The following is a 125,266-nucleotide window of genomic DNA, read 5'->3' as shown; positions in this document are numbered from 1 at the left end:
TGCAGTTTGACACGTGTAGTTAATCAAAACAAATATACTTATTTGATCTGACTAACTATACCAAACTGTTGAAAACTGTTGCTTTTGTATTCAAATACAGCAGAAACAGAGTAATACCCTGTACTTTTTTATTTAGGTACATTGATATTGATGTTTGGTTTCTCTGTTTAGTCTAGACATAGCTGGATAATGAGTTTAGTTTCTTATACCTAAAACAAATTTCTCTTCCCAATGTTGATTTATAAATTTAAAATGTCTTAATCTGTACTGTCTCAAAAATCAATCTGTGTCCAAAAATACACTCTCCAAATATGCTTTTGCTTGGGAATGAGTCATGTTTCTCTTGTGAATTTTAGATTTTTTTCCTAATAAACGTACCCATAATTTATTTCTATCCTAAAATGATAATCTCAGCCTTCAATATTTAGTTTGTTTAGTTTAAACAGTTAGAAATTCATCTACTGTTGGCAAACTGAACTGGTTACTAAGAGGTTAGGTAACTGTGAAAATACACTGAGTAGTATGATTTGATTTTACTCCAGGGAGCGATGTTTCTGGTTTCATATTCTAGCTAGTTTACTTTTAGGGTCAAGATTTTGATTAATTCTAATAGGTAGATTTTTAAGTGACATTATGCATATTCCAGGAAAAAATGTAGAGCAAGTGTATTCTTGCTCTATACAGAACTCTCATTAATGTCAGTTAGTTATGTGCTTAATATGACCATATTATTACCCTGAAAAATGGCTGTATCCTTAATTTGTCTTTATAGCTTAGACACAAGTACACAAAACCTTTTCATTCTTGAGCCCCAGTATGACACTTGTTCTTAAATTCCAGAACCTATGAAGAACAGCCATTTCAAATAAATGGGCAGGAGCTAGTGCTTAATTGCTTGTTGAATCTTATGACTGCTCTCTTAGAATTCATTGTTCCAGAATTTAGCCAGCCTAGATACCTTCAGCCTTTGTAAGTAAAATGTGATTACATACGGTGTTGCAAGTTTGTTGCACTAATATCAGGTGTCAGTGGCTTGAAATTAGCGTAGAATGGGACTGTTTAGCTAATGTGCAAACCTAGTAAACTCTTAAAGACAATATCAAAAGCTTCTTATTAAATTTATTTCATAAAATACACGATTGAACACTTATTGGTATACAGCAGGGGTAGGCAACCTATGGCACGCGTGCCAAAGGCGGCACGCAAGCTGAATTTCAGCGGCACTCACACTGCCCAGGTCCTGGGCACCGGTCCGGGGGGCTCTGCATTTAATTTAATTTTAAGTGAAGCTTCTTAAACACTTTGAAAACCTTATTTACTTTACATACAACAATAGTTTAGTTATATATTATAGACTTAGAGAAAGAGACCTTCTAAAAACATTAAAATGTATTACTGGCAGGCGAAACCTTAAATTAGAGTGAATAAATGAAGACTTGGCGCACCATTTCTGAAAGGTTGCCAACCCCTGGTATACAGTAACTCTTCACTTAACGTTGTAGTTATGTTCCTGAAAAATGCAACTTTAAGTGAAATGATGTTAAATGAATCCAGTTTTCCCGTAAGATTTAATGTAAATGGAGGGGGTTATGTTCCAAGGAAATTTTTGGGGGCCAGACAAAAGGCATTATGTACTGTACTGCAATGGTGAGGTGCCCCTGGCTTACCTGTGGAGCTCAGGGCTGGGAGTGCAGGGTCTGGGAGGGAGTCAGGGTGTGGGAGCATGCTCAGGGTGGGGGTGCGGGGTCTGGGTGGGAGTTAAGGTGCAGGAGGAGGCTCAGGGCTGGGGCAGGCAGGAGGTGTAGATCACTTACCTGGGGCAGCTCCTGTTTGGTGCAGGTGGCTCTGCGCAGCGTGGCACTGCCGGTCTGCAGCTCTAAAGCCCCTTTTGAAATGCGGCCCTGCAAGCATGGGCTGGAGGAGCAGGGGCAGTCCTCTGGCCCGTGCTCATAGGTCTGCATTCTGCAAGGGGCTTTAGAGCTGCAGGCCAGGGTCCTGGGGCCCCTAAAGTGCCTGTGTTCCAGGTGTCTGCCTGCTGGGAGGTGGGGGGACAGCTTCCCCACTCCCTCCCAGAAAGTCCTAAGTTCTGCCAAACAGCTGTTTGGCGGTGGGGGAAGCACTGGGAAGAAGGGAGGGGGAGGAGGCAGAGAAGAGAAACTTGTGCAATGCTCCCTTATAAAGTCAGCCAAATGATGTTATAAGGGAGCATTGCACAACTTTAAACGAGTATGTTCCCTAATGGAGCAGCGACATAACTTTGAAACAATGTTAAGCGGGAGGACAGTAAGTGAGGAGTTACTGTACTATGTATCATGAATAGCTAGAACTTTTGAGTGCTAGTACTAGTGCAACTGACTTGCTTTGTGGCTCAGGCAAGTCACTTGAGAACTTTATGCCACCATTTCTCTGTGTACAAATGGGAATAATTTTATCTCAAAGGAATGTTGAGGATTAACTGGTTAGTGTTATAAATATTTATAAAATTATGTTACAAATGAAAAGTACAGTTCAATGCACCAAGCTTATGTTTAGCATGTTTGTACTTACTAGCATGCAAAATTTAGTGCAGTCACTTTCCCTGTCATTAATTACTTTTTATTGTGTTACTACTGAGTAGTAATAGCTGTTAGAACTAAACTCTTAAATCAAACTGGAAGCTTTAAAGAGGGCACGAGGACTGCTTGAGATTAGTTGCACAGCAAAATCCAGGTGCTTGGTACTATGTTAGTCTTCTGAATAGTGTGTATGATTTTAAAACTTATTTAATTCAAAATTTCAGGAAAAATATAACTGTCCCAAACTGATAACATTCTGTTATAATACTTTGCATCACTTATGCAATTGACTCAAACCATCTTGCTAAGAACTGGTTCCTTCGCTTCTTTCATCCAGTCTCAAAGAATAATGGACAGTTATGTTTATTGACTGCAGACCAAACTCCATAATATTTCCTTCCTTTGAATTTGGATCTCTCTAGTTTACATTTGACAAGTCTGCTAACTTATTTGTCTTGCTGCATCTAAGATTGTCATTGGACTATTCCAATGATTGGGATGTGGAGGATAGGCAGCAAATGTGAATTATAGAATAATAAAAAGCTCACAGTCTAAAAGAACAAATAATGTGAAGAGTATAACAATAGTAATGTAAATATTTCTTTTCCCCATGACCTTCCTCCTTGTTTTTATTATGCAGTATTTTTAGAGCAGCACAGTAGAAATGAGAGATTTGAAGGAGAAGGATTTTGTACTGGTCTCACAATTTTTAGTTCAAGGAGGGCATTGCACATATAAGGGGTGGTGTGATAGAGGATTGTAGGTGAAGTGGGCAAATGGAAGGTGGAGCTTGGTGCACTGGTGAGATGGGGGTGAGCTGGAGATGTTTGAAGAATCAAAAAGAGGGGAGGGATAATGTTATTTATAGGTCATTAAAATGAGGACAAGATGCTTGAACCTAATGTAGTACAGTAGAACTTCTGTAGAACCAGAATTACAAACTGACCAGTCAACTACACACCTCATCTGGAACCAGAAGTATACAAGCAGGTAGCAGCGGAGACAAAAAAATAGCAAATACAGACGAGTCTCATCTTATGCACATTTAACATGCGTGAATTCAGCTTTGCACAATCAGCAAAAAAAAAGAGAAAAATAACAATTTAAATACTGTACCTGTAGTGCGGGCAATTCCACCGGCCATTACACTCAATGTAATTTTGACTATACGCGATTTTCACTTCACGCACCGACAGCGGAACGTAACCCCAGCGTAAGATGAGACTCGCCTGTATAGTACTGCTAAAAGTAAACTACTTAAAGAGGAAAAGCAGCATTTTTCTTCTGCATAGTAAAGTTTCAAAGCTGTATTAAGTCAATGTTCAGTTGTAAACTTTTGAAAGAACAACCATAAAGTTTTTTGTTCAGAATTCTGAACGTTTCAGAGTTACGGTCAACTTCCATTCCCGAGGTGTTCACAATTCTGAGGTTCTACTGTAGAAAGGGGGAAGTCAGTAGGAGTTCAGAGTGCAAATGGGAGGGAGTGGGGAATAGTTGCCCAACTCTGAAGGCACCACCACTGCCAGCAGCAGCATAGAAGTAAGTAAGGGTGGCAATGGGGTGCTAAGTCTGTTGTGAAAAGTGATGACGGTTTCTTCTCAAGCTCCCCCAGTATTAAACAGTAATTATTTAAAAAAAAAAAAGTTTCTGCTTATAACATTTTAATAAAAAAATGTGTTAGTCTTAATTTAAAAGCGGTGAGAAAAGGTAAAGAAAATAAGGTTATCAACTTTTTTTTATACTGAACATTATTTAAATCCTGTGTTTTTAATTTATATGGGAGATGGCACTCTGAGACTTGCTGTGTGAAAGGGGTCACCAATACAGAAAATTTGAGAACCACTGGTTTAGAGTGAAGGGACAAGTAGTTATGGACTGTAGTTATGGAGAGCAGTCACAGATAGAGTTGTTGGGAATGGGGCTGATGAGAACAGCTTTGTATTTTGTGCAGAAGTTATCTAAAAGTTTGTGTTAGGTGTTTACATGTGTGAACTTTGTTAGGATTTGAGTGGAAAAATGGGTAAAATATTTTAAAGGGATTACCTAACTTTTCTTTCTGAAAAATCTTACTACAAAGATGAAGTTCATTCTTATAAATAAAACTTGCTCACACATCTGAAATATCAGTTGAAAATTCACACTTGGGTCACATTATTCTTCTGTCTAGAAAAGCTTCTGATATTTGGTCCCAGTCTTAACTTAGGTCTTTGAAATAAATCTTCATTACAGGCCTGAGTTAGAGATACACTTTCAGAAAGACTGTACTGTATAAGCCAATTTCATTCCAGGTGGTAGGATTCATATTACCAAGCCTTTTTTAATTTTACAAAATAGTCCAAATATTTACTATATTTGTCACAATGTACTCTGTCAGCTTAATTTTATGTATATGATGCACTATCCTTTTATTTAATAATTTGCAATGGATTCTCCGACTGGAGCAATTAAGGTACTTAATGTTAATGCCTTTTGTATGTTTTCCAGCAGTCACTTGCTGGTAGTAACCTCTACTCTTTTCTTTGTGTAGGAAACATATGAGACTATTCCAGGCCAGTCCAAGATCACATTCCTTTTACAAGCCATCAGGAATGCTGCTGCTGCTGAAGAGGTTTGTGTTAAGAATCATTCTGCAAAGTGTTCAGAAGGTTACTGGGTGGGGAGGTAAGGGTTTGGAGCAGGAGGGGTGTGTGTGAGAGCTGTTTTGTTGCAGGGATGAGTGACTGAGTGACAAATCTGGCATTGTGTTTTTTTTGTTGTTTTTTTAAGTAGTGAGTCATCCTGAATTCAGCACATTTAGAAAGAGCTGGGTTTAGATTTCATTCATATGTAGCTCATTGTATATATGTATCTGTGGATTTGTTGTACATTGTCTTTCTAAGTTTCCTATTTACTAATTCTGTTTTGGGGATTTACAATGGCTGCCTGTACCTGCCTTGCTTTCTCTGTGTACATTATTTCAAATGAATTAACAAATGGTCCTTTTTCCTAGAAAAGCTTATCCACAATATTTATCACATGAACTTATATGTATGTATTACAGTAGTGTCGCCTATATCTATGGTTGACAAATTACACTTAAAAACAAGGCCTTAGAATGAAGTAACCCTTGGGCTGACATTTCTAACATTTTAGACAAAAAGTGAATTGCTTGGAAAGAATGCTTAAGTTCTGTTTGACTACTTAAGGTAGCTGACCATGAGGGAAAGGTGTTTTTAAAGTGTTAACTATTCACATATATTTTGTGCTCTACTGGGGGAAAAAATTCTATAATTGATCAGAAAGTCTGGCATTAGTTTAGAACTTGGGTTTGTGTAACTATCAAACACTAAATGAAGTTGGCTTGTGTACTACAACGTAAAAAAGTTTACCAGGTGTGTCTCTCAGGTACTCCCTTTGGGAGTGTTTACACATTGCAGAATGTCCTGCAGTTCAGAAGTAATCAATCTTACAAGAAGTACTTATCCTTTGATACCTGGACACGTAAAGTGGAGAACCACTAACTTAACATCAGAAAACTCAAAATCATTTTAGAAATGTAAAAGAGTACTTAATTTTTCAATATGGAGCTTTAATTAGAAACTTATTGCTGAATCATGAAAAGATGTTTGATATCATTTAGAATTCCTCTATAAATATTGGAAGAAAAACATGAGAGCAGTAGTGTTATCCTAGTCAGGCAATGATCCCCTTTATATATAATCACATTTTTTCCTTACAGCTTAAAAACTTTACATATTTAATGGTACTGCTAATCTCCCAGATGCCAAACCACCTTCCTTTTACATGCTTTCTCAATATTAAGCACCTCTGATCTTGGATGAGAATTAAGCATCTTATGAGTCTGAATCTATTATTGCTGGTTGCTAGCTGCATAAAGCTGAGAGTGCTTAATTCTTGTCCAAGATCAGAGATGCGTAAAGCCTTGTGCTTCAGAGATGTCTTCTGAGTTCAGAATATTATGGAACCCTCTTTCATGTGTTTATATCTGTCAGGGAAAATGAGGTACTTCAGAAAGTTGCCTTGGGCTCTAGATGCCATATATATATATATATATATATATTAGAGAACTTCTGCAGATTGAGCAGCTTTCATGTTATTTGTCTAAACTTGTGCTCATAAAGTCCCACTTGATTACATTCTCCATAAAGTATTATTTTATTGCTTTTCAAATCTCTAATAAATGGTAAATTGGCAAGAATCAGGGTGGTCTTGGGTTTTCAGGAACTCCACAGTCCGATGCTGATCAACCTTGTGGCCTTTGGGTGAGTAACAGCACTTTGCCCCCCCTGTAAAATAAGAATAATACTTCCACTCTTTAAGGGATGTTGTGAACATTAATTAGCTAATGTTAGTTCTTTAGATCCTCAAAGCTATGTATAATGTCCTGATTATTTTGAATCCATGTTTAGTATGGGCTGAGGGGTGAAAACATTATCTTCTAAGGTAGTTACTTATCAAATTTTAATGTAGAGTTGAGGGTGTATATATAACTTTTGCTTAACTACAAAAAGTAGTTTGTTTTAAAAAAAAATAAAAGATAGTTGAAAAAGTTAAAGAAGAGTAGAATGAGAAAGTGTCCATTTAAAAGTGAGGCAACTAGGTTCAATTTTTTAATTGACAGCTATTTTAGAAATTACTGTAAGCCCTTTTAATAGTATGCTGACATTTTAAAGAAAATTAAAATATTTAGGGGGGTCCTGCCCCCATTTGTTGTTTAGAAGGGTCTTTTTCTGAGGCTTGAGGATGCTATCACCAAACATTCAGGTTCACCTTCTTCCTCTCCCTCTTTTTCCCTGTGTGCGCTTGTGCCAGCTTCCTGTTCAGTTTCATCTTTGATTCTGCTGGTACCAGTAATCACTTTTTCTTTTTTAAAGGGGATGAATATTTCATAAGTCTTCCTCATTGTGCACTCTGTTGACTAATGGATCTTGGATTACTGGTTTCAGCAACTAGGGATATTGTGATCTTAGAATACTGGATCCACAGGCAGGATCCATGGCAGGATTATGTTTGATCCAGTTATGGATTTGTGGATGTTTTCCTTTACAGAACATGGATTGCATTATGAAATATACACTTCCCTGAAATTCTTGTCAGATTCCCCAATGAATGTGGATGATGATGTCTGTAAATCCAAAGTGGGTCCTGTCTAGTTGCATGCATGAATGAGCAATGTAGTAACTCATTTTAAGAGTGTCTCTAGCACCCATCAACATAGTAGCTTATTTCTGAAGCAGTGTGGGGCAGAGCACTAGGCTGGGACTTGGGAAACCTGGATTCTGTTCCTGGTTCTGCTACAGGCCTGGTGGTGTGATCTTATGCCTTAGTTTCCCCATCTTTAAAATGGGGGTGATAATACTTACACCTCCTTTATAAGGGAGATTTGAGATCTAGTTATGAGCTAGATATTTGTATTGGCTTTATATTTCTTTATTAATTTATCTTTGTGTTATGTATTTGTGGGGTTGGACACATGACCAGTTCGAAAATAATTGGTCAGTTGACCAGTCAAATACTGGTCAGACAATGTCTCGTGTCAGTAATAGTAAAGGATTTTAAAGCACTAATTTATTAAAACAACAGTAAGGGGAAAAAAACCTTTGATCTCCAATAAGTTTAGCTTTAGATACTTAAGCCTAATTACAAAAAAGCAAATTACTCAGCTGAGTTATTTCAGCTGAGAATAATGTGAAGCACAGTGAAATTACTTTCTAAGAAGTGAAAGAATTGTTACCTTTTTTAGCGATGTTAGCTTAGTATTTACACGTGAACTTTATTCAAGGCTGAACAGTTAGGGAGAAAAAAACCTAAACAGAAATAAAACACACAGCAACTATCAAAAAGTCATTTTTAAATGCACTTACGCTAGGTGGGCAGCAGAGCAACCCTTAAATTATCTTGCTTTACATTATCAATATCTTTAGCAGAATCTCCTCCATTTGATGCATATTCAGTCAACTCTTCATCTGTCGTTTTCTCTTCTAATCTTAATATAGCCTTGATATGTACAGTGGTATTGTAACTTTGTCTGAGGATATTAGAGAGACAAGTTGAAAGTGATCTTTCTATATCTAACCTCTCAGTCCTCCTCCCCCAAGGAACCCTGCACAACACTTTCAAAAGACAAGCCTCGGAGCTTAAATTCATAACCTTGTGTGACACTAAAAATCATGGCCTTAAATAAAGACACTGGTGTGACGGGATCCCTGAGATATAACTTGGCACTGGGGTACCGCTGTGCTCCCTTAACTCTCCAGCCTGGGCTCTCTCTCAGTGCTTTGTTAGTGACAATCAGCAAACTCCTACAGGTGCTGCTATCACTCAACACAAGAGCATGTGGAGTCCCACACCCAGTTAGATTGCATAAATGCTCCCAAAGCACTCACAAAACACAGAGAAAGGCACCTGCCAATTCCCCCCGGCTCCCTAGCGTGGCACTCCATGGACTATGCTATCTTGCCCTGGTCAGAAGCCTGACCAGCATAAGTGTATTACCCAGTCCGCTCCTCCTTCAGTGTGAAGAGGACATGTACCTGAGCTGAGATTTCCCATGAAGTTCAACCAAACCACAGTTTTAGGTAAAATATAAAACAAATTATTAACTACAGAAAGATAGATTGTAAGTGATTATACGTGGTAGGCATTAAAGGTCAGATAATTACCAAAGAAGAAAAAAGTAAATACATAGTCTAAATCTTAAAACTTATTAGATTAGGCAATATTTAGAGCAAGCAGTTTTTTCACCCCCCTGGATGTTACAGTTCTTAATACACATTCTTCTCCAAGAAGCCTGGGCCAATCTCCTCAGATGAAGTTTTTGTCTTCTCATGGTTCTTGTTGCTTCCAGCATAGGTTGGGGAGGAGAAAGGCAAAGGAATGTTGCTTTGTTCGCTATTTTATATCCTTAGTTCGTGTACCTAGAAGACACTTGCCCAGATGTGCCCTAGTGGGTTTTGCTGAGTCACTGGGTTGAGCAGTCCCCTTAGTCTTCCGCAACTATCATTGAATTGTAAATCTATTTATTACAACTCTTGCTGATTAATGGTCATTGAGAACCCCTCTGGGAGCAGTTTGCCTTTTTTATATGTCCCTAACAATCTTCCAACCTATTTCAGTAACAACCATGCAGCAAAATACACACTAATGTTACACATATTTGGGTAGAACAATGGGTTTCATCAGATCATGACCTTTCATATGGTATCTTACGTGGCATACTTTGTATGAAATCTATCATAACTATGTGATGGTGTGAATATGGGGGTGCCAGGGTGCTGCTTTGAGGTACAGAATGCCACAAGTAGATTTATGGCTTATTACAACAATCTAACTAAGCCCCCTTTTTTTTTGTCCCATGACTGCAGGGGTGTTACTAGCCACTTCACCTTGAAGGTTCCCTTAAAATACATGCTAATTGCTTGTGCTGAACTATCTGTTCAGTCTTGTATTTAGCTGTGATATTCATAGTACCTTTCTCAGACCTGGAGAAGAGCTCTGTATAGCTTGAAAGCTTCACTCACCAGCAAAAGTAGGTCCAATAAAAGGTATTACTTCACCCAGCTTGCCTTTTTAGTCCTGAAACACTGTTTCCAGCTTCCAGTTTATTTCTAGGTTTTGAAAGTAGGATTCTCCAAACCATCCAGTTTTTTTTGTATGTGCAGTAGCACACAGAAGGACTAAAATAACTTATGCCACTGTAGCTACATTGCAGACACACAACCTTTTTCACCGTCATGGAGCAAACTGTTTCAATTCAACTCATGGGACAACACTCCATGTTGTCTTATTACTTGATGGGCTGCTGCTTGTTTTATAATTTGCTGCCTCTGTCAGAATTGTTTGTTCATTTGTATCTCCTTGAAAGTATGCAACAGCTGCAATGAAGTCATATGCTGAATCAGTCATTATCAGCAAGGTCTTGGCCCTGGAAGCATGGATCAAGAAGATAGGCAGCATTTGTGCCAGAGTGATCACTGGATTTTCTGTGATACTATTTTGTCTGTCTGTTTTCAGCTTTTGTAAGTGGACTTTGTTCAGTATTCTCACAGATGTTTCTTAATGTTCAGGAGCTTGTTTTTCACATCACACAATGCCGAACTATCATTTCATAATCTGAATGGACTGTTCTATGGGTTGAAGCAATGAAGTTACTTTTGAGTTGTGCATCCGAAAGATTGACAAGAATGTCAGTGCAGATTACTCTGGGGTAACACCTGTCTGCTCTTTCTTTAGCAGTGGCCGACTGAAATCTTCTTGCATATATGAAGATTTTTGATACATTTAATAGAAGATGCGCCTCAAGTATAATACGGCAAGTGCTATATTAAATGTTGCTCAGAAATGACTGCGGCACTCATTTGTTTTGGGGAAAAATTTGGCAATGCTTTTCACTTTTTACATGTAATGAGAAAATTTTCAGATCTGCAACATAACCAATGAAAAGCTACATTGTATGGGCAGCAAATCCATAACTCAAGGCGTGGATATTCAATCTGCAATGCCCAAGAAACTTTGTCAGCAGCATTGTTAGTCACACCAAAAGAACCTTCCAGGGATCCAAGTCATTCATTACCTTGGGAGAATTCAATTTTGTGTTTTTATAAACTTTGGATAATATTGATCTTGATTTTTCAGTATTTTTATCCATTTCCAGTTTCACAGTTGTATGAAATTTTGGGTTTAAACACTTTTTTTAAAAATTTTTTTAGTCCAATTTAGATGTTCGCAGTTGTGGGAAATTATGGGCAGGTGAGGCAATAATTTAATGGTCTCTAAGTTCTTAGGCAAAGAAAGAAAAATGCTGCTTATCTGTAGATGTTGATTATTATCAATGGAAATGTTTTTCATTGAGTTTGGTGAAATCAGCGTTTACTGACAGTGATAAAAATCTAATCCTTCCAACTCTTATATTTTTTTAAACTGGTCAGCAATATATTGGGCTGTGTGGTGAAGCTCAGTTGTGCATTGGAGTGAGTAAAACATTGGATGTGGAGTTAACATGAAGTAGTGAATGTTGCTCCATCCATCAAGATACTAGAGATGCAAGGAGCTTACTCAAGAAGAGCACTAACTTTTTCACACTGCCCATTTTGGCATTCAGAAGACTTCTACAAGCCATTTCCTACTCAGTGATTTGTAAATTGAAAATTTTCATCATACAGAGATTTTCAACTATATATGAAATGGTGTACTGCAAATATAAATAGCTCTAGCAGTCATATTCGTTTGTTTTTTCTAGTGATGGAACCAAAAACCTTTTTAATATCAGTTTGATGAACATCTGAGGAATTTTCCACTGGGTTGTAATTTTCAAAGCTGGAGCAGATGAAGTAGCAAATTTCTTATTAGAAGATGAAGAAATGGGATTAGCTTCGCTTTTTGTCATAATCTCACTATCTTCTTCAGAAGACATTGTTCATGATGCTACTGCTGAAGATGAAGTCAGAGAATGCACTGAAGAAAATTCTGCTGCCTGCAGACTAGGTTTCCCTTTTTGCTGTTTGACTGAAGTATCTGTCTTTGGCAGTAGGTGGACATCTCATAAGAGTTCAACAAGTTTCTCTGTTTTATCAAGGCATCATGTACTCAGAGCGGAACACTTATGGTTAGCTTAACAGTTTTTCCATGTCTAGCAAAATTTCCATACAAATGATTTTAGCTTTCCTGACTCTGTGTAATTTATTATGTCATTATAATGTCTCTATTGCTGGAATGCTTTCTGGTTTATGAAGTATCCCTTGTAGTTCAACCAGTAGCCAATCAATATTTTTGGGCATGTTTCCCCTGCATCTTGGGGAAACTATGGACTCCCAGATCGCATAGGGTATGTCTACACAGCAGTGTAAGTCTAAGGTTAGTGAGACTCAAGACAGCTGACCTGGGTCAGTGAACCCAGGGCTTGAGAGTGTCTACACTGCATTCTAACCCTAGGTTAAGGATTTTCTGACCCATGCTCAAGCCTAGGGCTCTGGCATCCACACTGCAGTGCACAGATCCAAGTCAATGTAATTCTATCCCAGAGTGCCTCGTGTGCCCCTTCCTCTTCCTCCCCCCTCTTACCCACCTCCCATGTCGACACTATTCCTATTGAATGTGTTGAGCTAACTTCTTTATCTTTGTCTAGTCAGTTCAGATTATAAAATCTTCAAGACAGGGACCATGTATTTTAACTTGTTTAATGTGCTTTGTAAACTACCATGTATACTGGTGGCCTGTTGCAAAAATAAAGATATACATACATATAATGTTTGGTTTTGGAAGATCCTAGCCAATCAAGATGTTCCACTTTCAGTTAGTTCCCAGCAGGTGCCATTAACATCTAGTAAAGTGAGTGATCAAAACATTTAAGTAGACTTGGTAAAAGGTGACACCAGGATGCAATCAAAGATAGACCAGTGCCCCCATCAGGGTGTTCTTGCTGGAATGGTTTGCAACATTTGACCATTATTCAAATAGGTATTTAATTTATCATTATTACCAATTGACTGACTTTCCTATGTATTTCTACATCAAAATCAGATACTTTAATATTTTTATTTATAAAAAATATAAATTATCCATCCAGAGGTACTTTTGTCATAATTGAAAAGTACATACTAAGGAAAAATAAATTTATCTGCTTCCCCAAACCAGAAAGAGCAGAAAAAGAACCCTGCTGCAACCATTGATCCAGGTATCTTCTTAATAAAATTGATAAATTTCCACTTCTGCTGATGTTTTGTGGGGTAAACCTGCCATCTGTGAACAAACTTTAATAAGTTCCCAGTTCCTTCTTCATTTCTTGGGATAACTGAGATTGCTTTACAACAATAGTTTTTTCATTTGCGGATCCTTAAAAAATATGTCAAATGGAATTGTGGACTTCTTTCTAAGTTTTAGACACCACAGGTTGAAAACCACTGTTCTATGGTAACGGCAACTTTTTGCAGACCCCTTAGACATCATCTGTGGACCCCCCAGGAGTCCGCAGACCACAAATTAATAACCACTGCTTTACAGAATATTCAGCTACTGTGTAACTTACTAAACATAATCAAAGCTCCTTTCATTTGACAGAACTTGTATTCCTCTGCATACGCTAGCACTTGTCTTCTATTGTGAGCAAAAAATGACATTTTACAGTGACCCTGAAGTTGTATATGCTTTTGATTGAGCTCACTCAATGAGATTTAAGCATGTGCTTAAAGTTAAGAAAATGGCTAAAAGTTGTAGGGGGGGGGCAGGGTGGAGAGAGTATTAGAGTTCAAATGAGTGGGATGTTTGGATCTGAATATCAAAATTAATGTTCTTGTGGAAAAAGAGTACAAAATTTGCTGAGACGCTTCATGCAAAATCACCTTTTTGGATACGTTAGGACACATCTGTTTTAGTTTAAAAAAACCTGAAATCTGTGTGAAAAGACAGTGCTGCATTTTAGAAAGGATTGATGAGATCATTTTTATTTTTTAAAAATGTACATCTGAACTATGTACGTGCTTTATTCTCTTTCCAAGTAAATAATTTGATTAAACGACTTATCAAACAGATTGTTGTGTATAAAAGTGTAACATTTTCTAGGAGTAGAACTAATATCTTGCTTATGAGACTTCTTCCAAGAAAAACATAGTAATATATACAATATCTTTTTGCAATAGGCTAGACAAATGGCAGCTGTCCTTCTAAGACGCTTGTTGTCCTCTGCATTTGAGGAAGTCTATCCAGCTCTTTCACCAGATGGTCAAACTGCCATCAAAAGTGAACTGCTATTGATTATTCAGATGGAAACACAGTCTAGTATGAGGAAAAAGATCTGTGACATTGTTGCTGAGCTGGCCAGGAATTTAATAGGTATGTTATGTATATGCAACGGTCACTAGCTATATGTAAATATCTGCATTGTATTTTGCTTCCTAATCTCAAGTAGAATTTCAAAGTACAGTAGCTAACTTTTTTAAAAGAAAGCAAGTCTAGACAGAAGTGTAAGTAAAATGGTTAGATATTTAATATTGCCACTTTAAAACAAAACATAATGATCTGAGTTTGTACTATGTTGCCCTTTATCGGTAGGGTCCTACCAAGTTCACGGCCATGAAAAACATGTCACAGACCGTGAAATAAGCCCTCCCCTATGAAATGTAGCCGTTGGAGGAGGAGCAGGGCTGGTGTGCCTGAGCTGGGAGCTCCTAACATTCCCTGGGCACCAGCGAATAGTTCCCAGGGTGGGCAGGGACAGGACTTGCTCTTCCCCTGCATAGCCACTTTCGGGGGGAGATCAGATCCACCTCCAGCTACTCTCCTGCAGGAAGCTCCAGGGCTGTTGCCCAGATGCAGAACTTCCTGTAGCAGGGGAAAGTATTCGGAGGTGGGTCTGATCTCACCTCTGAGAGTGGCCATGCAGGGAAAGAGCAAGTCCTGTCCCTTCCCAGCCCAGACTAGCAACTTGGAGCCCCCGGCTGAGGTGCTCGCAGCAGCATGGGGCATTAGACCCACCTCCAAGAACCTCCTGGAGCTGCAGGAAGCGCCATTTCTGCTGCCTTTAGAGCCCAGCTCTGAAAGCAGCACAGAAGGTAGGGTGGCAACCTCCCTATAACAGTTTTGTATCTCCTCCCCACACAAACACCCCTTTTTGGGTCAGGACTCCCATAGTTACAGAACTCTGAAATTTCAGATAAACATCTGAAAATGTGAAATCCTGTGGGTGTGAAATTGACTAGAATGGACCATGAATTTGTTAGGGCCCTAGTTATCCATGTAGAGGCGACTTCAGATGGCACAGTTAAGGAAATGTAATTGGAATTTGGTATGATTTTCTTAAGTTTCACTTCCTTGACTCTTCAGTTGTGCGCCAGAGACTTTATTGAATTAGTACTTATTATATGTGAATGTTTTTTCATAAGAGTAAATGCTGATCTCTGTACCTTGGTGTGTTTTGCTTGTCAGATACCCATCTCCTTTTTTTACCTATTTTATGCTATGGCCTTTATACAAATGCGATTTAATTTTGTTTGGAATCTTATTTGAAAAAAAAATGACTTTTAAATGTACTGTTTTTTACGAAGTCTGAATATGCACCAATTTGCTCCTGTTGAAATGTTGCTCTTAATTTCAACTAACTTAAATTCTGCTCACAGTCCTGATTTAGTTGAATGCTAGAAGAGTGTGCAAAGGCTTTGCACAACTGATATCCTAGTATATTAACTGCTGTAAGTTGTATTTGAAACTTAAGCCACCTTTAAAGTTTATTTTTCCTGTAAACGTTGACTTTTTTTTCTAGATGAGGATGGCAATAACCAGTGGCCAGAAGGTCTGAAGTTCTTATTTGATTCCGTCAGCTCTCAGAATGTGGGACTGCGTGAGGCCGCTCTGCATATTTTTTGGTATGCTTCTGGACCTCAGTGCGCTTGAGTTTTTAGCTAAATCAATGCTTGTAAGAAGGGCAAGATAGGAGAAACTAATAGCTTACAACTGATTGTGTCCTGTTTATATTCTGGTATATGGCATATTACTTGACATCGAGAAAAGAGGGTAGGGCATTTGTTACTGAGTTTAAGTATATCTTAACATGTCATTTGCAGTCTGTTAAGGTCTGAAACCTATCTAAAATGCGTTAATGCAGGTGTTCTTCGTCATCTTTAGGAACTTTCCTGGGATTTTTGGGAATCAGCAACAACACTATTTAGAGGTCATTAAGCGGATGTTGGTTCAATGTATGCAAGATCAGGAGCATCCAACGGTAATACACATGTTCTTCTATAGAATCATAAGAGGGGAGGATGATACCATAATTAGGGTGCTAATTTAGGACTCTGTGGACTGGAGTTCAGTTCCCTGCTCTGCCATAAATTTGCTTTCTGACCCTGAGCAAGTCCCAGAGGGGTAACATTTTCAAAAGTGCCTAAGTCATATTGGAAGTAAGTCAGATTACTTTCCTTCAGACTTACCTCTTAAGTGCCTATATTAGTTTTAAAGTGGGACTTAGCCTACTAAGTAACTTACTTACCTTTAAAAATTTTACCGTTTGTCTTTCAGTTCCCCCTCTGTAAAAATGGTGAATAATACTACCTCATAGGGGTGTTGTAAAGATAAAGTAATGAAGGAAAGAGATGATTTGTGACAAGATTTCTGATGGATGAGTTTATTGAAGCCCTTGGTGAAAAACACATCCACTTAGAAAAATTCATTATATTTGCAAACTAAAAGTGAATCTAAAATGTAGCCTTTCCTACAGTGGCTCTGGTGTGACATATTTGCAGCTAGTTTAAAAACCATATCAAATATGAAAGCACTCAAATGTGTCTATACCATTACAAACTCTAATCTTAGCCTGAAACAGCCTTTTTTCTCCCCCCCCACCCCCCTTCCCTCTAGGTTAGGATGTTGTCTGCAAGGGCTGCAGCTGCATTTGTACTTGCTAATGAGCACAATCTTCCTCTTCTGAAACATTTTGCAGACTTGCTACCTGGAGTCTTGCAGGTAAGAAACCATACAGAAGGTGTATTATCACTGTCACCTATAATTGCTTAACGTGAGCACAAGCCATTGATTTGTAAACTCCTTAGTGGCTTGTGAATTCTTGTATGTTCCACATTGTTTTCTCTTCCCAATCAGTTTTTTGTTCACATAGGGCATGTCTACACACAGTGCTGGAGCAGTGCAGCCACACTGATGTAGCGCGTCTAGTGAAGACATTCTATGCAGATGGCAGAGAGTTCTCCCATTAGCATAATAAAACCACCTCCGCAAGCGGAGGTAGCGATGTAGGCAGGAGAAGCTGCTGATATAGTGCTGTCCACGCCAGCGGTTATGTCAGTATAACTTGCATCGCTTGGGGTTGATTTAGTCACATCTTGAGCGACATAAATTATGCCAACACAAGCTGTAATGTTGACATAGTCTGAAACTGTAAGCTCTTTGGCACAGAGACTTTCGTTGTTTGCCCACCCTCAAATACAAGTTGGGTGCTGTTGTAACACAATAAATAGGGTCTAAGATAAAACGCTCTTTTATGATTAAATTTCTATGGGAAATAATAGTTTATTTTAGTGTGATCAATAGCTTAAATGTTAACAGTAACATTTGAGCAGTAAACATGAATTAAATTAATTTATGGTAGAGTCTTTGCTGGTGTATGTTAAAAAAGAATTATGTTCAATCGTATATTATAAGAAAATGCAAGATTATGAAATTGTAAATAGTAAGCAGGATGTTAGACATCTGCTAACGATAAATATTTTTAAATCAGGAGGTTCAAATAACTTGCATGCAAGATTACTCAGTTGGCTGGAGAGATCTCTGGCTCAGTAATCACTTTTTAATAAATCTTGGAAATCTAGGAAATTCCAGAAGTCAGGAAAAGTACTAATATTATGTGCTGTTATTCAAAAAGGGCAGGCACGATAACCTAGGTAGTCATGGGACCGTTAGTCTAACATCTATCCCAGGCAAAATAATGAAAACTGACCTGGTATTTAGCGAACAAAGAAGTAAATGTTGAGAATATAATTAATGCTAATCAACATGAATTTATGGGAAACAGGTTTGTCAAACCTGATTTCATTTTTGATGAGATTGCAAGTTTGGTTAATATATAGACTTTTTTGTAAGATGTTTTGTGGAACATCCTGATTTTAGAAAACCCTAGAACTATGCAACATCAAAGTATACGCTAAATGAATTGCTAACAGACCATCTCAAACTAATTAGCAATAGGAATTGCCATCAAATGGGCGTATTCCTCATGGGATGTTGCAGGAATTGGTTCTAGGACCGATACTGTCTGAGTCTTTCAGTTATCTGGAAGAAAATATGAAATCGTTGCCAGTAACATTTGCTGCTGATGGCTCACAGATTGCGTGATAAGTGGGGATAAGACAGTCATACAGAGCAATCTAGATCACTTGGCAAGGTCTGCCAGTTCGTACAGAATATTTAATACAGCCAAGTGCAAGGTCATCCATGTAGGAACAAGGAATGGGAGTGTATCCTAGAAAGCAGTGATTCTGGAAAAGATTTAGGGGTCATAGCAGAAAAGCAACTGAACATGAGCTTCTAATAGAAGGTTGTGGCAAAAAAGGCTAATGTCATCCTTGGATGTATAAATAAGGGAATAGTGAGTTGGAGTAGGGAAATTATTTTATTGTTCTGGCACTGGCGAGATTGATACTGGAATACTGTGTTCAGTTCTGATGTCCATATTTTTAAAAGGATGTTGAAAACTTGGAGCTCAGAAAAGAGCCACAAAATGACTTGTGGGCTTGGGGGAAAAAAAATTTCTTACAGTGAGACTTAAACTAAACAGATTGAGCTCCTTATCAATAAGCTTGAGAGAGGACTTGATTTGTATATGAAAAAACCTTTGCTGAGAGAAAATACCAGGTATTATAAGAGCTCTTTAGCCTAGCAGAGAAAGGCATAACAAGAGTCAGTGGCTGGAAGCTGAAGCCAGACAAATTCAAATTAGAAATGTCAGTTAACAGTGAAAGAAATTAGCCATTAGAACAAAATATGAAGGGAAATGGTGGATTCTGTCTTTTGAAGTCTTAAGACTGGATGCCTTTCTATAAGATATGCTTTAGTCAAACAGAAGCTGTGGGGCTCAATACAGGATTAACTGGGTAAAATTCAATGGCCTGTGACACACAGGTCAAACCAAATGTTCTTTTGGTCTCTTCTGGCTCTAGAGGATCAGAATGGAAACTCACTTGTGATTCAAGCTGGCTTATGTTTGTTTTGAAAGGGATAAAGCTGTGCAGGAGTTGGAGTTAAAGGGTATATAGTTTGAGGAAAAGCTAAATGGAGTAGATTGAGCTCTACTTGGTCAGGTAGTATGGTACAGATGGTTTTATAAAAGGAAGCAGGTAATAGCATGTTTGGTACAGTGATTGTAGCAGCCATACTGAGTTTCGTGCCATTCATATTGCATAGTGCAGTTCAGAGTAGGATAAGAGGGATTAAGGTAACCTTTGTTGCTAGGGTCAGGAGGATGACTACTTGTTGCTGCAGGCAATTGAAGCTGTAAACATAGCCTCCTTTACTCTGATAAGTTGAACCTAAATTTTCTGCCAAGATTCCTACCTTCTGCAGCAGACTGGAAATTCTGTAGCAGCTTCATTTAAATGAAAAATTGAGCATGTTTTAACTGTGGAAATGAATACAGGAACACCTGTTTGTTTGATACTGAAATCAGTTTTTTACTCAAGAGTTTCAGTTGCCTGTCAGATTTTGTTTTGACAACATAATTGTTTTAGTAGCTGAATATGATACAATTAGGGCTTTCGGCCAGTGGAAAGAAGCAAGAAGGAATTGTGGGATAATCATCCTGTTCATACTAAAATGTTAAGCAGTAAAGTAGTTAATACAGACACAGATAGGCCGTTTGCCATCTTTAGTTTTCAGACCTGTTTGGATGCATGTGTGCAGTTTACCCCCTCAGAGCTTCAGTTTGAGGCCTTCTCAAGATTCAGCAAACGCTATATTGATTGCATGTGGTTCATGATTTCAAGATTTCCTTTGCAACCTTAAGGGATGGCTACATATTTGTAATTGAAAACTCATTCTAGTCCACAGTTTTGTGGTAAGGATGGATTCTATGGGTATGGTAAACAGAATATGTAGATCCCTGGTTATAAATAGGAAATGAGAAGTGTTGGGATAGTTGTGGATGACCTTTGGAAGCAGCTAGAAAAGAATTCTGCTGCTGTTGAAGTTCATTCTACTGATTGGCTAGTGGGAAGGATTTGAAATGTTATAACCATGATTAAAGCTTGGCTTTGGACACCAGTGACATGTTCTGGATGACCAGTTAGGTCTTTAGATATCAAGGCTTGAAAAAAGTATAATTTGAAGTTCAGCTCCTTAATTCACAGATGAGCTGCTAAATACAAGAACTTTCTGACTTTCAAAGGAAATGAGGAACCCGCACCTCCAATTGACTTTTTAGTGATTTGGGTGCTCAGTACTTCCGAAAACTAACTAGGCCATTTATATTTAATGTAGAATATGAATTTGGGCATGTGATTTCAGATACCAGGTTTGAAAATATTGACTTTTTGCTGTACAGCTGCTCAAACTTGCAATGGATGGACAAGTAGGACTTAATCACTGAAAAATGAAGAAAAATCCCTGTGTACATTATACAAATGCCAGGGCCAGACGGGTGGAGCGTACTAACTAATGATGACCTGTCTGGACTAAGCAGTATCTTCCATGATGGAATTTAAACTGTTGAGATCCTAATTATGTTGAAAAGCAATACTGTATTATATATTGAACACCCAAATACAATTACCAAATACAACAAGCGGTGACTGCCAAAGGAACCAAAGTGCCTTTTTTAAGATAAAAAGAGCAAAAGACTTGTGTTTACCTTAGAAATTCAGATCATATTGCCCTATTTTTCCTGGAAGAACCTAAACATGACTGAAGAACTAGGGGGATTTTGATACTACAGGGTCAAGAGAACACTGTCTAACCAATTGAAAGGCAAGGAAGTTTTACTTAACGTTAAATTTTTAACATATAACTTTAGACAGTTGCTGGTTGGTTAGGATGTCTTTACAAAATTTTGAATATATTTTCCATTCCCATGCCCTTCAGTTGAGGGCTAACAAGAGTCCCATTGTAATTTCAGATTCTCCAGCAAAAGCAAGGAAGAATAAGCTTGATATCCCTGGTATTTCTAAGTTGTTGTTTTATCTTTAAAGCTGCATTTATAGAACAGAGAAACAGAATGAGCATGAATTTTTTTTTTCCCTTGCGGATTACCTTCAATAACCTTCAGTTACTAGTTAGTAAGATGTTTGAAGTATTAGACATGCTTTTTGGGAGTTATACCTGTTAAACTGCTAAAATGCAATTTTTTCCATTTGAGCACTACTGACTTACTGTTATGGTTTGATTTTATGAAGGTAAGTGTCTGTCTCCTCCCATCGTGTTGGCTCTGCTTATATTAACACCAGCGGGAGCTAGTCTCACACACAAGAAATAGACCTCATAAACTTTAACTCCAGTAAACAGCCTGAATTAATGTTTTTGCAGAATCTCTTCACAACAGTGTTTTCGTAGCATCAGTAAAAAGCAAATATTTTAATTTCATCCTAATTTTTTTATAGGCTGTAAATGACTCCTGTTACCAAAATGATGACTCCGTTCTAAAATCCCTTGTAGAGATTGCAGATACTGTTCCGAAATATTTACGTCCACACTTAGAACCAACATTACAGCTAAGCCTGAAGGTAAATCTGGAAATTACTGAGAGCAAATTTTCATTTGTTAAACTTTTGGTCTAACCATTCAGCTTTAATCCTGGCAGTTGTGTGGAGACACCAATCTCAATAACATGCAACGTCAGCTGGCCCTGGAAGTAATAGTGACGCTATCAGAAACTGCTGCTGCTATGCTGAGAAGACATACCAACATTGTTGCACAAGCTAGTAAGTAAAATACTCCTGTTTATCTATTAAATAACTTGCCTCCTTTTGAAAATGCTAAACCAATGTCCTATGTGTTAACTAGCACAATAACCTCGCTAGACTTTCAGCGTTGCAAAACATTTATCACCATCTGCAAGCCCCTAAATCAGTTTCCCAAAACTCTTGGTGAAGGCCACTTCTTGGCAACTTTGAGCTGTTTTTCCTTCTCTCTCATAATTTTGTGAATGCCTCCAATCTGCAGCTGCATAACACTTCTGTAGCAACTACAGCAAATGCTTACAGGGAAAGTGATATTGGGGAAAACATTTGATGTGTTTTTAATTAGCAGTCACTAGATGCAGTCCAAACTTTTGCACTATACAAACCCAACTATGGATACCTGAACTACTAAAGTCCTAAATTCACAGCTTCTGTTTAGGCACCTAAGTGGCCTCATTTTTCCAAATGCTAAGAGCCCCCGGTTCCCTGTTAATGGGAGTTGTGGTTATGCTGCATCTTTGAAGATCAAGCAGTTTTATTCAGATGCTTAAATATGGGGTTAAGTTTCAATCCAAAATACTGATTAAAATGTAGATTGTAAACCTCTAAGACAGGCACTATGCCTCTCTAAAGCGTGGCACACACTTTTGGATACTAAAAATAACTTTCTTGGCTGGACAACCCAACAACAGAGTACTGTTTTTATATGGATAACTAAATTCATTTTGCTCCACCTATCAGATTTTTTTTGTGAGCAGACAGAGCATTGAAATAAACAAGTCATGCTCTCTGAGACTTTTTTCCCCACACACTGGTAGTTGAATAGATTTTGGTGCACCATATACTAAGTCTCTGGAAATTACATAAAGGCAACTTGCTATTTTATTCTCCTGCAAGTTTGAAAAGTGCTGTTTTATGCTCGTAACTGTTTAAGAGATGTTAATCATCTAGGAAGACAGTAAAAAATTAGGATTGGCCATCTTTTATTTTATTTATTTATTTATTTATTTATTTATTTATTTATTTATAAAGCAAAGCAAAGCACTTCTACATAGTGTGCATGAAAAGCAAGCCTTTTATAGAAGTGTTTTTCAGGAGTCCTTTATATTAAATGTTACTATTCTCAGTAGGCTTAAATGTTTTAAACCATTCGCTAGAGTCATTTATACTCTTCCAGGTTTTTGGAATCTTTGAGTCTTGGTGCCAGTGACAATGTATGGTTGAGATTCTGATTTTATCTGGATTTGAACAGTGGTGTATAAGCCTCCACGCTACTGCATATGTATGCTTACAAGTCATGCACATGTGTGCTTGAAAAGCCTATCATCTCAGGTATAATCCTTTGAAGCAGCTTACTTTTAGTGCCTTCACACACAGGTTTCTGATAGTCCATCACATTCAAACTTTGGTTGGGTATGCAAGAGGTTAGCTAGGTGGGCAGATTAAAGCACTTTGAGAATTTTGTAGACACAGTGCAATTTCTTTTGGCTTACTGTACATATCCACAATTGGTTAACTCAGTATATAGCCTGAGTGCTCCTGGGTTCTTTGCCAGGTTCTCTCACAGCATCTCTATTTGTTACCTGGGGTTATCTAAACCCAAAGCTGTGGTAACTAATCTGTTTTCCAGGCAGTGTCAAGAGGGGAGGGATAGCTCAGTGGTTTGAACATTGGCCTGCTAAACCCAGGGTTGTGAGTTCAGTCTTTGGGGGGGCCACTTAGGGATCTGGGACAAAATCATTACTTGGTCCTGCTAGTGAAGGCAGGGAGCTGGACTTCATGACCTTTCAAGGTCCCTTCCAGTTCTAGGAGATAGGCTATCTCCATTATAAAATAAGTCAGTGGGTGACTCAGCACCTGTATCTGATAAATTATTGGTATGCACAAGAGTGCTTCCACCCAACAATCCTTGTTTTTATTGAGTATAAAGCACACATCAAAACTAGCAGGAGTCTAGATGTGAAGCACTTCAGACTATAGCTATCCAAAGCCTGAGGTGGTATAAAGTTATAGTAACAGGTTACCAGTGCTCAACCTTTCTCCTAGCCACTGGGGAGTTAGGTGTCAGTCTCCTAGCTCGTAAAAATCTTCTCAGACTTCTCCCAAGCTTCTCCAAAGTACACTCTCTAACTAAACTTTTTATAGGTTCTCTAGACCAAGCACAACTCATAATAGGCTAACAATCTTACCTAGCAGCTGCGAATAATAATTCATTCTACTTATCAGCCAAGCAGCTTCAGCAAGAAATTTACAAATGCAGATACCCAAATCTAGGTCTGTTTTCTGTCCTTTCACTGTAAATATCCTGTTAGTAACACTCTGCAGTTTGTGTGGCTGTCTTGTCTGCCTAAGCAGGGCTGAATTAATCCTACGTGGTGTCCTTGCTTCCTGCCCATGGGGCTAAGTACGCAAGATGGCTGCAGGTTATGTCAAGTCAACTTCTCTTGTAATACAGTTTGCTAGGAGACTGTCCCATCCTGGTGGATGTTGACCTGGCCTTGGTGTACACTCCTGCATCACCTCCTCTGTGGACCACAGCAATGCAGTATATACTTTGGTATGAAGCCATCAGCAAAACACGAGCAAGGTTGGAATGCCACAGCATGCCTCCTCAGCAGCACAGGCTATTGTGAGCACATGAAACAAGTTTTGTGTGTTCTGTGCTGGCTTCCATACAATATAAAGTAAAGTTTAAGGTTGTGGTCCTTATCTTCAAGGCATGCAATGACCTGGGCCCAACCTTTCTAAAAGATGGCATAAAGCTCCAGGATGAGGACTGTGGCTGAAAACTGCTCATTGGGTACAGTTGAACTTTTTACTATGAGTGATGTTTGTCGATGCAAGAGCGCTTTCTCAGCAGCTTGTCTAAGACTGTAACTAACTCCTTAAGGCAGTTGTCCCCAAACTTTTGAGGGGTTGTCTCCCCCCCCTCCGCTGGGGCTTGGGGGGAGACGCAGCCTGGGGTAAGAAGGCTGGGGCCGGGAGTGAAGCTGAAACTGTGGCCAGAGGCTGAGCAGAACTGCAGCAGGGGCTGACAGCTGGGCCCTCAGCCAGGTGCAGTTCCGCTCCTGCCCCAGCCTTGGCCTTAGGCGGGGAACATTGCTGAGGCTGGGAGCAGGGCAGGAGCTAGGGATGTGGCTGTGGGTGGGACTGGAGCAGAGCTGGGGGCAGGGAAGGTGTGAGTGGTGCTCCCTCCCTGCCCCCCATTGGGGCTGGTCTGGGCCTCACAGCACCCTGCCCCTGAAGGTTCCTCTGGGTCCCCCAGTTTGATAGCCCTTAGGGCAGAAGTCCTCACAGACATACTACCTCTCATTCAAATTGCAAGGCAGGTTTCTTGCTGTCTCTAATATAAACATAGCCACATGTACATAATGTGTAAACAAATAAAAACCCTACCAAACATTACACTGCATACACAATTCTCTTGAGAGGCAGAGCAGCAAGTGACAGAAGTTAGTCATGTTGTTTAATGGAAGACATTCAGATACTGTGGTGATGAGGGTGTAGCTATTTAGAAGCTAAGGTTCCATATTTACAGAGTAAACTTCCATTTTTCAAATGCAGGGGTGAACAAATTGACAATCGATGGATTAAGTGTCCGAGGTTCTTCATATCTTGAGCTCTTCTGAAAGTTCTAGGGTACTTTCTGTGGTAAAAGCCCATTTCTAAAGGGCTTGTATCTTCTTTGTTCAAAAAGAAGACAAAGCAGAACAGAAGGGCTACACACCTGCGATCCAAAACAGGTGATCAGGTTGTCAAGATGATTTAAAATCTAAATATGTACAGCCATTGAGAATTACTTACTCGTCTGTTTGCTATATTTCAGTCAATAGCTTTTTAAGTTTTCATCTATGCCAGGTATACTGTCTGTGCACCCAGAGCTCATCATGGAGGGCAGGAAAACAGGGAAATGGTCTTCTGTAGTCAGTCATCAGACTTTTTTATTGGCCAAAATTTGAAGGATTCCTTGTCAAAGTTTCCATAAATCAGTCCAAGCACATCTTAACTCTAATGCCATGTTTAGAAATATTTGACAAACCTTTCCAATGGCTGTTGACAGCCTTTACTTTATCAATGTGATCTTGACCTTTGCAAATTAAAATTCTGAAGAAGAACTCTGTTGTAATTTATTTTTGGTAATGAAAGGGTATTCCTAATTTCTAGTCCATTGTTTTTACTGCATATGAAACAAAATGTTCTGAAGAATGTCCTCTCCTAAACTCATTCAGTGCTATAGATTAAATGTTACTTTAGTATACTGTAATTTAATTGGGATGACTATCAGGTTTTCATTTTGTATTTAGTTCCTCAGATGTTAGCAATGATGGTTGACTTAGAAGAAGATGAAGATTGGGCAAATGCAGATGAGCTTGAAGATGATGATTTTGACAGGTATTTGACAAACCAACTGTCTCAATTAAAAGAAACCCCATAGCATACAGGTGACCTGGGTGTTTGCAAGATGGGGAGGCAGTTTGTTTGCATCCTGCATTCCCACGCTCTGCCTGTCCACTACTACCAGCAGCAGCACACACATTTCTCCTTTTTACAGATAGTGGAAGTGAAAATAGAAGCCTTGTGATATAAATTGGCACCACAACTGGCAGAAAATAATTTAGAGGTCTAGAATTACATTACTGGTGTCGGAAGGAAAAGGATCAGAAGCAGTTTATTCTTGGACAGGAATAATGCTAAAAGGGAGAGTGAGCAGAAGTAGCAATTTGTTTGTTTTTTATATATACACCTCTACCCTGATATAACACTAATTCAGATATAATGCAGTAAAGCAGTGCTCTGGTGGGGTGGGGGGGACTGCGCACTCCGGCAGGTCAAAGCAAGTTTGATAGAAGGCGGTAAGATTTTTTTGGCTCCCGAGGACAGTGTTGTATTGGGGTAGAGGTGTATATCTATATGGGTCTATAGATCTATCTAGATCTAGATCTATCTATATTATTTGAATAACTAGCTTTCGGTGTAAATAAATGTTTCTTTATAACTGAAAGACTCTAAATATAAGCATTTATATCTTTCAGCATTCAAACTTAAACTTTATTTGCTTGCAGGGATCATTCACATTCAGAGATTGGAAAAAGTGTATTTCCTCATACACTTTTCGAATGAACTGTTGGACCTGTTGACTTTTTACCCTAGACTTTGAATTAATCATGACTCTCTTCTTTTTTAAACACTAACTTTAGCAATGCAGTTGCTGGTGAGAGTGCGTTGGACAGAATGGCATGTGGCCTTGGAGGGAAACTTGTTCTTCCTATGATTAAAGAACATATTATGCAAATGCTCCAGAATCGTAAGTAACTTGATGTATCGTTTTAGAGTCTTAGCTTGAATAATTATATTTGTAAAGGCCTGTTCAGCTACGTAGCGCTTTCTGTTAATTATCCTTTTGTATTATTAATAGGTGAATATAAAACTCTGGTATCATAGATAGACTTGTAATTTATTTTTTATCCAAAATGAATTTCAAAAATCTGTCTAATGTGATGAATGTATTCCGCTTTCAGTGGCCAAGAATAGAGGAACTATTTTATTAAAAGTAGTGAAGTAACCTCAACAGCTTCGCTTTAAAACTTCAGACTTTCTCTGGATTTAGTCATAAATGAGGGAAAATGTCTGTTACATTGAAGAATTTTGATCTATATAGGACTTTTGAGTTTTAGAAATACTCACTGCATATGAGCAGTATGAAATTTCCCACTAATTCAGTAGAATATTGAGGATGAGTTTGGCTAGATAAATGTGCTACAGATTGTCACAATTGGTAATTGACACTTCTGGCATCCTCTGCAGACAGCACCAAGGGTTATTTTGGATACTGACTTCTTTTTTTTATCTTTTTTAGAGAGACAGTCCCTCCAGTTTAGAGTTTGGGCATCTTGCTAAGGCATTTTGAGGCTGTGTAAACTGCCTCTTCCAATCCTCTAACTTTACAGGACTCTAGTCTGCAAGCATCTCAATCCTATTTTTTCACAAGCATTAAAAAAAAAAGGCACACTGATTTAAAAAAAAAAACATATTAAGGTGCAGAGCTCATACATGGATAAGAACAAATCACACATTGAAATACGGTAGTAACCACTATGGTGTTCAAGTTGGGTTTTGCCATACTGATCCACCTTATAGTAGTGTGGATCCTCCATACACCCTGGCCAGCCATCTATCTTCTCCTCACTTCCAAGTATCCATAATGTTTGATTGTGCAACAGGATTGCTCATTAATCATATTTTGCACATTTTGGTTTATTGCACCTTAGAAGGCATGCCGAATTTGAACAGCCAGGCATATGGGTTGAAGAAGGCCCAGACCTCCTGGGTATCCTCTCCTACTTTAATAACATTAACACCAGTCAGAACACACCTGAAAGCCATTCTTCATTTTTGCACCCTGATAAACATTTTAGTGTCAGTAGATAATACTCCACATCAAGGTATACAGCTATAGTGGGCAACACTAGATTTGAATGTCATCTAAGTCTCAAACTACTGGTGCCTTCTTGTGCTGTTTAATTTCTGAAATGAAAGTTATTCATTGTACAAAACTGCTTGGATATTTTGGAAACTGATTAATCTTTTGGTGTTCAATACCTTCAGAAGTAGCAGGTACCTAGAGTCTTTATGTAGCCCCTTGGAGGTTGGGGGCTGGGTCTCATAAGAGTTGGAAGCACTCATTCTCAACTGACTTGCTAGTCAGTATGCCCTGATCCTTCCATTGAGCAGGGATGCAGCAATCTGGGTTGAGCTATAGTGATAGGTGAGGCACATGAGGCGCGTGCTGTGCTGGGAAGGAGAGCCTGTTGCAATATTTATTCGGTGAAGTGGCATTGGTAAGCTAATAGGAGGGGAGGGCTCTTGTTTGCAGACAGGGAATAGAGGAGAGACGGCAAGGTTTTCTGATACTAAAACTTCAAAAATTCCTTATTTAATCAACTGTTAAAGATGAACTACAAATAGTTTTTGTTTCACTTCTTTAGAAGTAAAGTTCCAGTCTTTTCTCACAAACTTTCCTTACATAAATTTAAGGTTGAAAGTTTTCTCCTCGGGGTGGGATGCCAGAATGTGAGCCCCCAACAGGTTTAAGTATCATTTCTCCTGATATCACATGAATGAATGCATGCAGGCATGCATACTATTAGCAGCGAGTTGGAAGGAAGACATGCAATGTGATCTTAATGAATTAGGAAAAAGCAGTGAACTTGAGCAGCAGCAAAGATGAAAGCACTAACTACTGCTTCCCAGCATCCACTATCAGAACTAGCACTTTCTAGGCTAGCTGTATGATGCAAATCCTACCATCTTTTGCTTATAATGAAGCAAGCTGCAACTAGAATTCCAGTCTATAGTGGTGGTAGATTGGTTAAGTTTGCAGGAGTTGGAAACTTTTATCTTGTGTCTGTTTAGGACAATCCTGTGAGTGGTGGATTGGTACTACACAATTACTATATTTACATTATCCTTTATATTTTCTATGGTATAGAAGAAAGATCAGCCATCTAGACTACTGGGGTTTATGAAACAGTAGCGTAGTGGTAGTGGATAGTCCACTTTACCTCACTATAATATGTCTGACCAGAGTACAGTGGTTTAAAAAAAAAAAAAAGCCAGATGTTGAAGTAACTAAATATTTTTTACTTGACTAATTTATTTGGGTTGGGAGAGCTGCAGGTAGCTCTTTACTCTGGTGCTGCATAGTACTGTGGAGTATATGGTACAATGCTTTACAGCAAGTAACAAAAACGGACCTTCATACTATCCCAAACTATCTCATAATTGAGTAGATGTGTGTGAGAGTAGCATTACGGATAGTGGTAGTAAGAGCCAAAGTGCCCTTTACAAGTTGTAGCAGTAGAGACCTGGTATCACTAATTCAAAATTCTTGACTTTTGGTGTCAGGCGGAGTCTTTGTCTACCTTCTTCCTACAGCAAAGCAGGGAAAGAGTAGGATGTTTGACAGATTTGGCTGTATCTTTCCTTGTATGTTCTATTTTTCAAACCCTCTTTGTTGTAGTATAAGGAAGATCATTGTGGGCAAAAGGGTATTGTTAATGCATATTCTCCACTCGAAAGGAAAGCTGTTAAGGAGAGATGGAGGTCAGTGTCAGTCCACGCTAATAGGCCAAACATTTTAAAAAGAGTGAACGTTAAATTCCTAAATCCATATCTGTTGATAGGAGGATTGAATAGGGTACATGATGACATTAGAAAGTTGGTGTGTGGGAGGAGGGACGGGAGGGGGGGAATTCTTCTTGTCTTTAAATTGGAATGTTCAGTGCTCTCTTACCTAGATTTTTTTTTTTCTCTTTCAAACACTGTAGAAGAGGGGCATGCACAAGGGTATGGAAATCACTGGTAGCGAAATGAAAGATGTCTTTTCCTGAACCTTTCCTAGTTGACTTATTTAACTATTTCCAGACAGTAACACTAGGGATGAGGGATCAATAGTTTAGAATTTCTGTGTTCAGTTTTGGGCAGAAGGATTTGTCCCCGATTTCCTCAAACTAGCCAGAAGAAAAAGATGTCTGGGTACATGCAGGGTTGGGAGGGAGCAGTTCTGACATGTGTAGATTAAGTATCCAGACGTGCTCTTTTACAGTTTTAAAATGAGACCTTCTGTATTCCTGTCTTTCCCTATTCTTATTTTCCAAAATGGATACCTTATTTTCCATGTAATGTCTTCTTACACAGCTGATTGGAAATACAGGCATGCTGGTTTGATGGCTCTGTCAGCTATTGGAGAAGGTTGTCATCAACAGATGGAGGGAATTCTAAATGAGATAGTTAACTTCGTTTTACTTTTCCTCCAGGATCCTGTAAGTTTAATGCAGTTGATAGATCAAAATTTGTCATTTAACTTCTGCTTTTATAAACACTTACTATTTGAGGGGAATGTTATTTCAGCATCCAAGAGTGAGATATGCAGCCTGTAATGCAGTTGGACAAATGGCTACAGACTTTGCCCCTGGTTTCCAAAAGAAATTCCACGAGAAGGCAAGTAATAGACAATCCAAGATAAATTTTTGTTTCATTTGGAAACTTGTTCTGAACATTAACTATTCTGTTGTAGGTAATTGCAGCTCTTCTGCAAACCATGGAAGATCAGGACAACCAGCGTGTTCAGGCTCATGCAGCTGCTGCACTCATTAACTTTACTGAAGATTGTCCGAAATCACTGCTTATTCCCTATCTGGATAATTTAGTGAAGCATCTTCATTCCACCATGGTGATTAAATTGCAGGAGGTATAATATGCTTAATGATTTAGGGGTGTATTTTTTTAATTGCTTTGCTAAAGTCTTCTGTCAAGTTTGCAAAACACATTTATTATCCTACAGTAATTTTTTGGTGTGTGTGTGTGTGTGTGTGTGTGTAAAAAAAAAAAAAAAAAAAAGCTGATATGAAATTCGCATTCAGTACCCATCAGTATCAAAAACCGAACATTGTAAATAGTGATATGTAGACTACAACAATATTTTCAGAATTATAATCTGTACAAAACCCACATTTGGAGGTGGAACAAAATTTAATTGAAAATTGTAAGTGGCGTAACCATCTTTCTTTTTTTTTATCCCAAAGTTAATACAGAAAGGCACTAAACTGGTTTTGGAACAAGTTGTGACTTCCATTGCATCAGTTGCAGATACAGCAGAGGAGAAATTTGTTCCTTACTATGACTTATTTATGCCCTCTCTAAAACACATTGTTGAGAATGCTGTACAGAAAGAACTTAGACTTTTAAGAGGAAAAACTATTGAATGCATCAGCCTAATTGGCCTTGCTGTTGGTAAGGAAAAGGTAAGTCTTTAAGATACATACTGTTAACTGTCAAGTCAAAGAGAATCTATTTTTTTTAAAGCCTTTTCACATAATTCTATGTTGCACTGACTGCTCAGCCTTCAGATTTGTTGTTGTCTGTCATACTTCCAAGTTCCTTTAACTGGGGAGGTAAATATTTCAGCTGGCTTCATTTGAATGGTTTTAGTTCTGTGCCTCATGTTGGTCTTTTATGCTGTATTTCAAAGATTACTACCTTGTAATTTAATCTTTGCTAGATTCAGAAGTATGATATATTCTCCATAATGTTAGACCCTGATTCTTAGGATGGGCAGCTTTGTCTGACATGGCCTTATGTGTGGGTGGAGCTTTTCCTATTGCATAAATCCAGGATTCTAAAAGGAAGATAAGGCTTTGTAACCTTTGGAAAAGGGAGCAGATCATTTTCTCTTCCTGTTCCCTGGCCCTTATTAAATATTTTAATTTAAAATATTGGCATATGAAGCTTAGTTTGTGTTTTGGGTGTTTTAAAGCAGGTATCTGAAAACATTAACTTTCATAGCTTTCCATGCGCTTCTGGTAGTGCCACCAGAACTGGTTTGCAGTTGGCTGATTGTTTGTTCGGTATTCTTTATGTAAGAACCCAAATGAAACTGACAGTGAAGTTGCAGCAAATAATTATGGGAAGGAGTGTAGGAATATTATATAGTACACTGTCATTTATCCAAGTGGCCTAAGGGACAGCTGAAATTTTCAGATATCTGGGCATTTGGATAAACGGAAGTGCTGTTAACTACTAGGGCTATATAGGGGAAACTAGATTTGAATAACAAGGATTTTCAGATAACTGCAATTATATTGTATTCCTTGAATCAGGTGGATAATGTGGGGAGCAGCTGAGAACACAAACATGACATGTAGTCATGTTGCTTAAAGCACTACTAGAAGTTGCTCAGATAGTATGGTGATGAGTTCAGTGTAAGGATAGAATGTGCTGTAGGTTGTGTGTATATTCTCTGTACTCAAGATGTCTGACATTCAGAATGTTTACTAGCTAGTGCTGCCAGCTTCTTCTGATTCTGGAGTGAAATCAGAATAGACAGGAAAAACACTCCTAGGAAGTTTGGCTTCCCATGTCTTTCTGTATAAATGCTAAGAATTAGAATTATAAGTGCTTTTTATCTTCATTCTCAATCCACTTCATAAAGGGGCATAAATACTATCTCCATCTGCAAGAAAAATGAGGGCCATATGGTGATTTGTAATAAAACTTGAGTCTCATGCCTCCCAATCCAATATGCTCTCTGCAGAAGGAGAAGCCAACTAGCTTTATGTTAGAGCAGGGATCAGCAACCTTTGGCACGCGGCTCACCAGGGTAAGCACCATGGTGGGCCGGGCCGGTTTGTTTACCTGCTGCATCCACAGGTTTGGCTGATCGCAGCTCCGTGCTCCAGGCCAATGGGGGATGGTGGGAAGCGTTGGACAGCACATCCCTCAGCCTGTACCGCTTCCCACAGCCCCCATTGGCCTAGAGCGGTGAACCACAGCCAGTTGGAGCCGCAATCGGCCGAACCTGCGGATGCAGGAGGTAAACAAACTGGCCCATCCTGCCAGAGTGCTTACCCTGGCGAGCCATGTGCCAAAGGTTGCCAATCTGTGCTTTAGAGCATTGGTTCTCAACCTATTTACCATTGTGGGCTGCATCCACACAATATATACGTACACACTATATGTACATCTAAAAACATTTTTTCAGTATTTGTTATGACAACAATATGATTCAAATTGATATAGTACCTTTCATTTCAACACTAAAAATGTTCTTGGTAGATTTTTACCAAATTACCAAAATAAGTCAAAACATTAATTAATTGTTAAAATTATTGAATTTACCGGAAGATGGCATGGCAATGGAGTATTGCCACCTTCATTTCTGTGCTGCTGCTGGCAGTGTGGCTGAGCACCTGGAGAGCATGGCTGCAGAGCCTGCCTAGAAAGATGGGAAGCCCTTTCTGGTGCGGGGGCCCCCCTCAGGCAGAGACTGTTTGTTTTTCCTTCCCCCCCCCCAAAAAAAAAAAAAAAACAAACTCAAAACCAACCAACCGAACAAAAAAACTACTGGGCTGGCACACATGCCTGCCTGGCAAAGACAGGGTTGCGTGTGCAGGGCAGACCGGCCCCGCCCAGGGACTGCCCTTCCATGCACTCGGACTGCCTCCTAGCACTTACCCCACCCTATCCATGGACTGTTCCCCAATATTTAGCCCCCCTGTCAAAGAACTGCCACCAGTCCCCCCCACCTAGTCTGTCCCCCATGCACTAATTGCACCCTCCTCCCCACTCCCGCTGGTCTCCTACCTCAGCTGTGCAGCCTGCCCTGCTCACCTGCTACTGCAGTTCTAGTGCTGGGGAGCCTGCTCCAGTTGGAGTTACTGGACCCATTATCCTGTGGGAGGCATCGAGTATTCTGGCCTGCTGCTGATCCTGATCCTGCTGGGGGTGGCCTGATGTCACTGGGCCTGATCCAACTGGCAGGGCTGATACTGGATCTAATCCTGTGACACTCCATTTTTGGATGCCCCCCACTGGCACAAGTACCCCTCCTTCCCTGTCCTAGTTATGACCTTGAAGATGTCACATGGGCCGCAGCTGTTTGCTGATTGGTTGAGAACCACTGCCTTAGAGCTTGACTGTAGTTAAGGTTCACATCTTCACTGGAAGATTACTCTCAAGAAAATACTCCTCTTATACTGTTGTAGGAATTTTTACTTTTAAGTTAAATTTCTCTAAAAACAATGAATAACTTATGTGCCTCAACTTAAAATAAGCGCTGTTTGATTTGAAACTTCACATGTGGGTATATTTTATTTCTAGTTTATGCAGGATGCATCAGATGTGATGCAGCTGTTGCTGAAGACACAGACAGACTTCAGTGATCTGGAAGATGATGACCCCCAGGTATGTCAGAAGATGCTTACTTGTAACACATCTGTTGATGCCTAATACTTAGTGTCCTTTATCCTCTTGCTTTTTTTATAGAAAATTTCTGAAGTGTCACATGCAACATAGAAGTGTGTAACTGCTTCTTAAAAAAAAAAAAAAAAATTAGTTGTCAAGCTCTTTTTGCCACAGAGAACCACTCTCCTAAGGCTACTACAATGCATGGGATCTGAATAGTGCAGAGGTGATTTGAAAAGTGAAATTCCTTAAAATGAAAGGATTTGAGAATCGAGAATTAAGAAACCTGACCTGCAATGCAGATTCCTCCATTCAGGGAATGGAGGGAAATGGTACATGGAGTACCAGCATCAGACTTCAGCATGAGTCTCTGTAATGAATAATCTCTTTAGCACTGGATCCATTAACTATATTCTTACAGTAAATAGTTACTGTTTTATTGTGGTTTTACTGTGAAAATGACTACAAATGAATTAAGATTTATATTTAACTTCCGTATCAAATTGCTCAACCTATGTCACTTTGTTTTTTTCTAACTGGTAATACTGCAAATTCTACTTGAAATCTGAAAACCCAAGTGGTCATTTTTCATATCACTTCTACACCAGTAATATTGTAGTTTGACCATAGCAAACTAACTTGTTGATGCACAAGGTAGAATAAAATTTAGCTCTATTGTGCTGCATTTTCTCAACAGCATCATTATTACTAAAACTTGTCAGGAAGAAAATATCTTCTCCCTCTGTCTGAAGATTTGTGATAAATAACATTTTCATATTTACTGTACTGCTTTCTGACCTCCTAGGCCAAGATACACTGCATCAGTGCGTCTTCCCAAAAATACTAGAGGCAGTTCAGAATTCTCCGTGAGGCTCTAGTCTTAACTTCCTTTCACCCTCGTACCAGATTCTCTGCCAATGGCTGTGCGAACAGCAGTTCCATGCTATCTTATCTATTGCAGCCCTAGCTTTAAAGGATGATTTTGAGACAGCAGCTAGCAAAACCTTTTTCTCACCTTATCCTTTTGGCTACCCTCTGACCTCCTTCATCCATTTATTGCCCCTCTCCCTATGGCTGAGCTTGCCAATCGAAGCAAGCAGAGGGGCTCCATTTGTGAAGACTCTTGAGAGATACTCTTGGGAGAGTTCTGTCACAGCTGCTTTAAGTCTGTGGACCCTTACTGTACTGCGTAAGTCTGTTGGGTCTGTTGCTTCCCTGCCATACTGTTTAAGACTTTTCTGGATACACTTCTGATTGGCAGTCAGTACTCTTCATACATTGGAACAGATAAATCCAAACTAAAATTTTACTCTTTAAAAAAAAAAAAAATAATACCTTGAATAAGCAAAACTGGTATACCCACACTAGATAAACAGTCGAAGAGGGGAAAAGGGTCCAAAACAGTCTTTGGCAGGTCAAGTTTTTTGGTTTGACCTTTATAGCGGTCTCTATCACCTCAGAAGCTTGCCTTGCTGAGAAGAATCATTTCAGGGTGGATAAGAGCGGAGCAATATTGGTATTACAGGGGCAAGAGGGAGTTAAAGTAGTCAAGACAGGAGATGTTAGGGGATTTACACAGATGTTCTAGCAAAGACAAAGGTTCAGCTCCTCAAAATATTTCCTAAAAGAAGGCCATGCCAGTTGAAGAGAAGTATCCCATCATTGCTTTTGTATACCTCTGTGCCCCTGTGCAAACTATCTGTCTTCACTTGTCAGTGAGGGTTAAAAGACTTTCACTTTCCAGCAGTATATTGAAGGTAAGCTGTTTTTGGTGGGGGTTTTTTTGCAGCTCGTAGACGTTGGATAAATAAGACACTATATTTAAACCCCATCTATCTGGGATGCCCTTTTGTTCATTCTTCCTATATCATAAACTACTGTTCAGTGCAAAATTTGATTAATTTCCTTGAATCATTCTGTACCTCTGTTTTTATGGTCTGCTGCACTCTATTACCTAGTTACATGTTCTGTATTATGAGGATTTATTTATTTTTTTCCTGGATCTTGTCTCTTCGTGAGTGTATCTGAAAATTGGTTCCCTTGAAACACATACAGTAGATCACTAGTCATGTACCTTTTTGGAGTTGAAGCTTCAGTAAATCTTAACTTTGCGAATTACATACTTTTCTTTGAAAGAAACTTACTGTTGGAGACCCTGAGGGCCAAAGTGGCTCCACTCTGTGGGCACTACTCTGTACTAGAGCCAGCAGATTGGGAGCTTGAACATAAAGGATTTCCTAGTCAATGCTTTGAGTGTACAGATTCATGTGTGGTGATGTATAACAGCTATGTCTTTACAGAACCACTTGCAGGTAAAATTTACTTTTCCTTGCATTGAGCTACATTTTGTGCAGTTGAGCAATGTATAAAGAAAATATAGCAAATGTGTATGGGCAAGACAAGGTTTTGAAAACAAACAAAATAGCTGTGTCCTTGAGCCAATCATTGGCCTTTGGTCCAGCATTGTTCATCTTTGGAAGACCTCCCTGGAATCCAACATGAAAAGAACAACTATCCAGCATTTATACAGCATCGTCCACAGATGCACAGTGGCTGTCTTGGATGCCCCCAAACATAAGCTTTCTTGGCACAGTGAACCATGCAACACCTGAGCCTAGTAAGCTTGGCTCCAGAGGTGGTATGGAAACCCAAAATCAGGTAGCTCTTCATACAGCATGGTTATGTGGGAGTTACTGGTAGTGACAGTCTTTTTCTTCCATTCTGTCAATCCGGTAAGCTGATCTCAATGAAGTGTGTGCGGCACTGTCCAGATAGGATTTCTGTTGCACAGTTGGTGGCAGGGTGCATCCCAGATATTCCTGAACAGTGTCAAGTGTGGCATTTGCTGTACCTTGGTGCTCAGTTTGTTTGCATTCTGATGCTGGTTGTCAGCAGGATAAATATTTACTAGGATTAGTAACGTTCACAATTTTTGTTGACTTCAACGTGCCTGTAACAGTTCTCGTGGAACGATTAAGCTCTTTTCTGTTAATTTAGTATGTGCAGAATTTAACCAAACTGAGACACAATGTTCTCCAGCTGAATAGCAGAGAGTGAGCCCCAAATTATGCAATGTTAGCATACTAGATCCCAGATAGACCCTACCAGTTTAGGTTTTTGCTCTTGATGTTTTGCGCTACTTCTGGGGGGTGGGGAAAAGGTGTGTATGTGAGTGATTGATCTTGGGTGACCGCTAGGTACACTGGCTTTGGATCACATGCCAACCACTAACCATTCAAAAAGATGTTTAAGCTCCGGTTGGCTCTGCGCATGCCGTAAATGGAAGCATGTTGACATGGTCTTTGATGATCTTGATCATGGAAATGAAAACCAAGTACAATGCCCGTAAACCACCTGGAGATGGTATTTGGTAGGTCATTGATAGGTACATTAAATAAAGTTGGTGCCAGCACCAAGCCTCGTGGGAGTCCATTCTTCTGTAATCTCCAGGTGCTGGTTTTGTGGCCCAGAGCCACCTGAAAATGCTAGTGATGGTACAGTAGGTCAAAATTATTAGGGGGCTGGTACGCAGCAACTTTAAAGTTGTTGAGCCTTATGATGTCATAGTAGTCAGATGTAGATGGTAGACTCCACATTGGTAAGTTGGGTCCTACATAAGTGGCTCGACCGTGGTTTTTTCATGAAGGCTGTAATTTGAGATAAAAATCAGATATTATAGCTGACTGGTAATAAAGGAATTAATGTGGGTTTGCTAACAGCAGATCACATCAACGTTGTGGCAGGAGGCAATGTTTTAAGAAAAGAGTGCTTTGTAACTCTTAAGCAATGGACATTCAACTGTAACACCTTGAGGGAAGTGTCAAAATTTATAGCTTTTCCTTGTCTTTGTCTATATCATTAGTAATTGTGATCCAATAATCTGACAATAGATTTTAATCACTTTTGTGTTATACTGCAGTGCATTTCCTCCCATTTTGTTTTAATACATATTGAAAAACGGTAATGATGAGTGTGCTTATGTGAGTTTTAAAACTGCTCTCACAGATATCTTACATGATCTCTGCGTGGGCTAGAATGTGCAAAATCCTTGGAAAAGAATTTCAGCAATACCTTCCTGTTGTCATGGGGCCTTTAATGAAGACTGCGTCAATTAAGCCTGAAGTTGCTCTACTAGACAGTAGGTTATAACAATTACTTTATTTGGAAAAATCTTTTATTTAAAAGATTTGGCAGCATTTGTAGAACTATTTCTTTTTTTCTTTCTACAACAGCCCAAGATATGGAGAATATGAGTGATGATGATGGTTGGGAATTTGTAAACCTAGGAGACCAGCAAAGTTTTGGAATTAAAACTGCAGGCCTTGAAGAAAAAGCAACTGCATGCCAGATGCTGGTGGGTAGTGGGAAATCATGGTCAGCTACTTCTTGCTAGGTTTTAAATTAATGGTTAAAAGTCAATAATGAAATCTGAATCCCATATGTATAAGTATCTTATTCTTGCAGTACTAGGGTATGGTTGGGCAAACTTTTTTGTGGCCAAAGATAACTCATTCATCCTCAACTTACTGCTTGCATTCAAATTTAAGTAGTTTTCATTTTTACGTTCATATTGCTGTAGTTTAGGTTTCAAACTCTGCAGATGACTTAAATACGTAGGCTTTTTTCTATTGGTCTTAAGTTCTGTTAACTTTTATAAAAATTAAGCCTTGGGACAAATGTAACGAGTGTCCTTTCAGATGTTAGCAAAAGGAGCCCTAGAAAGAGAAAATTCTGTTATGTATCATAAAGTATACACATTTAGTCTAAAAAATATTCAGCCACTAGTGAAAAAATATACTCTGCCATCTAGCTCTTTCCAGATATCACGGTAAAGTGGTAAGTAAATGCATTCTAACGTGGCTTTTCCATTAACTCTGACCTTACTCTGGTTGTCTATTATCCTCCTTTGAACATTTCATAGTTTAAAATTTTAGTAGTAATACTTTTACACTAGTGCTGATAATGTTAAAATTACCTTTTTTGTTTCAGGTTTGCTATGCTAAGGAATTAAAAGAAGGGTTTGTGGAGTACACAGAGCAAGTTGTAAAACTGATGGTTCCTTTGTTGAAATTCTATTTCCATGATGATATCCTTTTTAATATAAAAATAGAAATTAACTAGCAGTTTTACTTCAAAAAAAAAAAAAACCAAACCCCAAACTTCAGCTATGCTAGTCATCTTTCCATGAATATGGAAGAAGTGAGTTCAGCAGTGTTTTATTCTAGTATCAGGAAGGTGTCTATAGCAGGGGTCGGCAACCTATGGCAGAGCCGATTTTGCCTGGCACGCGGCTGCCAGCCAGAGTCACGGCCTCCGGCCCCGCTCAGCTTGCTGCCAGCTGAGTGAACGGAACCTCAGGCCGGCAGGAGGCTGAGCGGGGACAGGAGCTGCAGAGCCAGAGCACAGCGAGGGGGGAGTCGGGGGGGGGGATGCACGGGGACTGCTGCCCACATTCAGTTGGGGGTGGATCTCAGGAGGGGGCAGTCAGGGGACAAGGAACGGGGTGGGGTTGAGGGTTCTGACTGGGGCAGGTGGGTTGGGAAGTGAGAGGGAGTGGATGGGGGCAGGGCAAGGGCAGGGCTCTCCCCTCTTTTTTTGATTGTTGAAATATGGGGAGCTGGCGGACGCATGGGGGCTGGTGCCCTCATACATCCACTACAGCCTTTAGGAGCCCCCAAGGGGGCACTGGGCCGCAGCCTGGGCAGGGGGTGCATGGCTGCTCCCTGCGAGCGGCGGCACCGCTGCCGCCTTTGCAGGGCTGCTGCCCCCCTGCACCACGCCGGCTCCTCCATGGCTGGGGCTTGCTGCTGCTGCAAGCAAGGACTCTGTGGCTCTCCTGTGCCTCCAGAAGGCGGCTCTTTCCTGCCGAGCTGCTGCAGCAGCCCAAATCCGGCAAAGTCAGTGAGTGGACTTGGGGCGGGGGCCACCGAGGTGGGGTGGGTAGGGCTCACAGGGGGTCTGTGCACCCTCCAGGGGAGTTCAGGAAGTGGGGAGGGGGGAACCTGGTCTGGAGAGCAGCCCCTGGGCAGTCTGCCTCCTGGGGTCTATAAAGGCTCATTGGGATTTGCCCCCCAATGAACCGGTGTGTGTGTAGGGGTGGGGGGGCATGCAAGGTTCAAGAGTCACTTAAGGCACAAAATATCCTTGCGCCGCCCCTACCCCAGGGGGTGTGTGCACCCCAGGTTAAGAACGACTGCAGTAAACTGATAAGATCTGCATTTTAATTTAATTTTAAATGAAGCTTCTTAAACATTTTAAAAAACTTGTTTAGTTTACATGCAAGAATAGTTTATAGCAGGGAATCCTTTCAGAAGTGGTGTGCGCCGAGTCTTCATTTATTCATTCTAATTTAAGGTTTCGCGTGCTAGTAATACATTTTAATGTTTTTTATAAGGTCTCTCTCTGCAAGTCTATATATTATATAACTAAACTAGTGTTGTATTGTAAAATAAACAAGGTTTTCAAAATGTTTAAGAAGCTTCATTTAAAATTAAATTAAAATGTTGTTCTTCTTCGAGAGATGTCCCTGTGGGTGCTCCACTCTAGGTGTCGGTGCTCCCCTGCTCCTTTGATCGGAGATTTTTTGCAGCAGTACTCGTAGCGGCCACGCATGCTTAGAACCTGTCACTCACTCTGAGTATGTCACTAGTGAGCATGCGTGGCCAGTACCCTCAGTTCCTTCTCTACTGCCCCCGGCTTGAGATGGAGCTCAGCAGACTCCTTCAGATTTTGTTTCCCATCTCAAAATATTATAGTTAGACAGTTTTTTTTTCCTGTTAGTTAGTGTTACCTACCTTTCTTCATTCTATTTAAAAAAAAATTCTCTCAGCTACTTCAAATATGGCTGGCTCCACAGACTTCAAGCGCTGCTCTTCCTGTAAGGACGGTATCCCTCTCTTGGATGGTCATCCCCAGTGTATAAAATGTTTGGGGGAGACTCATATTCCCCAAAAATGCACTCACTGCCCTAAGTTAAGTTCCAGAGCGAGGAAGGATAGACAGTTGAAGCTAAAACTTATCTTGCTTCAAAAATCCCTGCAGTCCGCCTCAGACCCCGGTGCGGACTCTGCCTCCGATCTCAGACTCGGCTCTAATCCTTCAAAAAAGCTGAAGAAAACAACTAAACGGGAGCACCCAAAAGCTACACAAAACTTTACTGACAAACCCTCCCCTGTCCAATCCACGGTCTCCTTACCGGTGTTTCCCCGCCTGAGTATGTTTGACGAGCCGGGCTCCTCCGGTACTGCGCTAAACCTGCCTGTGCTTTCGGCGGCAGCGTGAGGCTCTGGTGCCGAGGCGACAGGCTTTCAGTTGCCTGCCTCGATTATGGCACCTATCGGCACCGTGATGAATGCGGCACCGACAACTCAGGCACCTGCTATTGATAGCATGGCACCGCCTGCGGCACCGGCATTACTATCGCTACCTGGCACGGAGCCAAGATTAAGAACTCCGGTGTTAGCCCGGGTTCCCTCACAGGATTTATATCAGCCTTCGCCTCTGGCTGCCCCAGCACTGCATTTTACCCACTCAAGTGACCTCCTAGTGTCTCCTACACTGCAATCACCTTTTCTTGGGGATGCCTTCTCCCTGACAAATGATTCAGGGTCTGAGCAGCCTTCCTCCAGTGAGGAGGAGTCTGAACTACAGGGTAATGTTCCAGGACAATCGCAATTCTACCCTCAGAGTCCTGTCACACGCTTACACAGGAAAATTGTCCCAAACCACCCTCAGGATCCCACCTCCTGGTGTGTTAACCCCTGGATGGCACCACCTGTGCCTTTTCCATCACCATGGCAGTATTGGGCTCCGTGGCAGTCTTTCCCTCGGCAGCATGTACGCTACTCTACTCAGACTAGACGCGAACGTCCGAATCCTATGACTCACTTGGTGGCACCCTCCCATACTCAGGATCAATTAATTCTACCTCCTGATCCAGTATTACCTGACGTATCGACTGGTCCAATACCTGAGGAGGCGTTACTTCCTTCCCCTCCCCCACCATCAGACAATTTTTCAAGATTCCAAGATCTCTTCAAAAGGGTTGCCAGTGAGCTTAGAATCAATCTGGAGGAAGTACCTGACCAACAACATGAGCTAACGGACATCCTGCAACCATCTTTGTCATCCAGACTGGCATTACCAATTAATCCGGCCCTTTTGGAACCTGCTAAATCCATCTGGCAGACTCCAGCCTACCTGCAAACAAGCAGCCCGTAAATACTTCATTCCCTCAAAGTGCTCTGAATTCCTTTTCTCACATCCTGCGCCAAATTCATTGGTAGTGGACGCAGCCAATCAGAGAAACAAACAACAGTATTTCCGCCATACCCCGGCCAACAAAGAAGGCAAATGCCTAGATCTGCTGGGTCGTAAGGTGTATGCCTCTTCAACGTTACAATTTCGAATTGCCAACTATACCGCAATTCTAGCAAAGTACGACCATAGAAACTACAACAAGTTCATGGACTTTATTGAGCACATCCCAGACAACAAGAAACAACAGTTTACAACTTTAGTCTCCGAGGGCCAAATCATATCCCGCACGGCTCTCCAAGCAGCTCTGGATTCAGCCAATACTGCGGCAAGATCCACCGCTACGGCAGTGGTCATGCACCAAGGATCATGGCTTTCATCTTCTCTTTCCTCGCGAGGTTCAGAGCACCATAGAGGATCTTCCTTTTGATGGTGACAAACTCTTTGCTTCCACCACTATGAGGTACTTCACTCCATGAGGGACTCAAGGGCAACTCTTCGGTCCTAAGGTATCCAAACCCCTACAAACAGAAGGTGACAGTACAGATATCAACCTTACCACTGCCCGCACTACCCCTTATATACTCAACATTTCCCAAGATCTCAGGATCATCAACACCACCACCAACGCCAGAGGCCTAGATACCAGTGGCGTTGCCCCAATTCCTCTGGGATGTCCCAACTTCCTCAAAATAATAAGCAAATTTGAACCTTTGGTCGAGGGTCTTGTAAACATCGCCCCAACTCCACCGTATGCACTCCCCACAGCTATGTTTGGATACTGTCTGCAGCCATTTTTACACCAATGGCAGAATATTACCACGGACAAGTGGGTTCTAGAGGTCATCACAACGGGGTATTCCATCCCTTTCCTCTCTTTACCTCCTACCCACACACCCTCCCCGTCCCTCTTCAAGGACACCTTTCACGAGCCACACCTCCAGCAAGAAGTACAACATCTCCTTCATCTGGGTGCTATCGAACTTGTGCCCGAATGCCACAAGGGGAAAGGATTCTACTCCCCTTATTTCCTAACACAGCCGTTTTCTTCGTTTTACCCTTGGCTCGACGCATTACCAATACAGAGTTCTACCATTTGGCCTTTCTGCTGCCCCTCGAGTTTTCTCCTAGCGGTAGTCACGGCCTACCTCAGGAAACAAGGGGTTATAATATTTCCTTACCTAGACAATTGCCTCCTCAAGGCCTCCACATACGCCGAGGCCCTCCAATTCACAAAGATCACCATCGAGTGCTTTCAATCCCTGGGCCTGCAAATAAACGAAAACAAATCCACATTAAGTCCTACCCAATGCCTGGACTTTATAGGAGCAACCCTCGACTCCAGAACCGGACGGGCATCCCTGCCACCCGACCGATTCAATACCATGAAGCTGCTGGCTACAAGGCTTCACAGCAGCCCTCGAGTAGCCGCCCGAGACTGCCTCCAACTACTGGGGCACATGTCGTCGTGCACTTTCATGGTCCAGAATGCACGTCTCCACATGAGGTGCTTCCACGCTTGGCTGGCCACGGTTTACAAACCGAACGTGCACTCAATAAACAAGCAGTTAACCATACCTTACCGCGTCAAGGACTCTTTCACATGGTGGACAGTCCCCAACAACCTCTGTTCTGGAGTCCCCTTCCTCCAGACTCCACCAACTGTGATGATGAAGACTGATGCATCCCTCACCGGCTGGGAAGCCCATATATCTCACCGAATAGCCCATGGGCTATGGTCTCACTCCAAAGCCTCCTTACACATAAACGTTCTAGAACTTCGAGCTATCCGGAATGCTTGTCGTTGCTTCCTCCCACTAATCAAGAATCAGCATGTACGCATAATGACAGACAACATTGCCTGCATGTTCTACGTCAACAGACAAGGGGGGGGCTCGTTCCCACTCTTTGTTTAGAGGGCATGAAACTCTGGAACTGGTGCCTTGCGAACCGCATCCACATATCAGCTGCCTATATCCCTGGTGTGCTGAACACCACTGCCGACGAGCTAAGCAGACGTTTTCCTTCGGAACACGAATGGGAAATAGACAACAGAGTCATTCTCAACATATTTTGCACTTGGGGCTACCCAACCATAGATCTCTTCACAACCCCGGAAAACACGAAATGCCTCAACTTCTGTTCCAGGGTGGGACTGGGCAAACACTCCCTAGGGGACGCATTCATGATCTCCTGGCACCGGCCCCTCATTTATGCTTTTCCCCCAATACCGTTGCTCAACAGGGTACTCACGAAGATACGAACGGATCATGCCAGGATAATCTTGATCGCACCCTCATGGCCGAGACAACCGTGGTTCCCGTTCCTCACCAGAATGTCAATTCAACCACCAGTCTCCCTACCTCTCATCCCCAACCTCTTATCACAGCAGCACGGCCAGCTTCTCCACCCCAATCTCTCCATGCTTCACCTCAAAGCTTGGTACCTGCATGGTTCTCCCAATGAGAACTAGACTGTTCCAACCAAGTACAGAGGGTACTTCTACACAGGAGAACGCAATCCACCCGTACCACCTACCTCCGGAAATGGAAAAGATTCACAAAATGGTGCTTAACCAAACAACTGTCTCCTACCTCTGCACCTCTTCCCTGCATACTTGATTATCTATTGGACGTTAAGCAATCCGGCCTGTCATTCAGCTCTATTAGAGTCCACTTAGCTGCCATCACAACCTTTCATAGCACAGTTGACAATACCTCAGTTTTCGCTCGTCCCATCACCAAACGTTTCCTGAAGGGACTCCAAACCCTATATCCAGACATGGGATCTTCACCTAGTATTGTCCTGTTTAACTCATCAACCCTTTGAGCCCTTAGCCACCTGCTCCCTTTTGCACCTCTCGATGAAAACAGCCTTTTTGGTGGCCATTACCTCTGCCGGGCGGGCGAGATAGCAGCCCTTATGGCAAATCCACCATATACGCTCTTCTTCAAGGACAAAGTTACTCTGTTTACACCTGAAATTCCTTCCAAAAGTTCATACTTCATTTCACCTCAGTGAACCAATACACCTACCAACTTTCTTCCCGAAACCACATGCAAACTCCTTCAAGGCCACAATGCACACACTTGATGTGCGTAGGGCCTTATCCTTTTATCTGGACAGAACTAAACCCTTCAGAAACTCTCCTAGACTCTCTTTGTCTCCATCGCGGACCGTTCCAAGGGCGTGGCTATCTCTACCCAGAGGCTTTCGAAATGGATCTCTGATTGCATACGCCTCTGTTATCAGATAAAGCACATTACACCTCCAGCATTGATCAGGACACACTCCACTAGATCTATATCTACCTTGGTAGCCTTCCTACGCAAAGTACCCTTGTCTGACATTTGTAGGGCGGCCATCTGGTCCTCCCATCATACATTCGTTACTCACTATGCCCTTACTCAAGGCCCTCTCTCTGACACTAGATTAGGCAGGGCAGTATTGTCTGGCATTCCTGCCAGATCCGAAGTCCCTCCCTCCTTGAGATGCACTGCTTTGAAGTCACCTAGAGTGGAGCACCCACAGGGACATCTCTCGAAGAAGAGGAGGTTACTCATCTTGTGCAGTAACTGACGTTCTTCGAGATGAGTGTCCCTGTGGGTGCTCCACTACCCACCCTCCTCCCCTCTACTTCGGAGTTGGGTAACCTCTGTTGTAGAGAAGGAACTGAGGGTACCGGCCGTGCATGCTCACTAGTGACGTACTCAGAGTGAGTGACAGGTTCTAAGCATGCATGGCCACTACGAGTACTGCTGCAAAAAATCTCCGATCAAAGGCGCAGGGGCGCACCGACACCTAGAGTGGAGCACCCACAGGGACACATCTCGAAGAACGTCAGTTACTGCACAAGGTGAGTAACCTCCTCATCTTACCACTCAGCCACTGACCCACTCAGCCCACTGCTGGTCTGGGGTTCTGTTCACCTAGGCCGGCAGTGGGCTGAGTGGGGCCTGCGGCCGGGACCTCAGCTGGGAAGGGTCTGGCAGCCAGAACCCCAGATCGGCAGCGGGCTGTGTGGGGCTGGACCGGCAGTGGGCTGAGCGGCTCAGCTCACTGCTGCTCAGGGGTTCCATACTCTGGCTCCTGCCAGCCGGAATCCCGGCTGCTGGACCCGCTCAGCCCAGTGCTGGTCTGGGGTCCCGGCCCTGCCCACATACAGTGGGTACCTACCTTCCCCCTGGTTCTGGCCCATTCTCTTCCTCTCTCTGCACTGAGCTGAGAGTTGGAGTGGACCGAGCACAGGGCTGGGGGTGATAGGTCTGGCCAGGAGCTAAAAGGAAGGAGGGGGCTCAAGGTTGAGGCAGGAGGTTTGGGTGTGGGGGCACTTACCTGGGCAGCTCCCATGTGGTGTGAGGGGTGCAGGTGGGAATGTGAGTGAGGGTGCAGGGGCTCCTGTTTGGTGCTCAGGGTGGGGGTGGGGATGTGCAGGGTGCATGGGATGTAGGGGGGGCAAGAGTCAGGGCAGAGGGCTGAGGGCATGTGAGGGGGGTGCAGGTGTCAGGTTAGGGGGGCTGGGTATATGTGGGGATGCCAGTCAGGGCTGGGATCATGGGGGGTGTCAAGGAGTCAGAGGGCTGGGTGGTACAGGGCTCAGGGCAGGGGCCTGGGTGTGTGTGCGGGGGGGCTCAGGGCAGAGGGCTGGGTGACTGCACCCCCCCAGAACCCCTAACCCCTCCAGCTCCTTGTCCCAGCTACCCCCTCCTGGGACCCCACCCCCTATCTAAGCCTCCCTGCCCCTTATCTTCTGACTGCCCCCCTAGGACCCTACCCCCACCTGTCCCTTGACTGCCCCAACCCTTATCCACACCCCCACACCCAGACAGACCCCCTGGATTCCCATGCCTATCTAATCGCTCCCTGCCCCCTGACAGGATCCCCAGAACTTTGGACCCATACAACCCCCCCACCCGCTCGTTGTCTGCCCCAACCCTCTCCACACTCCTACCTCCTGGCAGTCCCCCCAGAACTCCTGACTCATCCAACCCCCCCAGCCCCTTGTCCCCTGACCGTCCCCTCCAGAGGACCCCCCAACTGCTCCCCCAGGACCCTCTTTGCTCCCTGTCCTCTGATTCTCCTGACCCCTATCCGCCCCCTAAACAGACCCCAGGACTCATATGCCCCATCCAACCCCCCCCGCTCCCTGACTGCCCCCTCCAGAGACCCCGACCCCTAACCACCCCCCAGTATACCACCCCCCTATCCTGCTCCCTGTCCCTTGACTGCCCCCCCTTAACCAATCCCCCCCCAACCCTGGAGCCGACCCCTTTACCATGAGGCTCCTTGCTTATCCGGAGCCCTGCCGCTGCCGCGCTCAGCCCTGCTCCGCCCCGCCCCTCAGAGCGCTGTGCGCACGGCAGCAGGGCTCTGGGTGAGCGGGGAGTGTCTTTCTTTCCCCACAGAGCCAAACACTGCCCCGCGGGAGCGCACAGCCCCAGCCCCCAGAATGCTGCGTGGGTGGCGGCAGGGCTCTGCGGGAAGGCGGGGGAGGGGCTGGCAGCTTGCTGCGCTAGGCCAGCGCTCTGACACAGGACCGCGGACCCCACGGCTTGCCGCGTTGGCAGGATTTTTAATGACACACGGAGTCCCAGCAGGCAGCTGTGTGCCATTAAAAATTGGCACATATGCCATAGATTTCCAATCCCTGGTTTATAGACTTTCTAAAAATGTTGAAATATATTATCGGCACGCGAAACCTTAAATTAGAGTGAATAAATGAAGACTCGGCACACCACTTCTCAAAGGTTGCTGACCCCTGGTCTATAGCTAACCTCACTTTCAGTATTTTATAAATCGGGAGTTTAAATTTCTCCAACTTGATCCATTGCAAACAAGGTGTCAGTCCAGCAGTCAATACTACTTTGACCAGTTCTTTAAATTCTTTGTTCATCGGCTTGGGCGTCTAGTTTCAGTACGTATGCAAATTAGAGTTTGGGTCATAACTTCCCAATCTTACAGTATGCACTCACCTCTGCATCTATTTCGTCCAACTAATAAGCAGCACTGGCTGTCTAAATGTCTGCCTTCAGCTCTTATCTAATGAAAAGCCTCCATAACATAACTCAGAGCATGAAGAAGAATTAAATAGGGTGGGTAGTTTCCAAAACAACAATGAAGTATTATTTTGGTAGCTGTTTACTAGTCTTGCCACAATGGGCAAGGACAGTTTTTTACAACCTCAATATTTAGCATATGTTGTTGTGCTTCTAGATCATAGCTTTTTTCAAATTACACCATTAAAGGAGGCTGTTAGCTTTGGCAGAAATGTGCTATATTTAAATGTATGTATTTCTCCTATACTTCGTTGCCTGTCAGGTAAATAGTACAGGTACCAGCACAGCCACTTAACATGACAAATATGTTCTCTGCCTGTCTTTCTAAGCTAGTCCAGTTCCTTTGGCAGATATGGCTTTTTTGGTTCTTTAAAGGAAAATTAAGTAAGTAAATATTAGTTGCAGCATGAATCAAGAAGCCAAGGAAATGCTTAGATAGCTCTTCTTCAACCTTAGTTTACATTGTAAATCTTTAAAACTTTTATATAGCAAACATAAGTGTTTTACACCAAGTCTCTTTGATTAAATGTCTGAGTAGTTATGAAAATGAGTGTTTCAGCTTGGTGGCTGGTCATTGTTTACGATGGGAATTAGTACCTTTTTTGTAGTATGTTTCTGGATACTCATGTCATAAAAATACTTCAGTTTGATCTCAATTACCCAGTATTTCCTTAATAATCAAACGTGTTCGTGTGGCAGCAGCAGAATCTATGCCTCTTCTCCTTGACTGTGCTAGAGTTCGTGGGCCAGAGTATCTCACACAAATGTGGCATTTCATGTGTGATGCGCTTATCAAAGCTATAGGGACAGAACCTGATTCAGATGTACTTTCAGAAATAATGCATTCATTTGCAAAGGTGACCTTTTTTCCTTCATAGAAATGTTTATGCCATCATCATTATTACTGAAAACTTGTATATTTTTTTTAGTGTCAAGGAAATTTCGTGCTTACCGTAAGTTTAAATGACTAGTACAGGAGATTTTTCCAACAGTTACCTATCACTTGACTATATATTTTGTTAGCTTAGTTTAATGTGACTTATTTTCATAGCTAATTATTGAAAATATCCATTGAATCTTATAAATATAGTTGTTTTTCTGGATTAGGGAACACAGTTTTTCACTTGCATAGATATTTGTTTAAAAACATTAATACTGAATATCAAACACAAATCTAGAAGAAAGCTAAACAATTTTACTTATAATATGGAACTACCTGTAAAATGTCAGTTCCTTAATTTTATAAGCCTAGAATTAACTTTTTTTAAAAGAATTTTCGTATTTTCTCTTTTGTCAGTGGTAATTGGAAGTATAGCTCTAGTCAATGTTTTCAACATGTTAAAATTTCACTGCCACTATTTAAATAGTAACTATTTAATGTTACAAAACTTCTATTTTGAACATACTGTATTTCATTAGTGCATTGAGGTAATGGGAGATGGATGCCTTAACAATGAACATTTTGAAGAACTTGGAGGAATATTGAAAGGAAAACTAGAAGAGCACTTTAAAAATCAAGAGTTAAGACAGGGTAAGTTAGTGCTACCTTCTGTGTATTAGAAGAAGTTTCATAATTTGCACTAAAGATAGCTCTCTAAAGCAAAGATTCTCAACATCTCGTATTGACTGCTTCTTCAGTTATCCTCTCCTGAGTTTCCTCACCTTGAGATCCAGCAACGGTAAGCTGAAACTAGATACATTCAGACTAGAAATGAGGTGCAAACTGTAACTAGTAATTGACCTTTGAAACAGCTTACCAAAGGATGTATTCTCCATCGTTTGAAATCTTTTCCAAAAAATGTTGTAGCTCAATCAGAAGTTGATGTAGAAATCACTAGGTGAAATTCTAAGACAGTCACTAGATGATAAGAATTGTCCCTTCTGGCCTTAAATCTGCAACAACCTCCCAATCCTATAGCAGTGACTGTTTTTGGTATCCCTTTTCCCTGCTTTTCTGGTCTACTTGCTTTTCCCAGACTAAGGTTTCCCTTCTCCCATGCTCCCTTACATACTTACTCCTAACCTGTTCAGTGCATTTTCCTTTCTTGCCCAATGTCTCCTTCAGGCACTCTGACAGAAGGTCCTGAGTGCTTCACCCTGCAACTGTTTCTGGAGTCCTCTTTTATCCATTACTATATTTTGTTAACTGTTCCTGTGCTTTTGCAGGAGTGGCTCCTAGTGAAAACATCTAAACCTTATAGTTTGCACTTATTCCTTTTAATTTAGTGAAAAGACAAGATGAAGACTATGATGAACAAGTTGAAGAGTCATTACAAGATGAAGTAAGTTATTTCTTTTTTTCTTTGTTTAAAAAAAATAAAAATTTAGACACTTTCAAATTCCACAGAGCAGCAGCTATGTGGAGACAGACATTACACCACAGTGACATACTGCTGAGTTGAAACAAACACCACCAAATCCTTTGAAACTTGCCCATATGTATCCGCAGTATTGGAGGAAGTGCATCTTTGACATGTTTCCTCAGAAATTTGTAACAAGCATTGTCCATTGGTGCTACGGCGTGTGCTGGAACTTGAAGATATATCCTAACTGCTGTTGGAACAGGTTTAGAGCAGAGCTTTTCCTTACTTATTTCCTCTTTTGAAGAGCTTTCTCTTTTAAATAAGATTGCTTTTTTTAATACTTTTTCAATCATTGTTCTATTCCAAGTATTGTCCAAGGTTCAGTCCAATTGTCCTGCTTTTCATCTTTGTGCCTTTTGAGCCTGTGTGGTGTTGCTAACCCAAGCAACAGCATGACTCAAGGTCAGGCAGGCTGCAAGCCATTTGCCTCCTTCAGTGTCATCATATGTGTTGCTGATTGTTAGCTGTCATCAGTGCCTGGGTGGAGACTGTAGAATCTGAAAGTACTGGGAAGGAAACTTCTAACTATTTAGGCAGCGCAGTAAGGGGGCCAGGAGCAGGGGGGTTGGATAGAGGGCAGGGGAGTTCGGGGTGGTGGTTAGGGGGTGGGGGTGTGGATAGGGGTCGGGGTGGTCAGAGAATGTGGAACAAGGGGGTTGAATGGAGACAGGAGTCCAGGGGGGGCAGTCAGGAATGAGAGGAGGGGTGGATGGGGCACCAGGGGGCAGTCGGGGGCAGGGGTTCCGGAGGCGGTCGGGGGACATGGAGAAGGGGTGGTTGGATGGGGAAGGGGTCCTGGAGAGGGGCAGTTGGGAATGAGAGGAGGGGTTGGATGGGGTGGTGGGGGCAGGCGGGGACTCCAGGGGCTGTCAGGAGACAGGGAACGGGGGGAGTTAGATAGGGGCTGGGGCCGGGCCATGCCTGGCTGTTTGAGGAGGCACAGCCTCCGCTAACTGGTCCTCCATACAATTTTGGAAACCTGATGCAGCCCTCAGACCAAAAAGTTTTCCCACCCCTGGTTTAGCTTCTGGGTTATTTGGGCACTAGATTGGAGGAGGAGTCCAAAAGATTATATTGGAAAGCAGGAAACATTCCGCATGGAAAACTTCTTTGAATGAAGTTGTGGAAAAATTCTGCTTTGTTAGAAAAGAATAGACTAGAGGTGGTCCTCCATCCTTTCTAATTTTTGAGTATTTAATAGTCAAAACTTGAACAGTGAACTCAGTGCATCTAGTTGCCGGTTCAGCTTTTCACCTTTTCAAAGCATGGATCATGAATTTTCATTCATCTTGTGGTTACAAAGCTTATTCTGGATTCTCCCTCCAGTGTATGAATATAGTCTTTGTTCTGTTTCTACAGTGCCTAGCACAGTAAGATCCTAGTGCATGATTGGGACTCAGAGGTGTTACCCCAGGGCCAATAAATTAATCATACTAATGCTCATAGATCCACTGTTTTGAGCTTAGGGGCACATCAGTTTTAAAAGTTTCCAAAATGCTCCTTTACAATGTCTATATCAAAAAATGAACGATTCTTACTTGACGCTCCAGACACATTTATGAAAGCCTTATTTCCTCAATTTGTTCTCCTAGATCTGTGCCCCGTTTGAGAGCAGTCCTGCAGTGGCTTTAGCTACTAACTTCTCACGCACCACCTGAAGGTCACAACTGCTTGTTAATTTCCAGAACTGGGAAGCCATATGGGCAATTCTCTAAGCAAAAAAGTGGTGACTTTCTCCAAAAATCAGTCATTAGGGTTTGTCCATATGGATCCACACACCTCAGCCCATTCCAACTAGTCTCTCTTGTTCGGGCTATTCAGTTAATTGAAGGAACTGAGTGTGATTGGGATCCATGACCCCTCTTAAATTCTCACAACTAAACAATGGGATACAAGTGGTCTTTCATTGGAAAGAAAATGCGAGTTGTTTACTGCGAGTTACTGCTATACATCTTGTCATTTCAAAATATATAGAACACATTTTTTCTTTTTACCAAGAAAAATAACCTGACGTAAAATTGTTCCCATGAACTTATCATGAGAAATTCTGAAGAGGAATGACTTAAATAGAGTAATCTTACTAAGCGCACTAACTTCTTCTTTGAATAGTGTCCGTATGGTTATTCTACTTCAGGATGTGTGCATGCCTATACTCTTTTGATCCCTGAGTCCACACCTGCAACATAGATATCTTTGGGCTCTGGTGAATGGGCTTTGAGCTTGGCCCTGGGCCCCAGTAAGTCTAACACGAGCCCCGGTGACCCATTAAAATGGGTTCTTGACCCACAGTTTGAGAACCCCTGGGTTATGCCCAAGATCCCAGGCTTCAAACTCTGCCTGGCCTGCCATAGGCCCTTTCCTTGCAGTGATAGGCATTCAGTATGTCTCCACTGCTGGGAGAGACTTGTGTCCCTGCCAAACGTACGATCTCCAACTTTTTTGATCTGCTTTTAACTCCTGAGTAGATCAGGCTAAAACTCCTGTTGATGGAGCATTCTCTGAGACTCTAGGGTCCAAATCACCACCTTATACATTGGATCTGGTTGTTCAGAGCGGCCTGGTGCATCACAGTTGCTATGGTAAGCAAACCTGCGGGTCCTCCAGAACCATCCAGACTCCAGAAAAAAAAAAAGACCCCATTTTACAGAGCAGGATAAGAGCAAGGAAAAGTCTTGATCTGAGTCTGTCTTCATGTCCTGGCACAGGAATTGGTGAGGCTCTTACCCACTCTGGTCACAAGACTGCAGCATCAGCTAAGAAGACCACACTGCATACCGAGAAGCCATTGGTAAACAATCTAGAGTGGTGTCAGCGCTGGACTCCGTACCTTCAAAGCAAATGGATTTTAAAGCAGAGCTGAAACTGTTGTTGATACAGTCTTATGTACCCAGCTGAGATGGGACTGTGGATTGCACTTCAGTACCCTTGCCTGTACCACACTATATACTGAGTCCCAAGGGTCATTCTCCAGCTCCTCTGGTGCCATCCTGGCTCCTTTTCCATGAGGACCTTCAGATTTGGGAAGAACTCAAATTGGTTTTACTGAGGGATACTGAAAGAGTTCTCTCTGGTACCAACTTTATCTTCTGGAGTCAACTTACCCTCCAGTCCTGCCATCTACAGTAACCCATCCTCTGGTACCAACACAGTCAATGCCTAACACAATTTGAGGGTACTGAGAGGGACTTTCAGCTGGTACCCCCATCCTCCAGTACAGTCTTGCTGCCCAGTTGAGTCTTGGCCTCCAGATGCAGTAACCAGACCCTTTGTCAACTCAGTAATGACTGGAAACTGCTGGTACCAGTACCACTTGCCCCTCTGATGGGCACTGCTGTGGGCATGTCATCTGATTCAGAAGTTTCCAAAGTTACTCCACCTTTCTGTTCTAGCCTCCCTCCCTTAAGGTGCACCCCAAGGAAGAAATTACACCCAGCAACATTGTGGTCCTGCCCTTTCCTTATGCCCCATGAGAGTTGGCTTATTGGAACCCAAGGGCCCCTTATGGTGATCAGCTCTGCAGGGTCCCTTTTTTGTAAGAGAGCATGCCAAGAGCAACAACTGAGATCCTCAGGTCCTGCTCCATAGGAGGAACTTACAGAGGAGCAAGAGCCAGCTGGAGAAGCAGAAATACCACCTTCCCACAAATCCTCTTCCTCACTAGATGAGGCTGTTATGTGTCTCTCACCATCTTATGCTGATAATTTCAAAGCCTTTCAAAACCTTATAAAACAAATAGCAGAGAACTTACACATTCAGTTTGAGGAGATACAGGAACATTCTACATATATCTCGGAGCAAAATCACTTTGCCCATCAATGATGCTCTGCTGGCCCAGCCTGTATGAGGTGGCATGGTAGCTAGAATTTGCCACACATGTATAAATGAGCTGACACATACTATATACCTTCCGAAGGTTTGGAGAATTTTTTTCTCCCATTCTATACCTAACTCTCTGGTGATTGAGGCCATTAATGAACAAAATAGGCAGCATTGGTCCTGTTCAACACTATCTGATGAGCTGAAATGGCTGGACATTCTGGACTGTAAAAGGTACTCCTTGGCCTCTTTGCAATTCAGAATACTCAGTTACCAAGCCCTGATGGCAAAATACGATTTTACACGTTATTCAAAAAGTACATCTTTTTTTGAACACATGCTACAGGGGAAACAATTTCAAGCGCTCCTAATGGAAGGCCAGACAGTCACAAACATTTTTCCAAACTTCACTCAATGCCGCCATGAAGTTTAGCCTCATTTTGACATTACATCAGAACTCACAAACCATAGCAAGGGCTTGCCTTCAATTCCTGGGCCAAATGGCAACGTGTACATTTGTGATCCACTTAGCAGTGGCAGATTAGCACTGGCTTGTGCCCAGGGGCCCCCCAAAAAAAATTCTCTGCTGGGCAGCAGAAGCCCCCAGCGCCCCCTGACCCCGTCCCTGGCAGAAGCCGCAGGACAGTCAGGGCGGAGAAGCCCTAGTGCTCTGACCTGGCCCCTGCAGAAGCGCAGGGGAAGCCCCAGCACCTGGACCTCCGCTGTGGCCCTGTGACTGGGGGAGCTCTCACTTCCTGCTGCAGCAGCAGGTGCAGGGACAAAGCTGGTCCATTCTTGGGGCTGCAGTCGGGGGAGGAGGGTGCAGAAAGAAGCAAATGGGTTGTGGAGAGTTGCAGTGGCAGGGAGTGCAACAGGGGGACTGTGGGTGAAAAGGCATGGGTCCTGGAGAAGGTGCAGAATGGGTATGGGACTGAAGGTGGGGAGGACCGACTCTTCCCCCACCCCCCGCTCCCCCCCCAGCGCACTTGCTCTGGCCCAGGACTCCAGGAAACCTTAATCCACGTCTGCCACTTAGCAAGATTACACTCTCGGTGTCTTCAAGCCTGGCTGAGAAATATCGACACCCTCCAAAAAAAGTCTACTCAAGGCTGTGTGTCCATACCTCAGAGGTCATTCGTTCTCTTAATTGGCTAAAAGATCCCCAAAAAGTATGCGTGGAGTTATGTTCTTACAACCTCCACCCACAAGGATCATCCCTACAGATGCTTTCCTGCTGGGCTGGGTTATGCACTTCATGACTTCACAGCTTGGCAAATGGAATCCGCAGAAGGTGATCCTGCATATCAACATATTAGAGCTCAGAGGACCATTACTCTTCTACTCAACATCAAGGGCACTTGAGCAGAATAATTTGGATAGCAAAGCAGTAGTATATTATATCAGTCATCAAGGAGGAGCAAGATAACAGCCCTTTGGTGCTGAATCCATATCATACCACCTACAGATTTCATCAGTTTCACTACCAGGACTTCAGAATAGTGGCAGATTCCCTCAGCAGGCATTTCTACCTCTGTCACAAGTGGGAGCTAAACAACGTGGTATTCTGAAAGATGTGTCATACCTGGGGTCATCTGGAGATAAATCTTTGTATCAGCATCCCAAGTGATGTGCAGACAACTGTTTGAGGGGAAGGCAAAGCCCCCATTCAATGTGACACTGTAGTCATCCTTTGGCTTCATGTATTGCTATACGCTTGTCCCCAAAGCCATTACTGCTCAAGGTCCTGAATAAGTTGAAACAAAAGCCATCCTTATAACATCATCATGGCCAAGATACAGGTATGGTTCCCCGAGTTGATTCATATGTCTTGACAGAGGATCCCCTTCTCCTGACAATGGATTGTCTCACTCAAGCGTCAAGATCCATCTCCTGCCCCAGTCTCTCAGTGCTTCATCTCAAGAAATGACTATTAAATGATTCTTTGGTGTAGAACAAAACTTTGCTCTAGAGATACAAAGAGTACTTAATAATTTTCCTTTATAGTGGGTTTTCTATCTACAGAAGTGGAAACTGTCAGGCTTGGTGCAGCCCCTGATCTATACCTCCTCTCGAATTTTGTCTGATGTACTTGCAGTTATCTGCTAAATTTAAAAATCACAGAATTATTGTTGAGTTCAGTTTAAGTTCATGTGGCTACCATCAGCTTCTCTCTCTCCCAGACCCACACCCATTGAGGGATTTTTATTCTTTATCTACCCAAACACAACGAGGTTCATTACGGGCCTGTTCTATACTTTTCCTCTTATTAAGAAATCTATTCCACCATGGGACCTCAACTTAGTCCTTAATGTGCTGAGGAAACCCCCATTTGAACCTGTGGAGAGCTATTTCCTCCTTTTGGCCCTCCACACTGTGTTCTTTACAGCAGCTACCTCAGTGGGGTGGGTTAGGGGAGCTGGGATAGCTGATGGCTGATCCACCACACGCTATATTCTATTGCTAAGCAGTGGCACTATGTCCACACTCTCGCTTCCTACTTTAAGTTTCTTTAGGTTTCCACATTAATCAGGAGATTCAGTTACTGGTATTTTATCCCAAGTCTCTTTGAGGGAAGTGAGGCTGTATACACTAGATGTAAGAAAAGCTCCATCTTTACCTCAAAAGAACTAAGCACTTCAAGGCTTCCCCATGGCTTTTTCTCTCAATCGCACAACTAATGATAGGGCACCCAATCTCCACCCAAAACCCATTCAGACTGTGTTTAGGATGCTTCCTAATCTGTTCATGAAGCATATTCCCCTTCTAGCATGATTCCACTCCACCAGGGCTCAGCCTAACTGTGGCCTTTCTGAAAAACCTACCTATCTCAGACATCTGCAGGGCAGTCCTTCTAGTCTTCAGTGCACATGTTTTCTCAGCACTGTGCTCTCATGCCTGCTATCAGAGCTGATACGACTTTTGGTGATGCTGTTTTATGGTTTATACTGAATCCATCTCCTGTGTAATTGAGGGTACTGCTTGGGAATCTCTTGAAGTGGAACACTACGTGAAGGAGAGGTAACTTACGTGGTACAGAAAGTGGAGTTCTTTGAGATGTGTTCCTATGGGAGCCCACTACGTGCCCTCCTTCCCTTCTCACTGGACTTTGGTGATTGAGAAGGAACTGGAGCAGCTGAGAGTCTCATCCCCTTATATCCAAGCACAAGCATATCTAGAGAATATGTATGAACACTAGAAAAATTCCAGTCAAGAGTTCATGGATACACACATGTCCTGAAGCAGAGCCTCCTTAGTGGGGCACATCTCCAAGAGCTTCAGTTACTGTACAAGGTAGTTTTTCTTACTGATTTTAAAAATAATAACTTTTTAAAGTAACATGGGTGAGTTAACGTGCATACCAAAGTTTATTTTGGACTTTGGTTACTTCATGACAGTGCAGAAGTAGCCTGAAGTTGCAGTCTCCACTTTCTCCTGCAGGGCAGCTTGTCACACTGTGTGAGATGTGAAAATATTGGCATGCTAATAGTGTGGCCATCAGAGGCTAGACTCACTTGACATTTTGCTTTCTGTCTGTTGCTATGGCTGTAATGTGTAGAATAGGAGTGGAGCACTGATTAAAGCAACCATACTGAGAGTGATAAAACTCCCAAAAGGAGTCAGAGGGGATCTTGCTAGGGCCAATTCTTCAATCCTCACATAAGTCCCATTTAAGGTAGGGGGGTGTGTGTGTGTGATGTGAGAGAGAGAAAAACTGCGGGATTAAGCCCTTTAATTCATTGTAATTTTGGAGGGTATAGATGCACTATGCAGGGGGACAATAATAGAGAATAAGAGGTTTCAAATTGTCCAGGTTATTGTAGCAGAAGGAAGGAAGAGCTCAGAGTAGAAAACAGGCTATAATATAATTGATGTCATTGTAAAGACTGAGGCATCAGGAAGCTGTAGGAAAGGTCCTCATCTAAGGGGGTTGCTTAGGGAAACAGCCAGATCTGATTCCATGGTGCAAAGTGGCTGATGTCATAGTAAAATGTTTTGTGTTTTTACACTTTTGATAGTGCATTGTTACTCTCTCACTTCTGAAACAAATCCTTCTGACGTAACATAGTTGGGAACCAAGGTGAAGTAGTTCTGTCACTGGATAGTGGTATAAATCTTCTGAATTATTTGTGTCTAGTTATCAGAAAGTGTCTAATTTAAATTGCTTTAGTTCAAAATTCAGAACTTTTAATATTTGATATGGTTTCTATCTTCCGAGATAGCAATAATATCAGAAGTATCCTTTCTGATCAGCAATTTTTTCTTCTTAGGATGACAGTGATGTTTATATTCTGACTAAAGTGTCAGATATCTTGCACTCAATATTCAGCAGCTACCAGGAGAAGGTGTTGCTATGGTTTGAACAACTGCTACCATTAATTGTCAATTTAATTGTAAGTATCTTGGATTCTTTCCATTTAAATCTGATTTGTTATGGTACATGGATAAGATCTCATGCTGGCATGGCAAATTATTTTTAGAGCACTGAATGCCTTGTTGTACAAAACATAGGCATGCTCTCCCCCAAGAAATTTATAGTCTAGACAAATACAATCAAATAAATTTGTCACCTGGTTCTTTATCATACAGCAGTGCATTTGTTTCTTTTTCACTAACCCTTCTGTCATAGATTATTGCTGATAGGCTTCCCAGAAGTATTTTGGAGAGAGATTTGAAAGAGGAAGTGCACCAGGTAGAAGGAACTTTAATGGAACAAGACTCAAAAAAGAATGAGAAGGGGGTTAGTGGGAATAGTTAGGCATGAGATAAGGGGGTATAAAACTTCTGTATTCAACATATATTAGTCATTTATTAGTCTAACTCAGTGGTCAACAACCAATTGACGGCCATCGACTGCTCAATCCTAGAGGATCTCCCAGTCGATCATGATCTCCAGTGGTGAAGCATGGCCGTTGCTAAAGCAGACTCCCTACCCTGGCCCCATGCTGCTCCTGGAAGCAGCCAGTGCGGGGGGGGGGGGGGGGGGGAGAGGGGGGGCAGGGGTCTCCCTCTGCATGCTGGTCCTGCCTGCAAACCACCCCCGCAGCTGGGAGAGCTGCAGGGGTGGTGCTTGCAGACAGGGGCAAAGCATGAGCCATGTGCCCCTGCCCCTCCCACCTCTGCAGGGACACGCTGGCCCCTTCTGGGAGTGGTATGCGGCTGGGGTAGGCAGGGAGCCTATTTTAACCTCGCTGGGCCGGCCACCAACCGAGAGCTGCTGGAGGTAAGTGCTGCCTGGTGGGAGGCTGCACCAACTCCCAGTCCTGAGTCCCCTCCTGGAGCCAGCACCCCATGCCCCCTCCTGCATCCTGAACTCCCTCCAGCACCCCAAGCGCTCTCTTGTACCCCCAACGCTCTGCCCCAGCCTGGAGCCCACTCCTGCACCCAAACTCCATCCTAGAGCTTGCACCCCTCACCCCCTCCTGCGCCTCTGCCCCAGGCTCAGCCCAGAACCCCCCAGTTCAGAGCCCGCACCGCCTCCCAAACCCCACCCCTGTGAAAGTGAGTGAGGGTAGGGGAGAACACGGGGAAGGGGAGGAATGGAGTGTGTGGGACAGGGCTTTGGGGAAGGGATGGAGTAGATCCTGGGTTGCCTTTCGATTCAAGAAGTGACCTTGGGCATAAAAAGGTTGGAGACCGCTGGTCTAACTGCTCTCCTCAAACTGCAAAAGTTACCTTTTGATTTTCTTTGTGGTGTTGCAATCAGTGTCATTAGAGGAACAGATTCCTATGTAAAGATTAAATTCAGGTCAACCCATGTAGCACTTGAAATGGAGCTTAAATTCCACAATTAAAAACATTTGATTTTGATATCATTCATCTTTTTGTATGCGTCATGGCAGTTGATTAACAGTTACATTCTGAGGTGGCTTAGAAAATTAATTTTTTTACGTAGTGTCCACATAGGCCATGGCCAGACAGACAGTGGGGGTTATGCATTTTTGATGACGTCGTAGAGCACTGCAGCCCATCCTCATTCAAATATGCTGAATACTTCCTGAGGCCAATGCTACAGTCAATATGTGACAACAGCCCAGAGGTTAGGCAAGCAGCTGCCTATGGTGTTGGAGTTATGGCACAGTTTGGTGGGGAGAGCTATCGTCCTTTTTGCACAGGTATGTATATTCATGCATTTCTTTCTATTCCTGTAAAACTAACTCCAGAGATTATAATACTTATGCTAAAAACATGAGATTCTGCCAGGAAATGCCAACTCCATGTTAATGAATGATCATATTCTCTTATCTCCGGTATTGGAATAAAATGCCAGTGAGTGTTTTAGGGAGGGTGGTGATCAGTATTTAAGAAAAAAGGGAGAGGGGGGAGAGAATAGGTGACCTAAGCTATCCAAATTTGTGGTCATATCCTGCTTAGTCACATTTTTGTTTGCAAACACATTTGTACTGAAAAGTGTAAAAAACGCATTCACTAAGCAATATTTTGCTCTTAAATAAGCACAAGTGTATATCCAGTAAAAAACTGACTTGTACACAGTAACTGACTTTATAAAAGATGGATGCAGCTACATATGTCTGAAAGCAAGATTGAGCCCTCTGCTTTGTATGTCTGGAGAAATTGTATAGAAACATGTAATAAGAAGGGGGCCTTAAGTATGATTGAAGTAACCTGCACTTTCCTTGTGTGTGAAGCAGAGGAATCTAACATTTGTGACTTAGAGCAGTTTAATAATTTATACTTATCACAGGTGCTTTTTCCTAAATTTCTGCTCTCTAACTCTAGCTGCATTTTGAATTTAGAAGGTTGAGCTACAACTGAAACAATCATAACTAAAAAATACTATCTTCTGGTGCTCTTCACACCAGAGCCAGTTAGGTTAATTTTTAAGGTGCTCTAGTATGGAGAAAGTAGTGCTGTAGTATGGAGATAGTGTTTTGTGTTTCATTTATCGTCAGCTTCTTCAAATATCTGTTCTTAGACAAGACACTTCAATTAAATCTGATAATCCATTGGTTTAGATAACAAAAATATAGTATGGACAAAATGACAATTGGCTCTGAATATTTCTGTAGGAATGGGCTAGAGTAAATTTTGCATATTTACTCCACTTACCAACAGTCAATTACTGTATAATTTACGTCATTATTAATTAAATTCTCCATCCTGTAGCCCTCAGGGAGAAGCAGTAATGATAAAGAAGTACCTATAAACTGCATTCTGTCTAATTTCAAGTATTAGGAAATAGTTATAGGTGGAAGAAAAGTAGAATGTGAATCTGTCAGATGAGCTTTGTTGTGACCCAAGAATCAGTTAGGAGTGAGTTGGGCGCAGAACCTGCTTGGTCTTAAATTCCTTAGTTTTGGAACTTTCTGCCAAAGGTTCCGTTTGGCTGCCTTTAATGAATAATACTTGCTGAAAATCAATAGTATTTCCATATCTTGGACTTAATTTTTTTATCTTTTATCCTTATTCTTTGTACGGTATCTGGAAACTGATCCTTTTTGGCAATCAGTCACATCACCCCTGCAGACATTTGGCTTTCCCCTTCAGTTTGAGTTGGCCTAGTATATTTGAGTAGATTGGCTCTTTATTTTTACTTCACTTGATTTTACTGTATGGTTCACAGACACTAATTGTTAGGTATTTCAAGATGTATTAAATACAATTAATTTTAAAATGAATAAGTATGCTGCAATGGAAAAATCATGCTGTAACTAGGCATAATAAAAATTGTTTGCATAAGAATCTGTGGATTCCCAAGGATTTAGTATTTCCATAGATTTTGCTATAGTCTTGTTTTCAGGTCTTCTTTTTGTAATAAATATTTCTCTACTGTTTGGTCCAGACATTGTTCCTATTATGGCTTTGGAATTACATGTAGAGATTTGTCAGACTCTACAACAGATTATGCAGCTGCAGCACCTGGTTTTGATTTGGACATTTTGGGCCCAAGAGTAGACCAAAGATTGGAATCTGGGAGATCCTGATAAATGGCAGGATGGTTGTGTTATGGAGAGGAAGAAGCACTGGAAATCCAAGATGAATAGGGTAGGAGGGGAACAAGGAAAATAGGCTGCAGGGAACAAATCTGGAGGCAAACTATGAAATCAGCAACTGAAAATGATTGTAGAATGATGAGGGGAGAAGCAAATCCCAAAGCAAGCCAGAATATGATGATATACTTTTAAAAGGTACCACTGTATGTAGGTCTGCGGCCCAGAGGTCGCTGAGTTTCGGTTCTAAAATCAGCACGTGTTCATAAATAAGGCTATGTTCTTCGAGTGATTGCTCATATCCATTCCAGTTAGGTGTGCGCGCTGCGTGTGCACGTCTGCCGGAAACTTTTTACCCTAGCAACTCCAGTGGGCCGGCAGGTCGCCCCCTAGAGTGGCGCCACTATGGCACTAGATATATACCCCTGCCGGCCCGCCAGCTCCTCAGTTCCTTCTTACCGCCGTGTCGGTTGCTGGAACTGTGGAGTGCGGTTCGCTGACCTCCACGTCCCTAGCTCTCCTCGTTGTTTAGCTTCTAAAGCCTTTTTTCTCAGTTAGTTATAGTTACCTTTTCAGTATAGTTGTAGTTAGTTAAGTTTTTTGTAAATAGTTATTGAACATTGCCTGTGGGTGGGCTGTTGCCCTCCCCGGCACCGGGCCCATGCCTGGCTCGCCGGGGTTTAAACAGTGCTCGACTTGCAAGAAGCCGATGCCTACAAGCGACCCCCACGACACGTGCCTGAAGTGCCTGGGGGAATCGCACATTAGTGACAAGTGCCGCATTTGTAAGGCCTTTAAGCCGCGCACTAAAAAGGAGAGAGACCAACGTCTCCGCGCCCTCCTCATGGAAGCGGCTCTCTCTCCGGCACCGGCAGCGCAGTCCACCGCTTCGGCTCCGGCACCAGCACCGGCAAGACTCCCCGGCACCGACCATCTCCGGCACCGGGGACAGACCTACGTCCCTCGACGTCTGTCTCCACACCCAGGCAGACCCGAGTGGACCGCCTGGCTCCTACCTTAGCTGTGGCACCGCCTGCAGGACTGTCGACTCCGGGCCCGGAGGGTCCGTCGAGTCCAGCTCCTCCTAGCTCCCCAATACGATCAGGGGTCGAGCTAAGGGTCCCGTCAACGCCGGAGACTTTCGCCTCGGCTCGGGACTTGATTGCTCTCATGGAGCCAACTCAACCACAGCAGCCACCCATGGGACGCATCGTATCCACGGGCAAGCCGATGCTTCATCCGTCCTCTCCCGCGTCCCGACGCCGATCACCCCGAAGGTGCGACCGCTCACGCTCGGGGCACCGCTCGGAGTCCCGGCACCGATCGCCTAGACGGTGCCGGTCGTACTCGTGGCACCGATCACCATCTGGCCGGTCCCGATCGGCTTCATCACACCATCGGCACCGAGCCTCCAAGAGTCGTTCGCCTCGGCGTTCGGCACCGCGGTCGACCTCCCGGCACCGCGCTGGTAGTAGGTCCCGGTCTCCATTGCCGTCTCGGCACCGGGCCTCCAGAAGGTCGCGATCCCGCTCCAGACATCGACATCGCTCCTGCTCCAGGTCGCGATCTCGGCGCAGGTCATCACGCCGGTCCCGGTCCCGGTATGAGTCACGGCACCGACCCTCGGCACTGAGGGGAACGTCAGTCGCAGCACCGGCGGCGCTGTACCATTCCAGCTCAGCGCCTCCCTGGCCTGCTACGGAGCCCTCCGTCTCCTCCCTCGATGATAGTGCCTATGACAAGACACTCGACAGGCACGAAAACCGCTTCCTGGAGCAAGATAGAGGACATCCGCAGTGGGGATTCTGGACCCCGTGGGCATACGCCCAGACACAAGGTCCTCATCACATCACCCCCCGTCCATTGGCGGAGTGTAGACCACCAGAGGCTACGGTGTCCAGGCCACCCCTCTCTCCACAAACGGAGGACACTTCCCGGGACCTGGAGTTCCCTCAGGATACCGAGGTGCAGCCCCTTGCACAACCCCCCGTGGATACTCTGTTGCCCGGAATCTCCTCATCTTCATCCCCGGATGAGGCGGTGGCCAGTACCTCTTCCTCCAGCCCCCCGCCATTGGATTTAAGGGCACATCAGGATCTACTCCGCCGAGTGGCTCAAAATCTAAACCTACAGGCGGAGGAGGTAGAGGAAGTGGAGGACCCAGTGGTGAGCATCCTGGCAGCCGATGCGCCAACCAGAGTTGCCTTGCCTTTCATAAAGACCATACAAAATAATGCCAATACCATCTGGCAGTCACTGGCCTCCATTCCCCCGACCTCTCGGGGGGGTGGAGCGGAAATACATGGCCCCATCTAAAGGGTATGAATATTTGTACGTTCACCCGACTCCCTGCTCATTGGTGGTCCAGTCGGTGAACAACAGGGAGCGCCACGGACAGGAGGCCCCGGCGCCTAAGTCAAAAGAGGCCAGGCGCATTCACCTTTTGGGCCGCAAGGTCTATTCGGCAGGGGCTCTACAGCTCCACGTATCCAACCAGCAGGCCCTCCTCAGCCGCTACTCCTTTAACACCTGGGTAGCGACGGAGAAGTTTGCGGAACTCTTGCCACAGGACGCACGCCAGGAGTTTTCCACCATCCTGGACGAGGGCAAGAAGGTGGCGAGAACATCACTCCAGGCCTCCCTTGATGCCGCTGACTCGGCCACGCGAACCCTGGCTTCCGGGCTCACCATGCGGCGCCTCTCGTGGCTGCAGGTCTCCGGCCTTCCGCCGGAACTCCAGCACACGATCCAGGACCTCCCCTTCGAAGGCCAGGGTCTGTTCTCGGACAAGACTGACCCTAGGCTGAAGGACTTAAAAGATAATAGGGTCATCATAAAGTCGCTCGGAATGCATACTCCGGCGACCCAACGCAGGTCCTTCAGACAACAAAACCAACAGCAGCAGCGGCGTCCATACCCCCCGTTCCGCCCGAGACAGGACCCCTCGTGACGCCGGGGCAGGAACAACCGCCGCAGGCAGTCGGGAGGTCAGGCTGGACAAAGTCAGGGCTCCGCTAAGCCCCCCCCAGGGCCTAAGCCTTCATTTTGAAGGTGCGCCCGAGGGCGCAGTACCAGTTTCCCCTACGGATCCTTTCCCGCAGTTTTCCAACCGCCTTTCCTCTTTCCTCCCGGCGTGGTCCCAAATAACATCGGACCGCTGGGTCCTACGCACGATACAGGATGGTTATCGCCTGCAGTTTTCCTCACCCCCACCCTCCTTCCCCGTCCCTGTTCAGGGACCCCTCTCACAAGCAATTCCTCCGTCAGGAAGTGCACACGCTCCTGGCCAAAGGAGCCATAGAGGTGGTTCCAGAGAACGAGAAGGGCAAGGGGTTTTACTCCCGCTATTTCCTGATCCCCAAATCCAAGGGCGGTCTCAGGCCCATCCTCGACCTGCGGGAACTCAACAAGTACATCGTGAAGTTGAAGTTCCGCATGGTGTCCCTTGGAACTATCATCCCGTCCCTGGATCCCGGAGACTGGTACGCCGCCCTCAATATGCAGGACGCCTATTTCCACATTGCTATCATCCCCCTTCACAGGCATTTCCTCCGCTTTGTGGCCGACCGCCAGCACTATCAATTTGCGGTCCTCCCATTTGGCCTCTCTACGGCCCCACGAGTATTTACAAAATGTATGGCAGTAGTCGTCGCTCACCTCAGACGATGCCATATCCACGTCTTCCCCTACCTGGACGACTGGCTGATCAGGGGTACGTCAGAGCAACAGGTCAGAGATCATGTCACCAGGATCAGCTCCCTCTTTGCTGCTTTGGGCCTCGTAATCAATGCCGACAAATCCACTCTACTCCCCACGCAGCGGATAGAGTTTATCGGAGCTGTTCTAGACTCTACCCTCGCCAGGGCCTTGTTGCCCCTGCCCAGGTTCCGGTCATTGTCAGACATTATTCTCCGGTTGCGAGCGGCCCCGCTGACCTCAATCCGAACGTGTCTGGCCCTATTAGGCCACATGGCGGCCTGCACGTTTGTAACAGTGCACGCCCGTCTCCGCATGAGACCTCTTCAAACATGGCTGATTACTCAATATCGACCGACCAGACGGTCATTGGATACAGTCGTCACCATCCCTCAGGCGGTGCTGGACTCTCTACACTGGTGGCTGGACCGATCCGTAGTGTGTGCGGGGCTCCCGTTCCATCTGCCCCAGCCTTCCGCATCCCTAACCACGGACGCTTCCGACCTGGGCTGGGGAGCTCACTGCGGCACTCAGAGGACTCAGGGCTTGTGGACCCCGCAAGAGATCAACCTCCACATCAACGTACGAGAGTTGAGAGCCGTCCGCCTTGCTTGTCAAGCATTTGTCCATCTCCTCCACGGTCGTTGTGTTGCGGTATTCACCGACAACACGACGACCATGTTCTACATCAACAAGCAGGGCGGCACCAGGTCCTCTCCCCTCTGTCTGGAGGCGATACGTCTCTGGGAGTTCTGCATAGCCCATTCTATTCACCTGTCCGCCTCCTACCTTCCCGGAGTGCGGAATACCCTCGCGGATCGGCTGAGCAGATCCTTCTTCTCACACGAGTGGTCCCTCCGTCCGGACGTCGCCCTCTCCCTCTTGCAGAGGTGGGGTCGTCCCCGGATAGACCTCTTCGCATCCCAGGTGAACAGGAAGTGTCGAACATTCTGCTCCTTCCAGGGTCGGGAGCCCGGGTCTCTCGCGGATGCATTCCTGATCCCTTGGACAACACACCTCCATTATGCTTTCCCGCCCATTCCCCTGATTCACAGAGTTCTAATCAAGGTGCGCAGGGACAAAGCCCAATTGATTCTAATAGCTCCGGCATGGGCCAGACAACACTGGTACCCCGTGTTGTTGGACCTCTTAGTGACCAACCCAGTTACCCTACCTCTTCATCGGGATCTCATCACGCAGGACCACGGCAGGCTCCGTCACCCGGACCTTCCGTCGCTCCACCTCACGGCGTGGCTCCTCCATGGTTGACTGACTCTGAGCTGCGGTGCTCCACCCCGGTCCGCGAGGTTCTCTTGGGCAGCAGAAAGCCTTCCACCAGAGCGACTTATACAGCCAAGTGGAAGCGCTTCTCCTGCTGGTGTGCAGAGAAAGCTCTTCGTCCTATGGAGGTTCCTGTCGCCACTCTTCTGGACTACGTCTGGTCCCTTAAGACCCGGGGTTGTCATTGTCGTCCCTACGAGTTCACCTCGCTGCCATCTCCGCTTTTCATCCTGGCGTGGACGGCTGTTCTGTTTTCTCTCACCCCATGGTGGCGAGATTCCTGAAGGGGCTGGAGAGGCTCTATCCCCAAATTCGCCCTCCGGCCCCCTCATGGGACCTCAACCTGGTCCTGTCCCAGCTCATGGCCCCTCCTTTCGAGCCATTAGCTACCTGCTCCCTGCTTTACCTCTTATGGAAAACCGCCTTCCTTGTAGCCATTACCTCAGCTAGAAGGGTGTCAGAGCTGAGGGCCCTCACGGTGGACCCACCGTATACGGTCTTCCACAAGGATAAGGTACAGCTGAGGCCGCACCCTGCTTTCCTTCCTAAGGTGGTCTCAGCTTTCCATGTCAACCAAGAGATTTTCCTCCCAGTTTTCTTCCCTAAGCCCCATTCGTCCCGCAGGGAGCAGCAGCTCCACTCGCTAGATGTCCGGGCGCTAGCCTTTTACATAGACAGGACAAAACCCTTCCGCAGGTCCCCTCAGTTATTCGTGGCAGTCTCAGACAGGGTCAAGGGGCTGCTGATCTCCTCTCAGAGGTTATCGTCATGGGTTACATCCTGCATCAGGACCTGCTACGACTTGGCCCAACTTCCGTCGGGCCGAGTGACTGCTCACTCTACCAGAGCACAGGCATCCTCGCTGGCCTTCCTCGCCCGAGTGCCCATTCAAGAAATCTGTAGGGCAGCGACCTGGTCATCCGTTCATACATTTGCTTCGCATTATGCCCTGGTCCAGCAGGCTAGAGATGATGCTGCTTTTGGATCTGCAGTGCTCCAGGCCGCGACCTCTCACTCCGACCTCACCGCCTAGGTAAGACTTGGGAATCACCTAACGGGAATGGATATGAGCAATCACTCGAAGAAGAATAGACGGTTACTCACCTTTGTAACTGTTGTTCTTCGAGATGTGTTGCTCATATCCATTCCACACCCGCCCTCCTTCCGCACTGTCGGAGTAGCCGGCAAGAAGGAACTGAGGAGCGGGCGGGCCGGCAGGGGTATATATCTAGTGCCATAGTGGCGCCACTCTAGGGGGCGACCTGCCGGCCCACTGGAGTTGCTAGGGTAAAAAGTTTCCGGCAGACGTGCACGCACGGCACGCACACCTAACTGGAGTGGATATGAGCAACACATCTCGAAGAACAACAGTTACAAAGGTGAGTAAGCGTCTTTTTTAGTCACTGTTATTTTAGTAAAAGTCACGGACAGGTCATGGACAGTAAACAAAAATTTATGGCCCATGACTTTTACTAAAAATACCAATGAATAAAACTTTAGGGGGCCCCTTGTGTGCTGGGGGAGGGTGGCCTGGCTTCTTTGGGGTGAGGGGAGGAATGTGTGGTGGCGAGTGGCCAGGGACCCCTGCTCGTGCTGCGGGTGGGGTGTTGGCAGGGCCACAGGCTCCCTACCTAGCGCCGCGCATCTCCCCCACTCCCCCAGCAGCAACAGAGTTTGGATGTGGGAAGGGGTTGGGGCACCGGATGAGGTGAGGCAGGCTCTGGGTGGCACTTACCTGGGGGGCTTCCCGGAAGCAGCAACATCTCCCTCATTCAGCTGCTAGGCGGAAGCGTGGGCAGGTAGCCCTGCACACTGCTGCCTCCTGTAGGCACTGGCCCTGCAGCTCCCATTGGCTGCCGTTCCCAGCCAATGGGAGTTGCCAAGCCAGCTCTCTCCACCTAGCAGCTGAGCAAAGGGGATGTCACTGCTTCCGGGGAGGCCCCCAGGTACGTGTTACCCAGAGCCTCCCTGCCTCACCCTGTTTGGTGCCCCAATCCCCCTGCACACCCAAACCTCTGCTGTGGGGGCCTGAGACTGCAGCGACTGGTGCGCTTGGTGCAGGGACTGCCTGAGCTGTCCCTGAGCCAGGTGCACCAGCCGCTGCACAAGTCATGCAGGTCATGGAATCCATGACCTTTTGTGACAAACTCACAGCCTTTTTCAAAAGTGTAGTTCTGTCTTGGAGAGTCTGCGGTAGTAGATTGAAACAGTTGCGCCATGAAAGAGCTGAACCTCTGCATGCACTTCAATGGAATGTTAATTTCAAATCCTAATGTGAACAGGCTTAAAGATGAAGCCGTGACTGCTGGGTCTAACTTGGTTTGAGGTGGACTTTACTGAAGTGAGGTATTCAGAGTGAGATAATCTTTTCTAAGTTTAGTGAATATATGCGAACAGTGCTGTTCATCCACTCTACATCAAATAATAACTCCTATAAATGGTAAAAATATGGGCCTGCCAAAAGAAAGTTAACTTTTTAATGTTCATTGCCAAACACTAAACCCTTTCTTGAATTTAAAATTTGCCTGTCATCTAAAAATACATTCATTCTCCTATGGAATAACTACTTGTAAGGATCAATGTGTCCAAAAAATTCTATTTTCTTTCCTAAATACTTACATCTATTTTACATACATTGATTGTATATGAAATCGCATAATAGAGCAAAATAGAAGCCATGGATTTCAGGAAGGCGGATTTTGGTAAGCTCAGAGAGCTGATAAGGTAAGATGTGGAGAAATTGGAGAAGGTCCAGAGAAGAGCAACAAGAATGATAAAAGGTCTAGAGAAAATGACTTAGAAGGAAGGCTGAAAGAAATGGGTTTGTTTAGTTTGGAAAAGAGGAAACAGAGGGGACATGGTAGCAGTTTTTAGGTATCTAAAAGGGTGTCCTAAGGAGGGAGGGAGAAAACTTGTTCATCCTCCCAGATGGCTATTTAAGAACCAAAAAGCCTGACATGTCTAGTAAAATATGGATGAATGTTAACTCTACCTAAAGTGGTTTTTTATAAAAAGATGGGCCTGAACTAGAAATGAGCTCCGTTTCACATGTGTAGGTCCCTGCTATGCCCTGGGGGTGTGCTAAGGTGACCAGATGTCTTGATTTTATAGGGACTGTCCCAAATTTGGGGTCTTTTTCTTATATAGGCTCCTATTACCCTCCCATCCCCATCCTGATTTTTCACACTTACTGTCTGGTCACCCTAGGGTGTGCACATGTGTGGGTCTCAGCTGCTCCCTGCCCCCCTCATTGAAGCAGATGTGCAGGGTTACTGCCCTGGGAAGTGCAGGGCACCAGTGGATATAGGGTTGGCTGCAGACAGGGCATGGGGCGGGGCTAGCTGGAGGCAAGGGGTTCAGGGCTGGCTGCAGGCAAGGCAGGAGGGTATGGGGTTGGCTGGAGACGGGGTGGGAGGCTGACTGGAGGTAGGGACTGGCTGTGGGCAGGGTGGTGGGTACTCACGGGGAGAGCGGCTCGGAGCAGCCCAAGCAGCAGGACGCAGCCCAGGCCCAGCAGAGCAGCTGGGGACCCACCAGGCAGCAGCGGGAGCCCCAGGGCCAGGGGAGCAGTAGCAGCAGCAACAGGGCTAGGCAGCGGCCTGCATGGCTCACGCAGCTCCCCTGGTGGCCAGAGGAGGAATTACATCACTTCCCGGCCGGAGCCCATCAAAGCCGCAGCGTCCCCTTGCAGGGAAGTGGGTTAACAACTGGGTCTAAAACTGCTTAAAAATTTAACAACTGGCTTGCATGTACCAGGAGCTCACCACTGGTTATAGTGGACCACAAGCTAAATATGAGTCAACAGTGTGATGCTTTTGCAAAAAAAGCAAACATGATTCTGGGATGTATTAACAGGTGTGTTGTGAACAAGACACAGTCATAAATGATCATAAGAGCGGCCATACTTGGTCAGACCAAAGGTCTGTCTAGCCCAGGATCCTGTCTTCCAACAGTGGCCAATACCAGGTGTCCCAAAGGGAGTGAACAAAGCAGGTAATCATCAAGTGATCCATCCCCTGTTACCCATTCTCAGCTTCTGGCAGAGGCTAGGAACACCATCTCTGCCCATCCTGTCTGATAACCATTGATGGATGTATCCTCCATGAACTTATCTAGTTCTTTTTTTGAACCCTTTTATAGTCTTGGCCTGCAGAATGTTCTCTGGCAAAGAGTTCCAGAGACTGACTGCTTTGAGTGAAAAAAATCTTCCTTTAGTTTTAAACCTGCTGCTTATTAATTTCATTTGGTGACTTAGTTCTTGTGTTATGAGGAGTAAATAATTATTTACTTTCTCCACACCAGTCATGATTTTATAGACTTCTATCGTATCCCCCCTTAGTAATCTCTTTTCCAAGCTGAAAAGTCTGTCTTATTAATCTCTCCTCATACGGAAGCCGTTCCATACCCCTCCTAATTTTTGTTGTCCTTTTCTGACCCTTTTGCAGTTCCAATACCTTTTTTGAGATGGGGCGACCACATCTGCATGCAGTATTCCAGATGTGGGTGTACTATGGATTTATAGAGGCAGTATGTTTTCTGTTTTATCTATCCCTTTCTTAATGATTCCCAACATTCTGTTTGCTTTTTTGACTTCTGTTGCACATTGAGTGCATGTTTTCAGAGAACTATCCACAATGACTCCCAAGATCTTTCTTGAGTGGTAACCATTAATTTACACCCTATCATTTTATATGTGTAGTTGGGATTGTTTTTCAATGTTGTTTACTTTTTATTTATTGACATTGAATTTCATCTGCCATTTTGTTTCCCAGACACTCAGTTTTCAGAGATTCTTTTGTAGCTCTTCACAGTCTGCCTGGACCTTACCTATCTTGAGTAGTTTTATATCATCTGCAAATTTTGCCCCATTTGTTTACTCCTTTTTCCGGATAATTTATGAATGTATTGTAATGGACTGATCCCAGTATAGACCCCAGGGGAATACCATTATTCACCTCTCTCCATTCTGAAAACTGACCATTTATTCCTACCCTTTGTTTTACTATCTTTTAACCGGTTACCAGTCCATCAGAGGACCTTCTCTCTTATCCCATGACAGCTTGCAAATAACATCAGCTTATAAGGTAGGGGAAATTCAGGGCCTTACGGCTGATCTACCTTATACAGTGTTCCATAAAATTAAGGTGACTCTTTGGAAGGAACTTGGGGTGCAGCCTAAAATTGTTTCCAGTTTTCACTTAACTGGAAGATGAATCAATGGATTTTTTTTCCCAAGACCTGCTTTGGAGGGAAGCTAAATTTTACACTATGGATGTAGTTTGGGCTCTTTCATGTGATCTGGATAGCACAAGACTCTTCAGGAGCTCCCCCAGACTGTAGCCTTTGCAGACAGTATTAGGAGTCAAGCTTTTTCCACGCAAAGGTTGTCTACGTAAATATCCAGCTGTTTTAGAATGTGGTAGCTAAGTTAAATCCACCCAGGCAGGTTAAAGCCTATTCCATCTGGGATCAGGCAACCTCCTTGAAAAGCATTCCTATTTCAGAAATTTGCAAGATGGCTACAGGGGATCAGTCCACACTTTTATCTAGCACTGTTCCTTAGTTGACGCTTCAAGATCAGATGTCCTTTTTCATAAAGCAGTGCTACAATTTTTGTTTAAATACGACACTCAGACCCACCTCATAATTCTGAGGTAACAGCTTCCTAGTCACCAGAAGAGGAATCCATGTTGAAAATCACTTGGAAGTAATGTTTGATGGTCTTCAGTAACTGGCTCTTCAAAATGTGTTGTCCAGATGGATTCCACAACTCACCCTACTTATCTGCTTCTACAGAATATTATAGCTACAGTATGCTGTACTACTGGCAATGGAGCTGAGGAATTGTTGGACCTGCTCCGTTTTTATGTTCGGGGAGGGGGCCATGCAAACATCCAAGATGCAGGCACAGTCCCAGTGGACACTGATAGCTAAAAACAATTTGTCATATGCCTGGGGTGCATGTGCACCAGAAGTGGAATTCATGTGAACACAGTTACTGAAGATGACTGTTTATTCTTCGACTAATTGTTCCCATGTGTGCTTCAGTTCAGGGCGTGCATTTGCCCATGCGCTTTTGTGGGAGATTTTGTCAGCAGCATCCGTGGGTCTGCTCCTTCACCTACACATTCTTGTACTCTGAAGGAAGGATTATAGGGAAGAGTGGACCCACTGCCACTCCCGATTCCTGCTCAACTGCTTGTGGCTCAAGATGGAGCGTTGGGTGTCACTTAGCTATGTGGGTAACTTGCTAATTTTTCTTACTCTTTTTAATATTTTCTTCCTAGTTTTAGCACAATTTGTGCTGGGGGGAGGGGTCCCCTTCTCTCTCTTTTCCCCCCAATTTGGGCCTATCATTCAACATAACTTGTTAGGAAACTCATTCAGCATAGCCTTCCAACTGTAGCCTTTCCTAACCACTTATGCCCAAGACTCCAGATTTCAAGCACTGTCAGACCTGCTCACAGATCTTTCTCCTGCAGCAACAGACATTCTAGCTGCCTCTGCTGTCTTGATAAGACTCACGCCCCTTTCAAATGTAAGATCTGCACTGCATTCAAAGGCAGATTTAAACTGAGGAGGCTAGAGTAAAACTCCTTCTTATAAAACCTTCTTTGAGACCTACAATATCTGAGGTGCCCTCCCACCCCATCCTTCCCTGGTACATCAGCTTCAGCTGCTCAAAGCACCACAGTGACCATGGGGGCCCTTCAGAGTCTTCCAGACCACCAAAAAAAGACCCTATTCTCCAGAATAAAAAACAAAAGGAGGGGGAAGTCACCTTCTCAAACTCCATCTAAAGATACCTCGCATCCTGGTATGAGTACTGTATCTTCTATCCTCCTCTGGTACAAAGACCCCAGCACAGGTTCAAAAGAGTTCTCTGAGTACCAAGAAGCCAGCCAGCCAGCAGCAAACAGGAGCATCATCGGTACTGGACTCAGTGCCTCTGAAGCACAAGAACTCCTTTAACACCTACGTGCCCAAATCTTCAGTACAGTCTCTGGTACTTCCCAGTGTGCTGACTCCCGAGGAACGCTATCCAGATCCATGGTACCATCTAGGTTCCTCTCCCACAAAAATGTTTGGTTCTCAGAGTCTGAATCGCTTCTCAGGTTATTGGTCACTCACTGGCTCCCAGCACCAACACAACCACTGGTACCAACACCTTGCCCTTCTGATGGTTCATGCACTCATTGTTAGGTATCGCTTCAGGGTTCTTCCAACTACCTTTCCTCTTTTGGGGTATGTCCTGAGGAAGACGCTCCCAACGGGAGATACACTTGGCAACACTGGCAGGATCAATCTTGGAGTACTACCCCCTTTTCCTTACATCTAATCACAGTGGACTTATTGGAAACCATAGGCCTCCTAATGTGAGCAGTTTTAAAGGATACTCTCATGTAAGAGAGCACATTAGGGAACAGCAACCACCAACACCAGGTCTTATCCCACAGAGGGATTCTCCAGAGGAGTAGAAGCTAGTTGCAGAAGTGGCCAACAACCTTCTTCCCACAGATCTTCCTGGTCACTAGACACAACTATCTCCCCTTCCCACTGCCTTCCAGTGCAGATGATTTCAGGGCCTTCCAGGAATTTATTAAAAGGATTGCAGAGGCCTTACAAATCTTGCTAAAGAGATACAGGAACATCAGCATTTCTTTAAGGACATTCTCCAAGGCAGAATCACCTTGCCCATCAACACTGATGTCACCAGCCCATGTGGTGTGATAAACTCCAGCTACCATACCACCCACTTGTAAGAGGACTGATTGAAAAGATACTGTATTCACCCCCAAAGGCTCAAAGTACTTTCTTCCACTGAAGCCCCACCTATTTGGTTGTTGATGCTGTTAACAAAAGGAACAGACAACACCACTGTCTAGATCAGTGCCGTCTGACAAGGAGCTGAGAGGGCTAGATCCTTTTAGCTGAAAGAGTTACCCCTCTGCCACTTTGCAATTCAGAGTAGCCAGCTACCAAGCCCTGGTGGCAAAATATGATTTCCCAAAATATTCTAAGTTCTCGCATTTTATTGAACTTCTGCCATAGGACTAGGAGGAGTAGTTTCAAACCCCCATCACAGATGATTGCCAAGGCCTCACTCAATGCTGCCAATGCACCTATGCACTATATGGCTACTGGTATAGTCATGTGTTGAGTTTTTGGTTCCAATCCTCCAGCCTACTCCAAAAAGTACAAAACACTGGAGAATCTTCCCTTCTGGGTCTTAAGCTGTTTACTAATATTGCAGACTGGTCCCTCCATTCACAAAAAGACTTCTGGGCATCATTGCAATCCCTCAGCATCTACACACCTGCAGCAAAAAGAAAATTCAGTATGCTGGAAATGCAGCTCCATAGGCTTGCCCAGTCCACTGTAGCCCATGAGATTTGTGGAACCTCTTAGAAGCCCAGATTCTCTAAGAAAGGGCTATCCTTCAGTTACATAAGTGTCTGACTTTCTCAGAACAGTTGTTTTGACCAGTTGGTCAAGAGTCATGACCTGTCTCCCATTCCAGACCATATGTTATACCAATCCCCCCTCAACACCGCATGGTGCTCCTTTCCCATTGCCTGCCTAAGAACTTATCACCTCTGACAGATGGATCCTGGAAGTGGTTTCAGTGGGCTGTTCCATTCAGTTCAACCGCCTCTTCCGCATCCTCTCTTTCCATCCCACTTCAGGTATGCTGCTTATGGGACTGTCCTAAAACAGACAATACAGTCCCTTCTAACTATGGGGGCGATCAAACCTGTTCCACTGGACTTCATCAGAAAAGGAGTACTTAGTCCCCAAGAAGAATGGATGTTGGAGACAGGACATTGAAACTCTTCATCTTCTCGCAGCATTTCAGAATGGTAACTCTCAGTAATAATTCCCTTTTGATCTGGGAGATTGACTTGTCTCTATCTTCAGGATGCTTATTTTCCTATATGTACCCCTCACGCAGGTGTTTCTTTTGTTTTAAGATTGGCAGGGACCACTCCCAATACAGTTTCCTACCTTTTGGCCTTTCCACCACCTTAAGGGCCTTTATCCAAGTTCTCTTAGCTATTGTAGCCCATTGCCATATCTGTCTTTTCCTGTCTGGATGACTGACTTTCTGAAGGATCCCTTGTTTCTGAAGGTACAGTCAGCAACCGGCAGGGCCCTATCACTGTTCCACTCTTTGGGTCTCTGCCTCGATGGAGAAGTCTGCGCTGAAACACACAAAACAAATAGACTTCATAGGGGCCACTCTAGACTCCATTACCTCCAGAGCATGCTTTCCCACAGGCAGGTTTGTTACAAAGTCCAGGCTTGTTTTTACAATGTAACGGAGCCTGCACACCACAGCAAAAGGCTTGCCTTCAACTCCTGGGCCACGTAGCAGCCTGTACCCTGCTGTAATACTGTTGGCAAGATTACACTCCCATTGTCTTCAAGCCTGCTTAAGGGCAGTTTACACACAGAGTAAACAGTTTATCCAACTGACTATCAATACTCCAGATGGTCCTCAACTTCTCTCAACAGGTGTGGGGGCAAAAAGTCTGTGTGGGAGTTACATTTCACTTTCAAGACTTTACAGCTTGGGGCAAGTGGAATCCCACAGGAGGCCACTGTAGTCACATTTTAGAATTGGGGAGTCCATTATGCTTGCCATTGCTTGATACTCCATATTAGGAGCCACTCAGTGCTGAATAACAATGTATTACGTAAATCGTTGAGGAGCAAGATCCTGATCTTTGTGCACAGAATCCACAAAATAATGGAACTGGTGTATATCTGAGCACACAGATCAGTGGTTCATCTACCGGGGCTATAGAACACTGTAGCAGACTCCCTGAGCAAGGTTTTCTGCCATGACCATGCATGAGTGGGAGTTCAATGATGCAGTATTCTGGAAGACTTCTTACCTGAGGTCTTCCAGAGATTTTTGATGCCATAAACATGAAGTCCTGGCTATCTTGCTTGAGAAGAGGACATGATCACAGCTTGCTGGAAGATGAGGCCAAGAGATAACAAGAGCATGTACTCTTATATTTTTTTTCTCGTGACATCATTACTTCCTCAAAGTCCTGAACAGGTTGAAACAGGAGCGATCAAGGACCATCTTCATAATGCCATTGTAGCCAAAGCAGATATGGTTCTAACTGCTCTTCCAACTGTCCCTGCAACCACCCCTCTGCCTTCCTTTGACAGCAGATCTCACCCAGGTGTCAGGATACACTGTCCATCCCAACTTCTTGTCACTTCATTTCAGGGCATCATTGCTAATAGCTCTCTGGACCTCTAGTATAGACCAGAACTGCTCTCCAAACAGCAATGTGCAATAGTAGAAAATGCCACTGTGTTCCTTGTAATGGAAGAGTCGAAATATGTCCAGATCTGGTGCAGTCTCTGACCTGTACCTCCTCTCAAGTCTTCCCTTTCCAACATTCTTGAGTACCTGCTAAACATGAAAACCACGGGGTTATCATTGAGCTCAGTTAAGATTTACCTGGCTGTCATTGCAGCCTTCTTTCCCTCCTTCCGTTCCTCCCCCTCCCCACCTTCCCAGTTGAAGAGTTTTCGTTCTTCACTCACCTGACTAATGCAAGGTTCGTTAAAGTCTGTTTAACCTTTTTCCTACCTCAAGGAACCTACTCTTCTATGGACCTCAACTTAGTTTTCAATACACTGAGGGGGGAAAAACCCATTTGAACCTATAGGTGGGCTGTTCCCTCCTTCATTTATCTTTCATGATCTTTCCTATAGCCATCACCTTGGCTTGGAGAGCTGTGGGACCTTATGGCTGACCTAGTGTACGTGGTATTCATCATGACATGGTAACATTACGTTCCTATCCTCATTTCCTATCTAAGGTAATATTCAGAGTTCCATATTAATCAGGACACTCATCTATCAGTGTCTTGTCCCAGCCCTCGCTCTTCAAGAGAAGAAGCTAGTCTCCATATGCTAGACATAAGAAGAGCTCCAGTTTTTTACCTTGACAGGACTAAACCCTTCAGGGCTTCTCCTAGACTTTTCATCACTATCACAGAATGAATGAAAGAGGATCCAATCTCCTCCCACAGGCTGTTTTAAGTGGGTGTTGGGATGCTTATTAACCTGTTACAATGCCTCAGAGGTACATCATTGTCCTAGTGATTGCTTATTCCACCAGAGCCCAGTCTACCTCTGTAGCCTTACTGAAGAAGGTGTTCGTCTCAGATATTTGCAAAGCTGCAACCTGGTCATCAGTGCATATGTTTTTCCAGAACTATGCTTTTTGGCATGCTTCCAGAGCCGGCCTAACTTTTGGTGACTCTGTTTTATGTTCCATACTGAATCCACCTCCTGAGCAGCCTCCTCCATAATTGATGTACTGCTTGAGAATCTCCTGCAGTGGAGCACCACAGGGATAACTGATCGAGGGACAGGTTTAATTAGGTTGTAATTACAGTAATTGGACTTCTCAGGTGGAGCACCCACAGTGACAAACTACTATTTGCCCTCCTTGCCCTCTGCTTCAGTCATTATTTTGGACTTCCTAGTTGAGAAGGAATTGGAGCTGCAGTGGGCCTGCTTTTCTCTATATGCCCTTACACTGGAGCATGAGGACATGTAGTACACAAGTGCGGACCCTCAGGCACTGCTGATTACATCTCCAATCAAGCATGCATGGGCACATGCACATCCTGAAATGGAGCCTCCATAGGGACAAAACATTTTGAACGCTAGTTACTGTACAAAGTAAGTAACCACCTTCTCTAGCTTTTTCAGGAGAGTTTATTTCTGCTTGTGTCATCTGAGTAGTGTAAAGTGGATTTAGCAGACAGGATAATTTGGCCCTTCTGAACTTTTTTTTATTGCCTATTTTAGGAAGTGCATATATGTAACATATAACAAATACATATATTCTCTTGCTCAGTATATGCTGTGTCATCAGGTTCTTAATCTAGTTGAGTGGTTCTCAAACTTTAGCAACTCAAGGACCTCCATTTTGATGTAAAATTTCTCAGGGACCTCCAAGCCTCCTGCTCAGCCCCCACTCCAGCCCTTCCACCAAGGTCTACCCCCACCCTACTTCTTCCCGGCTCCGCTCCACCCATGCCCCTCCTCTTCCCTGCCTCTTTCTGCCCCATGTCATTGCCTCCTGCATGTTGGGAACAGCGGTTCAGGAGGCACTGGGAGGGTGGAGGAAGAGTTAATCGGCAGGGTCTGCGGACCTATTGGAGTACCCTCGAGGACCCCCATTTGAGAAATGCTAATCTAGTCGAGCTTTGCCACTTGTGTACTTTTACTAAGCCAATTTGAGACTGTAAATTTAAAACTGTATATAGTTAAAAAAAAATTCTACCCATTACAAGTAACATTACCACAACTGAAGGGCTATGGACAATGTTTTATTACCGTTCAGGTTAATGTTGGATGTTCGGTAGCTGTCAGTTTCACTGCTTCCCTTGAATAGTCAATCAATTTTGTGTGCCTTTTACGTAGTCAGTACATATTTTTATGCCTTTCACACAGCAACAAGGCTGCAGGGGAGAAATCCTCTTTAAAATATAAGATTGGAAAGCCACAAAAGAAGCGGAGAGACTTAAACAGATGAATTATTTGAAACTACATTTGACTTTTTTTAAACTACCCATATTTAAAGTTAAGCTTGTCTGCAAGAGGTTTAGTGCCCTAGTGTGAAACACTATTGCTCAAGTGCAAGCTTTTAACTTGGCTATACATGAGGTTTTTTCCTAATTTTGCACTTTTACAGAGGCGCTTCCATTGCTGGTGAGAGTTATTCAGTCACCAGATGCCAAAACCAAAGAGAACGTCAATGCAACAGAGAACTGTATTTCAGCCGTAGGGAAGATCATGAAGTTCAAACCTGATTGTGTAAATGTTGAGGAAGTCCTGCCACACTGGTTATCATGGCTTCCGCTACATGAAGACAAAGAAGAAGCTGTTCATACTTTCAGTTACCTGTGTGACCTAATTGAGAGGTAAGGTGAAAATGTACCTTGATATAATGCATAAAATAAGCATACTTGTAGCCTGCTTATTTTTCTTGTACACATTCTGTAATAATGGGACTTATACTCATTTTTATTTCTCTAGCAGATGTATACACATTATCTTGAACGTGAAAATTAACGTCATTCTTTCATATTCCATTAGTAAGGCTACGATTTTGTCATGGATATTTTTAGTAAAAGTCACGAACCGGTCACAGGCAAAGAAAAATTAATGGAAGCCAGTGACCTGTCCCTGACTCTTACTGAAAAAATATCTATGATAAAATGGGAAGAGGCTGGGCAGCTGCAGGATCTTTCAGGTGTTCCTGGAGCAGCTATGTAAGAAGTAAACAGTGAAACAATGCAAATAGTCCAGTTTGAGTACAGTGATGGTATCTCCCTTATTGCAGTTCTGAAGTAGTGGCAATCAGTGAAGTCTTACAGTGAATTTTAAAACTACCTAAATAGGTTCTCTCTCCTTCCAGTGTTCTCAGTATAGATTTCCAGTCTTGGAAGTGCTTATAAACTGTATGAAAGCCCAGAATCTTCTGGAAAGTTTTTTGACCATTGGGTGATATGTAGACTTCTTTTCAAAGATCGGTAGGCAGCCCACAATCCATGCATTCAGCTGTTGACAGCTTTATTCTGTCACAAAACTGGGAAAACACAGAGACCTTCAACCTCATGCTGATCAGTGTAAAGTTTGCAATCAAGAAATAGATGGTAAATGATCACTGATAAATCTCCCAACTTCTGATATAGCTAAAAACTTGCTACCTGAATTCTCCACCTTAATCAAAACAAAATGGAATCCTACAAAAAGTGGAAACACGGGCAAATTGCTGAGGAGAACAAAAGAATAGCATAAGCATGTAGGGACAAAGAAAGGATAAGCATACAATGTATTACATCTTGAAGGCAATAAGATTCTTTAAATATATTAGGAGCAAGAGAAGAATGAAGGAAAGTGTAGGTTCTCTGCATAGCAAGGAAGGAGAGCTAATAACTGATGACATCAGGAAGCTGACATGTTTAATGCTGTTTTTGCTTCATTCTTCATTAAAAAGGTTAATAGTGACCAGATAATCAACACAATTAATATTAACAACAAGATGGAAGGAACACAAGCCAAAATAGGGAAAGAAGGGGTTAAAGAATATTTAAGAACATAAGAATGGCCATGGTCAGACTAATGGCCATCTAGCTTGGTATCCTGTCTTCCAACAGTGGCCAGTGCCAGATGCTTGAGAGGGAATGAACAGAACAGAGCGATTTATTGCATGGTCCATCCCCTGTTGTCCAGTCTCAGCTTATGGTAGTTGATGGTTTGGGAATACCTGGAGCATGGGGTTGTCTCTGACCATCTTGGCTAGTAGGCATTGATGGACTTATCCTCCACGAACTTACCTAATTCTTTTTTGAACCCAGTTACACATTTGGCCTTCACAATCTCCTCTGGCAATGAGTTCAACTAGTTGACTGTGTGTTGTATGAAGTTCCTCCTTATGTTTGTTTTAAATCTGCTGCCTATTAATTTCATTGGGTGACCCTTGATTCTTGTGTTATGTGAAGGGTTATAGAACTCTTCCCTATTCACTTTCTCCCCACCATTCATGATTATATAGACCTCTATCATATCCCCCCTTAGTCATCTCTTTTCCAAGCTGAACCGTTCCAGTCTTTCATCTCTCCTCAGATGGAAGCTGTTCCATATCCCTAATCATTTTTGTTGGCCTTCTCTGTACTTTTTGTGATACTAATATATCATTTTTGAGATGGGACAACTGGAACTGCATGCAGTATTCAAGATGTGAACATACCATGGATTTATATAGCAGCTTTGTTTCCTGTGTTATAGTCTGTCCCTTTCCTAAGAGTTCCTAAAATGGTTAGCTTTTTTGACTGCCACTGCACATTGAATGGATGTTTTTAGAGAACTATCCACTGTGACTCCAAGATCTAACTTGAGTGTTAATATACTCGTTCATTAGCCCATTCGTTTATAAGCTCTTCCTGTCCCCCCCCTCCCCCCCCTCCACATAGGTAAAAATAGCAAAAACTGACTTTCATAAGACGACCCTATATTTCAGGGGTTGGCAAACTTTGGATCCTGGCCCATTAGGGTAAGCCGCTAGTGGGCCTGGACGTTTTGTTTACCTTGATGATTCACAGGCTTGGAGCCCCTCAGTTACCAGTGTCTGTGGCTTGCTGTTCCCAGCCAATGGGAGCTGCAGGAAGGCAACTCCATTGGCTGGGAATGGCAAACCATGGCCACAGTGAGCCGAGGGGCTCCATGCCTGCAGACACTCCCAAGTAAATAAAACGACAGTGTATTAGTTATTCAATTCAATGATTCCACAGAGTTTTTAAAATCCATCAAATTTTGGTGTAGACCTGGTTATAAACCGACCCCCGCTCTTTGATGCGTCACCTTTTTACCAAAAATATTCAGCTTGTGAACGAGTATATACGGTAATTTAGACTCCATTTTGAATGTATAGTCAGGATTGTTTTCCAATGTGTATTACTTTGAATTTATCAACATTGAATTTCATCTGCAATTTTGTTGCTCCATTCACCCAGTTTTAGGCAATCCCTTGGTAGCTTTTGCAGTCAATTTTGGATTTAATTATCTTGAGGAATTTTATGTCATTTTCAAATTTTGCCACCTCACTGTTCACTCCATTTTCCAGATCATTTATGAATATGTTGAACAGTTCTGGTCCCAGTACAGATTCTTGAGGCCCCTGCTATTTGCCTTATTTCTTCTTTCCTGCCCTCTTGTTTCTTATATTTTAACTAATTACTGATCCATGAGAGAACCTTACCTCTTATCTCATGACTGCTTAGTTTACTTAAGAGCCTTTGGTGTGGGACCTAGTCAAAGGCTTTCAGAAAGTCCAGGTACACTATATGTACTGAATCACCTTTGTCCACATGCTTGTTGACATTCTGAGAATTCTAATAGATTGAGGCATGACTTCCTTTTCCAAAAGCCATGTTGGCTCTTCCCCAGCATGTTGTGTTCATCTATGTGCCTGATAATTCTTTCCTTTACTATAGCTTCAGCCAGTTTGCCTGATACTGAAGTCAGGCTTACCAGCCTGTGATTGCCAGGGTCATCTCTGGAGTCTTTTTTATAAAAATTGGTTACATGCTCTGTCCTCCAGTCATCTGGTGACCTTAAGTGATAGATTACATACTGTAGTCAGTAGTTCTGCAATTTCATATTTGATTTCCTTGAACTCTTGGGTGAATACCATCTGGTTCTGATGACTTATTACTATTTAACTTATCAATTTGTTCCAAAATCACCTCTATTGAGACCTCAGTCTGGGACAGCTCAGGTGTGGGAATCTCCCTTACGTTCCTCTGCAGTGAAGTGATGCAAAGAATTAATTTAGCATCTCTGCAATGGCAGAGGTAAGTTAGGTAAATTCAGTATAATCAAGTTGGCAGGGTCTGATGAAATTCATTTAGGGTACTTAAGGAACTAGCTGCAGCAATCTCAGAACTGTTAGCAGTTATCTTTGAGAACTCACGGAGGGTGGGTGAGGTCCCAAAGGACAGTTTAGGTCCCAGAGAATTGGAGAAGGGCAAACATATAGTACCTATCATTAAAAAGGGGAACAAAGAGGACCCACAGAATTATAGTCTAACTTAATACCTAGAAAGATACTGAAACAAATATTCAACAATCAGTTTGTAAGCATTTAGGGGATAATAGGATTATAAGGAATAGCCAAATTATCAAGAACAAGTCATACCAAATCCACTTAATTCTTTTATGGGGTTAATGGCCTAGAAACTGTTTCTCAGTGACTGGTCCATGGACCAGTGCTAGTCCCTGAGGTCTCCCTGGCACAGTTTAGGAAGGCAGTAAGCCGGTCTCTGATATCAAAAAGGTGGAGAAACACTGGCCTAGAGGGTGGGGAAGCGGTAGACATGATATACAGTATCTTGATTTTTAGTAAGGCTTTCAATACAGTCCAATGTGACATTCTCAAAAGGAAACTAGGGAAGTGCACTCTAGATGAATTTACTAGATAACTGAAAGATTGCATTCAGAGTATTATCAGTGGTTTGGTATCACACTGTTGGGGGGGAGCATATCTAGCAGGGTCCTGCAGGGGTCAGTCCTGGGTCCAGTATTAATCAATATTTTCATTAATGACTTGAAAGGGAGGTTATATTTATAAAATTTTCTGATGACACCAAGCCGGGAAGGGATTGCAAGCACTTTGGAGGACAGGATTAGAATTCAAAAGAACATTGATAAATTGAAGAATTGGTCTGAAATCAACCAGATGAAATTCAATAAAGAGAAGGGCAAAGTACTACACTTAAGGAAAAATCAAATGCACAACTGCAAAATGGGGAATTAACTGGCAAGGTGGTAGTACTGCTGAAAAGAATCGGTTATAGTGGATCACAATTTTAATATAAGTCAACAGTGTAATTCAGTTGTGAAAAAGGCTGATATTCTGGGGGTCTATTAAGAGGTGTGTTTGTAAGTAGGACGGTGGAGGTAATTGTCCCACTTGACTCAGCACTGGTGAGGCCTCAGCTGGAATAGTGTGAGTTCTGGGTGTCACACTTTAGGAAAGATGTGGACAATTTGAGAGAGTCCAGAGGAGAGCAACAAAAATAAGTTTAGAAAATCAGACCTATAAGGAAAAGTTTTTAAAAGAAAAGGGCTAGGCATGTTTAGTATTGAGAAAAGGCTGAGAGTGACCCTGCGAACAGTCTTTAAATATGCCAAGGGCTGTTATAAAGAGGATGGTGAACAACTTGTTTTCCATATCCACTGAAGGTAGGACACGAGGTTATGGGTTTAATCTGTAGCAATGGAAATTTAGGTCGGAGATTAGGAAAAACTTTCTAACTGTAAAGGGTAGTTAAGCACTGGAAAAGGCTTCCGAGGGTGGTTGTGGTACCCTCATCATTGGAGGTTAAGAACATGTTGGACAAACCTGCCAGGGATGACCTAGGCTTATTTGGTCCTGCCTAAGTGTAGGGGGCTTGTTTTTCCTCAGCGCAGGGGGCTGGACTTGAGGTCCCTTCCAGCCCTATGATTAGATCTTTCATTTTTGGCTTACAATCATAGAGCAGATTGTGATGAGAACTCATGGAGTATCTACAAGCGTCAAATCTCATGATGCTTAGTATAAACCAAAGTTTGAAACTGAAATGGTACTGGTGGCATTGGTAGATATTCTGGTGATGGATAATTGTGTGCCCATGCTGATACTGTTAGACCTGTCAGCAGCCTTCAATACCATTTGAGGCTGTCTTATTCTCCCTGACTTTTACATAACTCCCTTTAATCTTCTCAACTCCTTTGATTGACTAGCACTAACCCTTTTCATATTTCAAAGTCCTTGCATTGTGGCATTCCTCACTCTAGGTAAGGGTCTCAAACTCAAATGGCCACGAGGGCCACATGAGGATTAGTACATTGGCCTGAGGGTTGCATTACTGACATCTTCCTCTTGCTGCCCTCAGCCCTGTCCCCACTCCACTCCTTCCATGAAGCCCTGCCCCTGCCCTGCCTCTTCCAACTCCTTCCCCAAAATCTGCACCCCTCCTTGCCCCCAGGGAGTGCAGGAGGGGTGTGGCGGGGCTCAGGGCAGGGGATCGGGGTGCAGGAGAGGTGCAGCAGGGGGCTTAGGGCAGGGCGTTGGGGTGCAGGGTGCAGCAAGGGATTCAGGGTGGGGGTCAGGTGCAAGGTGCGGCAGGTGGCTCAGGGCAGGGGGTTCAACTGCAGGAAGGGTTCGGGGGCAGGCTTTGGCGCATACCAGGGGCAAGGCAGGCTCCCTGCTTGCCTGCCCTGCCCCCGCGCTGCTCCGGGAAGTGGACGGAACCTGGGGAAGGAGAGGCGCAGGGGTGTGTGTGTGGTGATGTTGCTTCAGACATCGCCCCCAGCAGCTTCCATTCATTGGCCAGGAACGTGCCCTGCCCTCCCCCGGTGTGCATTGGGCTGAAGCTGCTCTAGGTAAATGCTGGGGGGGGGGGACGCGAGGAGCTCGTGGGCTGCGTGTTTGAAACCCCTGTTCTAGGTCAAGGGAAGCTGGTTGGCTCTCCTTTTGGAGCCAGTCAGTACCACTTTACATCAGCTCTGGGAGGGAGGGAGTAAATCAGTTGAAAATATACAAAGCCTTCCCTACCATAGTGCTCGAGTCCCTGCTGTATGGACTTTCCCAACATAACAGTATTAAACTTCCAACACATAGTGGGCTGGCTTGCTTTGCTGAAGCCTATCTAAGGCGCACAACTTTTCTGATAAAGTGTAGCCCAACTTTATAAATAAGGAATGGTCAAATTAGCCAGATCTTAAAATTAGAAAAATAGAATTTCCTTCTAGAACAGGATGCATTTAATGATGATGAATAACTTCAGATATGAATGTGCAGTTCTAATCAGGAATGTCTTGAAAAGCAATTAACTTACATACACACAATCTACATTTATCTTTTTAATTAGAATGCTAATGCTGGCATATTTTGTAACGTGTATACTTTTTTTGATCTCCATCAGTAACAACCCAATTGTCCTTGGTCACAACAACTCTAATCTTCCCAGAATATTCAGTATAATTGCGGATGGTGAAATTCATGAAGCAATTAAACATGAAGATCCATGTACTAAACGGTTGGCTAATGTTGTTCGTCAAGTGCAGGTGAATGCAAATTTATTTTGTTATAAAGGGAATCATTGTAGTTTGCTCTGTGAGATGCAGGAATTGTAAAACTAGTATTCAGAACCTATTCTCCATAATAAACATGATACTGCAACTGGTGTTCATCCAAGAAGAAATATTCCAAGTGGATTCCTAATATATTAGATTATGCAAATTCAGTGCAACAATCCATATTAATCTTGATAACACTATGTAAGGTATTTGAACTAGAGGGTGTATCTCTTTTTATGACCCATAATTTTTGAAGCATTCATAAAAAATTTAAACACTTGGAACAATTGCATGGTTTACCTTTTACATCACTCCCTCTATTTTTTTTATTTTACCTTCTCAGATTTGCACTACACTTCTTAATTTCTAAATGTTATATTTTGCATGAAAGCCAAAAGTTATTAAAATGACCCAGAAGTTGGGCAGCTACAGGACACAGGTATGCAGGCTCATTCAAGAAGAACCTTGCAAATTCCATGTTGGAGACTGAGTTGAGCTGAGCTGTCTGCTAACTCTACTATACAGTGTCATTCACTGCATTGTGGGTTTCAATGAAAACTGCTTGTGTAAGGGCATTAAAAAAAGGCAAAACCTACAAATTAAGTAGTGCTATAAGATGAGGGCAATAGAAGGAGGGCAGTACTGAAATGTATTTATTTTAGGTTTTTTAGATAATAGAAGCACCTCCTTCAAACTCTGGTTGACTTGTACAAAATATAAAATTCAAAATAAAATCACATTAAATTACTTAAGTGTCTGCCATCACCCCCAACCACAAATCGTAATTATCCTATGCCAATAGCCTTGTCCAGCCCATACTCAGATGGCAAAGATGAACTTTTTATGATAATACAATTAATTGGTGAAGCAAGGCTTTGACTGGAAGGCAGTTTTTCCACCTTCATAATTATGGGGAAATAAAGTGGCCCTGCTTTATCAAGAAATTGCATCTCTAAGTAAACTTGCATAGTTGCTTGCTACCCCCCTGTGGAAACTGGTGGTGGAGCAATGAACAGAGGTTACTCCCAGGGGAATTCTGCATCCAAAAAAAAAAATTAGTGCACAATATTTTGAAGTTTTTGCATATTTTATTTGTCAAAATAACACTATATATTCAGGCCACTTTCAATTATTTTGCTAATTTATTTCAAAATAGCCTGTCAGGAAGTATTCCTGTAACAAGACAGATGACAAAAAAATTCCCACAGGAGTAGAGTTAAAGAAACTCCTATGACAACCCAGTTCCTGTGTCTCTGCCCCTTTCCCGCCCCCGAGCCCAGCTGCGTGGCCAGACACCCACACCTCCTTGCCCTCCAGAACCCAGCTACCAGGCCAGACACCCTCATTCCCCAGAGACCAGCCATAGGACCAGACAATCACATGTCTCCAGAGCCCAGTCACAGGACCCCCCTGATCTAGACACCCCACAGCCCCTCTCTCCCAGGAGCCTAGCCTCAGGGCCAGATACCTACACCTATCCCCCACAGAGCCCAGTCACTTGCCCCTCCTCCCCACAGCCTCTCTCTCCCAAGAGCCTAGCTGCAGGGCCAGATACGTGCACCCTCCCACCCCCCACAGAGCCCAGTCACTTGCCGCCTGCTCCCCGCCCCACACACACACACAACCAACCAGAGCCCAGGGATCCAGAGAGAAACAGCCTGATGCTGGGTCTTGGGCTTGTATGGAGTTTCCTGCACACTGCCTCCTTCCTTCAGGGCATGCCAGGAACTAGCTGCTGGGAACTCTTCAGCTCAGTCTCTCTTCCCCCAGGAGTGTATTCTATTTGTGAGCTGGGCTCTGCTGGGTCCAGTGGCCCCTAGTGGCAGCTGGCAGCTCTGCAAACACCAATTCTGTGAGGGAGAAAAAAGGAAATTCTATGCGGCGCATTCTGTGCAACTTCTGCGTTGTGCAGTGGCTCAGAATTCTCCTAGGAGTAAGAGGGACACATAGGCTGCTTGAGGCAATGATATCTGATTGAGAATGGCAATGTTAAAATTAAAAACTTCCCCTTTATCAGGGAGTACTGCAGAACTTAAATGTCAGGTATTTTCCATAGGCAATGAGATTCTAATATTGTACCAAAACTAATAAAATAAAGGCCCATATTTAAGTGTTAGATTGTCTTTGAACTCTGAATCTCATAATACACCATGTCTTTACATTTCTTTGTCATTGGACCCAATGGATCCTTTTTTAAATATGGTGTGAAAAGACTAAATTAAGACCTTCAGTGTAGAACTAATGTTAAAATATATCAAATGTAAATGTTAACTTTTGACAGCTTGTTTAAACACATTAAATGAGATTTTAAATAAATATCAAAAGTTGCTGTAGAGATGTAAACCAGTTATCTGCAATAAATATCCGCTTGACCTCCTTTGCCATACTGAGACAAGTTTAGTCCCTGCTCCAAAACCTCTGTCTGCTGTGCTGAATAAATATTTCCCACTTATCTGAGTGCTTTTTATTTGGAAGGATTATAATACCTTCAAAATATATTTGGTACCATTTAAAATAAATCACCTTTGTGGTGACAAGCAAAATAGTGTGCACTACACACCAGTGTGGAGATGAAAAATTATGGCTAAGGATACTGCTGCTCTTATGAAAGTACCATGTGATTTATCCATGGTCAGGCAGAGTAAATAACCTGTTTGTAGCCTTATTCAAAAGAGAACAAATTGTCATGCTATTTAGAAGAATGAAGGGCTGCATCTAGCCTGCTGTGACTTGTACTTTGTTAATTCTAGGGAGTCGCTAAGAATTTCAAACCCAATTGCTTAGGCCATGTCTACATGCAGACTTGCACCAGTTTAACTAAATCGTTTTTTAAAAAAGCATTTGTTAAGCTGATGCAAGTTTGAGTGTTGGCAAGGACTTTGTCTGTTCTCTTTGGCATAACCTAGAAGAGGGATGGGCAGTTTGGGGGGCGTTACATCCAGCCAGCCAGATCATTTTATTTTGCCTGCCACAGTCCAGCTTGGGGCAGGAAGGAGGTGGGGTGGGACAGTGCACATGTCCTGTGATCTTGCAGTGAGAGCCATGTGGGGAGCCAGATCCAGCACAGTGACACAGAAGTAGTGTGTGCAGGCCAGGCTCCCTCCAGGGCCTCCCACTACTGCTGGTGGTACAGACCCTACATCTACATTCTCTTCCCCCTCCCCGCACCCATGTCACTATTCCGTATTCTGTGGCAGGGTCTGACACACACCCCCACCCCATACCTCTCACTTGCCAAAGGGGTTTTGTGCTTTTTGTGGCTCCTCCATTTACCTGTAAATTGCCCATCCCTCTCCTAAAATATCTAGGCTCAATGGATATTGACTTTGAAAGACTAATGAAAATAAATGGCTGACATATAATTTCTAAGTGTCTATTCAGTGAAGATACTTTTATTTTTCATTTGTTTTCCAGACCTCTGGAGGACTATGGACAGAATGCATATCACAGCTCAGTGCAGACCAACAGGCAGCTATACAGGAGCTCCTGAACTCTGCTTGAAGGGCCTTAATTATCATCTGCAAGAAAACTAACTCCAAATAAACATTTATCCTGTTGTTTAGGTTTCTTTGTTTTGTTTTTGAGCAAAAAAGAACTGTAGAGCGTGTAGGCCATTCTTTTGCAATCTACAGTCAGTGGCAGCACGAAGAATCACTCTTTCAGAGTGGTGTTTAAATCAATTTCTATCCCACAACACTGAAGAAGCTCCCTGTAAACCCTACAATAGCACTGAAGAGTATTTTTCTAATGGTATAAGCCACCTGTGTGATGGTGAAAAGGAGACAAGTTGAATTTTCTCATTAGATAAAATGAATTAAAAAAAAGCTTTAAGACCAGTTATTCAGCAGTAATGTACGTTACAGCAGATAACATTTCTATACATCTAGTGTTAATTGTATTAATTGGAGTGAGTCGTTTTTAGGGTAGAAAGTGCCCTTCTACCCAGCAAACCTCTAGATCAAAAGATGAAAAATTGAAGATGAATATCAAGCATGAAGACCTCATTGATGTCACTGTTTTCCAAAAAAGGCTTGTTTAGTGACTCAGTGAGAAGCTGTTCAGCTTCCAGCCCTTGAATGTGAAGTGTCTTTGGCATGTCTGGCAGTATCTCATTCACTCCTCAATAAATGACATTCAAATATAATAAGAAGCTTGTGTAAAATTTCAGTGCTGTGTGGTTCTTATTCATTCAATTTCCTCCTATGAAAAGATACAAGAACAAGTGTTACACATAATTTTAAGATGTTTGAAATTTTCTGTACAATTTGTCTAACTCACACTTCATGCTTTCTTGTTTCTTGGATTTTAACCATTCAACTTTTTTCTGATTCAAAGAACTACATACTGTGTAGAATTCAAATTTAGTGAATGAGCCTTGGGTACAGTGAGTTTACATATCTTTACCATAAGCTGTTTCATTTTCAGATCCAATTGCATATTTGTAATTTATGAACAGTTGGCTAATATTGTTCCAGTTGCGGATGTACAACAGGTCTGTGATAGCCAAGCAAACTTTCAGTAATAAATTAAATGTATGCAGTTACATTTGTGGAGATATAATTGGCAGCCTATCCTGAAAGGAGAAAATTCGTGTATGAATGTTTTATTGGTTCATCTCATACTAGCAATACATGGCTTATTGTTTCAGATATACAGTTTTTCTAAAATCTTATTTCTAATTTAAACTTCAGTGTGAACACTTTGCAGTTTGTACTAACATTTTTTATATAAATACTAAACTTCTGCTTAGACCAGAAAGCTAACCTAAGAATTAAAGACTTTTCACTAAGTGACTTGCAGCAGTCTCTTAAAACGTACTGTGTAAATGCATTAAGTGAAATGGAAGAGTGCAAGTTTGATGCTTAATGAGAGAGGGAAAAAAGCTGCCCTATATATTAAGGATATGATTTTGTCACAGATTTTGAGACTTTTAACAGACTTCCATGACTTTCAGCTTCAGCTCTGGCTCAGGCAGTCAGTCCCTCGCAGCGCTAGGGCTCTGGCTTCCGTTGCCAGTGTCCTGCCCAGGAATTTTAACAGAAGTCCTTGTGCCAAAATCTTAACCTTAATTATAAAATCAATTTCTATTATGAATAAGCCCTCAAACTGTTAAAACACAACTATACATCAAAATATAACCTGTTGTACCTGTATAAGAAAATTCTACCCAAAATCAATTTTTAAAGTAGCTCTGTTTTCATGGCAAAGTTTGTCATTTCAATCCTGACTGAGAAGTCAATGATTTTTTTGAAAATACAAATGAATAACTATGCTACTGCTAAGAGTGCAGATGTGCCTATAGACAGAATATGTAGTTTGTAACCAGTAATTTTATCAGAACCCCATTCTATTTTTCTGTTGAGTGTTTGTGGTGATTAAATTTTTTTTAATTTGAGTACAGCTCCAGTTATTCTCAAGGAGTTCACACTGGAAAATGGACATGTGGGGATTTGAACCCGTTGCTGTGGAAGATGTTTCAGTAAATGGTATATCCAGCATAGTTGTAGCCATGTCAGTCCCAGGATATTAGAGAGGCAAGGTAGGTGAGGTAATATTTTTTATTGCCCCAACTTCTGTTGGTGAGAGAGAGATGAATTTTCAAGCCACACTGAGATCTCACTAAGAGCTCTGTGTGGCTCAAAAGCATCTCTCTGTCTCTCTCTCTCTCTCTCTCTCTCTCCCCATGAGAAGTTGGTCCAATAAAATATCTCACTCACCTTGTGTCTCCTAGTAAATCTGATTGTCTCAAAAGTACAAATATCTGGCTACAAAAATAGTCTCTTTGGTTATTACCAAAGTCTGGTAATTACTATCAGTCTGGTCTTTGGTGTGTGTTCAGCATTTATTCATTTCTAGATTCTCACCTCTTCCTACAATCTGACATTTGAGCTAAATCTCTTGTCAAATATTGAATGCATTTCACAGTTGTCCATGAGAGTCCAGATTTGGAACATAACCCTTTTGCCCTTTTTCTGGAAGTGCAAAAAGCAGTGGTTATGTACTTGTTCCCAGACTATTGCCATGCTAACTTCAAAGCTGACTTTTCAAGCAGCAGTGAATAAAACCTTTTTTACCCATAAATAAGGGACCGAAATTTGAGTGTAGGGGAGCATTCCCCCCCCCCCCCCGCTCCTTTCTTTCCTTTCCCCCTCCCTATGATAGCAGTGCAGGCCAACTGAAACAAGCAGACAGAGGAGCACTATTTGTAAAAAGACCTCAGGAGTCACACAGGAGCTCTGCTGCAATGCTTCCAGGTTGTTGACCCTCATGTTGCCAGGGCTAGGGGATTAGGCTAGAAAGCATGTGGTAGCTGCCATATCTGCCTGACATCAGCTTTTTTTGGCCACAAGGATATCAAAATCCCTGCAACCCTTTTCCCATATCACTTCAGAAGTGAAAAGCTGCTCATTCTCCTCCCATATACTTAAATTTTGTCTTGGTAACTATCTCCTTAATATTCCTTCCTATTCCTTGGGTGAAGTCTTTAGGGAGGAGCAGGAAACTCTCAAAGTGAAAAAATTCAGTTCAGTCGTGGAATTTGAGAATCCTAGAACCCCCTGAATATTGTCTTCTCCAACCTCAGTATTCCCAAAGCAGGAAAGGTAACAAATGTCAGTTACCAAGTGTAATTCATCCATTTTCCCCCTGCAAATCTTGTGCTTGTGATGTAATGCATGGAGACCACAGATAAATAAGACTGTACACCTGGAATTATTCCCAGTGCAAAATACAAAGGAAGTGAAGTCAAGTCATATAAAATTATTCCAGACCCTTAAGTGGCAGAAGCAGGAAGCCCATGTAGTGACAGGGTCTGAACACCAAGATACTGACTGTGAATTCCAGTTCTTCGAGTGCTTGCTCATATCCATTCCAGTTAAGTGTGTGCGCACCACGTGCATGTTCATCAGAAGACTTTTACCCCAGCAACACTCAGTGGGTCGGCCAGGCGCCCCCTGGAGTGGCGCCGCCATGGCGCCAGATATATACCCCTGCTGACCCAACTGCCCCTCAGTTCCTTCTTACCGCCCATGTCGGTTGTTGGAACAGTGGAGTACAGTTTCACTGACCTCCACCTCCCTAGCTACTCATAGTTCTCTAGTTATTTTGTTGTGTATATAGTTAGTTATAGTTAATTTTTATTGTTCATAATTAGTGTATAGTTAAGAGGGGTTCAGAGATTAGCCCCTTCCCCGCACCTGGTGCCAAGGCCCAATCTTGGTTCACCGGGTTTCAAACCGTGCTTGGCCTGTCATAAGCTGATGCCGACAGGAGATCCACACAACTCCTGCCTTAAGTGTCTTGGGGAATCTCACCTGACAGGTAAGTGTCACATTTGCAAGGCTTTTAAGCCGAGAACAAAAAAGGAGCGGGACTTTCGGCTAAAGCATGGAGGCAGCTCTTACCCCTCCGCCTTCAGCACCGAGCGCTGGTCAGTCGGTGGGCAGAAGCACCTCGGCATCAGACTGCGCTGGTACTGCCAAGGCCTCTCAGCACCGGCCATCGCCGGCACAGAAGTCGACTCGGCACCACTCTCTTTCCCCGAGGTCGAGAAAGCCTAAGACTCCTGCTGCTTCCGTGCCACCTGCACCGCAGCCAGAGAGCTCGTCTAAGTCAGATCGCCCGGCACTGACACCTGCCGCGGCACCGACGTCGGCACTGTCGATTCTGGTCCCACGAGGGCCGTCGAATCTGGTACCTGACAGCTCCCCGGCATGCGCTGTGGTTGAGCTTACTGTTCCTTCCACGCTGGAGACATTCTCAATGGCGAGGGATCTGATTGCCGTGACAGTCGACGCTGCCTCAACCCCTGGCACTGCCGGTGCGGGTAATACAGGCTGTCGGCAAGCCTGCCTTGATAAGACCATCCTCTGTCGGCACAGCAGAGCGGCACTGTTCACTATCACGGTCCCGCAGACGCTCCAGGTCCCATCGGCGCTCGCAGTCCCAGTACTGTTATCCTCGGTACCGGTTGCACTCGTGGCATCGGTTGGTATCGCGTTCGCCGGCCTGCTACTCTCAGCACTGTTCCAGCTCCAGGCACTGTAACTCCCGTAGCTGCTCCCGACGTCGAGCCTCGAGATCTCGGTCGACTTCCCGGCACCGCTCCGGTCGCAGGTCCCAATCTCGTCCCTGGTACCAGTACACCTCCCGGTACCATTCCCTGGTGTTGAGTAGGGCAAGGTCCGCTAGAGACAGAGACTCTCTGCCCAGGGCTTTTCAGCACCTCCATGGCCATCCAGACACGCATCGGTGTTGTCCCACGCGGACAGCTCTTACGCTCAGGACTGTGATTCTGATGTGCCCACCAGAGTCTTCCAAGAGGCCCAGGACCAAGGACCCCATCAGTGGTCTTTCTGGACACTTTGGGTGTAACACCAGGCCCAAGGCGTACCAGTAGTTCCATCCCGCTCTGTCTCATCAGAGCACCGAGTGCCAGAGCCGACGGTTAGTCGTCCCCCTCCGACTGCTGCGGAGGAAGCCCCAGTTCACCCACCAGACTCCCAGGTTCCTCTGGAGCAGGAGATCGCCCAAGAGCAACAGACCACCCAGGACCCGCTTGTCGCCGGCATCTCGTCTTCCTCTTCTCCAGATGAGGTGGTGGCTGGAACCTCCTCGGGCCCTTCTCCAATCGACCTGAGAGCCCATCAGGACCTCCTAAGGAGGGTAGCACTCAATATGAACCTCCAGGTGGAGGAGGTCCCAGAGGTAGAAGACCCGGTAGTGGACATTCTACCAGCAGATGCCCCCACTAGAGTGGCCCTATCGTTTATTCGGACCATGCAGGCCAATGCCGATACTATATGGCAGTCCCCAGCCTCTATCCCTCCTGCGGCCAGGGGAGTCGAGCATAAATATATGGTGCCCTCTAAAGGGTATGAGTATTTGTATGTCCATCCTTCTCCCTGCTCACTAGTCATCCAGTCCGTTAATGAGAGGGAACACCACGGCCAGCAGGCGCCAAGCCCCGAAATCAAAGGAGGCTAGGCGAATGGACCTACTCAGCAACAAGGTGTACTTGGCAGGGGCCTACAGCTCCAGGTGGCAGATCAACAAGCCTTGCTTAGCTGCTATAATTAGAACACCTGGATGGCAGTGGGTAAGTTTACGGAGCTTCTCCTTCAAGACTCCCGCCAAGAGTTCGCTGCCCTCTTGGAGGAAGGGAAAAAGGTGGCCAGAACTTCCCTCCAGGCCTCGTTGGATGCAGCAGACTCAGCAGCCAGGACTCTGGCCTTGGGTATTGCCATGAAGCGCATCTCATGGCTTCAGGTTTCAAACCTCCCACCGGAGCTGCAGTATACCATTCAGGACTTACGATTTGATGGTAAAGGCCTCTTCTCGGAAAAGACTGACCCCAGGCTGCAAACCCTGAAGGACAACAGGGTCATAACGAGCTCTCTCGGCATGCATACGCTGGTGACCCAACACAGGCCTTTCCGTCCCCAGCCTCACCGCCCATACTCTGTGCCTAGACAAAGACAGGACTTTGGCAGGCGCGGCCGAGGTGGTCGCAGACCGTCAGGACCCCAAGGGGGCCAAAATCAAGGTCCCTCGAAACCACCACCGGGACCAAAGATGAACTTTTTGAAGGTGCGCCCGAGGGTGGCGTACCAGTTACAGGCCAGAATCCCTCTCCTCCCTTTTCCAACCGTCTCTCCTACTTCCTCCCGGCGTGGTCCCAGTTAACTTCAGATCGCTGAGTCCTATGCATGGTGGAGTATGGGTACCACCTCCAATTTATTTCAACCCTGCCCTCCCACCCTCCAACCCTGTCCCTCTTCAGGGACCCCTCTCACGAGCAATTCCTCTTACAAGAGGTGCAGACGCTCCTCGCCATAGGAGCCATAGAGGATGTACCGATGGACGAAAGGGGCAAGGTGTTTTACTCCCATTATTTCCTAATCCCCAAGTTGAAGGGAGGTCTCAGACCTATCCTAAACCTGCGAGGACTCAACCAGTTTATGATAAAATTGAAGTTCCGCATGGTATCCCTGGGGACCATTATCCCGTCCTTGGATCCTGGAGACTGGTATGCCGCCCTCGATATGAAGGACGCGTACTTTCACATCGCTATCTTTCCTCTGCACAGGAGATACCTCTGCTTTGTAGCCAACCGTCAGCACTTCCAGTTTATGGTCCTGCCGTTTGGCCTTTCTACAGCCCCAAAGGTATTTACAAAGTGTATGGCCGTAGTCGCCGCCTACCTCCGCCGACGTTGGATACACGTTTTTCCGTATCTGGACGATTGGCTCATCCGAAGGGCCTCAGACACAAGTCACTCAGCATGTGGGCATCATCAAGGACCTATTCACACGTCTAGGCCTGATGATCAATGTAGAAAAATCCACTCTGGTTCCTACGCAGAGGTTAGACTTCATAGGAGCTATCCTGGACTCCAATCTAGCCAGAGCCTGCTTACCACAGCCACGGTTTCAGGCAATGGCAACAATCATCCGAGGTCTGCAGAATTTCCTGATGACCTCGGGTCACACTTGTCTTGGCCTCCTGGGTCACATGGTGTCATAAACAGATAGCTAAGGGTTAATGTCTCTTTCACCTATAAAAGGGTTAACAAGCAGTGACCTAAAACACCTGACCAGAGGACCAATCAGAAAACAAGACTTTTTCAAATCTGGGTGGAGGGAAGTTTTGGGTGAGAGTTCTTTGTTCTTTGTCTTGGGTCTGACCCTCTCGGCTCTGAGAGTGATTTTTCTATCTCCTGGCTTTCTAATCTTCTGGTTCCAAGTTGTAAGTACAAGGATAGTAAGACAATAGGTTTATATTGTTTTCTTTTGTATTTCCATGTGTGTAGTTGCTGGAGTGTTTTTTGAATTGTATTCTTTATGGATAAGGCTGTTTGTTCATTTTTTTCCCTTTAAGCAATTGACCCTGTATATTGCCACCTTGATACAGAGACTATATATTATGTCCTTTTTCACTCTTTTTATATAAAGCTTTCTTTTTAAGACCTGCTGGAATTTTTCTTTAGTGGGGACTCCAGGGAATTGAGTCTGCAGCTCACCAGGGAATTGGTGGGAGGAAGAAGTCAGGGGGAAAATCTCTGTGTTAGATTTACTAAGCCTGACTTTGCATACCCTCTGGGTAAGGGGGAAGAGAGATTAGCTCTCTCGGTACTTGTATTTCCAGGACTGGAAGCAGGGAATCTCCTAGGGTCGTCCAGGGAGGGGAGCCTGGGAGGAAGTAACCAGGAAACAAGGGGAGGGGGTTATTTCCCTTTGTTGTAGGACTCAAGGCATCTGAGTCTGGGGATCCCCCAGGGAAGGTTCTGGGGAGATCGCAGTGAGCTAGGCACTGTATAATTCCTGGCTGGTGACAGCTTTACCAGATCTAAGCTGGTAATTAAGCTTAGGGGAATTCATGCTAACACCCATATTTTGGACGCTAAGGTCCAGATCTGGGAAGAAATGTTATGACACATGGCTGCCTGCACGTTTGTAACCAAACATGCCAGGTTCCGCCTCCGTCCTCTCCAAGTTTGGCTCAACTCGGTATACCGCCCGGGCAGGGACCCAATAGACACGATAGTCACCATTCCCTCATGCACCCTAGGCTCCCTAGAATGGTGGCTAACTCCCTCCCTGGTGTGTGCAGAGATGCCGTTCCATCTGCCCCAGCCCTCAATGTCCCTGACGACGGACGCGTCATCTCTCGACTGGGGTGCTCACCTCGGTCACCTTCATACTCAAGGCCTTTGGTCTTCTCAGGAGCTGGCATTACACATAAATGTCCGAGAACTGAGAGCAGTCTACCTGGCGTGCCAGGCATTCCAGCAACAGTTGCGAGGCCGTTGTCTCAGTGTTTACAGACAACACAATGGCCATGTACTACATAAACAAACAGGGAGGGACACGGTCCTCCCCACTTTGTCAGGAGGCCATCCAACTCGGACTTTTGCATAGCCCACTCGATAGATCTGGTAGCGTCCTTTCTCCCAGGCGTTCAGAACACCCTGGTGGATCGACTCAGCAGGTCTTTCCTGTCTCACGAGTGGTCGATCCGCCCGGATGTTATGCATTCTGTTTTCCAGAAGTGGGGATTTCCCCACATCGACCTGTTCGCTTCCTGCGAGAACAAGAAATGCCAGATGTTCTGCCCCTTCCAAGGTCTGTCCCCGGGATTGATCTTGGATTCTTTCCTGATGCCGTGGAAGAGCCAGCTCCTTTATGCCTTCCCACCATTGCCGCTGGTTCACAAGGTCCTGCTGAAACTCCGCAGGGACAGAGCGCGCATCATCATGATCGCTCCAGCGTGGCCCAGGCACCACTAGTACACCACGTTGCTCGACCTGTCGACAGCCAACCCAATTACCCTGCCACTCCACCCAGACCTCGTAACTCAGGACCATGGCAGGCTTTGCCACCCGGACCTGCAGGCTCTTCACCTCACGGCGTGGCTGCTGCGCAGCTAAACCAGTCAGAGTTCTGTTGCTCTGAATCAGTACAAGAAGTTCTCCTGGGTAGCAGGAAGCCTTCCACCCGGTCAACATACCTGGCCGAGTGGAAGAGTTTCTCCTGCTGGTGCAAAACGCTTAATCTTACTCCCACTGAGGTCTCGATCCCCTCTATTTTGGACTACCTCTGGTCTCTCAAACAGCAGGGCCTAGCAGTATCATCACTGAGGGTACATTTGGCAGCCATCTCTACTTTCCACCCAGGCGAATGTGGTCGTTCCGTGTTCTCACACCCTATGGTTTCAAGGTCCTCAAGGGTTTGGAGCACTTATACCCTCAAGTACGCTGCCCAGCCCCGACCTGGGACCTCAACCTGGTTTTAACCAGACTTATGTCTCCCCCATTCGAGCCTTTAGCAACCTGTTCGCTGCTATACCTGTCTTGGAAGACAGTTTTCCTCGTAGCCATTACATCGGCCAGACGAATCTCCGAGCTTAGGGCTCTTAATGGTGGATCCGCCGTACATTGTGTTCCACAAAGACAAGGTGCAGTTGCGACCGCACCCGGCTTTCCTCCGTAAGGTGGTTTCGGCCTTTCATGTTAACCAGGACATCTTTCTCCCGGTCTTCTTCCCGAAGCCACACTCAACGCGACGGGAGCAACAATTGCACTCCCTGGATGTCCATAGAGCGCTTGCATTTTATATTGAGTGGACAAAACCATTTCGTATAACTCCCCAACTCTTTGTCGCAGTAGCAGACCGAATGAAAGGCCTATCTGTTTCCTCTCAGAGGATCTCATCTTGGGTGACAGCGTGCATCCGCACTTGTTATGATTTGGCTCATATTTCCCCAATCCACATCACCGTGCATTCTACCAGGGCTTAGGCTTCATCTGCCGCCTTCCTGGCTCGTGTAGCTATCCAGGAGATATGTCACGCAGCTACTTCGTCCTTAGTCCACACCTTTGCTTCGCATTATGCTCTGGTTCAACAGTCAAGAGATGATGCAGCCTTTGGCTCAGCAGTTTTACATTCTGCCACATCTCTCTGACCCCACCACCTAGTAAGGCTTGGGAATCACCTAACTGGAATGGATATGAGCAAGCACTCGAAGAAGAAAAGATGGTTATTCGCCTTTGTAACTGTTGTTCTTCGAGATGGGTTGCTTATATCCATTCCAAACCCGCCCTCCTTCTCCACTGTCAGAGTAGCCGGCAAGAAGGAACTGAGGGGCAGTTGGGTTGGCAGGGGTATACAGCGCCATGGTGGCGCCACTCCAGGGGGCGCCCGGCCAACCCACCGAGTGTTGCTGGGGTTAAAATCTTCCGACAACGTGCACGTGGCGCGCGCGCACCTAACTGGAATGGATATGAGCAACACATCTCGAAGAACAACAGTTACTAAGGTGAGTAACCTTCTTTTTTTCAGGATGATGAGTTGTACTTGAGCTCACAATATGTAGTGGACATGGTCAAAGTCCAGGCACGTTTCAGACCAGCATGCTAGAGATTAGAGCAGTCAGTTTTGCCCTTCAGACTTCCAGAATCTCCCGAAGAAGGAGCACTTCCTTATCCAGTCACAACAGAACAAATGTGGCGTACATAAACCAGGGAATACAAAAAATAGCAGCTCATCTGGTCTCCATCAGATGATCCACATAAGAGACTGATAACAAACAGGACTGGCTGAGTATCAAAAGACAATGCATAGTGGCTCTTGAACCAAGTTTTCCATTAATATCCTGTGAGCTAGGCTACCTCAGCTTGACTTATTTGCAACCAGTGAAAGCTCACTAGGAAAGACAGATAACTGGGAACAGATTCTGGTTCACAGATGACTACATTGCTTATCAAAAATCCTTCCATCATTCAGGTCACCCAAATTGCTCAAAAGCATGGTGATAATCAGACCTGTAGGGCTGCCACAGACTAAATCCATCTTTGCCTGCAGGATCCCAACTCAAGTTAGCTGAACCTCACAGCTATTGAGCAGTAAGCCCTAACCAAGTTCACATACTTTTCCAAAGTAGTATGTAGCCTCCCACAGGCCTCCTACCCTTTTGGCCTATGCAAGAGTATGGATAAGATTCTCCTGCTGATGTCAAAATAAAAAGGTTCGCCCTAAAGAGAGAGGCAGTCCCACTCTTCTCGATTTCTTACAGCTGTGCCTAGGCCGAAGGATTCCCACTCTTGCATCTCAGTCTTGATGCTAACCAATATCAAATATAGCCTCATCCAAATATTTGGAAAATCAGCTAGTGATACCAAGGTTTCTTAGGGAAAAATTAGTCCAAACTAACAGTGAACATGAAACCTGCCTACATTGCTACAAACTCACGATCCATCCTATTTGCATAGATAGAATTAATTTCCCTGTATTTTTTCTCCGTAAAATATTCTTCCTGAGCCCAATCACAATGAGCAAGAAGAGGCTCTGAAATCACTGCTTGTTCCTTACTGCATAATCTGTTGGAATAAGGTGGTACTTCATACTCCAGAGGCACTTATTACCATGGCCAGCCTTTCCTTCTACTGGAAAATAATTGCTTGGCTTTACCCAAAGCCTGAAGAGCTGGAGGAAAGAAAAAAAATTCCAGAGCAGATTCTTGAGCAGAAGGGACATCAGGTACTACCAAGAAAATCTACAGTACCTGCCATTTGATCATGCAATAATTTTAAAAATAAACACTAGAGGCTTGACTGCTAATCCCCAGCAGTAGCATTTTTTGGATAACTCTACTAATATTTCTTTATTGCTTGCTATGTTTCAGATTTGGGAATGTCACAATCAACAATGGAAAAAGTCAGTTTCCTTCCTGAGACTGACATCTCTTGTCTGCTCCATTCAAGAAATGTATGTGTCTATCTCTTCAGAATCTGTTATTTAATTATGTATAATAATCTTGATAGAAGATGAAGAAGAAACAGTCTGAGAATTGTGCCTCTCCCAGAGGGGCTGGAAAAAGGGAGGCCTGTGGAATTTTTATCTCCCATGCTGCCAATACTTGTGTGTGTCATTTCATCGTCCGAACTTAGATGTTGAAAGCCCACCCGCTCCCTTCCTATTGTCTATTTAGTTACTACTCATCCAGTGTTTGTTTACAGCTTTGGAAGCACACACCAGGCAGATGCAACGTGAGCAAAACTGAGCTACCTTCTGTATATACAGGAAGAGGTGCAGCCCCAAAGTTTGAGGGTGGGGGATAGATCAGTTCCAGAAAGACTAAGGTAACATTCTCCATTTTATTAGATAAGAGGTTTGATTCATTCAGTAAATGTACACCTATAAAGGCATTCTTGTATCTGAGGATTTGAAGTTCCCATTAGTGGTAGTGTCAAACCTCTAAAATGTAACACATTGATCTAGATAAGTGAATGTGAACTTTGTCTACAAAATTAGAGCCATATGTACTTACACTAATCTGACAGAATTCCTTTTTGTATAGACAGATAAGGCAGAAAGCTTGGCTACAAATGTAAAAAATGGAAGATTACTGACAATGTATTGTTACATTTTAGTATATAAAATTTAAAGTTCTTATTGCAAAGTGATAAATATAGGGACATAAAATGACAACATGTAAAGACATTACAAGTAGCTTATTATTGTTAAACAGCGTGTAACATTTTGTAAGGTAGCTATATTTCCAAGGAAATGTAATCTTCTGGATCTGCTGTGCTTCACTAATTTGTAATGTTAGGATTTACTAATGTCAGTCATTTTTACTGATTAGAAATTACCTTTAGATTAAGAAAACCACCACAGATACTAAATTTAAAGATGGCCAAACAAATTTTTTTCAAGGTGTGACAGTGGAGAACAAGATTCTCCCCCCTCACCCCGCCAAATCTTTACTTACTCTGATCTGTCTGAACTTTTGGATTTATCAGAATTCCAAATCTATTTCCTCATCACCAAATCTTAACACTAATCAAAGTAACTTTCCAGTTCAGCATTGGAAATGTACTTAAAAATAATTTAGGCATCTGATGAATGTGGATGTTTGACTTTTATATAATAGTTTAGCTTATTTTGTTTAACATTTGATGCTGAAATTTAACAATACTCAGTTAACACACTGCTTGGGCCAGATCTCTTGCCCACCTTAAATCCTGTTTATGTTGCACCCACCAGTGCAAGGGTACTCAAAGGTGCTTTGAGGCCGCAGCAAAGGCTTGATTTCCTTTGCGGAATCCTGGGCTATCATAGTAAGCCCCTCTTGGCTCCTCTGGCTTAGGTGAGTATGATGCCAGCTGGAAGAGTGGTTCCTTAGGGAATCATTATCCACTGGTACAAATCAAAGCTGCCCTGAGGCTACTCTAATTATTGATGCACTAGTTCAGATATGAAGTGCCACCTGAAGCTGATCTAGTGCACCTGCAATCTAGCTTTTTGTCTAATGCAATGACCAGATTCCTTTGCAGATGGGGCGGCGGGGGGGGGGAGTACTAAGTCCCTTCTCTTTAATGTCCCTTTTTAAAATGTGTACTTTTTCTAACCAGTCACTGAAATGTTTTAATACTAGCCACCTTAGTGCATTCTTCACAAAATTTCACCTAAAGCCAGTATGCTGTGCGATGTTATATGTTGTAATAGAGTTCACATAACAGTTCACTATTCAGTTCATATACCAATTTTAAAACTTTATTTATGAAATTCTCAACAAAACTTTGAATAAAAGTGATACATATGAGTATTAACTTCAAATGGGGAATATTTCAGCAGTATCCACACTTGTTTGAATTACCATAACTAAAACGATCCATTTTCACAAGTTCATTGTGAACCAAATATCCCACATCAATGTTTTATCTTTTTTGAAATGGCAGTGAAGTTCTTAAAAATAAGTAAAATGCAAAACCATCTGTGGGGAAGCTAATATCTCTGAAATAAGTAAAATAATAAACTTGTCTTAGTCCAGATTAAACTAGCAATGCTTGTTCCAAGACAGAGCGTGGATATTCGGGAAAGTTTAAGATGATTACACTTTAGTTCTCTGCTAGACAAGGTTAGTTCCTTCTGGCCAGTAGATGGAGATAATACAATTGAACATTAGACTTCTCACTTGTATTTAAAAAGCTTGCTAGTTCAGTCCCTGGATTTATCCATTCAGAATGGAAAAGGTAGAAGTCTGAACGAAGGAAACATTTGTACAGTTTTCTGAAACTCTGCCTATGAGAAACCTTTTTTACACCAGGGCTAAGTTAGCTTTTGTCTGCTTCAGAGGTGCCTGTGCAGGATAGTTAACATCTTTCAAAGGATACTTACAGAAAAGCACAGGAAGAATAATTACAGAAAAGTAGCAGAAAATGGATTATATTATAAAATGGATTTTGGGATGCATCAGGCGGGGTATTTCCTGCAAGGATAAGGAGGTGTTAGTACCGTTGTATACGGCGTTGGTGAGACCCCATCTGGAATACTGTGTGCAGTTCTGGTGTCCCATGTTCAAGAAGGATGAATTCAAACTGGAACAGGTTCAGAGACGGGCTACGAGGATGATCCGAGGAATGGAAAAACTGCCTTATGAAAGGAGACTCAAAGAGCTTGGCTTGTTTAGCCTGGCCAAAAGAAGGCTGAGGGGGGATATGCTCGCACTATATAAATATATCAAGGGGGTTAACGTTAGGGAGGGAGAGGAATTATTTAAGCTTAGTACTAATGTAGCCACGAGGACGAATGGGTATAAACTGGATATTAGGAAGTTTAGACTTGAAATTAGACGAAGGTTTCTGACCATTAGGGGAGTGAAGTTCTGGAATAGCCTTCCGAGGGAAGTAGTAGGGGCAAAAGACTTTCCTGGCTTTAAGACAAAGCTTGATAAGTATATGGAGGGGATGTTATGATAGGATCGTTAATTTGGGCAATTGATCTTGAATTACCACCAGACAGGTCTGCTCAGTGGTCTGCGGGGAGATGTTGCATGCGATGGGTACTGAGTTGCTGCGGAGAACTCCTTCTTGGGTGCTGGCTGGTGACTCTTGCCCACATGCTCAGGGTTTAGCTGATCGCCATATTTGGGGTCGGGAAGGAATTTTCCTCCAGGGCGGATTGGCAGGTGCCCTGGAGGTTTTTCGCCTTCCCCTGCAGCGTGGGGCACGGGTCGCTTGCTGGTGGTGTCTCTGCAGCTTGAGGTCTTCAAACCATTTTTGAGGATTTCAATAACTCGGTCCTGGGATAGGAGTTGTATAAAATCGGATGGGTGGGGTTCTGTGGCCTGCCTTGTGCAGGAGGTCAGACTAGATGATCAGATTGGTCCCTTCTGACCTATGAGTCTATGAGTCTATATTGATTAGACATGAGCACAAAAATAAGTGTGAATTCTGCAAGTTAACAATTTGTGACTGAATGCATCTGCTTTAATACTGGATTCACTCTCTGCTTCTATCAAGGTACAGACTTGCGGTATCAGCCTCAGAAAGGCCTTATCTTGCTAGGGAAAAGGCCAAGTTTAGGTCAGGGTTTGCTCATACCTTTAGCTCAACTTTTTTAGTAGGTCAAGTTATATTGTTGAATCAAACTAAAGGGAGTACCCTGCAACTACACTAGGAGAAGTAGCCTATTTTATATCTATTTTAGCCCAACTGAAGCTTGTCCTCTCTTCCTAGTCTAGACAAAGCCCAAGGGGCCAAGAAGAGAAGATGCTAATGAAGCTCCTTGGGAAAGTGCCTCAAATTGCCTTGCATGAATTCCAAATTCCACCATCCTAGCTGGAGTGCTATCTAGTTTTAGTACTGACTCGTCTGTTATCTACTGGATAAAAAAGGAATTGTTGTTTTGGATTTCCTGCTCAACAGCTACTCTGAGGAGTAAGTATAGTAACCACTATTATGGGGACCAGTTCCTAGGTTAAGGACTATTTATAAAAGATGGACGAGTCCAGATCTAATGCACCCGAGGGTGCTGAGGGAGTTGGCTGTTTTGATTTGCAGAGACATTGGTCATTATCTCTGAAAACTCGTGGTGATTGGGGGACGTCCCAGATGATTGGAAAAGCCAAATATAATGCCCATCATTAAAAAAGGGAAGAAGGAGAATCTGGGGCACTACAGACCAGTCAGCCTCACCTCAGTCCCTGGAAAAATCATGGAGCAGTTCTTCAGGGAATCCATTCTGAAGCAATTGGAGGAGAGTAAGGTGATCAGGAACAATCAACATGGATTCACCAAGGGCAAGTCATGCCTGACCAACCTGATTGCCTTCTATGATGGACTGTAGTTTGCCCTCCCTGACCTCTAGTCTTAAAGGCATCAAGGAACTAACATGGTATCTTTCGCGTATTATCCTAATGATTCTGCTTCTGTTACATCTTTCCAACCTCCACCCTTTGTCTTGTCTAGATTGTGAACTCTTTTGAGCATGGACTGTCTCTGTTTGTACAGTGCCTAGCACAGTATGGCCCTGATCCTGATTTAGAGTGTTTGTGAAATTATTTGTAGTACAGTACCCCCAGTCTGCATCTTGTCATATCACTAGTTTCCATGGCATATGTTTGAGAGAGCAAGCAGCTGGTTACAGGAGAAACCATTTGTGTGTTACTTTTAACAATAAACCTATTTAAATTTAAATTTGAAATTGACAATGTGTTAAGGCCTAAATTTACTATCTATTAAAATAATTTAGATTAAATAAAAAATCAGTATTAAGAAGTACATGCTTGCTGCCAAAGTGTTCTTTGACTTTCTTTTAAAAAAACAAACTACTGAACTGGGGGAAATCACTGCTGAAGTACCTGGAACCAGTTTGTTGAAGTGCTAAACCAGCTTTTGACAGCAGTTAACTTCTTCTGGAAGTCTGTTTGTTTTTTCAAGTAGTTCAGTGCATGACTAGTTCATTCGAAGCTAAGAAAGCAATTAGGAGTAGATTAAGATCTAGTCTATACAAATGCTACAAGTTGATGTAAGTTCCACTAGTTAAGTTACGTAAGTTACATAATTTAAGTTGCCGTCACTTACATTGACTTAAAGCGGTAGCTACACCTTACTATGTTGATGGGAGATGCTCTCCCGTCAACATACCTTCCACCTCTCATTGATGTGGATTAAGTAAGTTGACCAGAGAGCGCTCTCCTATCAACTTTACTGCTTCTTCACTAGACCCGCTAAATTGACGCTGCTGCATGGATGGCAGCTGCGCCAATTTAGCCGCATAGTGTAGACAAGGCCTTCGAGAGCTTGTTTTTCTCTTCCAATGTAAGAACAAAACTAGGTGTAAGAGGATGAGATATACAAATTCTAGTATCTTGAAGGACATGATGACCAGGAACAATCAGTTCACTTCACTAACTAGAGATAATACTTTCTCTGTTCAATAAATCAGTTAAATTTTAAAAGCAAAATGTTTTGCTAAAAAAAAAAAAAAATTCTTGGGTATCCAGCACATTTAAGGTAGTTTTATTTCACTAATAAAAATGCTGGTTTTGTGCATTTTTGATGGAATTCAAATTTCCATTAAACTAGAATGGAAATCACTTGTAAAATTTAAATCACTAAAATCACTTGTAAAAATTAATCTAAGTAAGAAATTCATCATTCACTATTTTCTAAGATCATACAAATGTAAAAATCAAGAATCTGAATAAATGTATGTTAAGCTATATAATTGCTTGAATAAATGTATATAGATGTAGTATATCCTGTTTACCACAAAGAAGCATCAAATTTCATTTAAAGGCTACATTTAGTTGCAAAGCAACATGTTTAATGGTTACCAACTAATACAAACCTACATTTCTTTAGGAAAATACTAAAGTACAATTGCAAAACATTAAAATCTGATTTTTAAATCAAGATTTCCTGCTTGCTGATTTAAATCGTGATTTTAAAATTGGTTATTCAAATCAATCCTCCCTTGTAAACAGTGCCTAACACATTGTGAATGTTATTAAACTATGAATAATACATACTCAGTTGAAAGTTTCTGGGCAAAGATAAGGGGTAAAAAAAAAATAGGGGTGATGTCATAGTGGGGGGGGTGGTCTACTTTGGATCATAAAACCAGGAAAAGGAGATGGATGAGCCATTTCTAGAACAAATAACAGAAATATCCAAAACGGAAGACCTGGTAGTAATGGGGGAGTGTAACTACCCACACATCTGTTGGAAAATGTCAAAACACAATATTTCCAATAAGTTCTTAGAATATATTGGAAAACTTTTTGTTTCAGAATGGTAGAGGAAATAATGAGAGGACAGTTAATTTTAGACTTGATTCTGACCACCAGGAAAGCATTGGTAGCAGATCTGAAGTTGGAAGGCAATTTGGGTGAAAGTGTTCATTAAATGATACATTTCATGATACTATGGAAAGGAAGGAGTAAAACCAGCAGAATAAGGATAAGGGACTTCAAAAAAGCAGATTTTACAAACTCAGAGTAAGGTCCGAAAGGAAGAAAATCTAAGGGAAAAAATGTCAGGAGAGGTTGACAGTTTCTCAAAAGAATATTAAAGGGATAACTGTAAACTATCCCAATGCAAAGAAAAGATAGGAAGAACAGTAAGAGGCCATGAGGAACTCTTGAATGACCTGAAATATCAAAAATGAATCCTACACAAAGTGGAGACATAGTAGAATTTGCTAAGGAATACAAAAGAATAGCACAAGTATGTAGGGACAAAATCAGAATGGCTGAGGCCCAGAATGAGTTTCAGCTAGCAAGGGGCATAAAGGGCAATAAGAACAGGTCCTTAATCTTTCTTGTGCCTAATGTATTTGAAGGGAAGTATAGGAGAGCTAATAATTGATTACATCAAGAAGGCTGCAATGTTTAATGCTTGTATTACTTCAGTCTTCACTAAAAATGTTAATGACGATCAGATATCCAACACAAAATTAGCAGTAAGGAAGGAATATAAGCCAAAATAGGAAAAACAGGTTAAAGAATATTTAGGAGAGTTAGATGTATTGAAGTTGGCAGGGCTTAATGAAATTCATCATGTGGTACTTAAGGAACTAGCTGAAGCAATCTTGGAACCATTAATGCTTATCTTCGAGAACTCATGAAGGCTGGGTGAGGTCCCAGGGGACTGGAGAAGAGTAGACATATTACCTATCTTTAAAAACAGGAAGAAAAAGGACCTGGGGAATTAAAGACCAGTCAACCTAATTGTTTCAGTATCTGTCAACAGTTAATCAATTTGTAAGCACCTAGAGGATAACAGAGTTATAAGGAATAGGCAGCCTGGATTTGTCAAGAACAAATCCTATCAAACCAACCTAATTTCCTTCTTTGACAGGCTTTGTGGATAGGGAGAAGTAGATGATGTGATTTTTAGTAAGGCTTTTGACAGTCCCACATGACAGTCTTAAACAAATTAGGGAAATGCACACTAGATGAATTTAGTATAAGGTGGGTGCACAACTGGTTGAAAGACTGCATGCAAAGAGTAGTTATCAATAGTGGTTCTTGGAGTTGATGCAGATGTGTATTCCAAGTAGGTATGAGCACTGCCCACATGCCAGAGCTGGAGACTTTTGCCAAGCAGTACCAGTAGAGGGGTGGTGCTTGCACTTCATGCCTGTAGCCCCTCTCCTGGCTATATGAGGTGGCACCACCTCAAGTACTCTCAGTTCCTTCTCAATGCCTGTCTGCTTGAGTCGGAGCTGTGTGTGATTGCTGTTTCACAGCCTTGCAATTTATCTCTTAGCCTAGGTTTTTATTGTACATGGTTAAGTTAGTCAGTAGCATTAGTTAAAAGTTATAGTATATAGTATAGTGTCAGTGGTTGTGCTCTCCGTTGATGCCCCCACCAGAGTTCACGCATTGTCCTTCGTGTGAAGTGCTAATTCCTAACAGTGACCCCCATATGTGGTGCTTGCTCTGCCTTCGCAAAGCCCACTTTAAGGAGAGCTGTTTGATTTGTAGATCATTCAAGAAGAGGACTCAGGTGGCATGGGACCTTCACCTTAAGCAGCACCTGCTTCATCAGGTCATGAAGCCTGACCTGGTACGGAGGCTTTCTTCAGGCCACAGATCCCTGCCTGGCTCAGAGAGTGCTGTTGCCTCGGTTCCAGGGCAGGGGCCTCTCTGAAAAGGTGCAGGAGTTGTTCTACATCATTGGTGCCAAAGAAGAGGTCATATAAGACCAATAAGGAGTCTTGCTCCAGGTCCCAGGGCAACTCTTTTGTCTCCCCCATGGAGAGCACGGACTGGCATGGGTGCCTCTGACCTTCCCTTGGTACAGGATAGGGAGGGCAGACACCCCATACCATCAACTTTGGTTCCAGCCTCCAGGCATCCAGTATCAATGGAAGAAATGCCAGTACTGACCGTGTCAGTGGTGTCAGCGTACCAGGCTTCGGTGGACCTACTCTGCCTTTCAGTCCCATCTTCACTACTGGTCCAAGACTGTGAGGCTGGTGCCTGTGATAACCCCTCAGTTGGAGTGTTGCATTGCCAAAGTCTTGGCACCGCACTATGAAACACCCCTTCCTGGGTTAGTATGGACATGGTTCCTGAGACAGGACAAGGTTATTTGATACAAGGCCCTTCCTTGGCTTCAGATGGTTCCATGGAGGTTGAAACCGCCCTCCATGTGGACGCATGTGCGTGCTCCAGTACCCTTATTTGCACCAGGACTGACCTTGCCTGTGGCACCAATCTTTTCAATATTGGTAGTGCTGATGACATTGGGGGTGCCGATCCTGACCTCATTCTGGGCTCCAGATGAGTCAGATTGCCTGTTTGGTTCCCTCTGGAGTTGCCCCTTGCATGTCTTTGGTCCCAGGACTTCTCTGCTTCAGAGTTGTCCTCCAACTCCACTCCACCTGAGGGGGTCCGGAGGCCACCAGTGTACCAACATTGCTACCAAAGTTGGCATATGAACCCTGAGGCTGGGATGGAGGTTCCTGTCCTGGTGGTTGGCCCTACTGGTCACCAATGCCTTATCCATACCAGTACCTGCCTTGTCTCATTGGGAAACCACTTGTTCCTGGAGGTCTCACTCATCGTCCAAATCAAGTGTGAGATTGACTACTCATGCAGCACTGGTCACTAGTCACAAGTCCAGAGGCCTGCAGTTCCCCTTCCTATGGAGTCACCAGAGTTTCCCTATCTGGAGATACTGCCTCAGCCAACAGCCTTGTCCTCATCCCCAGACAATACGGTGTTGCCTGGCTCATCCCAGAGACTTCAAGGCATATAAAGACCTTTTATCTCTGTGGCCTCAATCCTGGGTATTCAGGCAGGTTTGTCCAGAAGAATGCTCATAAACTCATGGACATTCTCCAGCCCTTTGTCCCTAGGCCAGTGGCCCTCCTGATTAATGAGTTGCTCCTTGAGGTACACTGGCCTTGGTACTGCTGGTGGCCAAGCACTTGAGGAAATGCTATTTTGTGCCTGTACTGGGATATGAAGGATTTTATTCCCACCCAGCCCTCCACTCCCTAGTGGTCACAGTGGTAAATGACAGGGCCCAGCAGGACAGGTTAAAGTCCTCCTCCAAGGACAGAGATTGGAGGTGCCTGGACCTTCCTGGCAGAAAGATATACACATCATCACTACAGATGATGATAATTGTGAACCAGCAAGTCCTGCTCGCATGGGCGGCAGGCATAACAGGCCAAGGGAGGCTAAGCTTCCCAAAACCCAGGCTGTGACCCTACCCATGCTCCACCTCCAGGCCCTGCTCTTGCATCCTGCTCTTCCCCTGTGACCCATGCTGCTCCTTTTCCCACCATCACTCCCCTAAAGTCAATGGGGGATTGGGGTGGTGCATGCTGGAGCTTGAGGTGGTATGGGCTGGGGCTCAGGGCTCCTTGGGTGGGTGGGTGGCTTGGACAGGTGGCCACAAGGCTTGGGACAGGCAGCCCTGGGGCAGGGGCTAGGGTGGGTGGCCCCACGTGGCTTGGGTAGGGCTGGGGCTGGCCAGGGCAGCTTGGCTGGGCCAATCGGGGTTCCTCTGGCTCCAGCAGGCAGGGCCTCAGGCAGAAGAGTCAAAGCAGGGGTCTAGCCTCCCTGAACATGGGGTTCACATGCTGACCATGCCTGCTGGCCAAATATAACTTCCTGAATTAGTCCACTATGGACAAATTTGAGGAACAGTTGCCCAAGGCTTCCCGGGATGAGTTTCAGGCATTTGTTGCTGAGGGTTGCTTAGTGACTAAAACATCTCTGCCATCTGCCCTTGTTGCAGTGATCACTTCAGCCAGAGCCATGGCCTCAGCAATTACTATGAGGGCTTCCTGGCTCCAGAACTCGGGAATCATGCTGGAGATCTAGTAAGCCCTTGAGGACTTGCTGTTCAGTGGCTGTGTCAAACCTAGTCCCAGATTTGGACCTTAGCATCCAAAATATGGGGGTTAGCATGAAAACCTCCAAGCTTAGTTACCAGCTTGGACCTGGTAAAGCTGCCACCACCCAAAAAATTAGAGTGTTTTGGGGCACTCTGGTCCCCACAAAAAACCTTCCCTGGGGACCCCAAGACCCAAATCCCTTGAGTCTCACAACAAAGGGAAATAAACCTTTTCCCTTCCCCCCTCCAGGTGTTCCTGGAGAGATACACAGAAGCAGCCTCCGTGAATCTAAGCAGAGGGATTCCACCCTCCCCCGTTTCCAGCCTGGAAACACAAGCACTTCCCTCTTCACCCAGAGGGAATGCAAAGTCAGGCTATTAAATCTAACAGATTTCCCCCTGACTTCTTCCTCCCACCAATTCCCTGGTGAGCACAGACTCAATTCCCTGGAGTCCCCCACTAAAGAAAAACTCCAACAGGTCTTAAAAAGAAAGCTTTATATAAAAAGAAAGAAAAAGTACATAAAAATGGTCTCTCTGTATTAAGGTGACAAATACAGGGTTATTTGCTTAAAAGAATATTGAATAAACAGCCTTATTCAAAAAGAATACAATTCAAAGCACTCCAGCAACTATAGACATGTAAATACAAAAGAAAAAACAATAACCCCTATTGTTTTTATGATCTCTGTACTCACAACTTGGAAACAGAAGATTAGAAAGCAGGAAATAGAAATCCCCTCATAGCCGAGAGAGAGTCAGACCGAAGACCCAGAACAAAGGACTCACACACAAAAAACCCTCCACCCAGATTTGAAAAAGTCTTGTTTCCTGATTGGTCCTCTGGTCAGGTGCTTCAGGTTACTTTTTTTCCAGGTGAAAGACACATTAACCCTTAGCTATCTGTTTATGACAAGGTGTTCCTGGAGAGAGACACAGAAGCAAGCTCCGTGAATCTAAACAGAGGGATTCCACCCTCCCCGTTCCCAGCCTTGGAAAACAGAAGTACCGAGAGTTAATCTCTCTTTCCCCCTCACCCAGAGGGAATGCAAAGTCAGGCTAGTAAATCTAACACACATAGATTTCCCCCTGACTTCTTCCTCCCACCAATTCCCTGGTGAGCACAGACTCAATTCCCTGGAGTTCCCCACTAAAGAAAAACTCCAACAGGTCTTAAAAAGAAAGCTTTATGTAAAAAGAAAGAAAAATACATAAAAATGGTCTCTCTGTATTAAGGTGACAAATACAGGGTCATTTGCTTAAAAGAATATTGAATAAACAGCCTTATTCAAAAAGAATACAATTCAAAGCACTCCAGCAACTATATCCATGTAACTACAAAAGAAAAACAATAGAAACCTTACTGCCTTACTATATGGTACTTACAACTTGGAAATAGAAGATTAAAAAGCAGGAAACAGAAATCACTTCTCATAGCCGAGAGAGTGCAGGCAGAAGACCCAGAACAAAGGACTCACACACCAAAAAACCCTCCACCCAGATTTGAAAAAGTCTTGTTTCCTGATTGGTCCTCTGGTCAGGTGTTTCAGATTACTTCTTTCCAGGTGAAAGAGACGTTAACCCTTAGCTATCTGTTTATGACAGGCTGAACCTTGCTTTCAGACCAGACTGATGAAACCCGGCATTCTTTTAAGGACTCAAGGGCTATTTTCAGGTCTCGGGGGAGGAGGAATACTTGACCTACACAGAAATGCCATTACAGAGCATAGCAACAGCAGCCATACAGGTCACAGCACCCCTTTGTGCAACCCTTCTCCCCCAAGACACCGAGACTACCCTAGGAAGAGGGATAAGTCTCACAAGAGGAAGCACTTGAGCTCAGGGCCCAGTCGCACTGCACTCCTTTTGGCATCCACTGAGTGCTCATTTTGACTTGGTCCAGTTGTCCTCCTTCCTCCCTTGTCATCCCCCTATTCTTTCAGGGACAGGCTTTTCTACTTCCCATTCCTGTCTCTCTTCACAAATCTCTCTCACAAGACATTTCTTATTGAGCAGGTAAGCTCTCTGCTCGTGTTGGTAGCGATTCTGCAAAAACACCAGTTTCATGCGTTCTACTCCTGGTATTTCCTGATATCGAAATCCAAGGGTGGGATGAGGCCCATACCCTACTTCTGCAGACTCAACAAGTTCATCAAATATGTGAGGTTCTGCACAGGCATTCTTATCTGCTTTCCTCCTTGTTTTGTCTCAGAATGACTGGATTGTGTGTGGATCTTCAAGACACCTACTTCCACATGGCCATTCTACTGAGTCACAGGATATACCTTTACTTCATAGTAAGAGACTGACCAGTCAGTCCGTAACTCTGATATTCAGATCTTTGAGGTTCTACTGTACTGAAAGTGGCAATCAGACACCATGGGAACTGGAAGTAAGCTACCAGGCAGCAGCGGAGACAAACAAACAAATCAGCAAATACTGTACTATGCCTGTATTGCATCTTAAAGTTAGCAGTCATTTACAGTAGGAGGTCGGTGAATGCTGTTTTCCCCTCTCTCTCCCCCCTCGCTGGGAGGGGAACAAGCTGCAAGCTCAGAGCCCGGGGAAATAAACTTCTTGAGATGCTACTGAAACCTGGCCTGGAGTGTAAGCTGCTGGACTCGGATCCTGAGCGCCTGCCTGCACACTGCGCTCTGGAGCAGTGGCTCAGTTTTAAAGGACCACAGCCTGCACTGTGTACCCACTGATACTGTGGTGTCCCAGGGTGCCTCAGTCATCACTCTTGCAGATGGGGGGGCTAGAACCAGCTGCCTGTCCCCACCCCCATTTGCTAGGCAGTCACTGCAGAGCTCTGAGGCCCTGCTCTAAGCAGTCTGCCCTGAGAAGCATCCTATAATGCCTTGTTCAGAGTTATGAACAACCTCCATTCCCGAGGTGTCTAACTCTAAGGTTCTACTGTACATGGCTCTTGGACTGGAGGATGCAGGCAGAGAAGTCCTTTCAGAAATCCTGTCACCGTGGTGTTGCAGAAACCAATTTTCCTTGGAAAGGTGGATGAAACACTGATATTACTGCCAAGTGCACTCTCTTGGGAACTAAATGCTGAGCCTGATTCCTGAAGGTGTAATAGATACTCCAAGATGTCCTGGATGGAAGCCTCTGCTGACTCTGTCCCATGGGGCCAAGGACTATATGGAAAACCTTTTCCACTTAGCCAAGTAGTTCGTTCTAGTGGAAGGCTTCCTACTGTTATGTAGGATCTGTTGGACAGCCTTTAATAGTCCTTTCCTGTTGCCACACCCAAAGTTTGTAGCCAAGGTGGTCTTTGTTTCATTTGAACCAGGCGGTATATTTGCCTGTATTTTTCCCCAAGCTGCATTCCTATCTGGAGGAGCAATGCCTCCATATGCTAGACATTAGATGCTGTCTAGCCTTCTATCTGAACAGGACTGAATAGTTTTGTGCTTCATCTCTTTGGTTCATATCTCATGTGGACTGCATGAAGGGTCAAGCAGTCTCTGCGCAGACCATCTCTAGATGGATAATGTCTTGTATCAAGGCTGTTTACGATAGGGTTGGCTAAGTCTCCTCAGCAGATACAGCCACATTTGACAACAGCACAGGCTATGTTGGTGGTATTCCTCACTGATATTTCCATATCTGACATTTGTAGGGCAGCCACATGGTCATCCGTACATGCATTTATGGACTATTACACAATCACTGCTTCTTCCAGAGCCGACACTAAAGTTGCAAGAATGATCTGCGATTCTTACTCAGGTAGACTCTGAGCTCCACCTCTAGATAGGGGTACTGCTTGCTAATAACCTACTTGGAATACACATCTACATCTATTTGAAGAATAAATGGTTACTTACTGTAACTGATTCTTTGAGATGTGATGCAGATATCTAGTCTGTGACCCACCCTCTATCCTGTGTGTGAAAGAACTGAGGGAGATCAAGGGGCCCCACCTTTTATATAGCCGAGGAGTTGCTATGGGCACTGCTAGGTAAAAATTTCTGGTGCATGCACACACCTACTTGGAATACACATCTGCATCATATCTTGAAGGACCACTATTTCTTTGCTGTCAAACCGAGAAGGCTTATCTTATGGGGTCCCACAAGGGTCAGCCTGGGGGCTGGTACTATTCAATATTTTCACAATGACTTGAAGTGGAGAGGATGTTTATAAAATTTCCAGTTGACTCCAAGCTTGGAGGGGTTGCAAGCACTGTGGAGGACAGGATTAGAATTCAAAAGAACATTGACAAATTGAAGAATTGGTCAGAAATCAACAAGATGAAATTCCATAAAGATAAAAGCAGAGTATTTTACTTAGGAAGGAAAAATCAAATGTACTACAAAATGGGAATAAGTGCCTAGGAAGTAGATAGAACTACTGAAAAAGATCTAAGGCTGATATTGAGCTGCAAATTAAATGAGTCAAAAATGTGATACCGTTGCAAAAAGGCTGATGTCATTCTGGGGTGTTTTAACAGGGGAGGTAATTGTCCTGCTCTACTTGGCACTGGTCAGGCCTCAGCTGGAGTACTATGTTTATTTCTAGGTGCCATACTTTAGAAAAGATGGGGACAAATTGGAGAGCAACAAAAATGATAAAAGGTTTAGAAAAACTTACCTATGAGGAAAGGTTAAAAAAAACCTAGGCATGTTTAGTCTTGAGAAAATAATATAACCTCAGAGCAACAGGAAAGAATTATTTAAGCACTGCAGGAGAAGGCTAATAATCTTGAGGAAAGATCAAGGAGAAACAATTGGAGACTTGTGAGCCTTCCAGAGGGACTGGAAAAAGGGAGGCCCCATGTGGAGTTCCCCAAAATTTCAATCCAAACATGTGGGTTTAGATAAAACAAATGCATTAACTATAGAAAATAGATTTTAATTGATTACAAGTAATGGGCATAAAAGTCACAACTGGTTACAAAGAAATAAAAGGTAAAACATAATTAATACATAAGTGAATTCAAAGCAAAAGTTTGTCTCACCACAATTTCCAACGGTCTTACTGGCTGACTCTTTGTCAGGGTCTTCCTCCCGTCCAATGCTGCTTCCTTTCTTCTTCAGGTGGTGTTGATGCCATTGGTAGAGAGAAAGGGAGAGATGGTTTGGGGCATCTGCTCTGTTCCCTTAGTCACTTCTCTTGCACAAGAATCATTTCCAGTTGAGGTTCAGGAAACAAAGTCTGGGTGGACAGGAATCTTAAGTTACTTCTGTCAAAATGTAATTTTTTGTTTTTTGCTCATACCTTTTCTCCTGCCGGAGTGTATCCACTTAATCAGGTGATGGTCCATTTGATCTCATTGACACCTGGCTGAGGCGTTGACTAGCTTTTTGTCTCTGGGGAACTGGTTTGTAACTGCCCACCAGGACACGTTGGACCATGTCTCAGTAATATCACACAGTGGAATGTTACAACTTTACATACAATGTTGTCACATATATTTTACCAAGAAAATAAATCAGCACATCATGAGTTTTCATATGACATCTCACAAGGCATATTTTGTACAAGTTTCATCATAATCCTCTAAAAGGGGTTAAACATAAGGTTAAAAACTGTCACACACTCCCACTTCCAGAAGAGACTGAAATAATATGGTCTTATGAGATGGGTCCCTAAAGAAGGATGGGGAAAAGGGAAGAAAGTGATTGAGAGAAACCTCTCCATTACTGGGGTGTGCACCCACGTGTCTGACACAATGCTTTTTGCACACAGTTTCCCACAATTCTTGATTTCTAGGCTTGATGTCTTCATGCTCTCTTCTTTCTGCAGCTCATGAAGGTGGATTTGAATTTTGGAATTGCAGAGTCTGGCCACCCCCTCAGCTCCTGCTTGCTTCTAGTTTCTCTGTCTCTGTAGCAGTGTGTGGTCAGTGGGTTTTACAGCTCCTGCCTTCATATCTGCCTGAGCGGATTTTTTTCTGGTCAAAATTTGAGGAGTTGTGAACAGTGATCTCCCTTCCAGCTCTATCTTTCTCGCGGCCAGTTTTTTACAGGTGTGTTCGAACTTCCTTGACCCTAGCTGTAGTGTCTCTCGGCTGACTCCTCTGCATCTTCCAGGTATGGCAGAGTAGCTTAAAAAGCACTGAATAAAATCTAAACGGCGCTCTAGCTATGTGATGGTCATCCTAGACTTGACAGATGGTGAGTTGTACCCAGCTTGCACGTTGGGGCTATGATTCAGACAGTTATCACTGGAGCAGCTGCAAATCTGACATGTGGAAAATGGAGTCTATGGGTGGAACAATGAGAGGTTCCAAGGACACTTACATTAATGATTTAGAACAGTGGTTCTCAAACTTTAGCAAGCCAAGGACCCCCATTTTGATTTAAAATTTTTCATGGATCCCCAAGTCCCCTCCCCTGCTTAGCCCCAGGTCCTCCTCCCACCTCTCCAAGGCCCTATTCCAGTGGCACAGCCAGCATGGAATATTTGGGTGGGTCCTGGCTTCTGGTGGGCAGGCAATTATGGGGGCTGGAGGCCCCGATCCCCTGCAGCCAGTCTTGCAGGGGGCAATGGATGGACCATTTGGCCAAGGGCTCCCTGTGGACCTGGGCATGCATCCAGCTGCAGGAGGAAATGCTACTCTCCAGCGCTGGGAGGGAGGAGGAGTTGATCAGCAGGGCTGGCAGCCTCAGACATGACTCACAGACCCCCTGGAGTACCATCACGGATCCAAGTTTGAGAAACGCTGATTTTGAAGAAAATATAAAATGATCCCTGATAGTTTGCAGATTGCACACAAACTGGGGGAGGTAAATAATGAAGAGGACAGGTCACTGCTTAAAGCAATCTAAGGGTCAGATTAACTAACCATTGGAACAATTTACCAAAGATCATGGTGAATTCTCCATCATTGATAATTTTTAAATCAAGGTTGGATTTTTCCCTAAAATACATGCTCTAGGAATTATTTTAGGAAAGTAAATGGCCTGTGGTAGACAAGAGGTCAGACTTCTGGCCTTGGAATCTGAAATCCACCTCAGGGCAGAGGCCATCTAAATGGATTGTGTTCTCTATATTAAGAACTACTATTTGTAGGCAGGTAGCCTTAACAGCCCTTTCAGCCAGGGATAGGAATCTTTTGTGTATTTACTCCCTTTCTAAAATATGCATAATAGTCACACATACTTGTACTACATTCCCCTCACAAATCAGTAGCTAGATTGGAGACCTCTTTGGGAGCACTCTTAAGTCTAGATTGTTACTATTTGTTAGGTCTATAGAATTAGTGATCTGTTTAAGTTATTTAATGAGGGAGAAAAAGTAGGTTACTTACCAGCAAATGGAAAATGTGAGCATATCCCTACATCCATCCTCTTCTGTTTCTTTGAAGCCTCTGAGTAATTGGGTCAGGCATTTAGGGAATGAGAGAGTGGGGCCATCCCTCTTGATAAATTTGGCATTTATCTGTTCATGCATTGAAGTGTGTGGCCTTCTTTTAGTGTTAAAAGCTAGTGCTTTTAATGGGTTCCTAGATTTGCATGGATCTATTGAAACAATATATTTGGGGAGTCAGCAGGAACTGGAGTATCTATTTTTAACAGGCTGTAGGGTTTGCTCTGCAGGATAGTTTTCCCCTGCCCCACTCCATGCAGCCGGCATTTGTTCTGCCTTAGCAACCCTCAGCCCCTCTTCTGGAGCTGGGATCTAAACTCTGGATCTCCTGCCTGGAGCACCAGCCCTTACATATTGGTGCCCCGACTTTTGTAGCTATTCTAGGTCAACAATCTGAAAAGGCAAATTAAAATGCTCAAACCCGCATCGATATTCTTCTAAAGGAGCTAAATATTTTCAGAGCTGGCTCCTTGACAATCAACCCCGGAGCCCTTACTCACGGAGCAACCCCTGTGCCCCTCAAAAAGTGTTTTCCTTGCAGGCAGGGGATGGCTTGGAAACCTGCTTTGTTACTGGCCCTAGCCCTTCCGCTCAACCGGCCTCAACTGCCACTCCAGGGCAGGGGGGCACAGAGCCGAGCGCCTTCCCCACCCCCGTGGATGCCCGGGGAGGGCTGAGAGGAGACCGACACTTCGGACCTTACAGCGTCCAATTGCTCAGGAACCAGCCCGCCAACAGCAGGCGGGCGGCAAGAGGCAACTGCCCCGTCCCTGCCGCCGGGCGCTGAGCCCCGGGCTGCCGCCGCGCCAGGGGCGGAGAGGAGCGGCCGTGGCAGGCAGGGCGCGCTGCTGAACGCTGGAGGGGGCTCTCGGCCGCCTGCTCCTCCAGCCGGCGGCTCCCTCTGGCCACTTCCCCCTCCGGGAGGGGTAGCGGCAGCAGCGAGCGGCGTCCAGTTCCCGCTTCCCCCGGTACGCAGGAGGCAGCGGGGCTCCTGTCCCTCCCTCTCCCCCGCGCCCAGCCCAGCCCAGCCCAGCCGCCGCCCTCTCAGCGCCGAGCCAGCCAGGCGGACATGGCGCCCCTGATTCAGCTGCCCCCCTGCTGCCCTGCCCCCGCCGCCTCCCCGCGGAGCCTTTAATGGCTCGGACCTCCGGCAGCCGAGCCCGACTCCTCCTGCGCCAGCCAGAGGGAGCCTAGCGAGCGGGAGCCGAGCAGCCCCCGCGCTGCGCACGGTGAGAGCCGCCCGGGGAACAATGGGCTGCTGGGGGTGGGGGGCGACTGCACCGAGCGGCCCCGGCGGGTGTGAGGACCGAGCGCAGCGGGGTGGGTGGAAGGAGCCGCCTCGCCCCCGCCCCCAGCCGGTGCCTGCAGCGGGGCGCTGGCCGCTGGGGAGAGACGCAGCCCCTGCGATGCGCAGGGGGCCCCGCCGGCGTGCAGTTGCTTGGCGCCGGGCTGCGGCCGGAGCAGAAGTTGGTGCCTTTTGGTTGTTCCCCGTTGCGCGGGAAGTTGCTGGTGGGAGGAGGGGACGGCTGCCCGGGGCTGTGCGTGGGTGCGAGCCCCCGTGGTTGCAGCCCTGGGATGAGGGGGCCTTTGGGGACCCCGCCCCCACCGCCTTGTCCCGGAGCGGGCGCGGAGCTGCTGCCAGCAGGGATCGGGCTGAGCGGGGGCGCTCCCTGGGGGTCGGACAGACGGGGGCAGAGCCAGTCTCGCGTAGACAATTGACCGGGAGAGGGGCGCGTTCAGAGCCCCGCTCCGGGAGCAGCGCTACCCGGGTAGGGAGGTTCCCTCGGGGAACAAGGCGCTTTGGGGTCTTTATTGAAAGGCCTTCCCACCCCCTTCCCAAATCCTCGGTGTGATCGGCGTCACATCTGCACATCCAGCCCAAGTGGCACCATTCATGGCCATGCCTGGGGCTGGACGCGTGTGTATGTTAAAGCAGGCTTGATATTCACCCAGTATCTAGTGTAGTGCTTTAACCCTCTGGGTCCCCGCTCCCGTACGTCTTCTTGAGCAAACAAATAACAGGAGTGCGGATAAATCTCATATACTGTAAAAGGCAAAATGGTCACCTGCAGATAGCAATACAATTTGTGGCGACTTCAGCGGCCTCCTTTCGCACTAGTTCTGGAATAATTTGTAGCCAGAACTTCCTCTAGTTTCAAAATTAGAGATGCAGTTTATTTTTCTGCACTGGTTCCGAACAATGTTAATAGTGCGTTAACTGTCCAAGGAACGTTTAAGTAAAAGGAGCTCATTTCCATATGCGCAGCTTTTAGTTTCTGCTGTTAGTGAAAAATTGGGGTTCTTCAAACTGTAATTCGTGGGCAATAGGGTTTCATCTTTATGATTGTTGTTTAAAAACAACAGCAAAAACTCCTAGGAGCAATGTAGTACTTGGCTGTTTTATTGCTGAACTAAAATAAATGGAATGTTTAGTGTTTTTCAATTATAGTCTTTTTACAAACCTGCCTTCAAGTAGATTAGTCCCTGAGGGGGATGAAAAGATAACTGTTTAAGGAAGGGTATCACTCAGCTGTTATATTATTATTTTTATCTCCTAGATATGCAGAGTTTTTCTCCTTGTATTCCTTCCAATTTATTTTTACAGGAGGCAGTTGATATTGGAGTTAATCCAACCAAAATAAAATTCTTAGAGTACATTTAAAAAAACCCCCTCAAATCTGTTTTAATAAATCTGCTGTCTGTTCTAATGAAGCTTTCTTCAATATTTCAGTATCCAGCTGAGGTGTGGAGGATACTTTGTTTTATAATTGGTCAGATTATAGAAGATCTGCTCAGCTGTGCTTCTATATTGGCCATATGCCAGAATCTTGAAGTCCTCCCCAGATTGAACAAAAGTGAAGCAGGTTAGTACTTTGTGCTGACCAAGGTAGAATATTGCATGCTGGGGTTTGTGGTTTCTGTGGACTGACCCACATCTTGAAATGAGGTTATCTGGGGACCAGGCTGTTAGGTGACCTCACTTTATTCTGCCCCCTTACCAGAGGTGAAAGTAACTTAAAGGACTTGCGGGTACTCCAGAGTCCTGCAAAGGGGAAGGGGCCTCAACCGGAAGAGGCATGGCCTCTATCAGAAGAGGTGGGGCCTTTAAATCCCAGGGCTTTTAAATCAGGATTTAAAGGGCTCGGGGATTCAGCTGAAGTTAGGAGCCCTGGGGTTTGAGCAGGGGTGAAAGTAATTTACATTTCTTACCCATATGGTCCAATCGCAAGCAACCCACCTCTCCTACGTACTTCATGGATTCCTCCATTGCATGACATAGATAAGAGAAAATAAAGCTACTATTACTACTACCAGTACCATCTGTAATAAAACTTTACTATTGTAATAAGCCTGAAAAAGTGAAAACTCACTGTCACATTTTTCTCCATGTCTTCCCTCCTCTTCCAGCCAGACTGCGGACACTAGGCTCCATGCTTTCTCCCTACCTGGCACTGAGCAGCAACTACAGGGGCTTCACTCTAGCTTGCAGCAGGGAGACTGTCTGAGGGAGGGAGAAGCCTGCCTCCTGCATAAGAACAGTTTAAACTCAGCTGTTCCCTGCGCGGTTCAGTAACATTTCAAAGAGGATCTGCAAGCAGTTTGGACATCACAACCATGATCCTCTGCTGGGGAGGGAATGAGATAGATTTGAACTTGGAAATGGTTCCTGATTTTGATTGTGTTTTGTGTATAGTAGATCCCCTCACCCCGGGGGCAGAAAAGAACTGCCCCTGCCATGGTCGCACACACCCTCCCCACAACAACTGGGAGTGAAATTAACAAGGATACCAGAAACGGCTTCTAACCCTGGGGACTGAACTGCGCAGGGAACAACTGAGTTTAAAATGTTCTTATGCAGGCAGCAGCAGCAGCAGACATCTCAGCCAGTGTCCCTACTGCAAGCTAGAGCCTAGAAGAGAACCCCTGCAGGGGGAAGGAGGGGAGGAATGCAGAGCCTTGTCTGCAGCCTGGCCGTAGGAGAGGGAGGGAGGGAGGAGACAAGAAACCAATGTGACAGTGACTTTTCCCCTTTCACCTGCTTTTATTAGCTCTGGATTTAAGTGATGGAGCCACTTACTAATACACTTGTATTTGTTGTGTGTATTACTATTGGAGACAAGATCCCCTCATCAAGGGGGCAGACAAGGACTGCCCCTGCCATGATCAAACACACCTTCCCCACAGCTACTGTGAGTGAAATTAACAAGGATGCCAAAACCACTCCTAACCCCGAAGGCTGAACCACTCAGGGAACAGCTGAGTTTAAACTATTCTTATGCAGGGGGCAGGCTTCTCCCTCCTTCAGCCAGTCTCCTTTTCTTACCGGTCCTCCGTACCTGCCCATACCCACTTACTTTCGCCTCTGCCACTTACCAAGTAGCAATGTCTTCTCTTGTTCTGAACGAGACATAGTTTACCTATTTTTGTCTTGTGTTTGTGAATTAAATTCTCAATTATTCCTTTACTGCAGGATCAGATAGTAGAACTGCATGATGGGATGTGGAAAATAGCCTTTTTAAAAAAGGTTC

At 44.0% G+C, this 125,266-nt stretch overlaps 2 protein-coding genes across 5 annotated transcripts in view; both read left to right on the top strand.

The window, feature by feature from the left end:
• Positions 1–5,086: 5,086 nt before the first annotated feature.
• On the top strand, positions 5,087–93,164 carry IPO5 (importin 5). The gene is made up of 25 exons (XM_050952272.1): positions 5,087–5,163; positions 14,189–14,381; positions 15,808–15,910; positions 16,170–16,266; positions 16,902–17,006; positions 21,644–21,766; positions 21,844–21,964; positions 26,248–26,335; positions 27,142–27,248; positions 30,641–30,765; positions 30,854–30,943; positions 31,020–31,193; positions 31,528–31,746; positions 34,601–34,684; positions 38,690–38,822; positions 38,917–39,038; positions 39,674–39,770; positions 49,681–49,853; positions 50,416–50,527; positions 51,223–51,278; positions 59,444–59,566; positions 61,069–61,288; positions 80,838–81,066; positions 87,616–87,757; positions 91,184–93,164. The coding sequence occupies exons 2-25, from the start codon at positions 14,198–14,200 to the stop codon at positions 91,268–91,270; spliced, it is 3,114 nt and encodes a 1,037-aa protein (XP_050808229.1). The 5' UTR covers positions 5,087–5,163; positions 14,189–14,197; the 3' UTR covers positions 91,271–93,164.
• A 28,581-nt stretch (positions 93,165–121,745) lies between these two features.
• FARP1 (FERM, ARH/RhoGEF and pleckstrin domain protein 1) overlaps positions 121,746–125,266 on the top strand; it is a 356,237-nt gene continuing 352,716 nt past the window's right edge. Inside the window, exon 1 of one of the 4 annotated variants that reach the window (XM_050947809.1) lies at positions 121,746–121,966. The gene's annotated coding sequence lies outside the window, so the exon portion shown is untranslated. Of the gene's footprint in view, positions 121,967–122,147; positions 122,204–125,266 lie in introns of those variants that run through there. The other 3 variants (XM_050947801.1, XM_050947782.1, XM_050947792.1) reach the window with 3 other exon arrangements.

This window comes from Gopherus flavomarginatus, chromosome 1 (assembly GCF_025201925.1).
Source record: "Gopherus flavomarginatus isolate rGopFla2 chromosome 1, rGopFla2.mat.asm, whole genome shotgun sequence".
Lineage (NCBI taxonomy): Eukaryota > Metazoa > Chordata > Testudines > Testudinidae > Gopherus > Gopherus flavomarginatus.
This window is presented reverse-complemented; position numbering and strand designations above follow the sequence as displayed.

Bases quoted from the DNA above. Each gene is read 5' to 3' on its own strand.
- IPO5 (XM_050952272.1), top strand. From the start codon at position 14,198: ATGGCAGCTGTCCTTCTAAGACGCTTGTTGTCCTCTGCATTTGAGGAA. The intron at 16,267-16,901 runs GTAATACACATG...CCTTCCCTCTAG, and splicing joins AAGATCAGGAGCATCCAACG to GTTAGGATGTTGTCTGCAAG. The intron at 26,336-27,141 runs GTATTTGACAAA...CACTAACTTTAG, and splicing joins GAAGATGATGATTTTGACAG to CAATGCAGTTGCTGGTGAGA.